Source organism: Carettochelys insculpta, chromosome 10 (assembly GCF_033958435.1).
Source record: "Carettochelys insculpta isolate YL-2023 chromosome 10, ASM3395843v1, whole genome shotgun sequence".
NCBI lineage: Eukaryota > Metazoa > Chordata > Testudines > Carettochelyidae > Carettochelys > Carettochelys insculpta.
Window position 1 is genome coordinate 28,748,037 of NC_134146.1, and position 129,066 is coordinate 28,877,102.

A 129,066-nucleotide genomic window follows, 5' to 3' on the forward strand; every position below is an offset into this window, starting at 1 on the left:
CTCTGAACAGCTGCAGAGTGCCAGGTTGTCCCTCTGACAAGAACCACAGTTTTAGCAGTGACCATGTGATCCAGGGTTCTTTATTTAGGCTTTTATCTATTTACTTACTTACTATTTCAATTTCCTGAAAGTTAAGAGTCATTTGAGTCACTGGACCAAAGATAGCTACATATATAAACAAGCAACTCCTCCAAGATCACATTTGAATTTGTCATCAAAGTGTGTGGGTGTGTTAGCTGCATAAGCTAGGTTTTCCATTACTTTTTGAAGGACTGAATGACTCTGACATTTTCCCTTCTGCTTTGTTGTAACTGTCAATTAACTGTTTGCAGGGTGTTCCTCGTGGCTGTGTTGAATCATGTTGCTTCTCCGTAGACCACTCAGCTGATGGCTTGAACAGTTTCTAAAATGATTGTTTACTTAGTATCCACGGGCCCTTGATGCAATAGCCCCTAAATGTCCTCATGTTTGAGTTCACTCTTAAAATACTTGCATTTTACCTTTATCACAATATCTGTGGAATTTTGCATAGTGAAACTTAGAATAATAGGACAGGAAAGGACATCAAGAGGTCATCTAGTCCAGTCTCCTGATCTCATGGCAAGACTAAGTAATGTCTGGACCATCCCTGACCTGTGTTTGTCTAACCTGCTCCTATGATGGAGATTCCACAACCTCCATAAGCAATTCTTTCAGTACTCAGCTACTCTGACAGCTATGAACTTTTTCGTAATGTCCATTCTAAACCACCCTTGTTCAATCTAAGCCCATTGTGTCTTGCCCTATTCTCAGAAGTTAATAAGAACAACCTGCCTCTCTCTTCCTTGTGACCTTGCATGATTGTGCATGATACACGTCTGTTCTTGATGCTCAGCTGGTAGCCATAGTAGAGTGCTATTTTTCTTGTGTGCATATATTTCTATCAGATTGCTATGATTAGTCATATGTTTCTCACCTCAAGGCTGCAAAGTGGTCTAAATGCAGTGCTACATCCTGGGACCATTTGGAGAACTTCACTCAGAGTACATAAAACCAACCCCCTCTATAAGCTTAAGAAGTTAACTTTACCCTGTAAAGCTATAAATGGTTTAGGACCTGGCTACCTAAGAGATTATCTTTCTACCAATACAATGCATCCACTCAGCATGGAGCTTTCTTGTGGGAATGGCAAGAAGCAGCTAGCAGAGCAGTCTCCAACAAGCACTGATGGAGTAACATGCTTCTCCTGGGTCATTTGGAGCCCAGATTTGTCACCATTCCATGCAGGCTGAAAAGACCATCTGTTCTCTCGGGTATTTAGGAGGTGTTTTGATCTCATTCCAGAGGGTCACTAAGGGGTCAATACTGGAGTTTGTTGGGGGGTTTCTAATCTATTGATGATTACATTTATAACTGGTTGTGACCATGTGGCTGTGTCCAGCGTTGTGGATGACATCATCCATATCTAGGAAGTGCATAACCCAATACACTACCTAAAGCTAAGGTCCCTTTTTACCATGAGCTCAGTTGTACTGATCAGCCAGGAAGTGAATAAAATATACCTGACGAACTTAAAATGCCTCTAAAAATTAGATTTTCTATCAATAAAAGTGTCACTTGCTAGGCTGAAGAATCGTGACATATTTAACGTTAAACCTATTAGTGGAGCAGAACAAAATTTTGGTACCTGGAGTTTCAAGTCAGCATATTTTGTGGGGGAAACTCCATGTTTGTGCAAACAAGAAGGAAATATTAGAATATTACATGTCCTAGGCAATGTTAGATGTAGTCCCAGAGGTTCTGGGTTTATTTTACATAGCATACATGTGCTCATCAGGGATTCATGATACATATAATTGGTTACACCAGTTTATAATTTGTCACATGAATATCATCACCACATAATTTATGTGGATCTGTGAGCAGCATATATATATATATATATATATATATATATAATCCATTGTATAGGGAGTGTTAGAGGCCCACAGCTGTTGGAGTCCTGCATGGGTCTCCAGTTATTTCACAGATGCTATTTTGGCTAAAACAATGAAGGCTGATCTAGGGACCTCCAGAATAAAAAAGCATAAACGCTCTAATTTGCACTAAACAGCCAGGAAGTGCTAGGTCTGACTGTATCAGATTCATATCCTCTGTGGGTCAGTTACAGAGGACGACAAGGTAATCATACTCACATCTGCTCTATGGTAAAAAAAAATCCCTTTCATTCAGTTCCATTTAGCAGTCATTTAAAATGCTAAAATAAAACAAACACCACACATTTATGCATTTATTTGTTTGGATTTCATAAAACACCCATGGCCAGCCCCCAGGTGCCTCATCACCAGTTAAAATGCACTAGAAAAATCATTACAAAACCAGAACAGCATTATCTTCCACACTACTCATAACACTGTCAGGCAGCAAAACAGGTCAGAAACCAAGTCAGATTTCCCCCTCGCAACCTCCAGATTTGCAAACCCTAATCTTAATCATTTCAACCCAGCTCAAAGAGAGAAATGAGGCAGCATTCCCAAGAAATGCAGAGCCCTGCAACTCAAGGGGCCCTGACAGAGAACTCCCTGACTGTCTTCATCTCTCTGCTAGAGCTCCATCCATCTTGGGTGCCTCCACTGATCCCAGCCGTGGAAGTCGAGCCCAGAGGAGGGTGGCTCTCTCAGGAAGTGCTTTATTGGACAAAAGTAACAGTCATAAACTCCACCCAAAAACCAATGGACAACCACTACAAGTTGCAGATCACTGATGTCCTGCACTCACATTGGGGTACTCCACCACAGGTGAACTACTATAGTCTTCACTAGCTTCAGCACCTGAACTGAATAGAGCCAACATTACTGTAGTTCCATCTACAGGTGATAAAGGCATGGATTATGGAAGCAAAGATAAGAAAGACCAGAAGTTTGGTTCCTGTTATTTACCCCATGCCAGATCATGAGTGAGCACAGGTTCTGTGCTGAATCCAGATAATACCACGTGACAAGAGTCAAAGAAGTCAGAAGCATCCAGATAATCCTCCCCATGACTGTTGGCATACTGTCCATCCAAGACTATGTCTTAACACAGGTTAATATTTGACTATATGGTCAGCATCAAAAGATGGCCTTCTGAGCCCAGTCTGAGTGCATTTGGCTTTTCAAGCAGACAGCAGCCTGTCCTCCTCAAAGGAGCAGCTGGCAAACTGCACCAGCAGAGAACTCAATCCTTCCCCACAGGCCTTCACCCGCCAGGAAGAGACAAGGATTCAAAAGTACAGGTTGTGACATGAACGTCTTCCCAGAACAACTAGAGCCTCTCTAAATGACATTGGTAAATCAAGCAGAGACCAGCTTTGTCCCTTCTCAGTAAAGCCCAAAGTTTATAGGCACAGACAATTTGGTCTGATGCTAGTTGAAATTAACTGCAAAGTAAACCAAAACTTCTTCATATTGGGAAGATTAGCATCAGCAATCAAATGGAGACAGTGCCGATCAATCAACGTCATCAAAGCATCAGACACACTTATGCCGAATGAGATTTCCACCCATACTAGGCAGATAGAAGCAAAGGGTTAACAATCTTAACTCAACCCCTTTCCTTCTGATGCAAACCCGTGCATGCAAAGCAGCATGCCCCAGGTTCTCTGTGTTCTCTTCCCCACGAATCTCAAAATTCTACAGGACATTAACAGTCATCTAAAAAAGATAGGTGCTGGTATTTTTGTCTTGTCTTAATTTAACAAAATTTTTGTATTACATATAAATAGATTGCATGAGATATTTGGGACTAGGGCTATTACTTAGTTACATTTGTGTAGCATCTAACATAAATTGGGGCCCAACCTGGCGGAAGCCTCCAGATGTTAACCATATGTGTGAAACAAGAAACAGCACTGTGGAGAAGTGTTAAGACTGAGTTATTTTACAGTGCCTCCATGTGTACTAGGCATTTACTGGCTACTGAAGTCACTGGAATCACTGTGGATTTAAACTAAAGTCTCTTAGATCAGAATCCATCCTGAAATAAGTAAGACATTAAAATAAATCCAGACCAATTCCTTAGACAAACTAAAATATGAGATCTGCTCTCTGGGAGGCTGTTTCTTCATCATAAATGTGTCTCATGCTTAGAAAAAGCACTTACATGATAACAGTTCTGTTGGGGCTCCCTGCATGTTTTCTCCTCTACAAGTCCACCTGATGTTCAAAAATTACACACCCTCAAAGGTCAGATTCAGAGCTAGATCATAATGCAGTGACTTGATTTGGACTGAGTGCTACCTCAAGGTTTTTAACAGTGCCATTGCCTCTTGTGCTTGGAATGGTTTGAAATGGTCTGGCACCTCATCCTAGTGCAACAGAGTTCAGGTTTCTGCAGAACAGTTCACAGCATCTCTGTTTCATAACAGCCATTTTCCATAGTTTAACATGTAAAACAGAAACATAATACAGTAGAGTAACATAGCATAGGCTGGTATCAATGTATACTAGGCTCTAATGGGAATTGTTAGTGGGGAAATTTGTTTTTATAGCTATAAAATGTTTACACAAGCTAATTTTGCTATAAAAATTTACAATTTTAATTAGTAAAAATTGTCATAATTCAAAATGCAATTACTTTATTAATTCCCAATGACTTCTGTAGGAACAAAACTGAAATTTTTAAAGTAAATGCTGGCAACTAAGAACTATTGTACGCACTGTATCTACTGTTACCGTGCTGATATGGGGCTATGAAAGCTGTGCCAGTACAATTGTCTGTGGGCTTCTATATACTGTTGAAAAATTATGCTGAGACAGGACAAGTGTGCCTATGCTATCCCGAAAGGTGTTTATCTAAGCTGTTCTTAATAACCTCCAGAGATGGGGATACTACAACCTCTAATATCTAACCGAAGCTTAATGAGCAGCAAGGAAGATTTATTAAATCTTGTTCTACCTTCAGTGGACACAGAAAACCATTGACCACCATCCTCTTTATGGTAGCCGTTAAGTTGTTGGGAGACGTCTCAAATTGTCCCTGCAGTCCTCTTTTCTCAAGAACTAATATGCTCAAATAGTTTAACTTTTCCTCAGAGGTTATTTTTTTCCATCATGTTCTGTGCTGATTAAGCCTCAAGTGGATTCCTGTGTCCAGTTCTTGGTGCCACATTTCAGCACTGACGTGGACAAACTGGAAAAGGTACAGAGAAGAGCAACAAAAATTATTAAAGGTCTAGAAAACATAACCCATGAAGGAAGATTGAAAGAATTAGGTTTATTTTGCCTGGAGAAAAGAAGACTGAGAGAGGACATGATAAAAGCTTTCAAGTGTCTAAAATGTTGTTTCAAGGAGAACAGAGAAAAGTTATTTTCCTTCACCTCTGGTGCTATGACAAGAGCAATGGGCTTCAACTTCCCTTGCTGCAATTTTTGTTGGACAGTAGAAAAGACTTTCTGTCAGGGTAATTAAGCACTGAAATAAATTGCCTATGCAAGTTGTGGAATCTCTGTCATTGGGGATTTTTAAGAACAAGTTAGGTACAAACACCTGCCAGGGATAGTCTAGAGATGGTGCTTAGTCTTGTTGTGAGTGCTGGGGACTGGACTTGATAACTTCAAGTTTCCTTCCAGTTCTATGATTCTATGATTATTTTTGTTGCTCTGCTCTGGACTCTCTCCATTTGCCCATATCTTTCTTAAAGTGCGGTATTCAGAACTGGACACAGTTCTGCTCGTGCTTGGTCAGTGCAGAGAAGACTTAGACAATTATCTTCCATTACAGTATGTTGCATACAACAAATCTATCAAAATATCCCTGAATAATAATAGTCTTTTTTGCAGCTGCCTCACGTTGTCAGTTCATTCAATTTGTGATCCATTGTAATACCCAGATCTTTTTCAGCATGATTTGTGAGCCAAATACTCTTCTTTTGATTTTTCCTTCTTAAGAATAGTACTTTGCACTCATATTTATTGAATTTATGTAGTTGATTTCAGACCAATTCTCCAACTTTTCTAGGTCATTTTAAATTCTAATTTTACCTTCCAAAGTGCTATTAACCTCTCCCAGCTTGCTGTAATTCCAAAATTTATATCTAAAATCTCAACTTCATTATCTTGGTACTGGACCCAAGACAGACCCCTGCAGAACCCTGGTAGATATATCCTCACAGTTTTATGGCAAACCACTGATACTAGTCTTTGAGCACAGTCTTTCAATACATTTTATATTCACCTTATAATAATTTCATTTAAACCACATTTATCTAGTTTTCTCACATGAATGTCACATAGGACTATATCAGAACCCATATTATCATTAAGATATCAGCCCTACAGTTTCCCGTCATCCCCCAAGCCAATAACATTGTCAAAGAAAGTTGTATTGGAATCATATTCACAAAGATTTTCACACCATTGAAGAGTTAAACCAGTGGAGGTTTTCAGATCTTCAGGATTGCTTTTCTGTCCCATAGTAAAATACAGAAAAATTCCAAGAGAGAATATCTTTGAAAAAACTTGGCATTATTAGGAAAACCTCCAAATGTAGTAGTGATAGAATTACAGTGATACCTTCACATGTGTGTTATACTAGGCCTGAGGGAAGTATATTGAAAACCTTTGTGCACAGTATTTTTAAATATAGGGATCCATTTTTCAAACATGTTGGGAAATCACAGCTCCCACTGACCTCAGAGCCAGCTGCTCAGCACCTCTAAACATCCATCCACTTTCGGTACTTAGGTGCCTAGTTCTTAGAACCCACACTTGAAAATGTTGTACTGGGGTGTCCTATGTTCCTGGCAAAGTATCCTGGCCAGCCTTCACATAAACAGGAGGAAAAAAGAATTTCCATCAAGGTTGTTTAAAAGAATAATTTCAAGCAAAAGAAAACAGGCTGTGTTTCCAGAGACATGAGTTTCCACTCATTTCCATCCTGCATCCTATTTGGCTTTCATGAAAAAGTGAGACATTATGGTATTTCAAAGGGACATGAGCCAAAAGTTTCCTTTAAATATGGCATTTTTTACAATATTTTTAAATGATTCTGTTTAGTTAAACTGATTAGTCACAGCATAATCATGATTTCCCAGCAGGGCATATAATGCAAACTTTAATTAAATCAGACATACAATGTATAAATCAGAGTTCAGAAAGGAAGGATACCATTCCATATGTAAGTCATGTTTATATTATGGCTACAATTTTCCATACAGGTTTTTCCAACTACAATTAAAATATCATTTTATATCCCAACAATTTGTTATTATTTAGAGAGACAGACGCAATTAATATTAAATTTGGGGATCTATGTTGAGCAAAACATAATATGATGGAAATATTTTCCTTCAACAGAAAAGTGAAGTAGCAGGAGAAATCAAGATCTCATGTAAAGAACTAAAGAGGGAAATTGAATTCACAAGAAAGAATTAGTGAAAAAGTACAACTAAAAACACTAGCTGAATGGACAGAGGCTGTTAAGAAGAAACAAAAGGCATTGGACAGGATATACTATTTAAAAAAAAGAGATGTCAAGTAAACATCAAATGCAATTTAGAAATGGATTCCAGTAAATGAAGGTTACGAGAGAGCTCAAAACTATTGTTTAATTCACATTTGAATTTTTCACAGTACACTATAAAATTTGATCTTTTTCAAACTGAATTTCAGTTTGGTTTTGCATAGATTGTGGTCAAGGCTAGATCTGCTGTTCAGCATTCCCTTATGATTAGATGAAAAAAAAATCACATTTTTTGTTTTGCCCTCTGGTGAATTCAATGTGTTTTTATACTCTTTTTTTTTGAGGGTGGGGTTTCTTTATGAGGTTACAGGGTACTTTTAAGAATGAAGATGGACACCAAACACAGTTTAATGAATCTCTTTCTGTTTTGATTGATGGTTCCCATTGTGTGCATCCCTGCTGTTCTTTCTGTTCCTTGGTTCCCATATTCATCATTAAAGACAACCATCACACAAAATAAGTCACATGTATGTATTCTGCCAATCATACTTTGGAAGCAACTCTAGAACTCACATTTTTCTTAACCCTTAGGTTCCTCTCTATGCCATTCTTAGGAATCTGGTTTGGAGTCTGTCTGATATGGCATTGGTTAACAGGTTCCTAACACATTGAAATCCTGGTGTCAAGCAGTAACATCTGATTAGAAATCAAAAATATTGCAAAAGTAAAACAGCTTATCTAAGCAGCAGTATATTAGCCAACAGAGGCCTCAAAAATGAAGTGATATAATGAATAGGAAAGGCATCCACACCCTTTACAAAACCCAAAAACATATGAAAATCAAAGATATATAGTACTAGAATGAAACTGAGAATTTTCAAGTCAGCTGTAATCTCAGTGCTAACATGTGGCTGAGAGAGCTACCAATACAGCAGGCAAAAAACTAGAGATCTTTGAAAATATGTACCTAATAAAGATTCTGGGCTTTGGCTGGAAGGCTGTAGCCAGACAGAACCCCCCCTTTTGCTCCACTCCATCTTGCCTTCCCTAGGTGCTTCAGAGCATGAAAGGGTTAAAAGGAATAGCCCAGCCCTGGAATGCCCCAGAGCGCAGATGGGCTTATCTTAGCCATGGTCTTTGAAGCTCCCGAGCAAAGCTAAGAACAATGGGCTAATTAACAGCCGGGGCTTGGACTGCCCTTGGCTAATTACCATCAGTTGATTGGCCCACAGGGTCCCAGACAGGAGGAAAATCTCCAGCCCATTAAAAAAACAAATGCCCTCAATTGTCTACCTCACAGGTGTGAACTATGCCCTTGAACTCCCTGTGAGAACAAGCATCAGACAGTTTAATTCAATTAAACCAAGGAAGAAGCCTACTTGACCCAATGGGTATAAAAAAGGGGTCTGGCAGACCCCCTATTTGAGCTCCAATCATCTTTCCTGCCGGACAGGAGGGTGGGGGTCTCCCCAGGTCCCCGGGGATGCCTGACTTCTGGAGAAAAAGGGACAAAGGACTTCTTCCCAAGGGATTGAGAGAAAAACTGGCCAAGCCACCTTGGTAACACAGGGGTGAGAATAAGACCTGCTAGGTATTTTACTTTTTATTTCTTATGTGCACATTTAACAAGTATAGATCTATGAATTAGCGTGTATGCTAGCTATTTGTAATCAAAGTATAAACCTTGTAACAATCGTAACCACAAGAGCTTAACTCGCTAGGTAAACAAACAAAGCAACATTGTAACAGAAAGAGATTAACTTGTTAGATAAATAAACAAAGTAATTGATTAAGTGGTAAACTGACTCCTCCTGTTACTGTGCAAACTGAACACAAAACAAAGAACCCAACTGCTTTCAGCTGCTCTCAGCCTGGTCACTGGTGGCATCTCACCTGGCCATCAGCTAACAAAGGCCTGCATCACTAGGGACAAAATCCGAGAAGTCACCAACCAAAAGCTCATTTCCATCAGAAAAAGTACTCAGGCCCATATTCAGGAAAGTGCCAGGGTGTGAATGGCCCTGCCGCAACCCTTGTCCAGTTTCTCTCCCTTCCTACCTGCTGCACTGTTGCAGGGGGATTCTGCAGGGCATGGATGGGGAACCAAAAGCATCCTGGAAGCTGTAGTTCCTTGGACAGCTCCCTGCCTAGATAGCTGGCCCTGGAGCAGTGGCAGGGCTTAATTTCCCAGTATGCCCTTGGACACTAGCAACAGGAAAGAGAGGGAGATGAGGGAATATTGTTCTTCACTTATGGTATTACAGCAAGATCCCAGAAGGTAATATATATAAAACCTTTATTACCATATAAATCATATCAGTGTCCACTCAAATTTTTCATTAAACTCTCTTATGCTCACTCATTGCACAATTATTTTGAATTTCTTCATATTTTGTGGTCCACATTTACAAAAAAAAAAGCACACACACCATCCCTACCCAGAAATTCCTGCATATGGTCCTGGTGCTGGATGTATTTGGGATATATACTCCACATGCCAACAAATAGACTTTGACAAATAGCTGCCAAATGGAATGGAAGGAAATAGTGAGAGAGGCATCAATGGGCACTGAGCCCACGGTTATTGATGATGATGCCAAATGGAAACCAAACTGATGGTGAGGAAACAAGGGAGCCCACGTGAAAACTTAAGAAGAAATTTTAGAGGCAGGACAGTGTGATTTTGGCAGACCTGGTGTCTGCTCATGCCAATAGCCCCTACCTAACTGAACAAACTCATGGAAACCAGTCTGCTTTATTTGTATGGCAATATTGTTCAGACAGACATCAGAGTTTTAAGAGTGTGTTTGGTGTTCAGACCTTATGAATAGCTTCTAGGATCCTGTATGTATTAATCTCACTTTTCTGTACCCCACGTCATAAAGCATTATCAAATGTTTGCATTGTAAACCTTTGTAAGTGTCAGAGAGGTAACCATGTTAGTCTGTATCTTCAAAGGCAACATGAATCCTGTGGCGTCTTATAGACTAACAGATATTTTGGAGCATAAGCTTTTGTGGGCAAAGACCTGCTTTGTCAGATGCAACTGATGAAGCAGGTCTTTGCCCACAAAAGCTTATGCTCCAGAATATCTGTTAGTCTATAAGGTGCCACAGGACTTCTTGTTATCTTTGTAAGTGTGTAACTCATCAAACAGGAAAGACTCCTGTTCTAGTGCAAATGGTGGCTCCTAAAGAAGATGCTAAGTCCTGGCCAACAAGAAGGCCTTTGAAACCAAAGGATCCAGCATCAACACTGTTCCCTCTAATTTTTTATATCCCGGCGTAGAATGACTCTCATTATATGTGCCAATATGGGGGTGATAGTTCACATAACAAAAGTCATTCCACACATGGACAGTGTGTGGCAGACCGGGGCTAAAGGGTTAAGATGAGGGATCTAAATGCAGGTTTGGCTCTAAATGCAAGGTGGTCCAAGGGATTCTGAATACAGGAGGGGGTGGCAGGGGGTTCAGGTGCAGGAGGAGGTGAGGGCTCTGAGGTTAGTCTGGGGATGAGGGATTTGGGATGCAAGAGGTTTGTGGAGGGTCTCAAGACTGGGGGGCTGGGATACAGGAGGGTTTACAGACTCTGGACTGGGGATGTTGGGCTGGATGAGTCTGGGGATGAGAGTTTTGGGGGGGCTCAGGGTAGGGCAGAAGTTTGGGGCTTGAGCTAACATGGGCAGCTCCTGGCCAGCAGCACTAAGGCAGACTGCCTGATGCCTGCCTATCCTGGGGCACCACACTGCACTGCACCCTGGCAGTGGCCAGGGAGTCCAGCTCCTAGAGAAACATGTGGCTCCACAGTGCTCTGCATGTGCTGTTCTCACCTGCAATCACTGTTCCCCAGCTCCCATTGGTCAGGGACCAGCCAATGGGAGTGCATAGCTGGTCCTGAGGTGGCGGCAGCACCCAGAGCCTCATGGTCCCTTCTCTCCACCCAGGAGACAGACCTGCTAGTCACTTCACCACCAGCCCCAGCACAGAACTCCCCAGATATGGCTGCTCTGTGCTGCTGCTTGGGGAGGGGTGTCACCCCACCAGCCATGGCTGCTCCATGGTGGGGCTACGGGGAGGGCCTCACCTGTTCTTGGCAGCTTCAGGGCTTGGTGAGAATCCCTGTGTGGGGTTTAATAGCCAGTGTGCAGGGATTAAAAGTAAGCTGCACAGTTTGTTGAGAACATAACACATGAGACATCAAAAGTACAAAGGTTTTGTTAATTGCACTTCTCCCAGCTCCAGGCAGATGACACCTGTGCCTGAACTCATCCTATCAGCTTGGGCTCCAGGGCAAAGGGGATAAAAATCCCTAACAAAGAGAAACTTGCTTCTTTTTGCTTCTTGGACTCTAAAGGGACAGGAATCACTGAACCTAAACAAAACACCCCAAGCTGCTTTGCCTGGGCTAGCTTGAAAGGACATGCAGAGTTTAATCATTATGGAAGTTTCTATCTTTAAGAATCTAAGACTGTAACTCATTTGGATACGTTCCCTGCTTTAATGTTTCAAATACTGCTCTCATTTCTCTTGTCTAGTTAAGAAATGCTAGCTAATTTCTTACAGGATTTGCTACAAGCATTGCCTTAGGTTTGAGAATGACCTGAGTTAAGTGACTGGGCCTTAGTGATTGCAGAGAGTAACCTGACTATTGATGTGATTTTTGGTATATGGGTCTATCAGAGAAGCAGGGTTGCCTGGGGTAATAATTTTGACCAGAGTGACCTAAGGAAACTGTAGCTCCATGGTAAGACTGTTCTAGTGTTTGTGCACTTCATACTTGTTACTTGGTTGGTGAAATCTAATAATAGAACATAACCAGTTTGTTGTTTGTACCCTGTTTCCTTACAGGCTATTCTGAGTTTGGCACCCATATTCATGAGCCACTCCAGAAAGGATGTGAGGCAGAACAATTGATCTCAACCCTAGAGAGCAAATGGAAGCAGCAGCAAAGGACAGAGAGGAACAGAAGAGGCTGGTTTCTGCCTTGTGTGCTGATACTGGCACAGGAAGGATGTTTAAAAGAAAAAACAAGCAAACAAACAAATAAAAATCCCAGAGCTAGACAAAATATGCAGAGAAGAATTCAAACAGAATACTTATGGGAACAGCAAAAACACAATGATCAGGCTGCAGATAATTGGGAAGACTTTGGAAGGGAGAGGGGCCATACAAAAAAACTAAGTTTCCTGTTGATTAAATTTCTTATTGTGTAATATTTCCACACAAGCAAAGCTTGGGCTTCTACAGCCCATACCCAGAACAAGAATGGGGGAACAGGTGGGAGGCCAGTACTGCTGTGCTTCCCCATCTGCTGCCCAGAAAGGGGACAATGAGAGAAATGAACCACTGCTGGGCTTTCTCACACATTGGTCAGAAAAGGAACCATTGGGAAAGAAACAAAATATTTCTGGGGTTCCTCAGACCATGCCCATAAGAGCAGAAAAGAAAGGAGAAACAAACCCTCACCAGGCTTTCAAGTCCGATGCCCATCTGGCTGAGGAGATGACAGCAAGAGCCCACAGCAAATATAGGCTCTGATTCAGGAAGGCATTCAAGCACATACTGAACTTTGACCAGTTAAGTACTGGCTTTAAGGATGCTTTTCTGAGTCAGGGCCAGCTCACAGTTGGGGCCAAGAACAGTCGTTACTACATGAAGACATTGTGGTGGGAGGAAGGAAAAGAAGAGTTCTAGCAGCAGCAGCTAGATTATGAGATGGCTGTGAGATGACTACTCCTCTTTCTTTTTTGATAACTTTAATCACTGAAATTATCTGGGCAACCAAAGAAAGAAGTGAAAATTAAAGGGTTGTGAAGTGAAATGACCATGTCACCTGGGATGGAAGGAAATGCTTAGCAGATCTGGTAGAACCTTTCATACAATGTGGTTAAAAATTTATTTTCATACTGAGCGAAAGGAAAGGGCCTAGGCCTTCATGGGATTTAGCAAAATACATTACATGGAACACTCCAGTCCAGACATCAGTATGGTTGCACATTGGGAGAATCACAGCCTATAGCATTTCTGGGAGGTGGGTTGCAAGTGGTATATTGGTTTTGTGCTGGCTCTTTGTACATGGGTTGAATTTCAGACTTGACTCTTGACCAAACATCTGAGTGTTTTCAGCTGGACCTCCAGCAGTAGATAGCATGACTGCATCATCTTCTCAGCAGTGAAAGCAGTAACAAGAATACAAAAATTGCCAAATCCTGTTGAGGCATTTCTCAAGCTAGCCAAAATATTATTACATAGAGACTCCAGATAGAGTCTAACTTTAATGTTGACAGATATGGTGTGAAAATAACTTTGCATAGCAGAAAAAGTGCTATTATCTTACACATCAAAAACAGGATGTGTTCTGCCACTCAAATTTCCATTCTGTGATCAGGTATATGTTTACACAAATTTCTGAAAATGGTGGCATTTAACCACACATTTCTGGATACTTTGATGATTGGTACTAAGCAGACCTGTTTATTTAACTCTATAAAACTAAACTGATTTAAAGTGGAGCTAAAGTCATCCATAAAAACTGGTGATAATATACCCTAAGATTTCTGCTTTAGTGTTCTGTAGAACTGTAAATTGCAATGACAAATGTATTTGAGCCATCTTTGCTGATTATTAATCTTTCATCTTGAGTCCATCCTCCAAAAAGAGGATAGACATAATAGTCCTGATTCTCTTTTATATGTAAGGCATGTCTATACATAGAAAAAGTTCTTTACTCAGATTAGCTAACCTGGGTTAAAATAGTAGGGAAGACACGGCAACTCTGTTTTAATTTGGGTGAACAGCTCAAGTTTACACCAGGTTGCCCTATGGGCTTGAACTCAAACTGTTAACCCAGGTTAAAAGCCTGGTTAAAAGGCCATGTCTACACTGCTAACTAACCCAAGGGAAAACTCAGGGTGGCTAACTCAGATTAAATCACTATAGTTAAACACAAGTTTTTGCAGTGCACATCTACCATAAGGTGCCTGCTGTGTAAAGGTGATAGCCCCTTTACTCTGCCTGAGCAGTGTAAGAAGGTAGTGATATAAATGAAAATCACTCTCAATGAGATTTATGGTAACAGCCTGTAATAAACCTTTTTGAAAGTAAATGGTTGTATAAAGCCTTATTGGTAATGATACTGAAGTGGCCATGAAATAATCCGGATGACTAAATTTGGCAATAGTAAATATTTAATGAGAATATTTATATAGTTTTCCGAGAATGAAAAGAAAAAAAAAAAGAAAAAAAAACACCAGTACAAACATGCTTGTTTAATCTTTCCTAGTGATAATGGTGAGGGGCCTTGGGGAAGCAGGATTCAATGTATTTTCTTTCCTAGCACACTGGAACACTGTACCAGCTCAGCTCTCCATAAATCCACTTAATAAACTATGAATGTTTAAGTTCAGACACCAGAAAGCCTGCTGACAGCTTTTTGGAGCCGTTTTGTAAAGGTTATTACGGTTAGTTGCAAGCACTTAATATACTGATGTAAGTATCCCAGCTGTATTCCTTTGAGTTTATTTTGATGGATTCCACTTTTTTGGCCTTTAAACTTTGGTGTCACAGGAAAAAAAATTATTTCCTGTGAAACAAGCTCATTAATTTTCTCTTAAGGAAAGATCTATTCATGGAAAAATCAGTTACGTACTCTCCCTGGATGGTTTCTTGTTTAGTCAAGGTGCCTTTCTTTATATTGAAATGCGAGTTCCCTTTCTAAATTTAGCATATAGTTCAGTAATGAAAACTGAATGTTGATCACAGGATTTTTTTCTTTTTATAGTTTCTTTGTAACCTGCTTAGGTTATGAGATGACTGCTCCTGTTTCTTTTTTGATAACTTTAATCACTGAAATTGATCTGCTCACTGAATTCACTTATATGTGCTTGAATTATAGTGTAGTTTGTCCTGTTCCATTACTGTGCATAACAATTTGTTTAATATTTAATTTTAATTGTATTTGATGAGAAAAAGATGGACAGTAAGAAGAAATAGCAAACTGAATTAACATGCCTTATTGAACAGGGCCCTAGAATTTGATACAACGCAAAAAATGTGAATAATTTTCTGTAATTTAGATTAAAATGTTTTTTCCATTTCAATTATTCAGCATACCTGGCCGTTTCAAGAGGCAATGATTCAACTCATCAGGTATTTAGTTATACTGTTTACTTAATATTATTCCAGGACTGTCACTGTGCCTGTTGCTCTGAAGTCTAGAATGTCCAAGTGACTAAGAAGAAATGATAACTGTTACAAAATAGATTGAGGCTCTATTTACTTAGCATATCATCAGTTTTAACCATCAACATGAATTTTTGTCTACAACTGTCCAAATTTTAAGTTTTCAGTATTTCAACTTTATGAATTATACTGGGGTCTTTTACAGCTACATAAAGCACATATCTTAGGCCACAGTCCCTAGACCAGTGGCTCCCAGCAGTGTCTTTTTTTAAAAAAGTTAAAATAAAATAACAATATAAATCAAAGTTGTCTACCTTCAAAATATTCCATTTCATTCCTCTCCTCCACAAATGAACTGCCTTATTTTCAGATGTAATTCAGGTCCATCCACCAAAACAAAAATACCTTTGGAGGGACAGCACAGCATCAGTTATGGCCTGCTGAGAAAAAACATGCTATGTTTTTTGATGCAGGGACTATATCTTCCTCTGTGTGTGGAAAGTACCTCAGATATTTTGACCTGTTAGCCATCTTTCCATTTGCCCCAGTCCAACAGCCAGCTCTTGGTATAAGTCAGTGGCCATGGGGCTGCTTAAGATTATACTTGCTAGAGCAGTTCCATGGACCATTCAGCCAGACCACACAGCCCTGGCCTTAGGGCAAGGTGGTTGCTTTGGGCCCTGTAATTTCAGTGCCCCGCACTGGTGCTGCTGTCAGACTGCCACCCTGGGCCCTGCCCACTGGCTGGGCCCCACTGTCAGTCAGCATGCTGCCTTGCATCTGCGAGCTCTTTGGCTGGGCCTGAGCCCATGATCACTTTAACATTTTGCACCCCAGCTCCACCCCTTCCTGACCTGACACGTCATCTCCCTGCCCAGCATGCCTCCTACGTTGGTAGGGAATTTCAGCTATTTTCTGAAGGCAGGTCTATGGTCCATTTTTATGCTTATGGTAATGTGGCCAACTGTTCACTAACACTACAATACTGACCAACGCCTCATTCCAGTGAACAGTCATCAGAGATAGGCCCTTGCAGTTATAGCTGGTTAGGGCTGGGTTTAAATCTATGACTACAGTCCAAGTGAATAATGAATTACCCAACGATACTTGAGTTGGTGACAACTGGATTCAAATAAATACTCAAACATCACTTATTTTCAGAGGCATTTGGATAAGGCATGAGTCAGGGACAGGAAATGTGATTCAGGAGAGAATGATGCCTGAGACCACCAGGAGAATGACAGGCTGATTGGTGCTCTTTTACATCCAGCTGGTGCCCACCGAACAGGGATAGGCAATGACACGTAGCTCCACCCCTCACTCTGCTAGCTCACAGATGTAAGCCCAGCAGTGGCTCAAGTTTACTACCCCCCCTCTTCAGATCTTGGAGAGGGTGGGCAAGAGAAGGGTACTTCAGATACTGCTGCTCTCCTAGTTCCAGTGGGATGAGAGTGGGCATTCAACTGCTCTGGCTCCCTTCCCTAGATAGAGAGAGAGAGTAAGATCCTGGGAAGCCAGACTCCTGGCGCCTGAAGGGATGAAAATGCTCAGGCAGACTGGCTCGTTCTTCCTCAAGGCTGGAAAAGTGGCGAATCAGAAGTTACCGCCAATCTGGGTGGCCCCCACTTCCTCAGGATAAGGGTGGGGGAAAGCACATGTGTGAGGAGCAAAACCCACAGCCAAGCCTGCAGACAAGGCAGGACAAAAGGGCAGATGCACTGAGGCCCAGCGTTTCAAAGTGGCCTGGAGCTCCAGTTGTTGCTGCTGCTGAAGTGCCCCTTTCAATACCATGGCAGTGCTGCTCTGCTGCTCGCTCGATTCTCAGGGAGACGGGGAGCCAGTGCCACGGTCTTAGCAGCACGAAGGGCTAACTGCCTTATTCCTGCCCCTTCACCCTTGGCCCAGCCTCTTAGGTGGCCTCTTAGGTACTGCCTGCCACTCCCAACTTGCCCTGGGGCCCAAGGTAGCTGTTGGCCCTGCTGCCCATAGCCTGATGATTCCTTCCCTAAGACTGTGGGAAGAAGAAGGCAGATGAGCAGGACTGAGAGATCTTCACCTAAAGTGTTACCTGAATACTTTGATGAGATAAGACTCAATATTTGATCAAATATGGACCAACTGAAGGCTAGTACCCTCACACATCCAGAGACCTAGATCTATACCCCACTAATAGTCTAACTGTCCAGTCCAGGATATATTTGTTCCTGGCTGAATATCTTCATGACAATGTTCATACGTGAATTAGCGATTATTAAGGGCAGCTACTTTCACAGCTGCTCAATTTCCACTTAGTGTTAACAGGAACTGGGTGTCCAACTCCCGTAGGCGGCTCTGTAAGTCTCAGCCTAACCATATACATGGTGTGCTAGCTAATTCATCTGCACCCTGCACAGATCCACTCAGACCCTGTGTGCCCATTTATATAATGGTTGCTCTAATCTTTCAGCATAAAAATCCTTGTATGGAAAAGCTGTCATTATTCCTTAAGGAGCAACCATGGCAACTGTCATAATGGACACTCTGGGCATCTCACACCAGGATAAATCAGGAGTAATCTCATTAATGTCAGTGCAAATGGGTGTGAGGTCAGAATTAAGCCCTTTCTTTTGCACTGAGAGCTTTGTTGGATAGCCATAGACTGTAAGAAGTTTTTATTTCATTCATTACTTTGTGTAGGCTCTTGGCTACTATGGACTGACAGCTCAAGTACACCCCAAATGCTCTTTTAGAGCTCTTCAAATATTAGTGCCTTCTACTCCTCTTTTGTTCTCAGCCACATCAGTATTATATTGTATGCTGTTTTTCAGTCTTGCAGTACATATACTGTGCTTAGAACAGCTAGCTTCTAAAAAGAATGTGCCAGTCAGAGGAAATGGGTCAGAAATCATTCATTTCCTCTAGGATTATGGAATCCTAGAATGCTAAAAGGAAAATCACCTAATAAAAGATAAGTTCCTGGCATTTTATAAAAATAAACTATAATGTTGCTTTTATTTTGAAAAGACAACTCTCTGTCCAGTAATCTTCAAAGCAAATTAGGTAACAGGTCTCTGAGGTTGAATTCTTACTGATGGAATTTAAGGGGGCAATGGGGTAATAAGTGATTTCTTTGAAAACCTGGGGTTACTATTTTGATAGTAAAATTACTGAATATCAAAGATCATATAACATCATACATGTTGACTATCAAAGCAGCTAGTGGGCATGGAGAATGGCTTGTCAAAATAGAAAGAGCAAAAGCTAGATGAGCCAAACTGAGAGCAGAGCATCTAGAGAGAGATTCCATTGGGGTTGTCCAGAAGAGCCACTGCACTGTTTGAGGGCTTCAGTAATAATACTTCTGGAACACTTGTCAGTTCAAAAGCACTGTACAGGCACTAAGAGTTTTCCTTGACAAACTGTTAGTACAGGGCAAGCTAGGATATAAATCTACAGTACTCTAACATGCTGGATGCCAACTGCCCATGGCTATGTCTACACCATGCACTTCTGCCGGCAGGGTCATGCAAATGAGGCCACTCGACAAAGCAAATGAGGCACTCATTTACAAATCATGCATCTCATTTGCATACTCTTGTGTGATCGCTGTCCTGGCAGAGGCTACTGTCACCACAAAACAAGCTGTGTAAACTGGGTTCTGTCAGCAAAAACCCCCTTCATTGACAGCCCCTTATCTGTGAAAAAAATGAGGGATAAGGGGATGTTGAAAAAGGGGTTTTTAGCCAACCTACACAGCTTTTCTTGTGATGACAGCAGCCTCTGCCGGAAAAGCGAACATGAGAGTATGCAAATGAGACACACGATTTGTAAATGAGCACTTATTTGCATGACCCTGCTGGCAGCAGTGTACTGTGTAGACATAGCCCATGTGTGCTGCATACTAAAAATTCACCAGCATGTAAGGACCTATTCCCATTTCAAAGCACTAGGGAACCTTTAATATATGGTAGCATGGTCTGCCTAAATAGTTAAACACATCTGTGGTGTGCAGCATGCTAGTGGGCTGTAGATTTACAGCCTGGCTTACTGTGCACTGTTTGCCTAGGACAAGAACCTCAGGCCCACATTCAGCAAGGTAAGCACAAGACTGTTCATGCGCTTAATGTCAGGCATGTGTTTCATCACTTTGCTAAATCAGGGCTGAAGTAACTAACTCTTGTGATATCTCTGTAGGACTACGCATACATAGAAGCATTATTTTGGAATAATCTATTCCGGAAGATATTTTCCAGAGTAGCTTATTTTGAAATAGTGCATCTACACAAAATGGCTACGTCTACACTACATTCCCTTTCAAAAGGGGAATGCAAATGAGTGATATTGGAAATGCAGATGAGGCACGGATTTACATATATTATGCCTCATTTGCATATGCTCACGTGCTCTCGCTTCCAGAAGAACCTTTTCCAGAAGCAAAAACAGCCATATAGATGGGGTTCCTTCAACAGCAAACCCTGTTTTCAGAAAAACTCTTCTTCTAGCAACAAAATCAGGAAGGTTCTTTCGAAAACAGGGTCTGTTGTGGATGGAACACCATCTACACAGCTGTTTTGCTTCAGGAAAAGGCTGTCCTAGAAGCAAGCTCTCACAAGAATATGCAAATGAGGCATGAGATATGTAAATATGTGCCTCATCTGCATTTCCAATTTCGCTCATTTGCATTCCCCTTTCAAAAGGGGAATGTAGTATAGAGGTAGCCAAAATGTGTATTAATATAGCGCTCAGCTATTCTGAAATAAAGCCTCCAAACTGATTGGCCAGCCTGAGTGGGGCTGAAGGCCCCCTATTTCCTGTGTATACAGCCCTGATTCCAAAATATCGATTTCAGAATCTGCACTATTCCTTATAGAATGATGTTTACAGAACTCGAAATAAGCCATCTGCTATTTTGAAATTATTTCAAAATAGCAGTTTTGCTGTGCAGACACTTGCAAAGTTATTTCAGAATAGCGGCCAGTATGTTGAAATCACTTTGATGTGTACACTCCCTAAAATAGGTAATTTTTATCTCCATACTACAGATGAGTAAATAGAGTTAGAAGTGTAGTGCTTCCCATGACCACAAAGAAATTCAGCAGCAGTAGTGCCAATAGAATTCAGAAGTTCCTGCCACGCTTCATTCTGTGCTCTCAGAATTAAGCTTTGTAAACCCATGAGGATTAAAGCAACTGGTTAAGGAATGGTTAATTTCGATTCCAGACCAATATTGTTGTATATCACCTTAGTCTCTCTTGACTCAGACTTAAAGATAAATGTTTTGTCATAATCAGTAAAACATTTAAGAGCCTTTTATCCTCAAAATAGTATGATATTAAACATTAGAGCTGAAATAATTGCCTTAATATGTGTATACATTGGAAAAGTTTGGGTCTTAACCCTGTAAATCAAGTTTTTCTAGCAGTACAAGAGAGCATTTGTAGTTATTTTCTTTCAACTGCAATTATTTTTCCCATTGTCATGTATGATGTAATTTTGTCTTTCACAACAACTGAGTGAAACATTCAGAAGCGTTCAGCAGATTTACTTTCCCAAAGGGCCATAATCTTGTAAAAAACTTAAAATTACATCTGGAAGGCTACTTAATCTCTCAACACATAGGGAAGATTCATATGTTGCTATCATCTCTTCCAAAAGATTTTGCAAAGAAATAATCACAATCATATTGCTTACTACTTCTTACAAAATTGGGTTATGAGGGGTAACAGTTTTTGGTTTGCTAAAATTTCTAACAAATGGTGCAAGACAACATTTTCTTGATCTACAATGGTAGCTAATGTCTTTCAAGTATTTAAACAGTTTACATATGATCCTTTTTTGAAGAAAACTCTAAATATTCTATTGCATATCCTCGACCTTTTCCTAAATTTTGTAATTTTAGGCACAGCACCATTTTCTAAAACTGGTTCAGAAACACAAAGTGACCCAGTATTATTAATTTAATGTAATGCATCCATCTTCAGATATAATAGATTCCAAACCAATAAGAGTATTTTCCCTTTTCTTGCCTGATGTCCTGATGTAGCAGCCCAGTTGTTTTGGTAGGCAAAGCTTCCCAGGTTATTTCCATCTCTAATGGCCCATACTTCCAAGATAATCATTAACAGAGAAGTCAGGCCAAGAATAATATCAGAAATTAGAAATTCAACAAAAGTTCCTCTAATAGCAAAGTGCTTAACCCAGATGAAAAACCCTAACAGCATTAAAATAATCCACTATACACCATAAAATCATAGAACTGTAAGGGACCTCAGGAGGTCATCTACTCCATTTGCCAGCATTCATGGGAAACTGAAGCACCATCTAGACCAGGCGTGTCCAACCTGCGGCCCACAGGCTGCGTGCGGCCCTGGACAGCTAGTAATGCGGCCCCACAAGATTGTAAACTTTTAACATTATTATGTGATTTATATACATTAACTATATTATATATTTTGTACGCGGCCCAAGACTATCTTCACTCAGTGTGGCCCAGGCAAGCCAAAAGGTTGGATACCCGTGATCTAGACCATCCATGACAGGTGTTTGCCTAACTAGCTCTGAAAAATCTCCAGTGATGGAGATTCCACAAACTCCCTAGGCACTTTATTCCAGTGCTTATCCACCTTAACACTTAGAAAGTTTTTCTAAATATCCAACCTACACCTCTTGTGCTGCAATTTAAGCCCATTGCTTCTTATCCTAACCTTAGAGGTTAAAAGGAATATTTTAGTTCCCTCTTTTTACAACTTTTTACGTACTTGAAAGCTATTACCATGTCCCCTCTCAGTCTTCTCTTTTCCAGACTAAACAAACCCAATTCTTTTGCGCGTCCCTCATATGCCATGTTCTCCGGACCTTCAATCATTTTTGTTGCTCTTCTCTGGACTTTCTTCAATTTGTCCACATCTTTCCTAAAATGTGGCACGCAAAATTGGACACAATGCTTCAACTGAAGCCTAATCAACTCGGACCAGAATGAAAGAATTACTTCTCATGTCTTGCTTATGGCACTCCTGCTAATAAATCCCTGAATAAGACTCAGGGCAGGGGAAGTTTGCAACTGTGTTACATTGTTGACTCATATTTAGCTTCTGGGCCACTATGACCCCCAGATACCCTTCCCCACTATTCCTTCCTAGACAACCATTTTCCATTTTGTATGTGTGCAACCAATAGTTCCCTCCTAAGTGGAGTATTTTGCACTTATTCTTATTGAATTTAGTACTGTTTACTTCAGAACATTTCTCCTGTTTGTCCAGATTATTTTGAATGTTAATCCTATCTTCCAAAGCACTTGCAGTTCCTCCCATTTCAGTATTATCTGCAAACTTTGTAAGTATACTCTCTATGCCATTATCCAAATCACTGATGAAGATATTAGTCAGAATCAGATCCAGAACTGATCCCTGTGGGACCCCACTTGTTATGCCCTTCCACCCTGACTGTGAACCATTGATAAATACTAGTTGGGAATGGTTATCCAAACAGTTATGCACACAGCCTATAATGCCCCCATCTAAATTTCATTTCCCTAATTTGTTTATGAAAAACTCATGCAAGGTAGTATCAAAAGCGCTACTGACATCCTGCTGTACTACAGCTACTGCTTCCCATCACCCCACACCCCACTCCATAAAGCTTGTTGGCCTGGCAAATAAGGCTATCACATTGGTTTGACACAATTTAGTTTTTATTTCTGTGGGACTCTCGAATTTAGATCATTGCAGATCTCCTGGTTAAGCCAATGTGGCCTCTTGCCATGCTTCGTTTCATTTCTACATAGTGGGATAATTTGCTCTTGTGCCTTTAATATTGTCTCTTTGAAAAACTGTCAACTCTCTTGAACTGTTTTTCCCATAGACTTTCTTTCAATGGGATCTTACCTACCAACTCCCTGAGTTTGCTGGTCTGACTTCTTGAAATCCACTGTTTTTATTTTGCTGTTCTCTCTCATACTGTTCCTTAGAATCATTAAATCTATCATATTCCACATCAATGTGTATGTAGAATCTGACCAATTACAAATGCCCATAAAGTTAAAGTTTTACAAAGTATTCTGCATTAGCACATGACTTGGATGGGGGTAGATCATTGAAGGGTAGCCTGACTGAACAAATAACTGTTGTAGATCGTGACTGCATTTCTATGATAGTCAGACAGGTTTGGTATTCCTCTGATTGAAAAGAGAAGAAGCTGATCAGTTCCACACAAGTGTCTTTAAGGCCCTTCACAATTAAGCCCATTCTGCGTTGCTAATCTTATTTATTGCAACTACCTCACCACCACTCCTCCAATGGTCCCAGCCTTTATTACCCACCAGTCACTTTCTCCCTTAAAAACCTTCACTCTTTCCTGTGTGACTGACTCATTATCTCAGTGTACCCCCTTGTGGTTTGACATGACATTTTCCTGACTTTGTCTTGGTTCTCCCTCAAAACTTCAATGATCTGGCATTGTGGTGTCTTGGCCCAGTCACATTCTAGTCTCACCCCTTTCAGGGTTGAACTCTTTTTAGAATTCCAAATAATGTCTACTGCAGCTGGCAAATCACATATAGTCAACTCAAATAGCTTTTGTTTCTCTGGAGTCCCTCTTCAGTCCCAGTGTCTCCACTGAAAAATAATAAACAAACAAATAAACCAACCTCCACACCACTTCTCTCCCTGTGGGGCTTGAAATTTCAGTCTCTCTTCCAATTCCTCTCAGCCCACCATCCTGCCCTCAGAACACTGACTCGCAAGGCCTCTACCCTTGAGTCTTTCCCTTGTCCAAACTTACCACAGAAACTAATTCTCTCCCGGAGCTTTCCTGAATCTCCTTATCTCTTTCTCTTGTAATGTCTCTCAGAAGTCTTCAAGACCTTCTTTCCCTTGGGCCTTCTCCCTTTGATTGCTCTGTACTCCCTGTTTTAGCTTCCTTCCTCAGCCTACTGCAAATACTTGGTCCACAAGGTCAAGATAATAAAGCTCACTAACAATTAACCCTTCTATTCCCTGTGGTGGGTTTACATACCCCATCTCATGTGCTTATATGCCTGGGGAAGACTCCCTGACAATAGCTGTCCAGCCATTTTCCTTGAAATTGATTCTTAAAAGTCATTCAACTGTGATGCCTCTGAAATCCAGATATATTACAGATAGATAACAATCTGTCTGTACTTTTTTGTCTTCTTTTTCTTTTTCCCTCACTGCCTACTTCTTTCCCAAATTAAATTCTATTGCTGCCATGTGTTATAAACAAAGCTGCCCCACATACATTTGTTTTATATGTTGTGTTTCTATCCCCTGCCCTTTCTTGGGTGTGTTTTCTATATTGCAGTCATTTAGGGGCAGGGATTTTTCTTCTATATGTCTATGAGGGGCACAGCACAGTGGGTCTACAGTCAGGATTGGAGGTTTGTGGTGTTACCAAGATACAGATATATCCCATGATATATTTAGTCATGCAAGTTCCACACATCATCTTTCTACGTGGAACAAAACTTGATGTGCCAAAATATTATGAGAAAGATTTTCCTTAATTAATTCCTGGCCATCCAACAGCTCAAACTACACAATTCAAAGGGATTTTGGTAGTCCAGACAACATTTAATTTAACACATACACCAGCAAAGCTCAACACTAGTGATGAACTTAAAACAGAAAGAGCATGTACTAAACTATTGTCACTATCACTCAGTATCCCCCAAGGATTATCGCCACAGAAGACAAAAGGATGGTCAAGCTGTTTGAGGCACAGCCAGGAGTGCAAGTGATTGTCACAAACATTTGTCCAGCTCAAGCTGGACAAAAAAATGGAAAAAATATATATGAATATTTTTGTGAATTCTGAATTACGCTTCATTTCAGCCTTACTCCCAGGAAGAGAGGCTCACAGAAAGTTATTTTCCAATCTGGAGCCAAGATTTGTGAAGCAAGGAAGAAAATGCTGTTAAGAAATATTGGATCACCCAGTCAAGGAAAAGATCAGGAGCAACATCATGTGATTCATCATGCAGCTTGAATGGCAAAGTCCAAAAGCTGAAGGACCACTCTGAAGAATGTGGGTAATCCACTAACTGATGTGTAGTCCTATAAATCTTTCAGCACATGAATTTGACCAAAGTACAAACTTTGAACAACTGTAGTATGTTCATAGACAATTTTGTGAGGAGAAGATGAGGCTAAAAAGATAGCCCATAACTTTGGGAGGAGGAGGCAGAATTAAAGGTTCAGGATGGGCACGTGATCACCCCACATGTTGCCTCAGGGGCCCTTCTCACTCACCCTGTGGCTTCCACACCTGGTCTCACTGTCGTTACCTTGCTCACTTCAGAGCTTCCTCTGCACCGCTTCCATCACCTGCCCACTGTGGGTACGGCGCCAGCTGGAGTTTGTGCCGGGCACTCATTATCGAGCAGGTAGCTGTGACTGTGGATGAGGAAGGTATGGGACCCAATAGGCTTCTCCCACCACCTCTGGCAGAGCTGTTCTCCCAGACCAGATTCTTTTCCTTGCTCTGGGCACTCCGAGCTGAGCTCAGGTGATAGCGTCTTTCCCAGGCACATCCCCCTCAGCTGTGTTGAGCCCAACTCTGCCCTGTGGTACACATGTGACTCCTCACAGCCCCTGCCACACAACACCTCTGGGTTAAAGTTTCTGAATAAATTATTTGCAACAAATAATGTGGCCAGCTCTTGTGTAGCAAACGTTAACATAAGCTGTATTTAAGGTAGGAAAAAAGATCTGTAGAATAGGTTAGCTGTCCATATAGATACACCTCATTTTAAACCATGATGGTTTACGTAGTGAAGACTGGCACAGAGTAAGATGAACATAAAGGCAATGTAGTCCAAATTATCCCTTGTCCCTACATACCTGATCTTCGGCTGAATTCAGCATAGATGAAACAGACTGTATGTATACAGACAAATTGATAAACAACTCTACGTGTATCAGAGTTCATTAAGTATCAGTCTGGAAGTCTTCTCTTTCAACCAGTGGCATTGACTTTCAGGTGAATGTTCTGCACTGTACATGTCTGGTTATAGCAAGCTCACACAGCCCTCACCCAGCACAATGGTACCATATGTTCTGACAGTCTAAACAAAAATGGAGTATACCCTCCAGAGTCTACACTCCAGTTCAATTATCACTGGCAATGTTGTAAGCTCATTGTGCAATAGCAAACTCACCCATGAGCTTTGCTTTCTCAACTGTATGGCACAGCTTATGCAGGACTTTCCAGAGGGTAAATGTACTCCTGGAGATCTTCCAGCAGATGCTTTCAATATCTGTACACATTTTGCACCGTCTGGAAAAAAAAACTACGGGGGAGACATAATACCTCCATATAAAAATAAAAAAGCCTAGCTAGAAACAATACTCTCTGAAAATTGTAGAAAGACTTACGTTACTGACAGAACATACCACTCCTAGAGTAAGGAATACTAAAAGGACAATAAAGTGTAACTCTTTAGTAGCGAAGGTGGATGCAATATTACTTTTCAACCATCAGCAAATATTCATTACCTCAGGAGCAACATCGCTGGAGTTAGTGAGGAGTTTCATGGGCATAGAACAGCATGAGAGCAGACTCGAGCTCCCATAACTGATGCCACTGAAAACCAGATGAATCATAATCTTTCCCCCACTTCTACAACAATCCACAAAGCTTTACAACAAGATTTTGGTAAGTAAAGTTTTTGGCTGTCATGCAACCAGCTATTACAGCTGAAAGAGTCTATCTATTTCCCTTCACCCCACTGATTGGCCTGCCCTTCCTTCCCAAGTAATCCCATTGGAGTCAACGTCATCTGGTGAGACTAACAATATTTTAATCAGGTACAAAAGTAGATTGCTTGTGAAAATGTATGGAACTTAGGCCAGCACTGTACTGTGTCAATTTCCACTATTTTCACAAAAGTGACATCAACTGTCTGTAAAGTCTGCATAAGCTTGGTACGAGTTTCACACTACCTGCATAAAGTAGCTATTTATTGGGGTATCAAAATGTGATTTTTTTTTACTGTTCCACAAAAAGGGACAATTATTGTCACACACTCTAGGCAGATAAGCATAAAATCCCCAATTGACAAAAGAAGAAACTGAAACACAGAGGGATTTTAGTACTACGAAAACAACATTCCTTGCTGCTCCCTTCTGTTAACACTCCTCCCGGATGGACCTGAAAGTGCTTTGTAGAGGTGGACAGTGTACAAGTGCCATCATTCTCTTTTTACAGATGAGAAAACCAAAACTTAGAGCAGTTAAGTGATATGTCCAAGATGCTACTGTGGTTCAGTGAAAGAGCCAAATATAGCTCAGAAATAGCCGTGAGGAGCTTTCTGCTCTATCTTACCATGACTTACTCAAGTCTACATAGCTAATTAGTGGCAGAAATCAAATGGAGAAGTTTCCTGGTTCCCTGTAACATTTTTGCTATTAATATATGGCTGTTTTTAGCATCATGTATGGCATGACATGATTTTTTAATACATATGAAGTTCTACTTCTAAAACTATACCAGGATCATCACTGTCTGACCCTGTTCCATAGCTCTGTGCTCCAATTTCTCTGTATACAGGGAGGGAGATTGTCTGACTAGCACAAGAGTAATTTTTACTCTATCTGCTTGCTGCCTAGCCAGAAAGTTATTGTTATTTTAACATGGCATTCCCACAGAGTAAGAGAGAATAGTAATACACGTCTGGAAGGCTGAGGGCTCCAGCCAGAGCTCTACTCTCTCACTCTCAGATCCCCTAGGTTTCTCCACAGCTGGGTGTCATATTATTTTGGCTTGGAGTTATACTTGCACAGTTGGTTCCACCTGCTGTAAATTCTTTAGTCCTTGTTATCTCTGCAGCAGCTCTTGGCCTTTTAAAAGCTAAGTGAGTGAAGAAAGAGGAAGGGATGGCATGTGCTTGATGTTCAAACTGCAATTTTATTTTCCACACACTCCTCAGATTTATAGTTCAAACTACATTTTGGGAAATCACAGTGTGACACAATGAACTATAAACCACTGTAGCTACTATAAGCCGCAAATTCTACCCACAAGTATATGATTGAGATTGTAAATCCATTATAACTTCAAGGACTGCAATGTTTAGTTGCTGTAATAGAGGAAGTCTGGAGTTTTATTTATGTAAATGAGCACAGAATCTAGATCTATACCTTCAGCCTAATGTCTCACTGCACATCCAAGGCATTGCCAATACCTAAGGGAAGAAGAACCCTAATGTTTTCTTATTTACCCCGGTCTCAGGCACAATATTTCATGCTATATACAATTAATGCTCTGTTTGTGCCAGTACTAAGTACTGGCATGTTGGCAGCCCAGACACGGGATTGGGTGGAGGTAAGGTGCCAGTGGAGTCACAGAGAAAAGCACCACACACACAAACACCACAAGGCAGTAATGGAGAAGTGGAGGACGACACAGACTGGCTACTGTAGCAGATGGGTTATTAGCTTTTAAACACATTCTTGGATGCAAAGCCATCTTAGATAAGTCAGACACATGGTGGATTGAAGCCCTGCTAGTAGGTGATACAAAACTTAGTGACTTCTCATTCATTTATTTCCATTTCATTTAACTTAGGAAGTCTGATGTGTGAATACAGAGAAAACAAATGCAAACGTACATCAGCAAGCATTTTTGACTGATGTTGCACGTTAAGCAGATATTTTCAGAGAAATATCAACAGTGACTCCAAAGGTGTGTCTACACTTGCATTCTTCTTTTGAAAGTATGCAAGTGCAGTAAATCAAAAATGCAAATAAGGTACAAATTTGCATATTGGCACCTCATTTGCATATTCTAATTTCAAAAGAGTTTCTTTTGAAAGAAGAAAACCAGCATAGACACTGCTCTGTTGAAAGTAAACTCCATCTTCAAAAGCATCCTTCTTCCAATTAAATAAAGGGAAGAAGGATTCTTTCAAAGATGAGTTTACTTTCAAAAAAGCAGCATCTACACTGGCTTTCTTCTTTCAAAAGAAGCTCTTTTGAAATTAGAATATGCAAATGAGGTGTCAATAGGCAAATTTATACCTCATTTGCATTTTAAATTTACCTCATTTGCATGCCTCTTTCAAAAGAGGAATGCAAATGTAGGCGCACCCCAAGAGCCCATTCTTCAATGGTAACAGATAACTTAGACCCCAGCATTTGTATGCAATGGGAATGACAGCCACTACACATCCAAGGACAAGGTGTGGGTGGGGTGGGGAGCAGCTCCATGCACCAGGAAGGGGTTCTTACTTTCCTAATACAAACATATAATAAAACTAGATCCTTAACAGCTGCCTTCCATCTGAGCATCTTAAGATGGTGAAGGTTTGTGGAGCAGATCTCTTCCTGAGTTGGACAAATACTGAGGCCAATCTCAAACTCTTGCCTGGCAAAGGGGAAATTCTGAGTTCCTTATTCAAAAACACTATATTTTAGCAGACTGATAGTATGAGGGGCAGGGTATGGCAGTCTTACCTTTGAAATGAACATTTTTATGGGTATGCCAATCTGGAATCAATTTTTGAAAGCCCCCTATAACTTTTATGAAGTTTTAAGATGCTATTTTCCATTTTAGATGTATAAACTCTCACTTTTATTTTCTTACACTATCTTTATAAAAATATAACTTTTTTCCTGATTCCTTTAGGCTTTTTTGTACAGTCTGATGTAGCACCATTCAAAATCTTCTCTGCTGTCAGTGTGTGGTGTCTTTGGAACGCCTTATGCTTCAATGAGCTGAGAGACATTTTAGAGGCCAGATAACAGGCTACTGAATGTAGCTGCAAATTCTGCCAAATTTCAAGGCTGTCCTATTTTTGTAGGGAGGGGCAGGCTAATTATAAGCCTACTGAAACATTCTGAGCTCAAGGGCTTGGGTTAACCCTGAACATTACTTGGTTCACTTCATACTTGGGGGATGCTGACAAAAGGGAAGAGAAGAGAAGACATTGCCAATGTGAAAACAAAGTAAAAATGTGAACAGAAAGTGAACAGACTGAAAACAGAGGACAAGGGTGGGCCGATTGACTTACCAGGGCCCAGACAAAGTGGGAGGGGGCATCTCTGCACTCCAAGAAGGGGTCGGGCCTTGGGCAGAAGGGGTGGGGCTGGGGCAACCAACCCTCAGTGCAACCGAGAGTATGCCACAATGGTCCCCCAGGCATGCCTGAGAGCCACCTGGAGTGTGCCCATGGTGCTCCAGTGGCAATTTAAAAGGCTTGGGCTGCATCGCCAATGCTCCTACACTAGCAGCTGCAGGAGCCCAGGAGTTCCAGGGCATTTGAATCACTAGGCTGTGGAGCATTTGGCCTCTTTGCCATTCCTCCCCGCATTGCTGGGCCTGACAAGAGGAAGGCTGAGTTCCCCCAGAAAGTCTGGGAGGTTGAGAATGAAAAAATTCTGATGACAAAATAAACAACAGTAAATACTTATTTGTCCCTTTGTATCTTTATGTGGGGGAGGTGGGAGGGATTCTGGCGAGCATTCCCACATTCCTGTTTCTGCTGGAATAACTTGACTCACCCTGAGGAAATAACCCACTTGATTGGCACCATAGAAGATGCTGGAACAATGCAGAGACAATTGGCATGGTCTCTGCACAAGCAGGGCATAAATATCTGCAAAGCATCCCTTTTATTTTCTAAAGTATTTAAATGACAAGAATAGGTTTTACATGCTAGAGCAAGTGGCCACCTCTGTTAACCCAAAGGAGTCCTTCAAGCTGCTCACCAGATCTCACACACTGCCAGGTTCCACTATGCCCAGTTCTCACTTCAGTTGGGTGTCCACACAGGAAGTGCAGAAAAGAGAGGACAGGGAGGTATGCTGCTGCTGCCACCATCAGAGCTCACACAATGGAACAGGCTGCTTAGGGAAACTGTGGAAGTTCCTTCACTTGAGGCTGGGTAGGTATCTGTCTTGGAGAGTCTGGGCACAATGAATCTAGCATCATCTCAGGTGGTTAGACTAGAGGACCCCGGTGGTCACTTCCAACCCTCTGGTTCTGTGAAAATAAATCCAAGTGAATCATTCCCATCAGTAGAATTACTCCTGAATTACTCTGATGCCATCAGATTATTAGCCACTTGTAGTCCAACTTTTTGTTAAAAGCAAGTCTGAATCCACAGTACAGATGTAATTTTCCTCCTTCGCAGTGTTTACCAAGTGGCTTCTAATAAAGATATTAACAGGGATCAATTGTCTTGATACTTTTCTCAGGCTAACACGCCCAGCGCCAGGAGAGCAAATGTGACAGTTGCCCTGGGGCCCAGCAATACGAAAGGGCCTGGAGCTCCCAGCTGACAGCATCCGAGGTCAGAGCCTGAAGCTCTTTAATTCGCTGCTGGAGCACCATGCACCATGCTCTCGGCAGCACTGAAGGCTAGGAGAGGTGTGCCATGGTCTGAGCTACCCCAGGGACTGGCTGCCCCAGTGACACCCCTTCTACCCAAAGCCATGCCCCTTCCTGGGGTGCAGAGCAGGGCCTCCCATGCCTTGCCCAGGGGCCAGGCTAGACTGATAAAATAACATGTATCTCACTTGAAAGAAATAAACACCACAGAGTGAGAGTTATGATTTTGGTAAGTCAAAAAAGTTGATCACAGTCTAAGGATTAGGATCTAACCCATTAAAAGGGATAGTGTAGTAACTCTGTAATACAGAGGCAGTAAATTCCTGTCTATATTATGCTCTCAGTATTAACCTTTACAAAGAGAAGAAGAAAATCTGACAGCATTTTGAGGAGTGAGTTAAAAAGACTGAGGTTTTTCTTGCTGACTACTGCACAGAGCAGATCGCCAAAGACCATACTCAGAGGATAGTTATCAATGCTTTGCTGCCTCCCACCCAGCCACAGCCTTTCACTGCAGGCATGCTTATCCCCATATCCTTTCCACTCTTTCAATCCTTTCCATATGTGGTGTCACAGTATGTCAGCTGAGGGCTAACCAGTGTCGAGTAGGGTGGTACTATCACTTCCTGTGACTTGCAAGTTATGGTTCTATTAAAGCAGCCTAAAAGTGCATTTGCTATTTTTGTAATATCACATTGCTGACTCATAGTGAGATTGTGATCCACAACTCTAGATCCTGGTCAGGAATGCTGCTGCCAAGCCATTTATTCCTCATCTGCATTTGTGTACATGTTGAACCTCTCTAGTCCAGCACCCTCAAGACCTGACCAGTGTTGAACAAGAGAATTTGCTGGACCACAGGAGATCAATATTGTCTAGCAGCATTACTAACACTTCCCTTGCTTACTAGGCTCTTTGAAGACATTTAGGGATAAATGACAGCTAAATAAGAGCACAGAACACTGACAGCCAGGAGTGGTGGCCAACAACAACCTTTATGAGACCACAAGAAAGTTGGCCACACCCATGATAAGTGGTCAGCTGGCTAACTAAAATCATACCAGATTACAGATTTGCCAGACCGGGAGTGCCAGACTAGAGAGGTACGACCTGTATTTGGCTTCTCTTCCCTAAGCGTAGCACCTTACATATATCTTTATTGAATTTAATTTTGTTGTCTATAGCCCAGTACTTCAATTTATCAAGACCCCTTTGAATTTTAGTTCTATCCTCCTATGTGTTTGTGCACACAAAGAGAGAGTTTTGTGCTATCTGCCAATTTGATCATTATGCATGTCTATTCCTACAGCCAGGTCATTAACAAAGATGCTAAATATCATACCAAGAACAGATCTCTGCGGAATCCTACTTCAGACCTGCTTCCCATCTGACATTCCATTAATAATTTCTCTTTTTCACAGTTGTTTAATCAATTATCAGATAGGTAGCTGTGTTAGTCTGTATCTTCAAAAACAACAAGAAGTCCTGTGGCACCTTACAGACTAATAGATGTTTTGGAGCATAAGCTTTCCAGAGCAAAGACCCACTTCATCATGCGTGCATCTGACAAAGCAGGTCTTTGCCCATGAAAGTTTATGCTCCAAAATATCTGTTAGTCTATAAGGTGCCACATGACTTCTTGTTGTTAACCAATTATATATCTGCCTAATTATAGTTCCTTCAAGTCCACATTTTTCCAGCTCACTTTTCAGCATTTCATGTTAGATTTCATGAAAAATCTTGCTGAAGTCCAGGTGTATAATGTCCACTGCATTCCCCCATCCATATGACCAATTATTTTGGTGTACAAAAAGCAGAATGTACTTGGGCCAGCCTTTATTTTGAGACAAGCTGAATCTACAGAGCTTGTTCTTTGAATTCAGCTCTTCAGCCGTTCAATGCAAAATAAAAACATTTTTTCTGCATCATCAGAGCCAAATGGGTTATTGCCAAACCCCTATATTAAAAAAGATATGGGTTTTTTTTTCAGATGCCCATTTAAGGAGGCAGCAACATTGTAGCTATTCCTGCATCTAGGTTTTGTTGATTGGTAGTTTGAATTAAGATGAAGGAAGGAGAAGCAGATCTGCCCCTAGAGAGTGCATGGTCAGAGAAAGCCTCGCAGCACGTAGCTCTCAGATCTTAAAATTGCTAAACATTACCAAAATGTGAATATAATATTTATTAGGTCTAGAGAATCCACCAGGATTAGGAATCATAGAAAGAGGATTTTTTTTAATTTATTTTGAAATGTATCAGATCGCACAAAAGGTCAAGTATTATCACCCAAAATAAAATGGGAAGAAAAATATACATATCCATTCTTTCAAGACAGCTAAGGTATAATTTAACTACATTATCTCATTGCTTTCAGTTAGGGATAGAATCCAAGCATCAAAATAACAGTGGCTTCTAATTGCAAGGGGGAGAGAAGAAGAAAAACAATATAAAAGCTCAGTCAGCCATTGCATAACTAGGAACAAATGCAACTTGGTCACTTGGGTTTGGAAAACAATTTTCTCCAACACAGATTGGCAATGATCTTGGGAGGCATTTTTTGCCTTCCTCTGCAGGACATGGGTCACTTATTATCTGGGTATCTCTCATTTAATAATTTACCTACCATTGTGGTGGCTTGGGCCGTGATGCATTCCCTGAACTTTCCTATTCTCTCCTTGTGGGACGTAAGAGTTTAATCTCCTGTGGACTGTAATACATTGGTATCATTTTGTTTTCTGAGTGCAGGTACTAGTTGGTGTTGGTGGCCTGTGATATACAAAAGGTGATCTGTCCTTAAACTACATGACTCTGTTTAATAAGCCGTGCACTGTAATACAGCATGAAACACTCTATGTATCTCTAGACTAATATATACCAGATAAATATTTAAAATCCAGTTAATATAACACAAGAGAGAGTATGCTACAACCAAAACTGTTAATATAACAAAAACACACTGTCACTGCTCCAGGTTTGCTAGTGAATATGTGCACAGTACAGTTTAATATTTAGTGATAGTAAATCAAACCTAAAGACTTCAAACCAACAGCAAATACAAAATCAAAGTGCTGTTCGTATTTCATATAATCAATGTATAACAGGGTAGAACTGGCATAGAAAAATACTAAACAAGTGGCTGTGAACACCAAACAGCTAAACTAAAAATCTTATTGCAAAAGCACATAAAATTACTCTCCCTGTTGAAACAGATACCATATGATGGTGCACATTATAAAGCCTAAACTTGCAAGGCTGTCTGTGTCTTGAGTCAAGGTAGCTTTCTAGAACTTAATCTCTTCTAGCATTTTGTAGAAACAACATTCCTTTAACAGGCAGTTTCTTCATTGTACGCAGTCTTAGCTTCATTTGCCATCAAGTGCTGTTAAACCTCAATAGAAAACTCCTTGAGAGATTTCAGCTTTTTCCTTCTCTACTAGATTAATGAGACTTAAGATCGACACAGAGCTTATTCTTTTATAGTTCACTGTCAGCACATTTTCATGTCTAGCAGATGTAAGGAATGTGCCAGCAGGAACTCTGTGCTGCTGAAGGCTGGGAGGAATGTGTCTCCCAGAAATCATTTGCCTGAGAATGCAAAGGTGTGCCAGCAGGAACTCAATGCCGGTGGGCGGTGTGACTGGCGGGTGGCCGGTAGGAGAAGCAGTGGATGGAAGGATGGCGTGACCAGCGGATGGCTGGTAGGAGCAAGCAGAACGCCAGACTGGCACAAAGGTGGCATTGTCTCAGGTTCCATGAGGAAATGCATCAGCATGAGGTGTCAGTGCCTGCACAGACTGGACCAAGTTGTAAGTGGGGCATTTGAATTGGGGGGTGCAGAGAAAGTTGGGTGTGTGGATTGGCTGTTTACAGTATTGGACTGGTGAGCCTGAGAGGCCAAGGACATTGCTCAATGCAGTTGAGCTGGGACAGTTACTTGAGGATTGATTATGAACTCTGGGTGTGATAATTTTCCCAAGCTTATGCTAATTGACTTTTCTGCCTATTTTATTAAAAGTCTTTTTCTACACTCAGACTCTGTGCTTGTGAGTGGGGAAGCATTGCCTCTCTGAGGCGCCCAGGGGTGTGTGATGTTCCCAGGCTACTGGGTGGGGGCTTGAGCTGGTTCTGTGTGAGATGGATGAAAAGGAACCCCTAGATGTTGAAACCAGCCCTGATTGCTGCCAATTCCTTCTGGCAGAAGGGTTGCACGAGTACATAGTAAGTATAACATGTGATTGACTTGTATTGAAATAGATAATCACACAAACTGTTTCCCTGATTCCTTGAATAACTGAATCTTCAGATACGAAGTCAATATACATGATGCAAGGAGCCAACAGCATCTGCAGTTTACACACTTAGATCAAGTTTCATTTCACAGATTTGCGATTCCCTTTGAGTGCATCTGGAACTTCACAACCTCTGAAAAAATCAACCCCCAGTTGCAAGAAGAGCTATAATCCCAGCTCACCCTGAACAAAGCTACTGTATAACTAAAATATTTCCAGTGATTCAGGCCCAGATCATTCAACTCACATACCAGAATTGCAAGGATTCAGTCTCACTGTAATCTCCCTCACCTGGTGACAGCTGTCTTGTTTCTTTCTTATACTCACCAACTAGTACCTACTAAAAGCCAGGCCATGCAACATATTCAGTTTGGATCAGAACACACACACACACACACAAACCAGACAAATGAGCCTTTGCTCAAATCCAGCTTGCATTCTGAAACTAGCAATGAATCACACAAATTTGCTTGAGTCTGTGAACCTCTATCAAAGAGGAATAGGAATTTCTTTGCTCCATCTCAGTCCACAGACACATTGAAGCTATCGTGCATTTCAGTTCTGAATTGAGACAAGTCACATAGCATTACCCCAAAGTCTTCCCATGCTGGTATCTACTGTAATCAATTAAAAGGAAAGGAAGAAACTGTATTACTTCGTTTCTTAGGCTTTGGTTTAGCTACCATTGCTTGTCCAGACAAAAAAGTGAGAGAAAATAACTATTTCAGATCAGCTTCAGACATTGGTCTAGGTCAGTAAGCTATTAACATTAATTCCATCAGTTAATGAAAACTAATTACTATTTAGCTTATTTATATGTATTACTTGTATGGCTTTGCAAAAGAGTAGTTTCCTGACTCAAAATCTTGATTCAGCTAATTCCAATGTAGTCTGTGCCAATCCAGCCCAACCTTCCCTATAGCTCCAGTGGTCTGTTCTGGGTGCTCAGCAGATGCACACATATGCTTCTCTCATAGCCCCTGTGTTGCTCAGTCACCTTAAGAGCACTGTTATAATCACACTACCCTTGTGACATAGCCATATACTTACTTATCCTTCAACATCACTAGAATTCTTATGTTCCATCTGGACTAGAGTGTGCCTCTTTGCGACTGTGACTGTGAGTGACAATCTGATTTGTGTCACCTGTAGCAAAATGATCCCCAAAGACAGACCAGCTCTAATCTGATCACCAGCACCTGCCTTCAAGGTTATCAGTCTATCTGCCTGCTGCCCTTATTACTACAATCTCCCACAGTACTCGCTTTCCCCTTCTCTGTTTTACTGCATTTATATTATGCTCACGCACTGTCATGTCTCCTCTTCCCCACATGGAAAGTGTGTATGTCACTTACTATCTATATTTAATTTGCTTCCTTGTCTCACAAAATAAAAGGTCTTTGTGTTGTCTTCCAATAAACACATACAATCTTATTTTCCAGCACAGTCACTAGTCCAACTTTTACTCACAATGAACCCCCCTGTTAACTCAAACTTTGTTTGTGGGTTTACAGTGAGATTCTAACATAGGGCTAACCAGACATGTTTGCAATAAAATCTTTTCATACTTCAGGGATTGCTAACTCATCTGACTCAGTTATGATATAAAACGTTATCAACATATTCACACCAACCCTGGAGGGATTCGCAGACCTCTACTTCTTAAGCCTGAATAGTTAAAAATTTAAAAAAAAACACTTTTGAAAGCTGTTATCTCTTCAGAATCCAGGGATTATAACCCAATCATTCTGTAATGTTATGAAATGCAAAGAAAGGTATTCTGAACCTTTTATATGGTGAACCTAGAACCATGGATTCACAATCTATTTTAAAACAAACATCACCAGCTCGGTCACCCTCCTGGAGGATTCCTCTGCTGCTGAAGCTGAGAGATTTAATCAAGGCTCTCATGCCAAAAAAGACAGTGTTAAACCTGCCTTGCTTTACACTGTCATTTGGAGGAAATCATCTTCTTAAATAAATAATACCAAGCAAAATAATCATACCACAGACTTGTTTAGATACAATAGGGGAGAAATTAAATTATATGATATCATAGGAGACTGTACTGTCACTAGCCTGGAGTTGAATTAAAGTCTAAGAAGACAGAAATTCTGGATGTAAATAAATAAATAGACGTCAATTAAAAGAAGCTGTAGTGCTGGGGACAGCAGGGAAAGAATTATCTGAGTGGGCTGATAGCTTCTTACTGAAAAAATAAGTCCCTAACTTTGGGAGTGGAGAGTGATCATTTAGGAAGCATAGTTTTGTAGCTCAAAAACAGAATATGGGAAGTTAGGAAATGAAATTCAGCTCCAAACTCTTCTTCGGATTGTGTGACCTTAGACAAACATTTTAACCTTTGTCTCAGTTTCCACTTCTGTAAAATGCAGACAATAGTGTAATTATAATAATAACCTATGTCACTGAGCTTACTTTATTAATACTCACAGAATGTTTTGAGAGATTCAAGTGGAAAATGCTAGATAAGTACCCAAAATTGTTATTACTATAGGCGACCAGCAACGACTATTTGCCTGACAATTTCCATTATGAGAACTTATTTTCAGTTGTTTATAACTGTGTCAACCTTTAATCACTTCAACTAAAAATATCCATCCAGGTGACTGCATTAAGTTGACTTTTATTTATTATATGTTATTTTATGCAACTTTCATCTAAAATAGTTCTGCTATTTCTTAGAATGAAGTTAGGGAACATGTTGTTTTGCTCATTTAAAAAAAACTTACAACTGTTTTATTGGGAATTTCTAGTATCTTGTTGCAGTGTTAGTACATCCATCTCCTGGAGACCGTAATGTGCAGCCAGAGTCAATAACAAAGCCCCCTTGCACAGGGCAGTGATGCCTAGCAGCCAAAGTCAGTGACACAAGGTGTAGGTTAACAACCCAAGAGAGGTGGTGGTGGGTTAAGGGAACCCAACCTCACCCTCTCCAGCAGACCCCAACCCAGGGCCCTGTCGATGCAAGGTTGCCTATCACCTGCTCAGTAGCACTCACATTGAGCTCTTCCCCTGGATTACTTCCTACACAACTTTTTCATGCTGTGTTCTCTATATCTCCCCACTCTGTGGTGCCTCTACAGGCCTTTATACCTGGCCTCCATCTGGAGCATGCCATGCAGAGCTGAAGGGGTGGGGCTCCTCAGCTAGGTGAACAGGTTAAGCCTTGCAGTCCCAGTGCAGGGTTGGTGCACCCCATCACATACCTCCAAACTTTAGAGTAAACATTTGTAATTTGGCTAGTGGTAAGGGGGAGGAGTTGACATGATGGCAGGGTTGTGACTTTTGCTGCCCCCATGGAAATTCACATAAATCTGGACGAGTGATAAGCCCCTGAAAAATCTGTTTCCACAGACTCAGTGGAGATTTGTTGGAGATTAGCAGACACATTATTTTATTTTTCTATCTGCACTGAGCTTACTTCATCTTGGGAATGCAAGGGCTAAGCAGGACTTTCCTTGCAATAGCTGTTTTTGGCTGATGCAGATTGCTGTGGCACTGCAGACAGGACCTGAGAGGTGGCAGTCCAGGAAACCCTAATTCTTGCCTTTCCTAACTTTTGAGTGCTTGTCTTTTTGACCTAAAGTTCCTCTAATGTAGTATTTTGTAGTATAATTTAAATATTAAGGGTGGGCATTAGATCTCACCAAAATGACGAGTGTTCAAAGATAACGTATCAACTTTTTTCAACATTACCTCATGACCATTTTAAATGGTTACTGATTTTGTACGATATCACTCAGGGCGTACCTTACCTCACTGTTGCTCAACTAGTTATATGAGTCAAAAACAATATTGAATGAATTGACCAGCTAGTTTCCATTGACTTCACATTGAGCTTTTGTGATGAAATTTGTTCTGATTATACAGTAAAATGTACCTTTCTATTATGGATAGTACTGGAAGCACATTACTATGAGTAGTATTAGTTGATACAGAAGTAGGCAAAATGCGGAACACAAGCTTATGCTCTAAACAAAGATCCCAAATGAATTGTCCTCCACTGGGACCCCTTTCTGATCCAGGCCTGCAAAGCCCAACACTAGGGATAGTTAGTTCTCAAGATGCTACATTACAATGTTGAGGTGATTTAGGTGGTGATAAGAGACATTATCCTCCACCTAGCTACAAATCTTGAGCACATAATCTTTCTTCAGGAGACACAGAACCATTGATGTGCGACTTTCAGTTCCAGGCTATGCTGTCAAGGCTTATCACGAAAACAAGCTGTATGGGATGACATCTTATGTTAGGAAAGGGCTGTGCACTGTCACTACATTGAAATCTGGTCCACGTGACATTACAGAATGGTTGTCAAAAAGTGAATTAATTTATTTTGATCAGTGTCTGCAAACATTCCCTCAGTTAAGTGGCAGTCCCTGCTCTGCCCATCTTTCCAAATGCTTCCATCTACATTGGTGACTTCAGTTCCCATCACGTCAATTGGGGATACCCTGACAACAAGGCAGATGGAGACAGTCCAATAGAATGGGCATTAATCACTGGCCCACAACTCCTCTACCACCCGCAGCAAATACTAATGGACAACAGCTCCTCAAGCTATGTTGTCTTTTCTCCTGTGTTGCTGCCACTAGTGGCTATAAAATAAAAGGTACCGGAAGCTTTGCTGAAGCCTCAACATCAGCCATCTTTGACCACCTCCTGTGGGTACTAACAAGAAACAGCTTACAGAAGGCCCAGCACAATTTTTGGAAAGCTTAATGGGTGGTTTTTCAGTAAATTGGCTGAGTTAGATTTGATTTATGCAACCAATATAAATTACTTCTAACAAATTTTCCGTGAATTACCTCAGCCAGCACTGAAGGCATCAAGCCCTAGAGGCTATGACTGACAGTGTGTCACTGGGTGGCTTTCAGAGGCAATTATGGTCTACCAGGAATTCAATACTCTCATAATAAATGTGAGATTGTTAATAAAAACAGAGAGCCAGGAGGTGGTTTTGGGGCAGATTACTGCCACACATTGGGAGCTCCCCTAGGTCCTCCTTCTGGAGTCTGTCAGTTCCCCATCCACAAAAGTCATAGCAGAGGGGCAGGGGAGCAGACAGCCCCATAGTTACACCCCTGCCTTGAATTTGCATATCTAAAATTGATTTTGCCTCCTACTGTAGACCTGGCCTCAGACACTTATTAACATCTCATATAGGTCCCCCAAAACTTTGATGAGCTGCCATCACCCTTAAAACTGCATGGAGGGATAGGACAGATGAAACCACCTGCTGCACACAAGGACTGGCAATGGTTCCAATACACGCAAATAAGTAACATGCATCTCCCACAAGATCTTCCCACCTCCAGTTCCTGCTAACTTTCCACAACTGACTTTGAAATATCCTTTTGTGGTGCCCATTCATGTATTCATGTCCAGTGCTGCAGACCCAACATTTTTCTCAGACGAACAGCAATGTCTCACGGCCTGTGGTTATGACTTGTGGAGTGGCAGCAACTTTGGGATAGAAAGATGGGCATGCCAACGAAACTTCAGAAGTCTAGTTTGCAATCTGGGAGGCATATCCTGTACAAAGCTTATCAGGCTGCTGATTAGAATAAGTATAGCGGCTCACGCTATCCAGAAATTTGTCTTAGCCCAAGCTTCATAGTGTGAGTACAGGGCATTGCTGCAGATAGTCAAATGTGACGGAGTGTGCCTTTAGAAGATTGGATGATGGACTGCAACATCTTATTACGCTTGAAGATGCAGCAGTTAGATGGCTGAAAAATTAGATATTGACTTGAAATTTTTGTGGGGGTGGGGACTAATGGGAAGTAAAGTTTCAGGAGAAGCACATTTCTATAACCTCTTCATTTGAAGAGATTATGTCACTGGAATGAAGGACTGCCATCAGATCTGCTTTAGACAAACAAGCTGGCACAGAAACTTATTTTTCAACTCAGAGACATTAATTCAATGGCAATGTTCCATTCTATTAATACTACAGTATTTCCACTCTTTGATTTTGTAAGTGGCATACAGTATTGTCTTTGACTACCAAATTGCCACCTTTGAATGTGTCAGCTTCAACTCTGTAGTCATGTGCTAGAAGTTCAGAAAGTTATCCAGAAGTAACTCGAGTTCACTGCTTAGTGCCTGATCCTGAAAACCCTTATTCCTGTGGTTATTCCCATTGAAATCAGTCAACCTAAGGGAGCGTTAGCTACTTGAGTACAATTTGAGAGGACTAGCGATTTATTAAAACACAAAAATGATAGGATTATGAATGATTATGAACTATTATTCAGCAAAAACTTGTTTTTTTCTTTGTTTTTCTTTAAATAACATGAACAAATTCACAAAATGAATTTGGTCATGCACGCAAATATTTGAGAGAACATCATACACATTAAAGCATTATATAGTAATTTCTTTGATTCATTGTGGCATATTTAAATTTTCAGTTATTAGCATGTTTTTTATCACTTAAAGTGCAGCACATAAAAAGATTAGAGAATACAGTCCTGAAGTCTTCTTTGCTATCCTGTCATACAGGTACCCTTTACTGAACTACTAGATCCTCAGCTGGTAAAAATGCCTTTTGTTCTACAGAAGTAAATGGAGCTGGGCAAATTGACACTAACCAAAGATGAGGCCCACTGAGCCCAAACTTTTATTTCTGCTCTCACCTCTTCAGCAGGATACTGCCTTTATATGGAATTCTTACATGAATAAAGACTAAGGAAAAACTTCAGAATTTGATCTGCCAATTATACAACTGATTAACCCTTATATGTACTAGTTAGTTATCTCTTCTCTTCCAGCTCCCTCCTAACTAGGGGTTGTAAAACAAAGGAACAAATAAGGGAGGCAGGCTTGGGCAGTTAGCCTCCTTTGAACAGCTTTTAAAGTTATTTCCCTCCCTCTGCAATGCCCAGGTATTGGCACTTCCTTTGTTCACCTCAGAACATTCTGAAAATTTTAATTCAGATCACTCTAATTTCCCTTTACTTTGGGAACTTTCCTGTACTTTAACTATCAGGAGGTTGGGGTGGGGAGCGAAGGGAGAACCTACTAAACACATAATTAGGCACATTTTAAATGACTGGCCTGCCATCACCATTTGTGAGAAGGCTAATGGGTAGAAGGGTTGGAATTATGACTATGTAAAGGGTGATTTTAAGGCAGTAGATGGATAGCCGTGGAAGCACACGGCTGGCTCTAATAACCAAAGTGGCAGGAATGAAACCTTAATGCAGGAAGGTTGAAATTGAGACTTCTGAACTAAGAAGTCAGCAGAAAAGAGAATAATGTTGTTATTACCCTGCACTTAGATTCCCGCTGGAAGAAAATGAGGTTTGTTAACTTTCTGACTGTGCCTTTTTCTTTTCTTCCTGGGATGCTTCTTTGCTTTTCTTCACAGTCTGTACAAACTTCTGTTCCTTCTTATTTTTCTAACAGGCAGTCCTGCCTAATCGCAGGCTGCACACCCTCCTCTCACTGATGGGTCAGGACAGTTTGCTGTGCAAGGCAGACAGGAACTTAGTTCTTAATGGTCACCCTTCTCTGTTAAAGAAAGGTCGCCTTGCTGAGGTGGCAGATATTTTCCTTTGCAGAGCTGGTAAATTATAAGCCTCCAGAAATTTCAGCTGGCACTTGCACCCTTCAAACAATATGTGAACCTCTACACTAGCATTCGTCTTTCAAAAGAAGCACACAAATGAGGGAAATCAAAAATGCAAATGAGGTGCAGAATTACCTATCTGGTACCTCATTTGCATATTTTTCTTTCCATAGAAGAACTGCAGTGTTGACGTGGCTCTTTTGAAAGTAATCTCCATCTTCAAAAGAACCCTACTTTCTTTTTTTTTAGGAAGAAGAGCTCTTTCAAAGATGGGGTTTACTTTCGAAACAGCCACATCTACACTGATTTTCTTCCTTTGAAAGAACCTCTTTCGAAAGAATATGCAAACGAGGTGCCAAATATGTAAATCTGTACATCATTTGCATTTTCAATTTCCCTCATTTACATGCCTCTTTCCAAAGAGGAATGCTAGGGTAGACACAGCCTATATAGAGGAGTGCTAGGGTAGACACAGCCTATATGGGCTGCTAGGAAAGGGGACGTGGGTGACCTCCCGAGGTCACTTCCAGCTGTATGAGTTGTGTATCTCCAATCTCCCCCTTGTCCATTTGCCATCTTAGGGACGGGAATTAAACTACTGCCGGTAACTATGTAGCCAGTCATTGGATTTCACCCAGGATGGCGCCCAACGTGCCCATGCTGAGACGCCTGGGAACAGCTCAGTGCAGGGCCACTGCTGTAGCCAGCCCCCTGCTGGGCGCCAAGAGCCGCTCCTGCCTCCGGCCCCCTCGAGAAGAAGCCAGGGAGCGCGTGCGGGGAAGCGACGCGCGCTGCAGGCGCTCCTGGGACGCCCGGCTCGGGTCCAGCGGAACGTCCCGGGCTGACCCCCCGCGCGCGCCCCGGGAGGGAAGGGGCGGCCGGCGCTCCGGCTCAGCTGTCGCTCCGTAGACGGGCTGGGGGCGTTTCACACACGCCCGAGCCAGCCCCCGGCCGACGTCCGCCCCGAGACCCCTAATGGGGCCGCTCCATCGGACCCGCGCTCCCTTGCGCTGAGCCGGCCGCCGGGAGCCGAGCGCCGGTGCGTTGCCGCCGGCCAAGCCGGGCTCTGCAGCCGCCGCCGGTGCGGGCAGGAGGCAGCGCTCGGCTGGGCTTTGATGTCTCGGAGATGCCGCAGCTGCTCACCGCTGGCCGTGCGGCTGCCGGAGTCTGAGCCCAGCGCCTGTGCCCCTCTCCGCCTCCTCGGGCGCTGGCCCGCCGGCGGCTCAGCCGCGGCCACCCAAACCTGCCTTCGCTTTTTCATTGGTGGGTGATGTGTCTGTTTACATCAGCGCCGAACTTCGCCGAACATCAGCTGGTGAGTCCCGGGAGAAGGAGAGGGGCAGGGACTGGCCGCGGGAGCCGGGCCCGGGCCCTGGCACAGGGGCTGGGGAAGCGGGGAAGGCTGGAAGGGGGAGAAGGGGAGAGTGGTGGTGGGAAAGGCAGAGGTGAGGAAAGGAGGAAGAGGAGGGCGCGGGGAGAAGATGCAACTGGAGGGAGAGGAAGAGAGCGGCGCAGAGAATGCAGTTTGTTAAACTTCTCGGACCTCGCTGGCCACAGCTACTTATCAGCGACCATGTCCCGTAGCGTGTTGCAGCACAGTCTGGTTTGATGGGATGGATGTTGATGTTATGGTGGACAAGCCTTCACTGGACTGTGATTTGAATTTTATATGTGATACACTTTACATTGCCTAGATCTGTATTGTTAAGCTCTCCTTCTGCTACTTCTGTCCCTGCTGAAGTCATACATACCTATGTTATTTTCGAGTCCCATGGGTTTCTCCATTGGACTAGAATGCAATTTACAGTAATAGTGATTATGCCTGGAGGTCATTTGGTTACTTTTTTCAAAATGTCTTGTCCATAGAAATTGATATTACACTTTTCATAAAAATGTACGCATCAAATCTTCATGTATTTGAACCTGCAAGACACTTAGTACCACCAGGCAGATGCTGAGTGCATCCAGCTCCTAGCTGCAGGATCCAGCTTAGAGTTCAGGGCGACATCCTACAGCCTTTTCTTGTGGAAGTCATCTACTGAAAGGATTACAACTGTCTGCGTTTATGCACCTTTGGTAATTTTGGTTTTATATCTCATGCAAAATATGGACAACAGCATGTAGGGTATGGCAGCCACAACCAATCAAACTGCCACTTTCTAAATAATCAGAAGTGTCAATAGTATTTTCATATCCCTTTTCTTGACCGAGGCCACTATAGCTTTTAGGATCTGACAAAATCATAGCGCGAAGTAGTATGGCTTTCATGAACATTTTGTGTTTCACTTTGCACTTAAAAACAAATTGCATTTGTAAGTGGTGAAGGCTGTTGCAGGTACGTATAGTTACTCAAAAATCACATTCATATCTATGATTGAGTGTAGAGGAGATAGTAGCCCAAACCCAAGAGTTCATGCTTATCTGAGTGCTGGCTGAAGGCATTTATTACTCATCTCTGTCAGTTCTTTCTCTCCCTTACTGCAACACCCCAGCTGTGTCTATTCTTCAGATCCTCAGGACATAAGTTTTAACTCATGTGGAAGTTTGTGGTGTTTTTGGGAAACACATGAATTTCTTTAGAGACTTGTTTGAGAACATGTAGCTCATTTCAGAAGTCAGTTTTTAAAAAATGCACCCAGAAATGAAAAGCTAATGCATTAACTCACTGTGTCACCAAGGCTGCAGTCAGTCACAATAATTATGGTTGTCTGTTTTGTCTAAGGTTTAGTGGGCAGCTGGTAGGGGCTCACAGGGGCACTGAAAAAAACACAATGAAACTATAATACCTAAATTCATATCTGCTTAAATTGCTCCTAGGCTTTTGTTGTGTCTGCAATTAATGCATAAAGAGGCTTTTACTAGGTGTTCTTTAATGCAGACTTATAGGTTTTACAAAGGACTAAAAGAACAAATCAGTGGGATGTCTTTAAATAAGAACTTTCCTGCAGCAACAGAAAGACTAGTTCACCAGGAAAAAGTTACTGACTGCAAGAAACACATTTGCACATGAAAGATGATGTATTTCTTGTAGCTCTGAAGAGCTGCATTTCCAGAGCATTAAGAAACACTTTCAAAATCAGAAGAGTGAACCATATTCTTATTTAGGATGAGTGTGTTCGGAAAGTTTTGGGGCATTGGTTAGCTCTGAGTATAAAGAAATATACTTGATGCTTACTGTCTATGGAGGTGCAACAGAATAACTTTTAAAATGCTTTCTATTTTTATTTGTGAATTTAGGTTTCACAGTTTAATGTAGGCCCCGGTGCTTGCAGTTCTCATTCCTATGTATAAATTCCCTATGTACACCTTGCCACTCTTCTGTGTACAAAGCTGTTACTTATTTGATGAAAAGACTGTAATTCACAGCAAAACAGGGTCCCCTATGGACTTAGAGTTAGGGCTCCAGAAGTCTCTATTCCTGTGTCTACCTTAGCAAGTTCTTTCGAAAGAGTTTTTGAAAGAAGGGGGCTCTTTCAAAAGATCCTGCACAGCATCTACACACAAAAAGCATTCTTACATAAGTAAATTGAAAGAATGCAGTACTCCTTTCCAAAGTGCTCTTCCACTCGCATTTCAGGCAGCATGCCTTTTTTTTTGAAAGCTTCTTTTGAAAGAAAACATGTAGACACTCGGCAGGAACATGATTTTTTGATCCCTGGCCCATTCTTTCCAAAGAGCTGGGGCTGTGGGGACACTCTCTTTCAAAAGAACAGATCACTCTTTTGATTCACTTTTTTGTGTGTGGACGCACTCTTTTTAAAGAGGTTCTTTTGGAGGAGATCTGAAAGGGTTTCTTTCAAAAGATCTCTGTAATGTACATGTAGCTTATGGCCGTGTCTACACATGCCCCTCTCTTTCAGAAGGGACATATAAATGACACGGATCAGAACTGGTTAATGAGGCGCTGCTATGAATATTCAGTGTCTTATTAGCATAAAAATGGCCAGTTGCTCTTGAAAAGTGCTGCTTTCAAAATGCAAACTGGCTGTGTAGATGAAGTTGCTTGGAAATAAACCCCAGATTTCGAAATTTCCTTACTCCCAAGACGAATTGGGTATAAGGGAATTTCAAAGTCTGGGGTTTATTACAAAGCACCTGTGTCTACAAAGCCAGTTTGCGTTTAGAAAGCAGCACTTTCGAAGTGCGACTGGCTGCCATTATACTGATGAGGCGCTGTATATTTATATCATCACTTCATTAATCAGTTCTGAGCTGTGTCATTTAAATGCTCTTTCCGAAAGGGAGGGGACGTGTAGACATGGCCTGTATGTTTGGAAAGGGAGAGGCTAGACAAGCTACGCAGGGTTCCAGTCTCTTCTGCACCTATGGAAGACCTATGCATCACTGCTTTGTGGTTCCGGAACTGTCATTTAAAGCAGTGGTTCTCAAACTTTTTGGCCCAGGGCCCACCATACTCAATGCAAACCTTTCCATGGACCACCCGCCAACCACCCATGATGACAAAATCTGCTTATCTCTAAATACCTTAAATGCAAAATTATTCATATTAGTATATTGGGGCATTGAAACATTGAAGCATAGCTATAACATAAGGGGGGGGCTGCAGGTCTGGAGAACCAGCATAGGCTGCCTGCTGTGGGGCAGATGAGGAGGTCCTGAGTCTATGGCCCACTTTCAAGGTGGCCATGGATCACACTTCGACATCCAAAGCCTTAATTAAATGAACATCTGTGTGTCAGGAGAGCCTATAACCACAGTGATGTCTGGGAACTGCACGTAGAACTAGGAGACAATGGGAAGACACATTATCCTGTTCATTTATGTATTGTTATTGTTATGACTGTAGTCCCCAAATGCCCCTGGTGGGCTCAGGGCCCCAGAGCCCACAGAGCTCAATGCTGAACCTACACAGGAGATCCTACAGTCTAAAAGAGATGAAGAGCTAGGGAACATTAACACAAAGTGACCAGGGCAAGGGGACAAGGGCATATCCAGTTAGCTCCAGGTTGCTGAATTCTTTTTACTTACTTTTTATTTATTAATTTATAAACATGATCAGAAGGGTAGCTGTTTTAGTCTGGAGCTTCACAAACAACAAGCAGTCTTGTAGCACCCCTAACAAATGTATTAGGTCACGAGCTTTCGTGAGTAAGACCCACTTACCTAGGAAAACTGATAACCTAATAAATGTGTTAGTCTTTAAGGTGCTACAGGGCTGCTTGTTATTTATAAGTGCTAGTTGCTGAGGGTTAATTTTGGGATGGAGAGATCTTGAAATTAAAAGGAAAAGAGGAAGAGATCAGAGATCTGAAAGAGTGGGAATGAGTGAGAGCTGTAATGTGTGTGGGGAAGGGAGTGCAGCTGAGCAGCTGAATGATTATGGATGACAGAGGTGAAGCAGAACCAAACACCAACAGCAAACAAACAAATAGACAGACTCCCACAGCTGACTGAATGATGATGTCAAGAGGCTGAGGAGATTGCCACCTGCTATTGTTCCTGACTGGATGGTAGGAAAGAGGGTCACTGAGCCAGATGTCCCAGGTGGGTCCCTCTGGATATGAAGAAGGAGGCAGGAGGACGTGAAGGCACTGACTTACTGCTGTGCCCTTGGCTGATTACTTTTGGGAATGAACCCGGAGATTTTGAGGATTTCCACCATTCCCACTGGTGGAAATTCAGTATTCTTCCCTGCAGAGCAGAAAGAGCCGTGGTTAAGTCTAACCGATGAGGAAACAATCTCACGGAAACTATGAATTCAAACTGTCAAGAGTTTCTATTCTGTGGTGGCAGAGCGGATTACTCTGCATCAAGGACAATTTGACCCAATAGTGCAGAAGCAGAGGGAATGAATGGGCCATACGTGAATGACAATATTCAAATAAGTAGTCAATGAGTGGATATAAGATAGAAGTACTGTAAGAGGTAAAACCAAAAACTGTCTTGAAAGAAATACAAATGAAAGGTCTGTAGCCACAGTCATACCCTTCTACCTGCACACACTCTGATCTCACTTCCACTCATTTTATCTGTCTTCATTGGAGGTACTCCTAATGCACCCATCTAATGTTAGATCCAGGGTCCTGATCCTATTCCTTTTAACATTAACATAAAGACTTCCGCTAACTTCAATGGGAGTGGGACTGACTCCAGAACAAAGCCCATTTTTCTCCCTTCTGTTCAGTCAGAGCCTCAACACTTCAATATTTAATTACTGAAATAATTTTTAAATATGCCCTGAGGCAAAAACAACATATTTGACCTTTGGCATTAGATCAAAGTTTGGAATGTTAAGTTAATTTTTATTCAAACAGTAACAGTTGCCTTTTGCTTTCCTGTGAACTCTTGTACCAAGCTGTATGATTAAATCACCTGGCTAAGTGTTAAAACCAAGCATGGGTTTGTGTTCTTTCCTTTTTGGTGGCTTGTACATGTGAAAGGAGAACTGGCTGTGAACTGTGAGTGGAAAAACAGCTGTGTAGTTATAGTTTAATGACTAACATGCTACTCAGATCTGTAAACAACCCAATCTCTTTTTTCCCTCTTTTGCTAAAGCTGACCATGGAAAACATCCTAGTAGCTGATGCACTAAATGGCTGGATGTATTTAAGAAATATGATTCATTTATCTCAATGAATCTGGCTTTTTGCTTTTCAGAATCTAGGTTATGGGCAAGTCAGAAAGCCAGATGGATATAACTGAAATGAACACTCCGAAACCAAAGAAAAAACTGCGCTGGAGTGCCCTCGAGATAGGGCTAGTTGTTGTAGTGATTCTCCTAACTATTGTATCTATCACAATGATAGCTCTCTACGCAACATATGATGGTAGGTGGATGCTCATCTATTTGCTATTTGAATGTTAAAGTTGTTAATATTCTGCAAAAAATATTTTCAGGAGTAGAATGAACCTGAGAGAATAAGATAAAAATCACTGAAGTGAGGTTGTCTCAAATGCTATGTTAAAATTTCAGTATGTTCCAGTGTATGTATATTGCTAATTATAGTATTATTTAGCTAATAAAATAAAAAATATTTTATATTTGACTTACGGAAGCTCAGCCAAGAATTTAATTGTTTGTCACTAGTATGATTTACTTTTTAATCATATAAAATATATTTTATAAAATTAGCTGAGTAACAATTGCCATTTATTGGCAGCTAACCATAAATAAGTCACAAGAGAGCATTCATACAAATTTAATATTTCATTTGAAGTTCTGTTTTATTATAAACAGTCCTGTTCCAACCATTTCAGCTTTAAGAAACAGAATATTTCTTTGCTCCCATAGCCTAATTCAGTAATATACAATCTGTGGTCCATTGCATAATTACATTATAGACTATACAATATGCTTGTGAATAGATATTTGAAATGAGAAATCTTTTCTGTACACTCTTACTGTGTCCAGTATGAAAACTCCATTCTTTCTACCTGAGGCTCTTAATTTGCTATACAGCTCCCACTGCTATCAAAAGGAATTCCACCACAAGGATCAAAAGAAGTGCATGACCATAATTCAATGAGGATGTTACCAATCTTATGGCCTGATCCTGAAACCACCTGGTTGCCCGTTGAAACACTAATAATTATGAGTATCCCACTGGTGTCAAAAGGACATTGTAGTTAACATTATATTCAATTTTATGAGCGTTTTCACTGATCAGGCCCTTAATTAATTACAATTTTAGTGGTATTCGGTCTCTGCATTGCCTTTAAAATCAATTCTGAAATGACAGTAGCACTGAAATTAACATTTAGCATAGTGTACCTTAAGATTTTCAAATGGAAATTAAGAATTTGAATTTCTGCCCCTTTTTTTTTCAGATGGTATTTGCAAGTCTTCAGACTGTATACAATCAGGTAAAACATACAGTTTTTCAGCTTCTGATACTTTTACCTGGGTTAGAACTTCATGTAATCCATTATACATTGTCACCTTGCTCACCTTAAATATTCCTCTCTTCATAGATCTAGCCTGTATACAGTAATACTTTATCTGTCTTAGGAGAGCAAGGGCACCGAAAAATATCTGATTTCATTTGGTCTTTACACACTTTCATTGGCTTTTTATATCAGTTACAGGAAAGCTTAGTTAAAATGCTTGTTACAGTAAAAATTTATAAAATTGTATGCCATATTTTTCATTTATGAAATACAGCGACAATCAGTTCACTTACGTTTTTAAAGCCACAATCTAGATCTCAAAGGACTTGCCTTCATTGTTGACCGTCTTGTCACATAAGCATTCATACAAATTTAATGTTTCATTTGAAGTTCTGATTTACTATAAACAGTCCTTTTCCAAACCTTTTCAGACTTAAGAAACAGAATATTTCTTTGTTTCCATAGCCTAATTCAGTCTGTGCTCCATTGCATAATTACATTATAGAGTATACAATATGCTAGTGAATAGATATTTGAAATGAGAAAGCTTTTCTGTACATTCTTACTGTATCCAGCATGAAAATTCCATTTTTCCTAACTGAGGCTCTTAATTTGATGTAAAAGTTAAAATTAAAATTTGTAAAATCAATTTCTTTGCGTGTCTGAGATCAGGTTCAAAACTTCAACCTCACTAGCATGGTAGTGATTTATCTTTTATTGGTGAAATCCTAGACCCATTCAAGTCAACTACAAAACTCCAATTGATTCCAGTGGGGCAGAATTTTACCTTACAGCTTTCAGATTTCACCCTCTTTCTTCTAAATAGTGCATTGCTCTGTGTGGGCATATAAAAGATGCTTGGTGATGAGGAAGAAAGGTACACTGTACCCCACTTAACTTCCCTAAGCACAGCTCTTTACTACCCCTTTAGAGTAAAAGGATGGGGGGACTGTATTGCTCAGTGGAGCAATAGAATTTAATCATTCCTTCATCACTGGCTAGCAGGGGATGGAGAGATGCACATACTGTACTACGCTAAAAACAAATGTCCTTATTGCAGGCACTCACCCAGTGCTTCAGGAAATGTATTGCCTCAGGTGCAAGGAGTGAAATACTGGCCCACCTGAACTCATTGGGAGTTTTGCCACCAACTCCAGTGTCTCTTGGAGCTCCCACCAATGTCTACACAGCAAAGTTATTTAGAAATACCAGCCACTAGTATTAATTCAAAAATGCTAATGAGGTGCTGATATGAATGTTCAGTGCCTCATTTGCATAACAGTAGCCACCTGAAGTGTCAAAAGTGCTGCTTTCAAATTGCAAACTAGCCATATAGACAGAGTTCCTTCAAAAAGAAATCCTGTTTTTGAAAGCACGCTTATTTCCAAGCTTTTCTTTTCAAACTGCTGTATTTACATACCCCTTTTGAAAGGGAGGATAATGTAGATGTGGCCATTGTACGAGGACTAGCACCGTTTTTGAAATAGATATTTCAAAATAGGAGCTGTGTAGACAGGGAATAGAGCCAATTTGGAAATAAGCCATAGTGCATCCAATGGCTCTATTTCAATAATTGTGTGCAGACACACTATTTCAAAAGGCATTTTGTATGTAGCGGCTCTATTTTGAAATAAGATAATCTTGAATACATCTTCCAAAATAGCTTATTCAGAAATAACACTGCTGTGTACACATAACCCAAGTCAATCCACCAGTTTACAGCCACACTCTAGCCTTTACTTGGGTTTCATTTTCATTGGGATACAAAAATACGGTGATCTCTGAATCTGCTCATCCTTGAAATGTGATCCGTATATTGTATTTCTGTGAATTTGAATGTAAAGTCTTTTGGGCAGAGGCCCAGAGAACGTTTGATGTGTTTAATATGCTGTGTGGGCATTCCATGCTATATAAATAAACACTTACAAAATGCTTTACTATTATTAGTATGAATTTGAGCTGACCTTTGTGAATATCATAACTGATTCCAGGCTAGCACCCGAAAAACATGTATACCACAAACCCATCATAGATTCTTCATTCTTCTTCTTTCAAGGAAGTCCTATGGACTGTTTTAAATTCAGGAGGTCAGATCTGTAATCTGTGAATATGCCTAAAGACCTGACTATGAGGTCCTTGCTCATGTCTCTGAGAAAGTCCTCTTTCATAAGACTATTTCTGTGTTTAATTGCTTGCTACTTTAACTGAAGTCTCCACACTTCAATCTGAAACCAGTATTTTATAATGGCTAGTCAGTGGGATTTCAAGGCACCTAGCACGTCAAAAGACTTGACAGCATAGTGATATTCATGGATTTGCCACAGTTATGAAACCATTTAATGGCATGATAAAATGCACTCCAGAGAGAGACTAGTCAGGTTAAACCTGTTTAGTCTGCACCCTCAGGACCTGACCTAGGCCGGAGGAGAGAATTTGGTAGACTAATGGAGGTCAATATTGTTTTGCAGCACTACCAACATTTCTACTGCTTACTGGGCTGTAAACAGACTTTATGGGACTGTGGAAAACTTGGTCATACCCATGATAAGCGGTCATCCATGTAGCTAAAATTGTGCCAGATTACAGATGTTGCCAGACAAGAGTGTTCCGTATTAGAGAGGTTCAAGCTGTATAATAAAAAAGCCCTCAAAACAGAGAAATAGTTGTTGACCTGTATTAGTTACCATTTATTAATATGGCCATTGCAATGACTCAGAAATCTATTTGTTCAATTTTTTCAATCAGTACTGTCCATTTAATATCTGATTGGACTTGGTTACTTTCAGTAGTATCATGACAGTGTTGCACCCATGGAAAGTAAGTGATCAGATTACTAACCTTGCGAAATTATACAGAGAGCCAAAAGGAATTGAATCAGGGCATTTTATTAGACGGAGAAATTAAATAAATGGTAATGAGTTGAACTCACACCAGATATAACAATGTACTGGAGCAGGTTTTTGTGTTCATTGTCAAAAACTTAGAAATATGCACAAGACACCGAAAAGGTTTAAAATGAAGGTGTTGCATCATAAATACCAATGATCAATCTCTGTGGGTCTGGTCTTATGGTTGTTAATGAGTTTAGCTGTTGATCTCAGTGGGAGTGGCATCAGACCCTGTAAAACAAAGAATGCCGCATGAACAAATAAAGGGAAAACAAGATCAGTAGTGCTTTGGGGAAAATGATTAAGTTCAAACTTAACTGAGAAAACAAACCCATCCTTTCAAGCTATGGAGACACCCCAAAGTGGTTGTGCTTTGCAAAGCAGGGAGACGGGAGGCGAGTGAGCCAAACAGGAGGTTAGGAACCATTTGCATGTCACAGCGTCTTGCTCGTAAAAAGAACTTTTGAAAAACCATGCAGGGGCAGGGAGGGGTAGATCTTTGTCTAACGCATTAGCCAATATTAGCCTTTCAACAGAAGTGTTGTGATGCATTATTTTCTACAGGTTGTACCATTCTAGTCTGGCACCCTCAGGACCTAGCCAGTGCTGAATGAGAGAATTTGCTGAACCACGGGAGGTCAATATTTTCTAGCAGCATTACCAACACATCCACTGCTTATTGGGCTCTTAGAAGACATTTAGGGGTACATTACAGCTAAATAACAGCACAGAACACTGAAAGCCATGACTCACGCCCATACATGAACTTTATGGGACCTCAGGAAACTTGGCCACACCCACGATAAGTGGACGTCTAGCTAATTAAAATCATGCTGGATTATGGATGTTGACAGACAAAAGAGTGTAGGACTAGAGAGGTTCAACCTATATATATTAGGCTGTGTCTACACTAGCCCCAAACTTCGAAATGGCCATGCAAATGGCCATTTCAAAGTTTACTAATGAAGCGCTGAAATGCATATTCAGCGCCTCATTAGCAAGCGGGCGGCCGTGGCACTTCGAAATTGACGCAGCTCGCCGCCGCATGGCTCATCCAGACGGGGCTCCTTTTCGAAACGACCCCGCCTACTTTGAAGTCCCCTTATTCCTATGAGCAGATGGGAATAAAGGGACTTTGAAGTAGGCAGCATCCTTTCAAAAAGGAACCCTGTCTGGACGAGCCGCGCGGCAGCAAGCTGCGTCAATTTCGAAGTGTCGCAGCCACCCGCATGCTAATGAGACGCTGAATATGTATTTCAGGGCTTCATTAGTAAACTTCGAAATGGCCATTTGCATGGCCATTTCGAAGTTTGGGGCTAGTGTAGACACGGCCTTAGAGAGTTTACTCTGTGTGTCAGTCTGTCTGTTCAATAACTCCTCCTAAACAATAGGAGCTAGGACCACCAAACTCGGTATACAGCCTCCTCTTTCTATAACTTAAAGCATGATCATGGATTGGTTGTGTCAGGAAAATATGACTTGCCTGGAATGGGATTGCGTCTCATAAAACCAAACAGAAAAGAGACAGACTCCCCACGCAAGTGGAAGGAGCTGGCTGGGGCGTGCCCACACCCTCTGGGACTGCCCCAGCACTCAGCCAGGTGCTTTTCAGGGAGGGTGTGGGGGCTGAAATGCCCTCCCTCCAACTTGTATGGGAACGTTGCTAACTATTCCCCTTTGTCAAGGAGCCCTGACAAAGTGTACAGTTTGTGGCATTACTCACTCTGGCTCGGGAGCACAGTGGGTAGACAAACCTGGACCTGTGCCTGCTGAAGCTGCAGCGACCATGGAGAGGCACTCATCATCTAGCCCCAGCCTGCTGTGATGAGAGAGGGTGGGGTAGTCTTCTGTCCCCAGGGCAGCCTGCATATTGAACCCCTCATCCCCAGCCTCAACACAGGCCAATATTTTAAATGAAACATGCACCTTTTCATTTTATTTTCCAGAACCCCCAAAATGAAGCAAGTTAAGGATCTGAGCAATGCTAGGTAGACCTTCTAGTTAAGTGTATATGACAATAGTGGTAAAACATTCTGATAGGAGTCTGATTCCACAGGTAAAACAGGCTTTGCTTTTATGTTGTCTGGTAAAGAATTGCTGGATGCACACAACATGTATATGACTGCTTTTTGTAATAGTGACAAATAAAAGTTTCATGTCCATTATTATCCTCTGGAGATTTTTTCCAATACAAAATTATTTTGCCATGTGGCTACTACTTTGAACTGCCATGGAAGTCAGCCAGCTTTGGTGAAGACTAGGAAATTAAACTGTTTTGTCCCTTGGGTTAGAGCACTGCAAGTTAAGGAAAATAATACCTTCTGGATACAGCTCTTTCCCAGCAATTACAACTCATGAAGTCATTCTTAAAAAAGAATTTGGTAATTAATTGTTTACTATCTTAAACTCATCTTAAAACAGATGCTGTCGAGTAGGGGAAGTCAGTGAAATGCTAGATTCTAGTGGGAAAGGACCCAAAAAAAAAGAGTAAGAGCATGAAAGAGATTTTGCTGGGGAAGAATGGTGGGCTGCAAAAAAAAAAAAAAAGGAAGAAATAAATGAAAATGGAACTACAAGCATGTTACCAGTCAATATTAAACTTCTGCGTGCATGCGCCTGGAGCTCTGACAAAACAAACGGCACAACTCAAGCATTCATCCTATCTTAGGAGGGAACTAGTGAATGACCAGGTTATCAGACGAAGTGAGTAAACTTGTCTAAATGTACTTGGTAGTTGGGTCAGGTTTTTGGATTCTACAAGAAGCTAAATAAACCCTGAAAGGTGAGGAAATACAATCAATCACACTGTACTGTGGCTCAATCTTGTACCCTTTAGCATCAATGGGAGTGTTGCATTGACTCCAGTGGTACAAAGATCAGGTGCTGTATTTTATTTATTTCCATACTGCTTGTGGGAGCTATTTGTGGGGAGGTGGGCAAATAATGCAAGATTTGTGCTTGTCCTGGTTTTTCCACCTTTCAAAAACTGGGATATTGTGGAAACATCAGAAGATATCTCAAGTCATTAAAAAGTCCAAGAGAACAGAAAATAAAACACCCCATGCGAATACTCGGCCCTGTGTGCAACTTGGCAATATGCCTGAGCAACAAGGGGCAGCTGAGTAATTCTTGGGGGGAAATGCAGGAGAGCCCTGCACATCTTAACAAAATGGAAATGCCCAGAAGATAATAAATGCTATCGATAATTTGAGAGCAATTGTTGCTCATGAAAGTGTGGAATGATTCAGTGTACTGTAATGGAAACATTTTTCCTGTTCATATGTATAATTATGAGTCTAAAACATATTTCTATGAAAATAGGAGCAAATTTGTGATCTCCATTTGAGGAAGATCAATATGCACTGTGTTTATGTTGCTTAAATTAAATCAAAATGAAGAAGAGCACCAACCAAATTTGGCTTTAAAGCAAGTTTGTCAGATCACGGGGAAAGGTTTAGACATTAAAAATTGGGGTGCGCACAATAGGAAGTTTCATTTTTTTTTACTGCCAATGCTTAGAATGCAACACACAATTTCCAGTTCCTGTCAGACCATTGTGTATTACTATGTGTACCAATTGTTTCATTTGTATCCAAGTGACATTGTAAACTGCATGGAATGAGCAGGAAGCATGACTTCTAAATTATTTTCAAAACAACAAGCCTTCAATTTTCTTATTAATAATGCGTGAAGAATGTGACATAGGTGTGCTTACATTTGTGTCAGTGCATGAGAAAGAAATTTTAATTTACATGAACAAATATACAAAAAGCCATTAATAAAATTAAATAATTGTATTACACCTATATTACAGGATTTTGTTTTGGTCTTGTACAAAGGCATGTTGGAGTAATACACTGTAATGTTCTCAAAGACTGTTGACTGGGCTGTAGCTAGTATAAGAGTTACTATGAGGAGATTCTTATTCAAAACAAAATGCCTTCTCAATATATCGTGACCAAGGGTAGAATCCAAATTATGGATAACAGAAGGGGAATCAATTACAACATCAACAGTCAGAAAAGTGCACCAGATTAAGGCCCACTTGTTTGGAGGAACAGCACAAGGCTCTTGATTTCCCTTGTTATATGTATTTTATTGTTGGCTAAAATTTTTAAAAGTTGTAGTGATTTTGAGTGATCATTGAGATGCCTTAAAGGAGCCAGATGTTCAACTCCCAAGACCACCCTCTGAAAGTAGGGTCCTTTTAAGTGTCTTAAATGGGGACTTCAGTAGATTTATACTGCATAAATATTTTGAGGAGTGGGACTTTAATCAGAGCCTTTTTAATAACTCCCAGCAGCATGCATGGTGTCCATTTTTGTAGGCAATCTTTTTAATTTAATTTCATTCTATTTGTATTAATTTTTGACTTCTGTGAATGGCATAGGGATTTTCAGAGCATGTTGCTCATTCAAAAGAAATATAATAATTTATCATTCGGACCCTTGTGAGTCTATAGTTATAGTATATGCCTCATGTGAAGAAATATACAAAACAGTGGGTCTTTTAAAAATAATTGGCAGCAAATTATATTTGGTATGTAGTGTGAAATACTAGTGGTGTATAATTTTAAAACTTTATTTACTAAATTATGGATTTTAAGGAATATGGCAGGAATGCAGAAATGATGTTGTTCTGGTAAAATTTTACTTTGAATTTCTTGTTGATGTTCTTTGACTTTGCATTTGGAAGATTTTGTTTCTCCTTCTATTCTATACACTAACTCCATATTCCAGAATCTCAAATCTTCATCCTTCCCCAAAATCCCAGACGACTTTTTCCTTCTGCTGAAAGCCTTGTTCAGGATTTCTTCTGCTATAGACTCTGTCTTTCATTCCTTATAGTCTGGGTCCTGGGAGCCTTTCTACTGCAAGTGAAGCATGCTTGCAGTGTGTGTATACTGTCATGCTCTAGTGGCTAGTTTGCCTAGAGGATAAAAGCTTACCATTACTTTCACTTAATGATTGTTCTTTTAGCACAAGTTGTAGGAATCTGTGCTTAGGTACTGGGAATCCTTCATTCAGTTCCCTAGTAGCACCATGTGGTAAGGTTATTACACAAGTAGGCCCTCAAATCTCCAACTCTGCCATACTATAATTTTAATTCTGTAGATTGAGCACATTTCATTCTTGGAAACTTAACTCCTAACACTTATCTCCAATCTCTAGTTTTCTCCATTATCCTTAAAGGAAAAATGTCTGAGTAATTTAAATGCTATTCTGGCTAATTTTATTACAAAGGGTAAATGAGTACAGGACACATAAATACCTTAATAATTTTAAAACAATCCATCATGGTGTCATCATCTTGACAATTTGATGATGCTAAATACAACTGGGAAAAATCAATGTTTCCATTAGGAAAAGCTAGTAACTAAAATAAAATACAAAACCTATTGTTTGTATTGCATTTTGTGAACCATTTAATAGCATTTGGCTCTACATCTAGGTATATTAAAATCAATGTCGGATTTACCTGAGGAAGCATTAAATCAAAGTGAGAAAGTACTTCAGCATTTGGCCAAGTGACTGTTGCAACTACAATTTTTAAAGGTGCTGTGACATTTTTAAAGGCATACAGAGTAGGAATATGCAAAAAATAAATTGAATGCCTTTTCTGACAACAGTCACTAGTGGTTTGCTTTAAGGTGGTCTGTTCACTAATACATGTGGGTTTATCTCCATTGGCTTGGAAGAGGGAGCATCTTTCAGTGAACAATATCAGATATAAATTTGCATACAGGCCCATACGCAGAGGTGGTGGGGTGCAAAGGGTACAAATGTACACACACACACACACACACACACCATCCAGTTTCTCTCCTTTTCTCCTTGCTGTGCTGTGCAAGGGGACCACGCAGGGCATGTTGGGGGGACCCAAGGCACTCTGAGAGCTGATGGTCTTTGGGCAGCTAGAGCTGACCCTGGAGCAGGAAAAGGACTACATTTCCCAGCATGTCCATGGCTGTTAGCAACAGGAAAGGGATGGGTATAAGAGAGAAGCTGTGAGATCCCTTAACAGCACTTTATGTGCATGGAGAGGGCTGCTGCAAGGGGGTGGTTACTGTGAGTGGAGATCATGAGTGCACAAGGAACAGGTGGATTTGGCCCAGATCTCACCCTCAGAAGACTGAAGTATTTTGGAATATTGTTTTTCACTTGTGACATTACAGCAAGACCCCAGAAGGTAATTTCTATAAAACCTTTATTACTGTATAACTTTTTAGTATGTTATAACAATCATTTTACCTACCACTATATCCACTCAAATTTTAATTAATCTCTCTTATGCACACTCATTGCATGACTGTTTTGAACTCCTTTATGTTTAAAAAAAATTGTGGTCCACATGTACAAAAAAGGATCCAACTGCCACAGAAATCCTTGTGTAAGAGCCTGATATAGATCAGATTACCGTATGAATTAGAAAGGTGGTGTGGTCTAGAAGAATGAGCCCAGGGCTGGGAGCCAGGTGATTCTAAATTTAATCCTAGGTTGCACACTGACTCTGCCTTGGGTAAGTTATTTTACCTAATTGTTTCATTGTTCCCATTGGTAAAATGTAGATAATACCCAACCAGCTCACAGGGGTGTCTCCAGACTGAATTAGTCACTGATTTTAGAAGACATAAAATGTTAAATTATTAAATTTACTGTTTAGTTTTGAAAAAAAAGTAACTTAAGAAAATAGTAGGTATTCTAGAAAGAGATAGGGGAAGCTGCAGCATCCTAAACTCAGGGATCTTATTTGTCCTTTTCCACGTCAGAACTCCAGTTTACTTTCTCTGACGTTTTTCCATGTGTCGATCTGTCTCATACTACAGCAGCCAGAATCATTGCGAGTATGGACACTACTACAGAACCTTGTAAAGATTTTTACCAATATGCCTGTGGAGGATGGTTAAAGAAGAACATCATTCCAGAGACCAGCTCCCGTTACAGCAACTTTGACATTTTAAGAGATGAACTAGAAGTTGTTTTGAAAGGTCAGTGGAGTTTATGCCCAAGTACTAGAATGCAGAATGGCATAAAAGTTTCCTCTGTGGTGTATGTGTAATTAGAACAAAATGCATTATTTAGTAAAGATTTATACATGGTAGAATAGTCAAGATTCTTCTGTATTCATTGCATCATAAATAAAGCCAGATAATTTGATAGGATAATACTTTCGGTTTTGGTGGCTATGCAGATGTCAGGCCTGCTAGCACAGGGCTTAAAGGCAGCCTGGGGCTTCCAGCTACTGCCAGAGCCCCATACGGAACCCTCCAGGCAGGACTGATGGCTGTTCTGGGGGGGAGGCACAGCACACTCCTTGTGCTGAGTCTGTCTGGGGGAAGCTAGTCACAGATCTGCCCATTCTGCAAGAATCTACCCCCCCAACCCAACTTGCTGACACACAAAAATACGTGCTGACCACTGAAGCAGACTTGATCCTTGTGATGACTGAATTCTGTGTTTATGTGCACACACTCTTATCCCTGTGTAACAGCCGCTGGAACCCCAGTTCATTACCGTCATGACCTACACTGACAGCAGTTGCAGGTGAAAGCAGGGAAGGAGTTTCCCCCTGTGCGAGCCACTGGAACAGCGTTCACATGGTGAAAGTTGCTCTAAGCTATTTTACATTCTGCATGCCTGTACTCCTTCAGCTACAGCCAAGCAGGCAGGCCCTTTCTAAATATTAAGTTCCAGGCACGTAAATATTCATTTCCTTCCCACCCCAACCCAAATATGTCACAAAGCATTAGACCAGATTCAGGATTCTGGCCCGTATGATCCCTCCCTTGAGCTTTCACACACAGTTGCTCAATGGCTTTCCTAATCAAATTTATTCTGTGTCAGGGGATGGGGAAATAAAACCCTTCCCAGCTGCCCCCATTTGGGAGACACAACCTACAAAACCCAGAGTATCCGTAGTAGTCGGGGCCTTTTCAGAGAAACCCAATATAACTATACTGCTTCCTAGGCTTTGCCTCTTGCATGACAACACAGCTCCCTCTACTTACAGAGTTTCCCCCACCATCTGCAAACTCTTCTTCCAAGTTCATAAAACTTGAATTCTGCAGAGGGGATCTCCATAGAAGGTTTACCTGGTAAGCATGATTAGGAAGCAGACATAGTCTGGAGGTGATACCATGAAGAGCGCCTGTCTCAATAGCCTCCTCTCTCCCCACCCAGCCATGCCACCCTGTTCTGTCAGACTTGGAGTAGAAGGGTTCTGTGAGATTTGATGTGAAGAAGGAGAATGATGAAGAGTTATTGATCTCCCCATTCTTGGGCTCCCAGCTGGTTTCCATCATGTTTTCCTCTAGGCTCTTCCCATTGCAGAGAAGGTGCTCTAATATTTTTCCATATATGTGTTCTCTGTTTCAGATGTCCTTGGCAGGGACAATAGTAATGACATACTGGCAGTGCAGAAAGCTAAAAGCCTGTACAGATCATGTCTAAATGAAAGTAAGTTTCTCCACAAATTACTGTACATAAAATTTCTATATGATATGGTTATAATCCATATACTGCACAGTGCACTGAAGCTGTGCCTAAATGCTACAAGACATCCAGCTTCTGGGTTAATCTTGGGAAGCAGCCTAGAAGTTCTGACCAGAAGCTGAGAATGCCCTACAGTGGATGGATCACTTGGTGATTACTTGCTTTCTTCACTCCCTCTGGAGTACCTGTCATTGGCCACTAGCAGAAGATAGAATACTGGGCCAGATGGACCTTTGATCTGACCCAATATGGCCATTTTTATGTAAAAATTATTGTATTGACTTAAATATGAACATAATTACAGTAGCCCCTATGTTATTAAGTCTGATGTTAGTCAATGTACATTATTCTGCCCATATATTTTCAGTATTTCCTATGTTGCAGCCTTTTGAGGGCAACTTAGAACTACACTGTAGAAATTCTTGGGAGGAAAGATGGAGATTTTGATTGCTGGGTAGCTGACATTTGGGACATCTGTCACCAGGAATGGCATGGGGAGGCAGTTTTGGATTTTGGGAATAAGAACATTAGCCACAATGTTTCTGTTGAAATGATCATCAGTAAAATAGCTAACAATGTAGTCATCTGAATGACCATCATTAAGTTTCAGAGTTAACCTGTCATTCAGATGAACTGATACCTTTCAGAGCTATTGATGGAAGGTGATTGTAAGCTCTACTTCATTTACAGTGGCTTAACATTTTAGTGTTTTTGTTTGCATGATTGGTTGATTTTGCATCCATGAGAATTTTTTAAAGTAAATCTCAGATTCCAGAACACATCAGCAGTGTTAACTGTGGGTATGTTCCATAGGAAGGCGGGTCAGCTGCTGAATCCTGAAATACAGAGAACATTTTGTACAAGTCAATATAGTATTTGGATGTTTTAAAATACCTGGGCATACAACTCAGACCTGAAATAATTTTCTTGTTTCTAATAGCTGCTATTGATAGTAGAGGTGGAAAACCTTTAATCAATATATTGCAAAGTGTGTTCGAATGGCCTGTTGCAACAGATAACTGGGACTCTGCGTATGGTAGGACAACTTCTGTCTGTTTCTTTTTCTGTTAAAATCTGTAAACGATTATTTTGTTTACTTTACAAAAATACAGAGACTAAATGCATCTGTCATTTCCTTAGGTGCCAATTGGACAGCTGAAACAGCAATTGCACAACTGAATTCACAATATGGGAAAAGGGTCCTTATTAATTTTTTTGTTGGCTCAGATGATGAGAACTCCACAGCGCATATCATTCATGTAAGTCTGGTAGGATGGCACTGATTAAGTAACCCTTAAAGTGAATAAAACAGTCAGACAGATAAATATTTCATATAAGAAGTCAGAGGGAAAGTTTATTGATTTGGATTTTGGCAATTAAGCAATAGCAAATTATCTTATGAATGTTTATAGCCTTTGCATTTAAAGCATTTATCAGTCTGACACAGAGATGTCTTCCTATTCTCAGGGCAAACCCATTTAGTCCTTATTTCTTGAACAAATGACTGGCTAGTCTCAGTTACTGAGAGGCTTTTTAATTACACTTAATAGGACTGTGACAGATATCTGTACAGTTATGAAAAATGCAGTGTATTTTCTTGTATTTGCTGGATTATGGTCCACCAGCATAACTCAGAACTGCAAGGCACTATAGCAGAAAACTAACCAAGCCAGGAGTTTCAGCTGTACTATACTGTTATACCCCCTTACACCACTGTGGGATCTGCAGTCAGCCACAGGAGCACTGAAACTGAGTGGAGACAGCCAGGGAAGGAATATGGCTACAGTGGCCATCTTATTTGTTGATTAACTTTCAGGAAACTGCTTTGCAGCCTGCCCTGGACATGAATTTACAACAGTCACCCCAGCAGAATATCTGGGGAAGGGGCATGGTGAATCCACCTGTGGACCAGCTTTCTCGTCCAACCATTAGCAAGAACAATGGTGAATTCTAGTCTATTTTACAGATAATATAGAGTATGCAAGAGCCATGGTGCCCATCTCTAAGTTTTGTCATGATGTTCCTTGCCCAACAGTTGCATTATCTGCTTACCAGTGTTTCCTGCAAGCTAGGTGCTTGTGCGGACACTCAGGAGAAATTCCAATGCCAATTCCAATTGTTTCACATTTGGTCTTGCAACAGGGTGGTACTGTTTTGTCTGTAAGCTTTTTTTTTCCTAATTGTTTTTTGTAGATTGATCAACCTGGGCTTGGTCTGCCTTCTCGTGACTATTATGAATGTACTGGTGCATATAAAGAGGTAAGTAAGCTATGGCTAACAAGTAGAGGTGCGTATGTTCTTCCTTTCCCCCTAGAGTAGGGAATGTGCACAGGCAATAATGAAAGGAGAAACATCCCTGCCCCCCAAAGAGTCTGCAATCTAACACCCATGAAAACTTCACTGTTGGGGAGGATAGAGAGGTTCATGGGCATAACAAGTTTTCTGATTGAGTGGATGGCAGAGAGGCTACGTCTACTCGGCAGAGCTATTTCAAGATACTTCAGTACCCCGAAATAGCTGTTCAGTGTTTCTGAAACCTGATGTTTTTTCAAAATATTTTTCTAAAATAACGGGCATGCTATTTCAGCATCCCTATGCACCTTGTTGCAGGAGGAGTAAAGGTGCCTTGAAATAGCGCTTTATTTCAATATTTGGCACTGTTTAGACATCACCAAATGCCAAAATAGCCTATTTCAAGTTTAGGCTGTTGTGTAGACGTAGCCAGAGAATGTACTTAGTGGAGAGAAGTGAGAGGAAGAAGCATGAAGAAAGGTACAAATTCAGGAACAGAAAAAGAAAACATGGAGGAGAGAGGCAAGGAGCTATAACTGAGAGTAAAGGACGGGGACAAGTGCATGTAGGGCCAAGATGGTGATTTTATATGATGCAGCAAAGGTAGTGGCTTGGTTCCATTTTGCTAGGTGCACTCTGAGCCAGCTGTTCTGTATCTAAGGTCAAGTTTCCCAGATGAATTGAGATAAGGGGATACAGGGTATTCTGTGCTGGATGAGAATACACAAAGCTGTGTCATCAACAAAGTCCTGCCATCATAGGTCATTCTGCCTCAGTCTTCCCAAATGGTTGCACATAGATGTTGAAGAAGAGCAATGAGGAGGCTGAGCCTCATGGAGACATGCAAGCTGAAGCTCTTACAGAGCAGCAGCTGTCGCTCAAGATGCAAAGGAATAAATGGAGTCAGCGTAGCATTATTCCTTCAGCATCTGCCAGGACTGCAAAACAAACCAGGATAGTTCAAACTGGCAGTGTTAAATGAAGCTAACATGGAAAGTTTGGTCTCAGTCCTGGACTTGCATCACCATAAGGAGGTTGTCTCATTGTTTTAGCCAAGGCCACTTCTGTACTGTGACACCTTGGGAGAAGCCAGACTGGAAAGAGTCTAGGGTGTCAATGGAGGGCAGGCTTAACAGATGTGCTGCCACCCTCTTGAGGTCCTAGTCCAGGGAGCTCAGAGACCAGAGCTGGAGTTGGTACATTCATTCACATTGTCCATGTTGACTTTTGAAAACAAGATTAAGAATGGAGCTGACATTTGACCCTTTTGAAAAAAGGTGTTAAATGTTATTTGTCAATGGTACGTTTAATGGGGTGAAGAGAGTAGTCAAAATGGAGCTTCTAGTCAGAAGTATTGCATTACATGACTTAGCAGAAAAGTCTAAAAATATCTTAAGCTTGAAGGTAAGCAAAGAGTCTAGCAGCTACACTACATCATGGCGTTAGAATTACTAAAGCTATTTATAGTTCTAGCTGATCTTTAATTCGTGCTTACTTGCCACACATGATATTTTCATTAACTCCTTCATACCAGTATTATATATTCTGCTCATTGCCAACAATAGGTGTACCTCAGTGCTCAAGGGCTTAAAATGTTTATATTTACTGAAGTCATCTCAGTGCTAAAACTGCGCCTGTAATTACCCAGTTTTCCCACAATATAGCGGAAGTGGTAAGAAATGCATGATGGTGGTACAGACATGTATGCCGTTATCTTAGATTCTGTACAAACCCAGAACAAAAAGATATTCTTTGCTCCAAAGAATTACAGACTGCCAGAAAGTGGCTCGTGAGGAAATTATATAAATTGCATTAGTTGTGACACTAGCTGTTTTTGTTTTGATTTGATCTGATTCTAGGGCATTGTTTCTTAAACATTTTAAGACCAGGGAACACCAATCAATAATATTTTTATGCAGAACACCTATGAAAATTTTCTTTAAAAAATTATTGTCAGACTGAAAAAAACACAGTAACATCTACAGCAAAAACAAAATGAAGTAATTTAATCAAGTATCATAGTAATTAAGTAAGATTATATCTGGTTTTAATAATAGAAAATTTATACCACCAGTGTATGATATCAAAAAAGTGTCAGACACTCTTAGCACACATGTGAGTTGTTCACAGAACATCAGTGTTCCAAGTAACAGTTTCAGAAACACTGTTCTAGGGGTCTGATTGCAATATTAAAGTAGTTTTTATAAAGCATAGCACTAACAACTTCAGAGGAGCAGCTTATGATTTACACAAGCATAAGTGAGAGGCGAATTGGGCCACTGATTTTGCTGATGTACAAATCTGCACAATGTTTAACATGAAATGCTGGCACCGCATTCAAATTTTAAACCAAATTCCATCTACCTGAACAAATGCAGCAGTGCTGTAACAATACCTATTTGTTGAGACTTCTAAATGCAAGATGCTTCATTTTAGTGTTTGTTTTGATATAGAAATTAGTGAGCAAATTCAATGGTGTCACATTAAGTGAGACCTGAAAAACTGGCTACCATCTAAACCTCAGATATCCCTCCACTAACTAATGGAGAAGATGCAGACAAATGTTTGCAGAAAAAAAAAAAAACTCTTAACAATGCTGTGACCACATGCTAGGCAGGCTGAGTCTAAATATTCCCACCACACTGAAGACTTCAGGGGAATAAGGAAAGTCTCTCCCCAACAGAGCAACCAGCTGCACTCTGCCAGTGGCCTTTCCTTGGCTCTGGTTCCTGCTGTGTCACTTTCCTTTTATCCTTGAGCTGTACGTGGCAGACAGACAGATGGTTTGTCTCCTGCTTTTTACCCAAAGCATTTTCAGTTTTCTCAAGAGTGTTTCTCACCCCAGAACTCCCTGCGGAATCCATGTAGGAGAGTTCTTTTAAAAACTAATGGCACGTCAGAAACCACATCATCCTGCTCCTGTTATTTTTGACCCTGAATGCCCTTTAAGATTGAAGTATGCCCCACCCCCACCCCACACCTATTTACAAGCTGTAGCCAGGTATCAGATGAGTTGTCATCTTGGCTGTTTGATTTTCCCAGGTGCCATGCAATGGTCTCCATCTTAGGCCTAACCCACTGTCCCTTGAAGGCAATTAAAGGGCTGCCTTTAAGGACTACTTTGTGGCACCTGATGCTATAATTGCAAAGTGAACAAAAAAAAACCTCTGCTGATTATGTTTGATAAACAGTGTACATCCAAAAGCCCATAAATGAACAACTCGTATCTAAATGGCAAACAATGTGTGATCTTCTCCAGAGAGAGAAGTTTTGGGAGTGCAAGTCAGGAAGACAGTGGTACAAACACACACATAATCTGTGTCTACACTATCCAGTGCATTTGAAATTTCCAGCCCTCTTTTGAAAGAGAGTGCAGAGTGTCTACACACAGTGTTCCTTTTTGAAAGTAAATCAAACAAATGCGTCACAGCTTTCGAATTCAGTCTTCCTAATCCATAGTAGGAAGAGCTCCCCCTTTCGAAAGGGCCTTTCTACAGAAAACTTATAGATGTTCTGTGGGCCGCTTTTTCAAAAGAGCAAGTCATCCATGTTGCCAGCCAGTTGGGAGGTGGATGCATGCTGGCCGGCGGCAGTGGTGCTCTATGGTCCATGCATCCAGCAGTCCTTAAAGCCACACAGACTTGGAAACTCTGTGGCAGAAAGCCGAGAGTGTGCCGGGAGTAGCCATCACATGCGCTCCCTCAGCACACCTCAGGGACACACACGCTCCCCCACACATGACAGCCAGGTATGGCCAGTAGCCAGCCACCAGAGGAGCCCCAGGGCCCCCCTGAGCATTCTCAAAGCTCACAGGGGCCCAGCCAGGCAATGAAGAAAACTCCTCCTGGACCGAGCCAGAGCTCAGGGACCTCCTTGGCCTCTAGCAGAAGAAGAAAGTCCTGAAGGGGATGGGCACCAAGCATTGCCACTTGGCTGCTTGTGTCCGGCTCACCAACAGACTGGCCTCCTGGGGACACCCTGCCCACACTCCTGACCAAGTCAGGAGTAAAGTAAAAGAGCTGTGGCAGGGCTATGCCTGGGCATGGGACTCAGCCAGACAGTCAGGGGCAGGGCCCACATCCTGCCCCTTCTACAGGATGGTGCATCCTGCACAGCATAGCCAATGAATCACACCCCAGGGATGAGGAGGAGCCAACCCCACCACACCAGGCATGGAAGAAGGAACAGAGTAGTCTAGTGATGAGGGGGATCTGGTGACTGACCTTCCATTCCTGTCCTTGAGCCACGCCTCAGCCAGCCGGGAATCACTAGACCTCAGAGGGGAACTCTGGTAAGTACCCGGCAGGGTGCACAATGCTGGGTCACTGGGCGGTGACACCATAGCCACTGGCAGGCCACTCACATGCCCAGCAGACCCAGGCCAAACACAGCTCATCTGGTCATGACCTTCAGGATGCTGTAACAGCTGCCGGTGACACTCAGCACCTGCTCCCATGGACAGCACCGCAGGCCACTCACATGGGACGGGGGTTGGCAGGGCCAGACCTCACAAGGGGGCCGCTCCAATGGGGGCGGGAACCCCATCAGCCTCCATAATCCCCTAGAGCCACCCTGCCCTCAGACAGGGGACAAGGGGCATGGCCCACAGGGCAGCTGTGCAGGACTCATGGGCTGTCCTCTGCTTTTCCATTCATACAGCTGCACTGTAAGGCTACGTCTACACGTGCAGCCAACATCGAAATAGCTTATTTCGATGTTACGACATCGAAATAGTCTATTTCGATGAATAACGTCTACACGTCCTCCGGGGCCGGCAACATCGATGTTCAACTTCGACGTTGCTCAGCCCAACATCGAAATAGGCGCAGCGAGGGAACGTCTACACGCCACAGTAGCACACATCGAAATAGGGATGCCAGGCACAGCTGCAGACAGAGTCACAGGGCGGACTCAACAGCAAGCCGCTCCCTTAAAGGGCCCCTCCCAGACACAGTTGCGCTAAACAACACAAGATACACAGAGCTGACAACTGGTTGCAGACCCTGTGCCTGCAGCATGGATCCCCAGCTGCCGCAGAAGCAGCCAGAAGCCCTGGGCTAAGGGCTGCTGCCCACGGTGACCATAGAGCCCCGCAGGGGCTGGAGAGAGAGCATCTCTCAACCCCCCAGCTGATGGCCGCCATGGAGGACCCAGCAATTTCGACGTTGTGGGACGCGGATCGTCTACACGGTCCCTACTTCGACATTGAACGTCGAAGTAGGGCGCTATTCCTATCTCCTCATGAGGTTAGCGACTTCGACGTCTCGCCGCCTAACGTCGAAGTTAACTTCGAAATAGCGCCTGATGCGTGTAGACGCGACGGGCGCTATTTCGAAGTTGGTGCCGCTACTTCGAAGTAGCGTGCACGTGTAGACGCAGCTTAAGAGGGCTAGGAGATCCTCATGCTGTCCATGGTTCTGGACAGCCCACCGGGGATGGGGGATGGCGTCCAGGCAGCCCTCCTATCAGCACCAGGGTGGACCCATGCCAGAAGGGCCCAGAGATGGAGCACGGAGAACATCCTCCATACTGCCTCCGTCTGTCACCAGGTGGAGGGGGGCAGAGCAGCACCTCTGCTTGGAGGAGGAGGTCTTGACCTGGGTGCAGGTGGCCTGGGGGGAGTTAATGGGGACCTCTGGGAAGCGACAGGCATCTTCTGGGAGCTCCTGGCTTGGCTGCTCTCTGCAGTTGCCCATCTTCTGAGACCCGTCCCCCCATGGCCCTATCTCCCCATCCTCCCCACCCCATCCCAGCTCTGACAGGGCCCTTGGACCAGGGACAGGAGGGGATCCCAGGGTCAACAGGGCTTGAGGCCCTCCAGCCCTGCCTTGAAGTAAGGCCCCCCCAGCTGAGGTGCTCCCATGTCCCCTGCCCCAATGTACATAGTTCGCCCCACTTCCCCACTGCATGTAGTGCTGTGCAGAGTTGTTTATATAGACACATTGTTCTTTTACATAGTATACTTTATTTGATCTAAATCTCCGTGTGCCATGTGCTTCGGGGGGCAGGTGGGACAGGGAGCAAGGAGTGTGTGGGGCCAGGGTTAGTGGGACCTCTGAGCAAAGTGCTTACAGAGGGCCTCCCAAACACGGACCCCATCCCAGTGGGTCTGGTGGCTAGGGACAGTGTCTGGTTGTTCATATTCCAGGCACCCACCCTGGTTGAAAACTTAGCCCTTGTTCTCCACAATATTGTGCAGGGTGCAGCAGGCACCCACCACTTGGGAGATGTTGTGCAGTTCCACCTACAGGCACTGTCACCGGCCCTTCAAATGCCCGAATGAGCACTAGACCACATTCTGGGCATGGTTGAGCCGGGAGTTGAAGAGCTCCTGGTTGGGGTTGGAGTGGCCAGTATAGGGCCATATGAGCCAGGTCTGGAGGGGATAGGCAGTGTCCACCACCACGCACAGGGGCATTGTGGTGTCCCCGAGCGGAAGCGCCCTCTGGGGGATGAAGGTCCCTGCCTCCATGTGCCGGCAGAGGCTGGAGTTTCTAAACACGTGTGCAACGTGTCTGTGGCCCACCCAGCCTACATAGATGTCCTGGTGCCAGTCCCTGCTGTCCACCAGGTCCTGGGTCACCCCAGAGTGGTACCCCGTTCTGTTTATATACTGATCTCCGCTGTGTTCTGGGGCATGGATCAGGATACAGGTCCCTTCCAGGACGCCGAAGCAGTTCAGGAGCCCAAGCACTGCAAAATTGGTGGCAGCCGTGTCCAGGTCCTTCACAAAGACAACCCTGTACAGGAGCATGGCATTGATGGCTCAGACAACCTGCATGGTATGGAGGCCATGTGCACACATGAGGGAATGATGGGGTGTGCCCAGCCCCCACCCCCATGCCCCTTCCAGCCCCACCCATGTTCCCCCGTCCCCTGTCCCCAATAGTCCCCCTTTCCTGGGACCCCTTCCCATGAGGGTGTGACCTGAGCTTGCCTTGCCTCCATAATGACAGCCCTGACAGTGGCCTTGCCCACCCTGAACTGGTGCCCAATGGAGTGGTAGCTGTCGGGGGTGGCCAGCTTACATACAGCTATGGCAACACTCTTTTTAATGGGGAGAGTGGGCCACATCCATGTGTCCTGATGCCTGAGGGCAGAAGCGAGCCACTGGCAGAGCTCCAGGAAGGGCAGCCTCCTCATTCTGAAGTTCTGCAGCCACCTGGCATCATCCCATTCCCCCATCACCAGCCACTCCCACCTGGCGGAGCTACTGGGGTGGCTCCAGAGTCGGCAGGGTACCCAGCAGGGGAGGACTGGTGGGGCCCCAGGTTATGGGGTTCCACAGCCCTAGCTGGCGTGCCCCCAGGAGGAGGTGTAGGGTGACCGCCACTGCCGTCGACATCAGGGCACCCATGTCGCTCACAAGGGCCAGCATTAGCTCCAGCTGCTAGTCCCTCTGGCTGTGTAAGCATTGTCTGGTGCCTGCACTGAGTCTGCGAGGGTCATGAGCTCTGCAGCCCTCAGCATGTGCAAGGCAAGAGTGTTGGGGAGGGGTCCTTTAAGGGAGTGTCTGGCTGTGAGCCCGGAAGGGCTTGTCTGCCATGTGACCCCATCTGTTGCAGTGTGGATGCTCTCTTTCAAAAGAGCACCTCGCCCTTTTGAAAGGGCAGATCAGAGGCACTAGCTGCTGGTCATGTGTGGACACTCAGTTTCAAAAGGCAATCTGTCGAACCGTGGCTTTCGAAAGAGCGCCTTTCCGAACCATGCTTTAGAGGAGACATAGCTATAAAGTGTGAGGAAACAGAACATGTAAAAAGATTATGAACATCCTGCAGTAAACATATATCACATTACACATCATTGCATTGTGCTGTTCTTAAAATAGGGGGTTACAGAAAGTACAGTTTGATGTTATTTATTAAGGACTGTCTCAGTTTCGCATGCTTTGGGGCTCTTGAATTATTGAGTTTTATACCGAACTGGAAAAAATGGCTCGTCTTGCTATTTTGGTTCTTGACCCCTGGGTTAGACCCATACAAAGTTTAACATTGGGGTACTTATCTGGGTACTCTTAAGTAGTGTTTCTGGGCTTGAAGAGCCCGCTCCTTTGTACAATTTGTCCTTCTAGCTGCCATGAGCTTCCTGCCATTTCCTGTTGAAGTTTTCCTTTCTAGCTCATGACAAATATCACTGAGGGCCCAAGCCTTCCGGGCGCAGTGACTCACCAAACTCCATATAAAGTTGACCTCATTTTCAAGAAGTGCTCAGTGCATCACAGGTTGAAGCCTTACGTGCATACAGACTGTTACCAGCACCACTTTCTGTCACACGGACAAGAGACTAACTGCAAATGAATGGCATTGGTGGTAGTCAATATTATGTCCAAATGGCTCATTTCAGGACAGAAATTCTGCCAGCTTGTGAGCAGCCATCAAAACATCCCCCTATATTTCCTTCAATGCACATATACTTGTAAAATCATACTGTTTTACTATTTAGTTTAATTTTTCTATTTGGATCCAGGGAGCATGTTGAATGCAGGATTTCCATCACCATCATCAATAACCGTGGGCTCAGTGCTCGTTGGTGTCTGATGCCTCTCACTATTTCCTTCCATCTTTCCCTTTCCAGTGCAGAGTGGCTTAATTTCTGTAGACTAGCTCCGCACCAATCTACCATATCATCTACCCGGTCTCTTTGGGGTCTGCCTCTCCTATTCAAATCGTCCATTATGCCGAATACCAGGGAAATATTAAAGCAAAATATATGGGAATTATAAAGGTGCATTGTCATGAAATTCCTGTCCTACCTTCCTTTTTGGAAAACTTCCAGCAACTTGAATGGATGACACAAAGAAGATTCTATAGAAATTTAATCTGATAAATTTTAATAGAAAATTATATCCTTTTACATACTGAGCACTGGATAGATATCCAAAGCAGGGATATTATTTTTCATTAAGTAGTATAGGATGAGCTGAAAAACTACAGAAAAATTATCTTTTCCTGATAAGTTTACAGAAACTGCGAAAACATTCCTGACACAAACTATTTAGCCAACGCAACTTATAAAAAAGCTATATACAGAACACTTTTTCCTTAGCCTTTGATGACATAGACATGTGCATGCATATGGAGAGTACAGCCATAAGCCAGACCACCGGATGGTCTGATAAAAAATACATATCACTGCAGACTGAGGAAACTGCCCAGCACAGAGGTTCCTATAGACTCATGTGAAAGATACAGTTACTTGACTGAAAAATTAATCATTGTTTCTGGGAGTGATGTTTCCCAAATCCTAATATGGCACTAACCCATCAGCAGTTCCCTTATTTTAATGGTTCCGCTGCCTGGAGGCACGATTTTCAGATTATAAGTGATTTAAGATGGTTAGGGCATTTTTGCTAATTCCCAGACAGACTAAAAGGATGGGGTTCGAGTTTGGATTTTTAAACATCTTAATTTAAATAATGAGTGCATGGCCTAGTAAATTGCCGTGATTAGCCTTGGTTGGTGCTATAACCATGTAGCAATTTATCACAAGGGAATATTTAAAGTTAATTTCATATTTAGGGTGACCATCTAGCCCATTTTCTTTGGGACAGCCCTGTATTTTAGGCAGGTGTCCTGCCTATTTTTTTTACAAAAAAGCTAATTGTCCCATATAGTCATTCTCCCTGCTGAGCTGCCCTTTCCCCATGTCAGCGCAGCAGCAGGTAAAATCAATCAGGAGATGGCCAGACAGGCCAGTACAGGGAGCAGCAGGAAAGGGAGCAAGGGACCCTGCCATAAAGATAAGGCAGGGTATGTTGAGAGTAGGGTAGCGTGTTTTGTCACCCCGCCTCTAAGATTTTAAGGCGGAGCTGGTGCTCCAGCAGTGCTGGGCACCTCCTCCAGGGAGCAGCTATTCCTGTAGCCAGGGGGACTACTGCAGAGAGGCAGCCCAATCCTCATCATAGGACAGCCTCCCATGTAGCAATCCCTCCTGCCTCCCCATGGGGCATCTGCCTCCTCAGGGCGGCAGCACCGTGGCTATCACCCCAAAGTATGAGGCAGCCATGGAGCTCTCCTGTGGGGTGGCAGCCCCATTGCCAGTGCCCTAAAGCATGGGGAAGCCACCCTCCGCAGCCAAGGAGCCCCCCCACCCCCCAGCAAGGCAACAGCCCCATTGCCAGCACTGTGAGGTATGGAGCAGCTGGGGAGGTCCCCCCATGGGACAGAGCCCTATTCCCAGTACCCTGAGGCATGGGGCAGCCAGGTATGTACCCTGTGGGTTAGCAACCCCATTGCCAGTGCCCAGAGGCATGGGGCAGCCGGAGAGATTCCCCCTTGGGGCTGTAGCCCCATTCCTGGAGCCCAGCAGTGTGGGCAGCTGGCGAACCCTGCCCCGCATTTCACAGGGCAACCACCCCTGCAACTGAGCAGCCTTATACTGGCACCCTGTGGCACGGGGTAGCCATGGAGCTGCACTTGCTTGGCAGCCACAACCAGGTGTCCCATAGTTGGCATAGGGAAATATGGTCACCCTACCCATATTAAATAACGGCATTTCGAAATGGACTACATTTTGTTCTTTATACATGCAGCTTTCACATGTCAAGATCGATCATTCACAAAAATCAAAATTAGTTTAAGATACGCCGTGTATGATACTTAGTATTTCCTAGAGGTATGTCTTTAAATTGTTTGCTTCTTTTTGCAGGCATGTTCAGCCTATGTGTCTTTCATGATTTCTGTGGCTAAACTAATTCTCCAGGAAAAAAATATCACTGTCAATGAAAGCCAGATTTCCAAAGAAATGGAAAGAGTTATGGATCTGGAGAAAGAGATTGCCAATGTAAGGAAACTTTTCTTTGTGGGTTTTACATAGCTGACTCTATTCTAGGGTGAAAGAGATAAGCAATAACACCACCGAGAAAAGAGGATTATAAACAAAGTTACCTTAAATGCGAACACTCAGAGGATATGGAGCCCTAGTCTACCCTGAAATACATGGAGACAACTCCTATGGACTTCATCGGAAGTTGTATTCAAGACAAAGCGTCCCATATTACATTTATATAACATTTTACTACCTTAAATTGGTATGCCAACTGTATACAGTAAAGCAGAAGACTAAAACTTTCAAAGTCATCAGAGATCTTGCCTTGTGGGCCAGCTTTCCTCCCATTCACAACCCTGCAGAATACTTCCCCTACCCTTTAGCATTCCATAACAGCTGTGCGGCAACTGGAGCCACTACTTCCCTGAAAAGTAATACTAGCAAAACACAGAGTGTATTTTGAGCTGTCTTTAACTTGAGAGAGCAGCTGGAAATCAGGAAGAGACTGCCACACATAGCGCACTGGCCTACTGCAAACCACTCGAAGTGATTTGTATACACAGAGGCTACATCTACACTAGAGTTTTGTCAACAGACCTCACATAGTATCCACATTACAATGCATTCATTGATGGTAAATCGACAGAACACAGCACTTCCGTCGATGGCATTCTGCCGTTCCCACAGGAGGCAGGCCTTTCTTGAGAGTATGTGTTGACATAAAGCCAGTGTGGACATTTGAGGGCACCTCTGTCAACAGACAGAGCTTCTGGAACACTGGGTAGCCCTGTCTGATGTGATTCCAGTTGGCCAGCCTGTCGAGAGAGCGGCCGGGCAGTCCGGCTGTGCTCTCTTGACAGGGAAATCTGCTTTTGTGTCTGGCCGCATCTGTCAACGAGTTTTGTCTGAAGAGATCTTCTGACAAAAGCTTCTGTCAACAGATCGCTGTAGTGTCAACATAGCCAGAGGTCCTCCACTTAAACACAGCAACACAGTACAACAGTTTGGGATCTAAATATTAAACATAGCTGTGGAAAGAGCCCCCTCTTTCCCACACCAGTCTTTGGGGACAGCAGCCCTTTCCTTTTGTCAGAAGCCCGGTTAGAAGCTATTTTTGAGGAGGAGGCCCTAGCTATTTCCTTGGGGCTCCCACTCACAACAGCTAGTGATGTTTCTGTTGCTCTCTGTTTTCCCCCCCAGCCACCCTCTAACTGGGGCAGCTATTACAAGGCCTGCCAGAGCCCTTCAACAGGCCCGTGAGTGGAGACATCTGGTTCTTATCTGCCTGGGCCAGTTCCCTGCCAGCTGCTTCTGATTGCCCTGCCGCAATCCACCTCTCATTTAGCAAGGGAGCTGGCCCTTCTCTGCCTTTTTGTGCTGCTTCCCCACCTGCTATAGTAACCCTCTGGCCTGTCCCTGTCACATAGCTTATAAGGAAGTATGGTGTGCATCAGGAGCAAGAAATCCTGAAGGTCAGGCCTAGTACACATGATGGAGGATTAAATGGCACAGGGACCTGAAGGTGCCTATTCATGAAGAAGAGAAAACATTGTCATTAGCTGCGTCCTTCTAATCAGCAATATATTGAACCACTGTGTGTTGTTTACTTCAGCTCTACATTGCTTCAGTGGAGAGTGAGAAGAAGACATGAGAGACTTGGTTCACATACCATTTGTTTAAGGAAAGGCACTTTATGAGAGGCATTTTAGGGAATCTTTCCTCCCAACTCTTCTGGATTTCTCGTGGATTGTTTAGTCAGTGGTGTCCCAACTCTAGTCCCAAGAATACAACAGAGAGTAATATTAGGCCCATAACACCTTTTCCATCTCTCCCTAGTCAGTGTCCTAGATGGAGTCTTTGCCAAGGGCTTTCTTCAACAATAACATCCCTACAACAGGCAGCCAGAATTTAAAATGTGTCATCTGGAAAAATAAATGGAAAATTCTATTATTCATAAACAAAAATATAGCCTCAAAACATTCACAACTTGGGAGACACTGGACTCATTTTCTTCACCCTTGAGTTGCTTTTACTTCCTTAATGAGTAGAACTATAAAACAGTCCAAAGCCTTTTTTTTTTTTCTTGCTTCAGCCATTTGAGTCACACCAAAAGAATAATGGAATTTGTGTCCAGGAAAAGCTTAATTTCCTCATTTTCATCTATCAAAACCAGCTGATTCTGATTTTCCTCAGACTCTTTAGGGAGCTACCTCTGGCTGAGGCAAAAGTGGAAAAACCTTCAACCTAAAAGAATTTTTGGAGAAAGATTTGAGGTATTGGAAAAGGGAGCTAGAAAAGAAAATCACATTGGACACTTTATTATATCACTTGCTACTGGCAAAAGCTGCACTTAATCATCGGTAAGCTTCTGTTGCCTGATTTTGCACCCATTTGACCTCAGTTCAAAAGTTCAGCACCCATTTGAAGACTAACGGGTATGAAACTGCATTCTGCTTAGGGACACCTGTGGGACAGGGAAAGAGAGCAGAGAAAGAATATATGAGGAAATGGGGCAGTCAAACATGGAAGAGGGAATGAAAATTAAATACAGAGTAAATCTTAAAAGATTTGGAGCTGGGGAGAGAATTTCTAAATGAATGAAGCAGCAAAAATTTGCTACCCGTACATCAGTGGATTTGGCTGTGCCAATAAAAGCTTCCTCAGATAGACCATCCTCCTTCTGAGAATTTGCTTTGCTCCCATTTTAGTTCGTATGTTTTGTGGTCTCAACTCACCATAGTGGGAACCAAAGTAAGAAGGGAGGCAAAGACCATATGCTGCCAGATGGTGCTTCCTCCCCCTTCTTGTGAGACAAGCTGCAGTGGGAGCAGACAGAAGGGGTGCAGCAGCATGGCACCCTCATGGCAAAAAACCAGAGGAGCAACATCTCCCTGCTCAGTGCTGTATCACTTATGTGCTTGCTCCCTTCCTACCCTCAGGGCAGAGCTGGCTCTGGGGAAATGCTGTACATTGAAAAGGACACATGGAAACCCAGGACTGGAGGGTGGATCTTTGAGGACAAGAGAACATGTGCCAGATGGCTGTTTAAGCAACTTAACTTGGGATATCCATAGTGTATGAAAAGAGTAGGAGTATATCCTACATGCTAAGAGGTTGTTAGCAGATCAAGAGAGCTTTTTGGAAAAGGTAGCAATATTGACTCTCTAATCCAAAATCAGTCCAAAAAGTAAAGACCTATAGTATCAACACAGATTTAATCAGTGTAATTTTGCCCTTTGTTTTAGCTCCAGCTGACAGGTACATATAAGATACTGACCAATAGTGTGCACTGGCCATATACAGTACGAATGTGTGAAGCCATAAGATCCTCTGTTCTTTCTTTTTATCATATTCACTTCTTTTTCCAGATATCCCTATATATTGCCTCAACTTATATAGTCTTCTGTAATTAACATTGGCAGGCTACCACTAGACCTGAAGACAGAACCGATCCCATTCTGCAGTACAATAAAATGACACTAAAAGAACTCCAAGCCAACTTCTCTTTGGAGATCAATTATAAGGTGAGACATAAATATTCCAATATTTTCAAGTCCTGTTAGTACCTGACAAATGAAACTATGTAACATTACAAGAACTTTCCTTCAAAAAGAATTCCATCTAGAACAAAGATATTTTACAGTTGAATTACGTATGCAAAATGCTTGAAGATTATAGGGTATTACTGGCTGATTTGGTGCTGCTAAATTAACTAAAGAGGTGTTCTTTTAAAGCCAACACTTAGGATTTCTGGGAGAGCATTGACCAAAGCTTGTCAAAATTTTTCAACCAAATGTTATTTCTGGGGGCAGGGAAGGGAGGCAAAAATGCAGACTTTGGTAAACAAAATGTTTTGTACAAGTGTCAAATTTACCAAATTTCAAATGAAAAAATAACCCCAAAACAGAAGGTTTGGTTTCAGCATTTTCTAAATGAAGCCTTTGCATTTTGGCTGTAGCCACCCTTGGCCTAAACTTTGAAATGGCCATGCTAATGGCCAAATCGAAGAATACTAATGAAGTGCTGAAATGAATATTCAGTGCCTCATTAGCATGCTGCCAGCCGCAGCACTTCAAAGTGCCACGTTTTGATCGCGCGCAGCTCGGCTACATGGGGGTTCTTTTCAAAAGGATCCCACAGACTTTGAAATCCCCTTATTCCTATCATCTGATTTCAAAGTCAGGGGATTTCAAAGTCTACAGGGTCCTTTTAAAAAGGACCCCTGTGTAGCCGAGCTGTGCACAATTGAAACGCAGCACTTTCGAATTGCAGCAGCTGTCAACATGCTAATAAGGCACTGAATATTCACTTCAGCATGCTAATAAGGCACTGAATATTCACTTCATTAGCATGGCCATTTTGAAGTTTTGGCCAAGTGTGGCCACAGCCTTTATGATTCAAAGTTACAACTTTAAAATAAAATTGAAGGACATTTCAAAGCAAAAAGTTAAAAAAAAAACCCGGAATTCAAGATTAAATTTTCCATTACTGGTTGAACCAAATGCTTAGTTTGATCCTAAGCAAGTTTTTTCTTTGATTTTTCAGAACAGCCTGAAAAATAAACTTATGCAATGGCTCTACATTTAAAGTTAAACACGTTATTTTGAGCCAGAATATAGCTGGCCTTTTCTCTGCCATCCCCACCCATCCCATGGAAGAATTAGAGAAAAGAAGAGAGAAAAATTCTCATTAAAATAATGCTGTGGGTTTAATTTACGCTTGATGGGGCAGAAGGGTGAAACTTTTACCTTCTGAAAATACAGTCTTAGATCATGGTCCCAGGAAGGGAACTTGGAACCAAAATCAGGAGTGTATTACTAAGACTTTCAGCCCAAGTCACTCTGAAATACAACTCCTAGGATGCTCATCCAAATATATATCTAGTTTGCTTCTATACAGGTATGTACCTGACATTCACATTTGCATTCTACCATCTTTGGCTTTTTTTTTTAAAGTAATTGTAGCCTATGTTGATCTTTTTGTATACTCTCCATGTAAATACAAACCCATTACTTAATTTACTGATACCCACCCTCCCCGCAGTCTGAGATGCAACAGCCTCTCTACACTGAGAACAGTATGGCTATCAAGCAAATCATTTTCAAGTGTCTCATCTTTGTGAAAATATGGCCAGCTGGGGAGCAAGAGTAAAAGGATTTAGAGTATGCCCCAAAGCCCATTGAAATGCATCTTACTCATTTCCCCTTGCTATGTATCAAGCTCTTAGTGCATATGAAGAGCTCAAGGCTAGATTCTCATATATACCAAGGCTCTATTAGACTCCCAGAGGAGCCTTAGAATAAATGAAAATAAGATTCTCATTGAATTATTAATTTTAAATCTTTCAATTAGAAGTTAGCAAAAGTACCCTGAAATATCTAAAATATCCTTTACAGTTTCCATTTTTAAAATAGTATAATCATTTAAATCACTGTATTTTAGAAAAAAAACAAATTTCATATCTTTCACAGTAACCATCAGCCTGGGGTAGTAACATTTCAGATCCTCCAAAATCAAGTATTACTAGGCTGCAGTTACAGTTATGTCACTATCAGGAAAGGTAAAAGATTTTATGAAGCATTTGTTTCACTCAAACATAGTTGAATCCGAAAAGGAAATGGGCAACAATCACTTTTTTTTATACTATGTCTTATTTTAACACTTATTCCTAAAATGCATGGGTTTTTTTCACAGCAATTCAACTGGACAACATTCATAAATAATATAATGGCAACTGTGGAAATTCATGTTGAGAATACAGAAGATGTGGTTGTTTATGCTCCAGAATATCTAACCAAACTAAAGCCTATTCTAAAAAAATATACTTCCAGGTAGGTACATCAAGTATGTTTTTAAAATTTGTATTTTATTGCCAATAAGTTCCAAAGCCTAAAAACATCACCAGCTTCTTATTGTTGTTTTATTACACAGAGAAATTCAAAATTACATGATTTGGCGATTCGTAATGGATCTTGTAAACAGTCTAAGCCGTAACTACAAGGACACAAGGAGTGCTTTTCGTAAGGTGCAGAAATTCATCTCTTTTTTAATTTTAAAGATGACTTTTTAACACCCACCAAAGATAAGAGAACCAGCTACACTGTATAATTTTTAAATACATTTTGAACTTTGCAACACACAAAGCTGTAGGTTTGCTGATGCTCCTACTGGAGTGTGTATATAATTTTTATGATGTATCCTTGATACTTAGAAAGTGGGTTAGAAATGTATTGTTCTCAGATCTGTCTGTTATTCCAAATCTGAGTCAATCAAGTGTATGCATGATCAGTTTTATAGCAGAACAGTAATATTTCAGTGCAAATAATTATGGCTACTCCAGCACCGTAATGAGGGTGGGACAAGCAGAGCACTCACCCCAGGTGAGTGAATCAGGGCACAGCTTCAGTAAGGTACAAGGCCTCTTCTCTTCTCTCTCTGGACTGTTTGTGCTGGCCCCACCTTGGCCTGGGTGGTCAGCTTCTGGGAGCTAAGGAGTTAATCCTCTCTCCCATGCTGCGGGGCTTGGCCCTCTGCTCTGGGTGGGGGTGGGAGCTGGGCTGCTCCCTACCTCTAGGGCTGGGTTTCCTGGTCCCATGCTGCTGCCACCTTCATGTGCATTCAGAGCCTGGGCTAAGCCACAGCTGCTCCCTGTGGGGTGTGTGAGGACACTGCAGGTGGGGATATCCCTTCCCCAGCACCCTGCTGTTCCCAGCGGGGGGCTGGAGCCAGCCCTGAGCAGCCCTAGGCTCTGTCCACCCCAGTTCCCAGAGTTGCAGCCTGCAGGTGGGGAGGGGAGAGCCCTGGGCAAAGGGGCTGGGCTGAGCAGTGGCTGCTGCTATGCAGGACAGAAAGGCAACAGGGGGCTTGGAGAGCCAGAGGGCAGTGAGAGGGAACCAGGGGTGTGGAATAGGGCAGAGGGGGCAAAAGGGATGCAGGAGATGGAGGGAGCCATGGGCTGTGGGGCACTGAAGGGAGCCTGGTGAAACTCACAGGAGTCACTGGGTGCATAAATAATAATAATCACTCGAGACATTTTTAATTTGGAGGAGTGAGGGAGCATAAATAATACTTTGCCCCAGGCGCAAAAGTTCCCTGTTACAGCTCTGGGCATCTCAGCAACTATTAACTTGCTGCAAGCTTTTCAGCACCTTGCAGTATCATAACCCGTAAACAACACTATGCTCACAATATTGCAGACATTAAATGGCACAGTCCAGCAAGATGCTAAGTACTGACTCTTGCTACACTTAAAATATGGTAGTGCTTCGGGTGGATGTTCATTGCAGCAATGGGAGAGGTTCTCCCATTTTTGTAGTTAATTCACCTTCCCAAGAGGCATCAGTGAGGCTGAGAGAAGAATTCTGCAATGTCCTAAGCACTGACTACATGGGCAGATAGGTCAACTTAACTATGTTACTTAACGAGGTTACTCAGGTTGTGGATTTTTTACACCCCTGAGAGAGCTAGGTATCACAATACAAATTTTCAGAGGAGCCCCGCCCTGAGGAGTTGAGGGCACTTAGTACCTTCCAGATGGAACTTAGTACCTTACAAAATTAGGCCCTATAAAAAAAAGGATGCAAAAATACTTTGTATCAATTTATTAGTGACAGTGTGGTTATGATTGAGGAACCAATTTTTAATTTTAAGTCCTTAATTTCAGGCACAAATTTCTGAGAGGGCAGAGGGGGTTGGGATTCCCTTTGGAATGAATTTTGCACTCATTCTTAACCAAGAAACCAATTTTGGGGAACAGCTATTCTGTTATAACTTAAAAGTTGTTACAGTATAAAACACTTAGGCTACGTCTACACGTGCAGCCAACATCGAAATAGTTAATTTCGATGTTGCGACATCGAAATAGTCTATTTCGATGAATAACGTCTACACGTCCTCCAGGGCCGGCAACGTCGATGTTCAACTTCGACGTTGCTCAGCCCAACATCGAAATAGGCGCAGTGAGGGAACGTCTACACGTCAAAGTAGCACACATCGAAATAGGGATGCCAGGCACAGCTGCAGACAGGGTCACAGGGCGGACTCAACAGCAAGCCGCTCCCTTAAAGGGCCCCTCCCAGACACAGTTGCACTAAACAACACAAGATCCACAGAGCTGACAACTGGTTGCAGACCCTGTGCCTGCAGCATAGATCCCCAGCTGCCGCAGAAGCAGCCAGAAGCCCTGGGCTAAGGGCTGCTGCCCACGGTGACCATAGAGCCCCACAGCGGCTGGAGAGAGAGCATCTCTCAACCCCCCCAGCTGATGGCCGCCATGGAGGACCCAGCAATTTCGACGTTGCGGGACGCGGATCGTCTACACGGTCCCTACTTCGACGTTGAACGTCGAAGTAGGGCGCTATTCCTATCTCCTCATGAGGTTAGCGACTTCGACGTCTCGCCGCCTAACGTCGAAGTTAACTTCGAAATAGTGCCCGACGCGTGTAGACGCGACGGGCGCTATTTCGAAGTTGGTGCCGCTACTTCGAAGTAGCGTGCACGTGTAGACGCAGCCTTACTGTGTTCTTAACAAATACTGCAGAGAAATATCTCAGAATTAATGTTCTAAAACTTTTTTTAAAAAAATTACGATACCCTACATAGTTTTTCTGTTAATTTGCTAACAGCAGATGTTGCAATACTCCACATACAGATACACACAAAAACAAAGATATGTGGTGCCTCACACACTCAGCCTCACCAGTGTGTCACATAGAACTATTGTTTCCCCTTATGCAACCCTAGCACATTTCTTTGATTTAAAGTTTCAGGTATTCAGAAGCAGAATTACAGAATGCTTGATAGTCACAGATGAAGATGCCAGAAGGGCATCAGATAGTCACAGATAAGCAGAAAGGCCATCAAACAAATTGCTACCACTTTTAGAATCTCAGCAGAAGACACCTGGCAGATTGCTGGATTGCATGTTCAGACAAGCCTGCATTACTATGACAATAGCTCACTGGATTTCCAGTCTGCTCCCTCAGGCCGAACTGAGGCTCCCTGAAGTTGCAGCAAGTCATGGCTCCTTCCCTTCCAGCAGGTCTGTTATTGAGAGGCTTGAAAAGGCAACGAAAACAGCTTGCATTGCTATGATGATCCATAACACTTGAAGTTGACATAACTTATAATAGTGGACATAATTATTCCCTTTCAGCTATGGCCTGGGCACCATCTTGTTTCCACTTTTATTTAAAAAACAGAAAATAAAAATTAATTTAACTGTGGCTGAGAATTTGTGCACAATACAATACTGAAAGATGGAGGCATGGTTTCTAATGGGATCCTACCAGCCCTGTTATACCCATGAATCTAGAATCCAGCTTTACCAGTTCATTGTGCCATGCTGGTGATGCAAAAGATTTAAAAGCAGCTTTCTGAGGATTCCCAGGTATAAGAGAATCCCTGAATAAAAGTGACCAGTGTAATCTCTCCTGGATAGCCCATGTATTTAGGTTGTAGCCAGGTATGAGGAAGCAACAGGTAGTAAGTCACAATGTCCGCCTGAGCAACAGCGCAGCAACAGCCCTCTACTCCTTTGGCTTGCAGGCAGCTAGTGTAAAACCAAACAGCACTGAGGTTGCTTTCATGGTCTATCTTTGACTTGTGCTGAGCACAGCCTGGCTGGCCTAGTAACTCTAGACCCCTGCTTTCTGAGGTAAAATCCCTTTGTTAACATGACATTAGTGCATGGGTGGACCAAATCTTGGCTGCCAGATGTTTAATGTATATGAGTGTCCACAGGTACAGTCATTTGAAGCTCCTGTTGACTGCCGGTTGCTGTTCCTAGCCAATGGGAACTGTGGGAAGTGGTGTCCCAGTCCACACTGCGTTCTGCAGCTCCTATTGTCCAGGAACAGCAGTCCATAGCCAACCAGAGCAGTGGGCAGCCATACCTTCGGACATGCAGTTACATAAATCATTGGGTGACCAACTGGTGGTTAATTTTGGTGAACTCTATTCAGTCCACTGGCCACTTATTGCCCAATATTGCATTAGTGTAATTTTTTTTGTATTTATTTTTGCTGCAGTTATAAGTGAATCAACTCCAGCCTGTCATTCCAGTTCTGCATTTCAATGATATTTCCCCTCGTGCAGGGTATGTGTGTGTCTGTCTCTGTAAAAGGAAGCAAAATTAGAAATAGGGGAATTTTCTGTTCTATTTGGTGACAGAGTTGACTCACAGAGAGGTCATGGAAAAGCTCCAACAATGCAAGGTCTGTAGGGAGGCCTGCTGTAGACAGTTCTATACAGTGTGCCCCGATAATACTTTCAGAAGACCTTTTCCTTTCCCCCTAATTCTTTATGTGATGTTGGGATAAAAGGAAATATCAGTGGTTTTCCTGTTCATTGCCATTAATTCAGTGCAAGGTGCAGCAATTTTGTAGCTTTTCGTACATGCAGTCCCTCATCTACAGTTTTGAAGTGAGGGATAACTGCTTCCACAGTGAACAGGGCTCCAGGGAGCCACCAGATAATTAGAGTCTGCTCCCTACCATTGTAATATTTTTGTTATGATGCCACACCATCACATCTCTGCACCCTCATTTATTCATGAAATAGCATGGCAAAAGTTTTGCAAGGTGTACGCTGCTGGTATAAGTACCGACAACCCCCTTCTGCAGTGAGTCCTTCAAGTGGTCAGGGCTACCTCCGAAATAGGTGGCTATGGGTGGAGAGGTGGGGATGCCTGTGTACATGGGGCATTGACTAGGTGGAACCCCTGCTCAGATGCCACCTCTTGCACTCATAAGCTGCGTCTACACGTGCACGCTACTTCGAAGTAGCGGCAGTAACTTCGAAATAGCGCCCGTCACGTCTACACGTGTTGGGCGCTATTTCGAAGTTGAAATCGACGTTAGGCGGCGAGACGTCGAAGTCGCTAACCCCATGAGGGGATGGGAATAGCGCCCTACTTCGACGTTCAACATCGAAGTAGGGACGTGTAGACAATCCGCGTCCCGCAACATCGAAATAGTGGGGTCCTCCATGGCGGCCATCAGCTGGGGGGTTGAGAGATACTCTCTCTCCAGCCCTTGCGGGGCTCTGTGGTCACCGTGGGCAGCAGCCCTTAGCCCAGGGCTTCTGGTTGCTGCTGCTGCAGCTGGGGGTCCGTGCTGCATATACACGGTCTGCAACTAGTTGTTGGCTCTGTGTATCTTGCACTGTTTAATGAAAGTGTGTCTGGGAGGGGCCCTTTAAGGGAGCGATTTGCTGTTGAGTCCGCCCCGTGACCCTGTCTGCAGCTGTGCCTGGCTCCCTTATTTCGATGTGTGCTACTTTGGCGTGTAGACGTTCCCTCGCTGTGCCTATTTCGATGTTGGGCTGAGCAACGTCGAAGTTGAACATCGACGTTGCCAGCCCTGGAGGACGTGTAGACATTATTCATCGAAATAGCCTATTTCGATGTCGCAACATCGAAATAAGCTATTTCGAAGTTGGGTGCACGTGTAGACGTAGCCTTAAAGAGCTCCTGGCAGCTCCACTTTCTTCTTCTGGGTGTGAATCTGCCTTCTGGTCAGCCTTAGTGGAGCAAGGGGTTGCTGTTCATATCTAGGAACCAGAAGGCGTTACATACAACAACTTCTTTGTTATCTCTCCCCTTCACGATGTTTTCTTTCTTCCCCCACTTTGTGGCTGCTGGAGGCATAGGGAAAGTTGCTAGTAATTTGTGTACACTTGCTCAGATGGGTGTTCAATTTAATGAGTATTCCTCATCCTGATTTAACACTAATAAGAATTAAATGCAGTCACTGAGGGTAGATTAGACCCCAAATGATAGTCTGGCAATCAGTCACCAGTCCCCTTCTGATTATGTTGACCTTTGCCATCATTCCTTCATCTAATGTTTATGTTTAACAGGCGCTTTATGGTACAACATCAGAAACTGCTGTCTGGCGGCGTTGTGCAAACTATGTCAACAGCAATATGGAGAATGCGGTGGGACGACTGTATGTTGAGGAAGCATTTGCTGGAAACAGTAAACATGTGGTAATGTTTTCAATTCACTGAACTTGTCTACCGTCTAAGTGGTTAAGTCTACTAGAGAACGATATAGGAGAAATTCGCTTCACGTTAGTGTTGTTGAAACTTATTATTGCTGATGTCATTCATTTCATTCCACTGCAGAAACTCAGGGCAAATTCTGTCTTGGAATGCTTGCAGCTGCTCCAACTGACATAAATGGGAGCTGCAACATTGATTCATTCAGTGTCAGAATTTGTTCCTTGGACATATAAGTAGCTTTGTTTCTTTCCAATGCTAATGGCTACCAAGGACTAGAAAAGAAAAAGGAAAGCAAGCTTGTCAGTGCAACAGAATCTTTGCCTTATCTGACAAACATTAACAGTATGTCATCATGCCATATTACATGTTTCTAAGCAGAGAGATTTAATTCCTCCATCCAGTACATAAGCAACACTAATTGCAAAATCATAAAATGTTATTTCCCAGATTCAGATGTTTTTAAGGTTGGGTTAAGAATAGGGGAGAACATGCTACTCAGCAATATGTTGGGAAGTGCTCCTGTCAGCACTCTGTGGTGATGGGCTTGTGCATATTACCTTCTCCGGACAGTAAGACAAGCAATTAGCAAATGATGATAAGAGTGGATGTCAGTGAAGATTAGGGAAGTCATTGAAAATTACAGCTGACAAAGTCATAAAGTAGAGGAGATTACAAAGCAAGGCACTGAATTTGATTACCTTTTCTGAAAACAAACTGTTTTATATCAATTTAATTAAAATAAACTGATGAATTAACTACTTAAGTAAAATTACTTTGTAAGGTATATTTTCTCAGTAAAAGGAGGGTGAATTTAGCTGTTTAAACCAGTGTTTTATTATGGCTAATGCTGTGAAAATACATGATTTCTCTTTTATGGTTATCATTGCCAGGTTACTGTCTAATTATAAATTTTTTAGGAATGCTGACCATAATGTATTCCCAAATAAATATTGCTAAAGTAAATAGTAGCAGCTAAAAATTCTTAATTCTTTAAGTGATAGTTATAGTTAACACCTACCACTTGGAAATTTGCTTTTTGACAAAATTAACTCTAAGATTTTTTTTAATTGTTGCTCAGTAAATATGCCATGTGAGTAACAAGAATGTACAAAACAGATTATGATTAAATTATTGGTTGGTTTTACTATAGTCTGATTATTTTTCTCAGGTTCAAGAAATGATTTCACAAATCCGTGACGTTTTTGTAAAAACGTTGGATGAACTCACTTGGATGGATGCAGAAACCAAAAAGAAAGCAGAACAAAAAGTAAGTTAAAAAAAGTGTTAATTTGTTTTACAGCCTTGTAGTAAAGAGTCTTGTAACTGTTAAATTGACCAAAAAATCTAATCAGACAGTCATGCCGTTGCATTTATCTACTTTGACTTTAGTTAAATCAGAATAATAAGAACCAAATTGGTGCAATATGGAATTCCTGGTTTAGAAATTACATTCAACCCCATATCATTGTCATGGTCAATTTCCATTCAACACAGCTACCATGGATAAGACTCAGACAGGATGACAATAGAATTTTTCCAAACCTTAAAAGGGTACCAATCACATACATAATTTTAGATTTTAAAGTTCCACATGCCTCATTCAGTTTTCAGATTCAATGGGAATGACTGATGCAGAAAAGTTAAAATTAAAAAATATACATGGTTCAGCTAATCCGTGGGCTTTTAACCAGGAGTTCACAACCACCAGGCCTTTCCCATGTTGCTGAATAGATGGCAGTCTCAGTTAAGGCCTAGTTACATGGGAAGGTCACTGGGAGGACTCTGACCAGCAACAGGAGATCTCTGTATAGATAAGGTTGAGAACCACTGTGCTAAGCAATGACAATGGGAGTAGATAACTGTCTACAAATATTGTATTTGCAAGGTATAAAGACGGAAATGACTGATTTAAGGCAATTCACTGCACTGACATGACTTTAGGAATACTGGCATGAAATTAAGGGATTAGGCTGAATATTCTGAAAAACTCCTGGCCAGTGAGAGCTGCACAATAGCCATCAAAGAGCAGAGCTGGAATTCTTTTGCTTGAGACATTTAAAACTAAGTTGACTTAAACACTAGACAACAGATTGTGGGAAGCCATCCTTCACTGGTAGACGAGATAAACAAATGGAATGGTTTCTAATGAGAACATAGAAGCTGTAGTGGTCAAACCGGTGGTCCACCTAGCCTACTATCCTGTCTTCCAGCAGTGGCTGGTGCCAGATGCTTCAGCGGAAACAAACAGAATAGGAGCATTAATGGAATGATCTTTGCCCTGTTGTCTAGTGCCAGCATCTGGCAATCTGATACTTAGGTCACCTGGAGCATTGTGTTGCACTTTGACTGTCTTGGCTAATAGCCATTGATGGATCTATCCTCCATGAACTTAGATAATTCTTTTTTTTTTTATTTTTCTGAGACTGGTTACATTTTGACCTTAACAACATCCCCTTCAAGAAATTCAACAGGCTGACTGTGCATTGTGTGAAAAAGTACTTCCTTATTGTCAGCTGTCCAAGATGAGAGCAGTCGTGCATAGTGGCCAGAGCAGGCTGTCTAGCCTAGTGGCCAGAGCCAAAGCCATAGTCAGCCATTGGAAGCCAAGGGTCAAGCCAGAAGGCAGAAAGCAAGTACCAGTCACAAGGATCAAACAGAGGGGAAGCCGTGCTAGTCTATACACTATCAAAACAAAAAGCAGTCAAGTAGCACTTTAAAGACTAGCAAAATAGTTTATTAGGTAAGCTCACCTAATAAACTATTTTGCTAGTCTTTAAAGCGCTACTTGACTGCTTTTTGTTTTGATAAGGATCAAACAGGCATTGATAGTCACGAGCCAGAGCTGTGGGTCCAATGACAGCAGAAACTGGATGGAGCAAGTTAGCAAACAATGAGAGGCTCAAGGCAGGGGCAGGACAGAAGCAAGCTTGGGTGTGAGGCACAAGCAGGTATATGGGGGATGGTAGAACAGCATGAGTACAGAGAAAAAAGCCAGCCTTCTGTGATCAGCACCCAATCAGGCAGCATGTCTAATCAGTCCACTTTCTGCAGGCCAGCTGCAATGATGAAGCTGCTTCCAGACAAGCTCTGCTGCAGTACCAAATTCCTGACACGTTGGTTGCAAACCTGCTGCCTAATAATGTCTTCCCATGAGCCTGCTTCTTGTGTTATGTGACGGCATAAAGGACACTTTTTCTTATCAATTTTCTCCACACCCTTCGTGATTTTATAGACCTCTATCATATCTGTCCTTAGTCATCTCTTTCCTAAGCGGAACAGTCCCAGTCTTTTTATACTTCTCTCAGATGGAAGCTGTTCCATACCCCTAATCATTTTTGCTGCCCTTCTCCAGACCTTTTCTAAGTCTAGTATTTCTTTTTTGAGATGGGCTGACCAAAAATGCACACAGTACTCTAGGTGTGGGCATACTGTAGATTTATACAGTGGTTTTCTGATATTTTATGTCTTATATATGCCTTTCCTAATGAGTCCTAAAACTCTATTAGCATTTTGACTGAAACTCCACACTGAACAGCATGGCCGCGTCTACACGTGCACGCTACTTCGAAGTAGCGGTGCCAACTTCGAAATAGTGCCCGTCACAGCTACACGTGTTGGGCGCTATTTCGAAGTTGAAATCGACGTTAGGTGGCGAGACGTCGAAGTCGCTAACCCCATGAGGGGATGGGAATAGCGCCCTACTTCGAAGTTGAACGTCGAAGTAGGGCACATGTAGATGATCCGCGTCCCGCAACATCGAAATAACGGGGTCCGCCATGGCGGCCATCAGCTGAGGGGTTGAGAGACGCTCTCTCTCCAGCCGCTGCGGGGCTCTATGGTCACTGTGTGCAGCAGCCCTTAGCCCAGGGCTTCTGGCTGCTTCTGTGGCAGCTGGGGATCCATGCTGCATGCACAGGGTCTGCAACCAGTTGTCGGCTCTGTGGATCATGTGTTGTTTAGTGCAACTGTGTCTGGGAGGGGCCCTTTAAGGGAGCGGCTTGCTGTTGAGTCTGCCCTGTGACCCTGTCTGCAGCTGTTCCTGGCACCCTTATTTCAATGTGTGCTACTTTGGCGTGTAGACGTTCCCTTGCAGCGCCTATTTCGATGTGGTGCTGCCCAACGTCGAAGTTGAACATCGATGTTGCCAGGCCTGGAGGACGTGTAGACGTTATTCATCGAAATAGACTATTTCGATGTAGCATTCACATGTAGACGTAGCTCATGACCCCAGCATGACCCCAAAATCTCTTTCAGTGATAACAGCTAATTTACACCCCTTCATTTTATATGCATAGTTGGGAGTATGTGCATTAATTTGCATTTATCAACCATATTCTAGAACTGGTTGAAATTTTCCCAATTTTGAGGTTTTTAATGGCATTTTTCATCAAGTGCTGTCTCCAATTATTTTTTTAAGAAGAAAACCTTAAAAATGTTGTGATTATTTTTTAATCTACTATTGAGCAGGTCATTTTTTTGACACTTGTAAAACTGTCAACATTTTGATATTTTTCAAAATTTGGAAAAAAATATTTTTGAAAAATTCCAGTGAAATGTATTACTGTTTTTTCAATAGGTTCTACATTCTGCAACATATAAAATGATACTATCATTGCAACATTAAAATCAGAAAGTTCAAAGCTAGCGTTCTCCAATGAGTTTAACCATGCTTCCCTGCGCGTTTTGCTTTACGTTAGTGTCTTTCATTTCATAATAATGCAATGTAGATGCAATAATATATTATATTTAGATACATCCTTGGTCATGAAGGTTAGTCAGTTACAATTTATAACAACAGTTCAACAATACAGTATGTTGGGACCAAGAGTGGTTCATTAACAAGGTAGCGTATTGAGAACCCATAGTATCAGTGCCTTTTTTCTAGAAAAATAATGTACCAGAATTTCACGTCTGATGATTCCTCATAGGGGTTAGGGCCTTCAGTTTTAATGCCCTGGTCCCTGCGCTGCTGTAGGGTGGCAGGGGCTCCTGCCTGTGTTGGTGGGGGCTCCTGCCCCATTCCCCACACTTCTGCATGACTAGCAGTGAAAATTTTTCTGGTGTTCTAATGGAAGAAAGGTCCCAGAACTCTGTTCCAATACATCCTGCCAGAAAAAAAGCCCTGCATAGTACACTCTGTTCTGTAATTAGTTATGGATACTGTATGTACTCAGCCTTTCCAACTTAAGAAATATTTGCCTGACTGTGCAGATTCAAATGAATATGGTTTTGACAAAAATCATTGCATCTCAAACAAACTAATTACTACTAAATTCCCAAATGTACTGAGATGAGTTACTTAACATTTTTTATTTGTGTACATAGCCAGTCAGAGCAGGACTTACAGACATAGCGGTTAAATTGATTTTCGCAGTTAAATTCATTGTGGCATTTCTGTATTGAAAACATCAGAATGGGTTGCTGGAGAGGTCTTTACTATCATGAGGCTTTTTATTATTTCTGGCAGCAGCATCAAATAAAAAAGACTGTTCAGCTACACAACATATATTGTCATTATATGGATCTGGGCTGAAAAGCTCAGATATGAATTTTAAACAAACCCCTCATTGGACAGGGGTGTTCAAATCCTGGGGTTTGGTTCAAATTCTGAAGATTCCTGTCCACAAAAGTTTGGGTGTATTCAGATTCACAGCTTCAATTTGTTCCCATCTCCCCAGATAATGTACTTGTCCACACAGAGATTTTTTCAAGACTGTTTTGCCTGTCTTGTGTTGAAGTTACGCAAATTGCTATCATTAATTTAATTTCAAATACATTGAGAAAATCTTCAATTCACTGAAATAGATATTCCACTTGAAACCGCTACTGAGATTTGGCTGTAATATAAAGTTTAACAGGAAAAAAAACAATAGCATTTCTGCTGAATGGGACACATTTTCCAAATACTTTTAGAGTCACAAAGTAATTAACCACTGACCCTTACAATCCTTCAGCCGCATACAGTAAAAGAAAACAAAAACACCTCAACAAAATCTATATGCAATGAGATTGAAGGCTTCTATAAATACATGCCTGTAAACATCTGTTATATTACTAGTATCTGATAATCTCTGAAGTATAGCTGTATTTAGATTGTTATGTACTAAAGAATTAATTTAAATAATCTTATATCTTTTAGGCTAAAGCAATTAGAGAGAGGATCGGCTATCCAGATGAAATCATAACTGATATCAATAAACTGAATAATGAATACCAAGATGTAAGTAGCTACAAAGGTAACACGCAGACAATAATTAGAAAGGGCTCTTAGGAACTAGATTGTGATTGTAATACTAGCCTATATGGGGATATAAGGTGTAAGATTTCACCACCACCTGGGCTGCCTGGATCTGGAGTTCAGATGTGCTAGAGTCAGAGTGTGGGTGGATTTAGGCTCTGTACTTTCCACCCTCCATATGCAGTGTGGCACAGATGGCTGATCCAGCATAGGTAGTGCTGTAATTTGCATTGGGTATAGGCTAAGTCATACTCAAAGATGGTGCATAAGTGCAGATTCCAATGGAGTTATATCAGCAAAGAACAGGAGTAGTGCAGAGGTGAGTCAGGTGCAGTATTTCCACAAGCTGTACATGAATTAAACAGATTCACTTTAAGGCAACTGCAGTTTCATGGAATTCAAAGAAGTTGTGCCTATTCAGGGTTGAATTTGGCCCTTCATTTGTGACTTTCTGCAAGTCACTTAACATAAACCCTATCTCAGTTCCTCTATCTGCAAACTGGCCCGTAATTGTCTTCTACCTTGCAGGGGTTTTGTGAGAACAACTTTCTTTAAAGTAGGTAAAGCACATTGTAATCCTCAGACAGAAGGTGGTGTAGGCGTGCAAAGTGCTGTTAATATTTTTAATTCTAAAAAAGACTGAGGAGTCATAAATTCTGAATAACTTGTTAAAACAACCTGAGGGCCTGATCTGACAAACATACTCAAGGGTGTCAGCACCTTTCCAGAGAAGCACCACCACCATTTGAATTCCGTGATTTCTCGAGTAAGGTATTACTCCGTCCAAGTAATGATGGCAAAATCCAGCCCTAAATCTACAACTACGAACTAGTGGTGGCAAACAATGATTCCTTGGGATATGCTGCATTACTACATTGTATTAGCATATGCCCTTGTGTTTATGTGGCTGTGATACTCAATGATGATATTACTGAGAACTGCAAACCAAGATCTGCTTTTGTGGTTTAGAAAGTTTCACAGGAAATACATCACTCTGAGAACCATCCTTTATTCCATACATGGATGTAAACAAATTGCACATGGATGGAAAAGATTGGAGAGAACATTGCCAGGGATCTGTGTTCTCCAGATGTTCTCTGCTGTTTGACGTTTTTAAACCCTGCCCCTCTTGTGTAGCAGTCGAATAAATAACCTGCAATATCATTTTTCTTTTCTTTCTCCTTTTTTTAGCTGAACTACAAAGAGTATGAGTACTTTGAGAACATCATTCAAAATTTGATATTTAGCCAAAGGAAACGACTGAAGAAGCTCAGAGAAAAGGTGGACAAAGAAGAGTATGTATCCGAAATGTTTGTGTTTTGTTTAGCAAATGTGTCTAAAGTAAAACGTAACTGGCTCTTTGGTAAGTGCCTGGGATTGGCCACACTTCTTCTGCACTCCTCCTCCCCTGCACTCCGCATTTCACTACTACAGAGCTGAGGGTGGGGCAGGGGGATAAAATTACTTGTCACTAATAGGACCAGTTAATGAGGCAAATTAAATTTGATATTAGACACATCCAAGGTGGGGAAATTGCCCTTGTAATGTATATCCAGTTAAGATCTCTATTCAGGTCACAATTAAATGTGTTAAACTTGTAAATGAATTCCAGTTCAGATGTCTCCCTTTGTAATCTTTTGGTAAAATTCTTCTATAGAAGAATGGTTACTTGTAATTCCATTATGGAAGGCCAGCCATTCTTCTACAAAATAAATTTACCACAAGATTACAGAGGGAGACATCTGAATTGGAATTCATTTACAAATTTAACACATTTGACCTTGACCTGAATAGAGATCTTAACTGGCTTATGCATTACAAGGCCATTTTCCCTACCTTTGATATTTGTAGGAATACGACATGGCCAACAGAATTTGCCTTACTAGTGACAATTAACTTCCTTTTTTCCACTCCTCTTTTCCTACCCAATCTCCTCCCCTAGATTCAGTTTTTCTACTCTATTTTTATCTGAAGAAGTAGGTTTTACCCACAAAAGCTCATGACCTAATAAATTTGTTAGTCTCTAAGGTGCCTCTGAAGCTTTTCACTAGGGCTCAGTTCCACATAGAACTGCGTTCTAGTGAAACTAGAAGTTTGCTACCATTGATGAACATTGTGCACATTTCTCCACACTGTGTGGACGCTGCGCTAATATATCTTGGACAGTGAATGCTAAGCATTTATGCTTGGACTCATGTGATAACCCTAAGTCATCACAGGTGTTACCAGTCAGTGTTCCCTACAAGCTCTGTTCTTGTTCAGCCACTCAGTAGAAGTTCAAACACCCCTGCCCAGCTAATTAACACAGTGCCCACAGATGGGTTTTGTGTTTCTATTGATGGTATGCATTTGCACATATTGGTAAGTTTTTGGAACTCAATCTTGTGAGGTATTGAGTTGAGAATGATACCAGAATAACTGCTTGAGAGCACTGAAACATAATGCAAATATAGTACATATGCAATCCATCATGTATTCATTTACCTAATAAATATGACCAGGCTGTGAGGCATAGTCAAACCACTGGGAGTTTTGTCTACCTAGATGAGGGCTTAATTACTACACACATTTTGGGCAAATCTTGCAATATAAGAAGCCACAAAAAGGAATTAATCAGATACTTTAGATCTGATGTACAACTAAGGCTTAGGTTAACTCAGCTACATTGCTCACAGGGGCTACGTCTACACGTGCACCCAACTTCGAAATAGCTTATTTCGATGTTGCGACATCGAAATAGGCTATTTCGATGAATAACGTCTACACGTCCTCCAGGGCTGGCAACGTCGATGTTCAACTTCGACGTTGCTCAGCCCAACATCGAAATAGGCACAGCGAGGGAACGTCTACACGCCAAAGTAGCACACATCGAAATAAGGGAGCCAGGCACAGCTGCAGACAGGGTCACGGGGCGGACTCAACAGCAAGTCGCTCCCTTAAAGGGCCCCTCCCAGACACACTTTCATTAAACAGTGCAAGATACACAGAGCCAACAACTAGTTGCAGACCCTGTATATGCAGCACGGACCCCCAGCTGCAGCAGCAGCAGCCAGAAGCCCTGGGCTAAGGGCTGCTGCCCACGGTGACCACAGAGCCCCGCAAGGGCTGGAGAGAGAGTATCTCTCAACCCCCCAGCTGATGGCCGCCATGGAGGACCCTGCTATTTCGATGTTGCGGGACGCGGATCGTCTACACGTCCCTACCTCGATGTTGAACGTCGAAGTAGGGCGCTATTCCCATCCCCTCATGGGGTTAGCGACTTCGACGTCTCGCCGCCTAACGTCGATTTCAACTTCGAAATAGCGCCCGACGCGTGTAGACGTGACGGGCGCTATTTCGAAGTTAGTGCCGCTACTTCGAAGTAGCGTGCACGTGTAGACGCAGCTAGGGTGTGGAAAAATTCACACCCCTGAGAAATGTAGTTAACCTTACCTGAGCCCCAGTGTAGATATGACTAGGCCAAAGAATGAGCTTTTCCACTGCTGCTTAGCTACTGCTCCTAAGGGGCAGGATTTTCTACAGCGGTGGAAAAACCTGTTCCTTCACTACAGTGTCTACACTATAGTATGGTGTAGTGGCTGTACTCCTGCTGTCTCCCTTTAGTGCTCGTAATGCAGACGTATCTGTGGAGGTGGAGAAGCTGCTGTGAAAAAGCTAAAGAGCAGATGGCCCTAAATGGTCATGGAGGCTACCTTCCAGCCTGAAATATTACTGATACTTCACATAGGTCACGTAAGTTAGTGGCCCGCCTGTAAGTATTGCAGACTAAAAGCTGTTGATCTAAACATTTACGTCTATGCAACTGTACGAGTGCAGCTAACTAGTAAATTTGTTCACATCCCTCTCATCAGTTCTCTCGCTTGCACTGTCTGTTACCCACTTCTCTTGTGATAGTTTTGTTTTCACTCTGCTTTGACAATACAATTCCCTTTTACCCAGTTCTCTCATCTGGGCTCAGCTAAACTCCGCTTTCACTAGCATACCTTGAAGCTACAATTTCATTTATCAGCCATGAGCTTTAAAAATGTTCCCTGTCCATCTTTTGAGAAGATGTTCAGTATTGACCAGTTTCAGAATGGAAGGAACTTACTTGTTGTAGACTAGGTTTAAAGGCGATGATTCACTCACCAGCTGTTGCTTCTTCTTGTTTGAGACCAGAACACAGCTTCTCAAGCTCTTTGTAAATTTTACTCTGTGTTTTCTGATTTAAAGAAACTGCCTTAATGCAGCCTCAATTTCTCAGTTTTCTCACCTGTTGTGAGATAATACTTTGTGGCTATTGAACCAGATCTACCCCCTGCTATCATACATGAATTGTTCCACCACAGCCCATGGCAAAATGGGGTGAGGATTCACCACAAGGTGGCTAGTAGAGAACCTTTTCTTTCTACTTGGAGGTTGAAACAAGTGTATCCCATATCAGCCAATTCCCTGGCTGTCCTGGCAACCTCCTCCCCTGCCAGCACTGCCCACTTTTTTGACTGCTTTAGCCACTCACTGGACCCAAGCCGAAATGGGAGTACAGCCTGCTAGAATCACCATATGTAAGGGCTGCAGAAGTGGCTTGTTCCATTTATCTTTTTAGGTGGTTTGTTTGTTTTTTGTAAGAGTCCCAAAAGACTCCAGGTAAACTTTTTCAGCCTGTCACCTTGCACTTGGGTTTTGTCCATAGTTATTCCCTATGCACACATTAGGCTGCATTTTGTGTAGTGTACACCTTCTTGGAGGGGAATTTAGTGTATGTCCCTTTGATCAAGAATCCTGAGCAAAGTAGGCTCCAGGCACCCTTCTTTCACTACCCCTTGTTTAAGGTTGAAGGTTATTTTGTGTCTTTGGGGTGGTCTATAAGAAATGCTTAAGCAGCATAAGACTCAAGCACAATCTTTGTACAAGAGAGTAAAAAATCATACTAACACAAAGCAGAAGCCTGCATGACTCAGGTATCTTTGTATTCAGTAAGCATTGACTTAAGAGCAATACCTCTTACTTTAGTTATAATGGGATAAATACAGTTTGATATTCCCAAAGGTTACATTCTCCTTTCTCCCCTCTACTCACTCATCAGGTCAGCATGTCAGAGACCCCCATCTTATGTCCTTGCTTTCTTTTATCTAACTCAGAGCCTTCTCATGCTTTCAGGGGTTTTTTTCAGTGTCATGTTTATCTCACTCACCTGGTCTTCCTTTTATCAGTGCCTCTCTTGTCCAGGCTATTGTCTGTATCCCTTACCAAGTCAGAGCTGCATTCTTCACATTAGATAAACAGCTGTGGTTGCTAGTTTTTCTGTTCTTCTTTCACTTCTTGTTACCCTAAAGATACATTCCCCACTGCAACAGCTGCCTAGTCTCTGTTCTGTCTTCGCTCCCAGGCTTGCTCACGTTATTTGTCCAGCCTAGAACTGTTAGTCTGGATCAAGTTGGGTCTGTCTCTAGACGCTTATGAAGGCCTGTTCTACATCTAAAACTTAGGTCAAGCTAGGGAGGCTGCTTACATCCCCTCAGATACATAGTTAAACCAGCCTGGGTGTAGACACTGCTAAGCAGATGGAAGAACTCTTCCATCCACATAGCTACCTCTTCTCAAGAGTAGATGTACTGCAGCAATGGCCACTTTGGTCACTGTACCAAGTGTCTACATTACAGAAGTGTGGCTGCAGTTGGGCCACTGAGGTGTTTGTAATGTATTTGTGTCTGTAGGCTGGGTCTGCATTGGAAAATTAGTTCAGCCAGCTCTGGTGTGCAAGCCTGTGAAAAATCTACATCCCAGCATGAGCTGGTTAAGCAGAATTCTTCCTGTGACCTAGCTATTGCCTCTTGGTGAGGCACATGAACTACAGTGACGGGAGAGATGGGCAGTCTCTCATCTTTCTGTAGTGAGTGTCTAGACTGAAGCGATACAGCAGCATAGCTGCAGCATTTCTAGTGAAGACATCACCTTACACCAATGTGCTCGGCAGAGTAAATGCACTGAAATCAGTGTGCAGAACTTGAGTAGGTGAGAGGAGAATCAGGCCTGAAGGATTTATTACCTATTACTCATTCATTCTCAATAGTCATTATCTCAGGCATGAACCATGAACAGAATAGATGATCTTTCACCTTGTTTGTTTATTGTAATTTAAAAGGCACTATCATGGTAACTGTTTTTACTTATAAGCAATAAATTAGCCAATAGACCAGTCATAATATCATCCTACTAATCCAAAGTCTGATGAGAAAATTTAAAGTAGAGTATTAAAGCCTGTTTTATAAGCCTAATAAAGCAATTAGGGTTATATTCTAGCTTGGAGCATCTGGGGTCAGCTTTTATTGATATTAAACAAAAACCTATCCTGTTATCATAAGCCAAACTACACATTGCTGACTACTACCTCTTGTGCCTCAAAGGAAATCAGCCTTCATGGGTTGATTTTGACCTTTCTTACCTTAATATAACTCCACTGACTTCACTGGATGTAATCCTGGAGTGTGTCACTAGTGAGATACAGAATCAGGTGTACAGAGCCAGATTTTCTGCAGTGAAGTCAGTGGCAGTACATCAGGACTCTACTTGACCCATACATGGAACAGACCATAAACGAACAGCCCATGATAAATAATTGGCTTATGGATATGTGAAAGAGAGCCACAGGAAACCATTCTTAGTTACAATTCAGAAATCCTCTGTGTATTGGGGGGGTGCATCTCTGTTAATTCTATAAATTGAACTTTCTCACTCAGTGAAATCACAAAGTTGGCAGGCCTTTCCGGGACTTTCACACCATAGAATATAAATACCAAACTGACAGTAGACAGACAATTTCTGCTGATTGTATCACCTTTCTTCTGTGGGCAAAGGTATCTTCGGAGGTACTTTTCTAAATTAATCACTGAGGGTGAAATAAAGCCCCATGCAGTGAGCCAGCAAAAGTCCCATGTACCACTTATCTTCCCCTGTTCTCAGGTCTTAAGTAAGACTTAGCTTTGTGTAGGTCTCCTTTCGGCCCTCTGTACCGTTGTGAATATATTACCTTTATTTCCAATACTGCAAGTTGAACATGTGCACTACTCAGGGTGCTGGAGTTTCTTCACTGAATGTCTAGTCCTAGGTGTCAGATTAGGAAATCATCTTAAGAAGAGTGCCAGTGAAAGGCAGTTTAAAAAAAAAACCTCGGACACTAAAAATGGCCAAGACTTATCAAGTATTTCCATACAGTGAGCCTGACCCTATAAGGAGAGGAGAGGTTGTCTTGTGGTTAAGGTACAGGACTGAAAGCCAAGAAGACCTGGCTTGGTGACAGCCCTCCTATATGACCCCATGCGTGGGTTTCCATTTTTGTTAAAGGGAGTAATAATAGTCTCCTACCTCACAGGCACAGTTCATTTATGAGGCCCCAAAATACAGCAATGACAGCACTGAACTGCTCATAGAGCCAGTTGTGTGCTGAGCACCTGCCAACTCCAGTTTAAAGGAATTCCGTGTGCTCAGTGCTCTGCAGCTCCCTGTAGATGGGAACGATTTTGATAATAAAGAACGGCTCAGCATTGCGTTCTTGCAGAAGTACGGTTCTAATCAGTTTGACTGGAAGATCTGTCCTGTCAGGAGTGCAGTGGGGTCAGTTAGAGTCGAGAAACAGAGCAGGGGCAAACCTATGGCAGGGGAATTCATAGCCAGATCCCAGCCGTGCTCAATACAGGTCAGAGTCTGAGTCAGGCACTGAAGTCCAAATCAAGCAGAGGCCAAGCCAAGAAATCAACATCAAGGAGCAGGACCAGTCATGGCAGCCATAGAAGAGCCACCTGGTTACCTAAGCACTCCCTGGAACACCTCTTAGGCTTACTTGAGTCAGGGAGCTTCTCAGGACTCATGGAGCTTCTGTCTATCAAATCCTTGAGGCAAAATTTTCCATACTCTGTGTCCACAATGGTCTGTGGGAAATGGAGCATAAGTTAGTCACAGCTGCTGCTGGTTGGCAGCCTAGAGTGGCTAGCTCCTTAGCAGTTGTTCAGAAGTGGGGTCTAGACCTGCATGGGCTTTATATGCCTGTGTGATGACACAGGGTCAAGTCTCCTCTCTGTGTTTCTCGACTTACAGTATGGCTGATGATGGATTTTGAAAGCATTGACATATAAGACAATAAGCACAATTTTAGTGAATCATAAATGCTCTGAAATCATAATCCTCTTTGCTGGTGTACAGCACTACTTGAAGATATGCAATCTGGATTTACGCAAACTTTTTGTGTTTGAAATGTTGCCAGTCCAATGCCAGTAAAAGGAAATATAAATATTGTCAGTAACTAGTGAAAAAGACTATAATTTCCCTGGTCTGTTCCCAAGTCCAGCCGAGGTTACTGTTAATTGTATTTCTAACTAGTCTTCCTTGTGTGTTCTCTGTAGGTGGATAAGTGGGGCAGCTGTCGTCAATGCCTTTTATTCTGCAAGCAGGAATCAGATAGGTAAGATTCACTAGCACGCTGAAGGTACAATTGTTAATGGCCTGGTGATTTGTTTTTAAGCCCTGAAAGTGAAATGCACTTAATAGCATATGGACTGCAAAAGGCCCTCAGACTGGCAGAACATTGGTTTCATTACATGGATGGGGACTCTACATTTTCTGTGCACGAAATAACTTGGAAATGTGCCATCTCTGCATAGGCCAGCAAGGAAGGGAGCTTGGAGTTCAGCTGTGGAAGAGAAAGAATTGTGGCCCATGGGTCAAAGATTACACAGGTGTAGTGAACGCCAACCTGGTCCAGGGGAAACACAGGAGTTGCAGTAATTGTGGGAGCCTGAGAGAAAGAGATCAGTGGCCTCAGCTGCCCAGGGTTCTGTCTGTACATTGGGGTGAACACTGTTCCTTACAACTCCTCCATACTCTTTCACACAAAGCCTGTTTATTCTGGCTTTGGTCAGGACAGTAAATTACGCCCAGCTGAATAGTGCAAGCATGAGCTTATTGAACGTATTCCTTACAGTCCCTTAGCATCCCTTTTCATGGCCTCATTATGGGCCATAAATTTCCCACCCTTACATATGTGAAGAGATACCCTCCCCTGAGAGTACTATCATCTAATCAACAGGGCTACTCTCAGAGAAAAGACCAGACAAAGTAACAGAATATGGCCCTATGTTAAATCACCTTGAAACGTAAATGTAGCTCGCTTTAGCCTGTACGTAGATTGATTTACACAGCAATAGGCTGAGGAGATGTGTCATTTTATCTCAAACCTCAATTCACACTGCACATTCTCTAAAGTATATTTCTGTAAAATCTTGTTGAGTCCGGGGGCAATTTGGTTCCTGTTTCTGTTCAGTATATGTCATTTTCAGATGACCTGAAGCGCCTGTTTTATCACATATTTCATCTTTATTTCATTCTGGTTTCCTTTGTACTGGAAAACAAAATACAAAAATTTCAACCTGGCTGATTAAACCCAGCACAGAAACAGCTTAAAGAAGAGAAAACACAATAATAATCAAATAACTTTACAAATGCTTTTGGGCATAGCTGGAAACCTTGTTGTATCAGTCTACAAGGCCCTTATTTGACTGTATGTAACTTAAAAATAGAAGAAAAACAATAAAAAGATGACAAATTACTTTTATAAACAGAGAAGAATAGGCTCTGGCTGAAGAAAAGAATATAGTAATAATGAGAAAACCTTTGAGGTTTTTCACTCTAGATAACTTACTTTGTGCCAATGTAGATGCTTTCATTCAGAGATCTCAAAGCACTTTACAAACTTTAATTATTCCTCACAACATGTCTATGCCATAGATGCAGAATTATTATCCTCATTTTACAGAAATGTAGAGAATTGGAAGCACAGGAAGTTGAAGGGGTGTTCTCTCAGTCACCCAGAGGTCAGTGCCAAGGGCAGAACCCCTAAATCCCAGCCCTACTGGGTATGCCTTACTTTTACGGATTCACAAAAGGAAGCTCTTTGGGCAGAGAAACACTACTCAAGAAACTATTCATAAGGCCCCTACTGGAGATTCCCCGTGGCAAGGAGAAAGCCACTGTGGGTGCAGAGCAAGCGCAGCCAGTATTTTTGCTTTCCTTTTGTTTTGTTAGAATACAGACTAACACAGCTACCTCACTGTTACTATACAACCTCTGGTGCAAGGAAGCTATGGCATGTCAGGAGCAGAGAGGAGTAGCATAAAGACTGAGACTAGGAAGGGTGAGGCACCCTTGGGACCATATGCAACTAGTACAAGTTAGAACATCCCCAGTCCACTCTGACCTGTGTTGAGCAGGTGCACATATAATTATTACCCTGATAATACGTTCGCCCATGCCGTGTGACAAGGTGCATACAGCAGAGGACCTCTCCCCTTGTGTCTATTTCAATTTCTGTATCTTTTATTGCTGCTTTTTTTCATCTGTAGTATCTTGCTTCATATGGGACACCACGACAAAAGTGACACTCACAGATGGCCTTTATAAGCCTTTTGGAGACACCAATGCCCATATGTAATTTTATTACTGCATGAAAGCAGTTCTGTACCATGTTTAGAAACTAAAGGACCTGATCTTGCATTGGTGCCAGAAGAAGAAATAATGTGTTACTGGTGTACATATAGAAAGCCTATATGGAAAATATTTGACCCTCTTGATTTCATTGCAGTTAAATCGGGGTTATTTAATATTTAAAATGATAGTTTACAATACAGTCTTCAAATGAAGGATTAAATCATCATGCAGACTGGTGTGCAGTTTCTTCCACTGAGTTCTCAAGTTGCTAGTGTTAAAAATGATGTCACTTTTCTGCAACATTGTCACTGCCAGCAGGAGGTTCAACTGCAATTTGAAACTTTATTCTGAGAACATATGTCAGTTTATTGCACAGCAGAAAGGGCTTCCCATTGTGCACCCTGTAGGCACACATGCACTGAGCTGAATGGATGCTGGTTGCCAAGGGAATAAATTTACATTATAATATTTTTACTGTAAGTATTTTCTACCTAAAAGAAAACAAGAGTTAATGTAATGTCTTCGATCATATATGCCATGCTCTTGCTCCCCTTGATTTTGTGGAGCTAAGGACAGAGCCAGAATAACAAAGAACTGGAATTCTAAGGGCAATACTTCCAAGAAGGCTTCTAGTTTGATTGGACTATTTCTTTTTATAAAAAATGCTTTTGTTTCCAATCAAAATTTAGATAATTTCAAAATAACCCTGCAGTCCTAGGGCCATAGGTTTCTATTGAGCCAGTTCATACTTTGTTCATAGGTCTGCAAGTATGTCTCACAACTCCCCATTGCCTTTGGACTCACGCTTAGAGAGGCACTGAAAGTTTATAGTTTATAGCGCATGGGGACCAGAGTTCCCTGCAAGCCGAGTACTTGGACTTCCGCTCAGAAGAGATTCAGGTGCTGCCTGGAAGAGCAGCAGAGTGCCCACAGCCACCCACAGTGGGCAGCCTGTGTTTCTATTGGTGATGGACATCTGCATGTCTTGGTGCACATAACAGTTATGCCACCCATAAATTGTAGAGAATACTGATGGGGACTACAGTACTGTTGGCCCCAGCACAGGAAAAGCAAGAGTGATGGGGGAAGGAGGAAGCCTCCTGGTATGCTACACCTGGTGCCCCAGATGAGAGGCAGAGACAGTGCAGCCCAAGCTGATTTGATTAGAAAGGCTGCACTAAATATCTGCATGAAAAGTTGAAACCAAAATTTCAGGTTTCAGCTCACACTTGAAACTGAGATAATTTTTGCTCACTGATGTTACCAGTTGTTAGCCGGTGGCCTGGTAATGTGCGGTGAGGTACCAACTATGCCCTTGTTATCATCCAAGTTTAAAACTACAAGAGCAGAGAGCTCTTTGACCCTCCTTTTATAGTGTGAGTCTTCCCCTCTTTCAGCTGAGAATGAGGAATGAAAGTCTGTGTGGAAGGATGTTCCCTGTTAGGTGAACAAAAAAAACCCAACTATCTATACGTACACAGAGTTTTTTTCAAGACGGGTGTGTTTGACCAGTTTGTTGCTATGTGAGTCTGAACATGCATTTCTAATATCCTAAAGGGGGAAGTTTATAACTTCATACATAATACTGATGCATACATTTTACCATGATATTGCTGATCAGCATGGTATGAGTTTTCACAAGTACAAATATTATTACAGTAATGTAGAGGTTGTAATTACATAGGGGCATTCTGTCACATGTCTTTATAGGAATATAATCAGCTGATGCTTTATTTGATATTGCTCAGTTTTGCCAATAGTTAAGTTGTCACACGGTAGCTTTAATGTTATTAACTTCCTGTAAATATTTAACATCAAAGCATTTGGATGTTAGTTTTATGGTACAAATTGTGGTAATAAATCAATTTGCTAATTATTTGGAGTAGACAATGTGCATGGACAATTATTGTGAGGTTTTGTTATTTTGCCTTTTTAATATTTTCTAATTCTCACTCCCTCACTATATGGAGCAAGGTCTTAAACCAACCTAGGATTTATAGCAAAATACTGAACATATTTATTTTCTCTATTCTTTCTTTGGGAAAATTGTCCACTATAATTCATCACTCCTATTATATTGTAGTTCCATAGCTATAAGATTCACAATGAGAATTAATCCCTTGTAGTTTTGAGAACCTCAGTGACGACTATAGAACAAGAATCTACATAAAATACAAAACAGAACAGAATTTTCCACTTCATTTTTGAGGAAAACACATTTTTAAAGTTTTTTTTTTAATTCTGTTTCTTCCAAGAAAACATCACAATTGAAACACAGGTTTTAGTTCTTTGCTTTTCTGTCAATGGCCTAGATAAATGAACACAGAACTGAGTAAAGGAATCCCTGTGGCCCAAATCTTCCCCTACACATGTAATTTACTCATATTGGTTCTCAAGGAATCATTTCATCTCATTTACAGAGAGAATAAGGTATTACCTCTGACCTTGACTCCCTGTGGTGGTCAAATAATTTAATCACTCTCCTGTCACAGTCACTGACCTCACTGGGTGCTGTGAGGCCTTTGATTAACATTGCTAGAGTGGTCAGAGGGTGTGAAAATGCTAAGTACCATTACTTCTTTGTGCTGCACATAACAGCAAAGATCCAGTGTAAAAGCCAGTTATGGTTTTCTGAGCAAATGTGTGCACGATGCTTCCCTGATTTTTTTTCTTTCATCTTCATTTCCTGCCATACATAAATAGGTGTACCCCTGCCAAACAGTTTGGGTTCCTCACTGAAGTTCACATATGTGATTCTGTAGTAAAGTAAAAATGTTATAAGTGATCCCAGATGAATGAATGAGTTATTAAAACTGAGTGCAGGAAACAAAGAATGCATACCTAATTGTCTTTTCTTCGTTTGCAGTCTTCCCCGCAGGCATTTTGCAGCCACCTTTCTTCAGTGCCTCTCAATCCAAATCACTGAATTACGGTGGCATTGGTATGGTCATTGGCCATGAAATCACTCATGGATTTGACGACAACGGTAAGGTTCCTGGTTTCCATTGGATAATGCTGCTTGTAGACATTAAACTAGTGACAGCGCACTTTGCAGCTTAGTCATTCTAACTAGCAAATAAAAATATGGGGCTTGTAGGGCCTGATCCTGGTTTCATTCACTTTGCACTGCTGGTCTCTGTTGTGATTTCTGAGTGCAGCAGCCAAAGCACTATAGAGCACACCCCCAAGAAGGTGTTTGTCAGTATCTACCAACTCACCTTGTATTAGTATGCTATATGTATACTATAACCCATTAATACAAGGTGAGTTGGTAGACACTGATACAGATACACTCCCTCTCAGGGATGCCCTCTTTTCTGAAAGTGCAGATATGATAACACTACTATAGAGGCACTAGGATAGCTTCATGGCTGCAGTCATAATAGAAGTGATGGAACATGGTGGGGTCAGGTGGCCTTGCCCCCACTACTTTTAAAATGAGGAGCAAGGAGAAGGCAAGATCTTGGCAGGGGATAGAGATGGCATGGGAATAAGACCTCAGGGTAGGGACAGCACAGGAGTTGAAATCACAGTTCAGGCACCAGAAGTCCCCCTACTTTTAAGAAACTTCTGTCACTCCTGAGGCATAGGACAACATATGCTCTCCATCTGTCATGACTTTTTGATTAGGGAATCTCTTGGTTTCCCCCTAGGCTATTCCCAAATCCCCTTGTATGCTATTATGGAGAGAGTCTTATGGCATAGGGAACAGTATCTTTCCTTCCTGGCTAGAACACAAGCTCTTGAAAGAAACAAAATGCATCATTTCTACCATTGCTTCATTACAGAAACACCAAATGGCATGGATAAGAATACTGTAATGTGTGTGTGTGTGTGGTTGTTTTTTTTTTTTGCTAACTGAGAAAGTAATGTTAATTGCTCTTCATTTCTGCCTCATCAGCTTGTTTCTGAGATACATCACTCTGTGCACATATCATTACAGGTAGAAATTTTAATGAGAATGGGGACCTCAAAGACTGGTGGACTCAAGAATCAGCACAAAATTTTAAGGATCAGTCTCAATGTATGGTGTATCAGTATGGAAACTTTACCTGGGACCTAGCAGGTGGACAGCATGTAGGTCATTCATAATTTCTCTCTGTACATTGTCTTTTTGAATTAGACAAAATGAACATTTAGGGCCCAGCTCCACATGCACTTCTTCTGGTAAGTAGTACCATTCTGGTGGAAGGCCCAGATTTGCCCCCTCAAAAAAACTGAAGAGAGAGACTTTGGTGAAATCTCCAAGAGTACTTCACATATACTGTCTGTCCCAGCAGGGTTCAGGGTTTGCACCTTCCCCCATGTAAGATCATGGTTTGAGACCCCAAATCTGCACTAGGCTTGGCCTATGAACCCCTCCCCGCTTCAACTTGCTCGTTGAACAAGAAAGATAATCTACTATATTTTGGGGTTAATTTCCTTGAAGTGGGGATCATGTACATCCCAGGATAAACTCATTTTATTTGCTATTATCCCTGGCCCATTCAGTTTATCCCTATACATTGCCAGCAGCACAGATCTTGAATCACACAGAGGCAATTCTTAAAGAGTCTGGAGAGAGCCATGGTATTCATCACTATGGTAGCTTGAGTCCTAAATAAATATAGGCTTGCAAGATCAGTCCTCTAGTCTATTCATGTAAGTTTAATATTCCATTAACTCATAAAAGCAGGTGACAATAACATCTGTCCTTTTTTCACTGAACATGGGTCCAGCCCATTGATGGATAGTCAGGTTAATCTGTGTATTTTTATTTCTCCTATACACAGAGACCTACACGGGCACATTTTCTTTCCATTGCTGCAGTCTCCTCTACTCCTTTGGTCTGGAATTTGCTTAGTCTAAGCAGAGTTGTGAGCCCTTCAAAGATCAGTTTGAACAGCTTCATGAATTTGTCAGAACTATTTTGCATATATTCATAGGCTGTGAAGTTAAGCAAAGTTGACATTCAAATAGTTGTGACTTTCTTGTGGAGGAAGGATTTTACAACTAAAGTCCTGGATTAAGAGTCAGGCATATGGGGGTTCTATTCTCCATCTTGCTGATTTCCTGGTGAGATCTTGTGTAAATAACATTAGCTTTCTTTGCCTCCAGTCCCCACCTTTAAAACTGGGATAACATCAGTTCCTCATTTCATCAGGATGCAAGAATGACTTCATTCATATTTATGAAACACTCAGATCTCACCACAGAAAAGTTGATAGATAAATAACTGTTAAATAACATACATCTATAATTCATTAGTAACAGAGAGGTAACCGTATTAGTTTGTATTCTAACAAAACAAAACAGCAGAAATGTAGCACTTTAAAGACTAACAAAATGACGTATTCGGCAATGAGCTTTTGTGGGACAGACCCACTTCATTAGATCAATAGCATTTCCAGTACAGACTGACATCTTTAAGTACAGAGGTCCAAAAAAATTTGCAAAAAAAACTGACAAATCAGGTACAAAGGACTGAAGGAAATGCTGTTGAGCTGATGAAGTGGGTCTGCCCCATGAAAGCTCATCAGTGAATAAATCATTTTGTTAGTCTTTACAGTGCTACATGACTGATGTTTTATGTACTATCCAAGTTCGGAATGCCTACATTTGCATGAGTTTGAATAGAGTTTGGTGGTTCACTAGAACAGCAACCATACCCTGTGACTTGCCCCACATAACTTCTCCCCATCAGTCTGCTGAAAAAAATATCTTCCTGACCAAATGGCACAAAGAAATGTTGATGCAGAATGAGCCCTAGTACTTTAGGCTAGTTGAGAAGGGCAGCTGGGACTAGAGAGTGGTAAAGCAGACGTTGAGTGTTTTTGCTGTTCCAAATTTGCATTTCTCACATTTCAAAGTCTGAGTTTCAATGCTCTTTCACCTGAAGTTTCTGCTGAGCTGCCAGCATTCTCTGTGGACAACTTGTATAGGCTGGTTGTGCACCAATGTGGTTTCCAGCTTGAGCTCCTGTTTCTTTCACAGAGTTGCAAACAGCAAATGAGCATCAGCCCCTAACACAATGTTGGCCAGTAAACGTGTTGAAGGTGTTCACAATAGGATCCAATTCCTTTGTGAAAGGCCAGTACTTACATCCATCATGTTTGTTTTGGACTTCTCCACATAACCACATGCCGTGTTCAGCAGCCTGAAAGCTATTTCTGTATAGAGCAGAATTTCAATGGAATGGAATCTCCTGCTGCAAGTGTTAAATGAGGAGTTGTGCCCTTGACTGGTACAGGCGCTTTGTTGACAACCGAGAAGTATGTTTATTGCTATACAGAACATGAAAGAGACAAACTCCCATCCTGAGGCATTTTTAATCTAATAGTTATACCAATAAGATCTTCAGAATCCTTTAGTTTTACTATGATTATATACACCTACAGAGGATCTTTCCCAGGCTATGGTTACACAAGAAACATCTCTCAATGGATGTTTCTGTTGGAAGAGATTTTCCAACAAAATATCTGTCGACTAGAGTGAAGCCATAAGCTAAAGCAGATTGAAAGAGCGATCTGCTCTGTTGACAGAGCAGCCGAACTGCCCGGCTGCTCTCTCAGCAAAACACGCACCTGGAAGCACAGCAGACAAAGCTGCCCATTGTGTGGATTCCCTGTCTGTGGAGAGAAGGCCCCCCAGAGTGTTCGCACAGCTTTTTTGTCAACAGAATCTGTTGATAAAAGACTTTCTTATTCATCTGGTAGAGGTAGTAGGTTGTCGGAGGAAGTGCTGACTTTTGTCGACAGTACCTCAACAAAACGCATTTGTGTGTGGACAGTCCGCCAGTTTTGTTGACAAAACCGGAATTTTGTCAGCAAAACTTGCTGCTGTAGCCAAAGCCCCAGAGTTTGGATTAGAGCCTGAATTTAAAAGTCCACACTGCTTGCCTAATTTTGCCAGCAAAATTCCTAATAAGGATCCAGCAGACTTGCCCATCTCTTACAACATTATGAAGTTCGAATCATCCCTGATTCATGGTTTTCCAGTGTATTTTGGTCAGCCCTGGCCTGGAGACCATGAGCACTGATGGCAAAAGACACACTGAGCCCAACAGAATCAGACAGATCCACAGCTGGGATTGTAGCACAAGTAGGAGATGGGTTTGAGAGAGGTACAAACTTGGAGGTTAAGGATACAAAGAACAAGAAGAAGTGAATTAATGAGCAGACATTAGAAAGTCTGGGCAAGAAGGATAGGACAGTCATTAAAATGCTCATTGTATCAAGAGGGAGGGAATTATGGTTTGGAGACAAGAGAGACAGAGACAGTTCTGATGCATTAACATAATCTTCTATTAAACTTTCAGATTCAAGAGAGGTTGTTTGAAACTTCAGCCATTCACTCAGCTCTGTCTTGGAACGTGAGATGCCATAAGGCCCAAGTCAGCAAATAAAGCAGAGAAACTCCACAGTTTAAAACTGCAGTTCCTGTGGTAGGGAAGCTTTTCCTGAGCAAAAACCTGCAACTTTTTCATTTCTCTCTTTACAGCTGAGTGGAATCAATACTTTGGGAGAAAACATTGCTGATAACGGGGGTATCAGACAAGCTTATAAGGTGAGAAAGTTTCATTTCTCACTAGCCTCACAGATGAGGCTATTACCATTGAAACAGATTTATTAAAGTGTCATGGTGGTAGGAAGCAGTTTTTATATGGCAAAGACAAAGCCACACTTTACTGTAATTCTCTGTCACCTAGTCAGCTTCTAAACCAACAGAAACCTTGCTACTTTTTGTTCATTATATTATGCACCTTGGGAAAGGGATTCTCTACTCCCAGTGCTCTTTTATTTATTATTGCCCACTACAGCTCTTTCTAGCTTGCTCTTACTATTACTGGTTGGGCACAAAGATTAGGAGAATGAAAACACATTGTGAAGCAACGCCACACAAACTTGAACCTGACTGAGCTGATCATAATGCCCTGCTGTGTACATTTGTTCACTCGCATTCTGTTTATGACCAGTAGGGAAAGAGAGCCTTTCAAGCTCCACCCACAAAGCGCAAGTTTTTACAGCATATTGCGGAGTTGGGGAGTCTTTTGTGGTAAATACTCTTATGAAAATTCAAGCCCTGGATAACAGGGAATCTCCCAGCTGCCAGGATATTTACCGTGACAGGGGACAAACAATCTAGCCCTAATTAGTGATGCTGGGAAAGAAAATGCAGGGGTACTACATGACAGTGAAAAGGGATCTGATCAAATATTCACGAATGTAAAGCTTGCTGAAGTGGGGAGGTTGTTGTCTAGAGGTTTTGTCTATAATTATTGTCATGGAAGCCCAATTCTTCTCCTGTGCATTATCTTTCCCATAAAAGAGTGTATGACATCTGGATGCCAAGGGCACATGTTACCAGCTGTCACACCTTTCCAGCTGAGACAAGGATATCACTGTGTTTTCTATCAGTTGTATTCCTTGGGCCTATTTCTTCCCTCACTTATCCCAGATAAATGAGGAGTGAGTGTCTGAACACAGTGGAGCTACCCCACTGTAAAACTGATCTGAGAGGGGAATCAAGCCCTGAATCAAAGTGGCCATTGTGTTTCTTTCCTGTGCTGGCAAACGGACCCCTCTTCTTTCTGCAGAAAGCATGACTAGAGGAGTCTTGCTGTAGAATGTAAAGAATCCATGTTCCTGTACAGCGTAGTTCCATTTTGGTAAGAGAAATAGGAACCCATCACATTTCTGCTCCATTCGTTTTGCAGGCCTATGAAAACTTCATTAAAATAAATGGAAAAGAAAACTTGCTTCCTGGGCTCAACATGAACCATAAACAGCTGTTCTTCATCAATTTTGCACAGGTACAGGCCTCTGGGGGTGGAGGGAGGCAAAGGAGGAAACTGCCCTGGGTGGGGCCCTGGCAATTCAAAAGGGCCCATGGCCCTTTAAATCACTGCTGGAGCTCTGCCTATCATGCTCCAGGCAGCACTGAGGGCTATCTGCCACTGTCTCCATTACTTCTGCCCAAGACCACATCCCTTCTGGGAGCATGGAGCTGTCCCACCCCTCCCTGCATCTTGCCCCGGGGCCCAGCAAGTTTTCATTGTGTCCTTCTGATTGAAGGTTACGAAAATCCTTTTGAGTTACAATTTCACTGTACACTGGAACAGCGGCCTGACTTCCCTCGTTCTAACAAGAGCTGGCAGGGTTGCTAAACTAAGGTGTGTCCATGGCCCAGCAGGCAGGATGCTAATCCTAACAATACCCATGAATTCATGCAAGTCTGTGAGGCTTAACTGCCTATGGAATTGCGCTACAGAATGTGAGGTTTTATAGAATCCACATTACTCCACAGGGGTCCAATTCAAAATGCATTCTCCCAGTGTTAAATATTCCATAATAAAACTAACCCATCTCTTCTGAAGGATTTTATTCACCACAAATCATTTTTTTCTGATCTGTTCTTAGATATGGTGTGGAACATACCGTCCAGAATATGCTGTCAACTCCATTAAAACTGACGTGCACAGCCCAGGCAAATTCAGGTCAGTGTTTCTAATGTGCATCCTCAGCTGCAAGAGTATAAGAAAACAAAGCACTCTGCCAAGAAGGACAAGCATCATTATCTTCAGTTCATGGGTGTGACACAAAGAAGTGATATGACTATCTCAAGGTCAGATGGCAGAGCAGTGGCGGAGCTGAAAACAGACTGCAGATTTCTAGGCCAGTGACCTTGCCACATTACCTCCCATGATCCTATTATTTTAAGTTAGAGCAAGGCTCTGCTAAGGTTCTCCCCAAGATGGCCAGAAGACAGACAGACAAATGACTGAGGGAGCTGAGGGGCCTGAAGGCAGTGAGTGAAATTCTGGCTCTGCTACAGTTGATGTCAAAACTCCAACTGGCTTCATCAGGGCCGGGATTTCATTTTGTATGTCTCTCTTGGCAGCCCTAAGGGTGTGTGTACACAGCAAAGGTATTTTGAAATAAAGGCCACTATGCAGAAATAACTTGATGAGCATCTGCAAAACACAACGGCTGTTTCAAATAGCTGACAGCTTATTTTGAATTTGGTAAACCTCATTCTACAAGGAATAGTGCCTATTCCAAAGTAGCTGTGTAGACAGGCTGTGTAGAGAGGGAACAGGGGTTATTTTGAAATAAGCTATTCCAGAATAACTTATTGTAGGTGGTCATACCTAGTGGTGGGAATCCAACTGCCAGAGTCAAAGGGCGAGACGGAGAGGGAGCCAGCAATCAGAGCCAAGGGTCAGGACTGCATTACCAGGAGTCATGGAAGACAGCAATAGGCCTGGATCAGAGGCAAGAGCAAGACTGAGACAGGACTGGAGCAAGGCTGGGTGCAGGTCAGGGGCTAGGCTGGAGCAGTGAAGGAGCAGGGCTTGGAGTGGGGTAAGCACAGCGACTCTGTGGACATTTGCATTCAGCAGCCACCAACCTGTTGCTGCTTCTGAGCTGAAGAACCAGCCTGCTAACTCCCCCAGACGGACGGACAGACAGGGCAGTTCCTCAGGCAGCTGACTGGCTCACTAGGCTACCAGGCATACTGAGCATGTGCAGCTGTAGGGCCTTACTCCTGACAAGCTGACCACTTTTGGAGAAGCTGACTTGGTGTGTGAGCGGGTGTCAGGAAGAAGGCCCTGCAGCTGCATTTGCTCAGTACTCCTGCCGGGCTAAGAATCAGCGAGACTGTCTGACTTCTTCTCCTTCTGCAAGGGCTGCTCCTTTGGCAGGTCAGACTCACCTCTGGGATCTCCCCAGCTGCAGGAAGCGCCACAGCCCAGGCTGTCTCCTCCGTGCACAGAGAGGCTGCTCCAGATGACACCCTTCCTCCCCCACATGGAACAGTTGTAGCTCCAGCTGTCATTTCACACCGCCCCCTCCATCCACCCTCCCCCCCCACACACAGGGAGAGGCTGCAGCTCCAGCTGCCAGCCCCGCACTCGGCTGGGAGATATATGGTAATCCAAGCCTGAAGATCCTGCAGTCCTCACTACCCTGCTCTGGCAGAGGAGAAGTGAGGGTGACAAGCCCATGACTCCCCTACAATAGCTTTGTGATCCTCCCTCTCTGACCTCCTTTTGGGCCAGGACTCTCTTGGGAGCACCACTTTGAAATTTCAAGATGTGAAACTGACTAATTTTTAAATCCCAAGCCATGGGCCCTACATATGAACTTTAGGTTCCGTAAATGGGCTGATTAGGACTTTAACTTAAACTAGCACAACATTCAGTTTGAGCAACACTGAAAAGAACTGAGATCTGTCTCACCTTAATGACTAACAGACTTCTTAGGGCATAAGCTTGTGTGGGCTGCAGCTCACTTTGTCACTTTTGTGGTTGCAGCTCACACAAGCTTATGCCCTAATTACCCACATAAATTTCTGAAATTTTTCATAAATCTTTAAGGTGCCACAGGTCTCCTTATTTTTGCTGAAACAGATTAACACGGCTACTTCTCAGAAATTTATATAAACAAGCTCATACATAGCCGATTAGTTATGTCTTGTCAGAGCAGTAGAAGCTACAATACCTGTGCTAGCCACAAATCATTGTGAACCCTGAAGTACTTGTACTCCACTGATCACATTATCTTCCAATGCAGCTCAGCACATCACTTCCAAAGGGCTTTCTTTCATAACCTCCCATCTCTCTTTACCAGAGAATTTTTGCATATCCCACATATTCAAATATTTGGTGAAAGCAGTGACTGTTGCTGTGATGGTCATTAAACTGGCATTTTGACGTGGGCGTCTCTGTGCTATCTACAGATTTCTGCCCAAGGCAACTTATGTAAAACTCTTGCTATCAGCTGAATCTGAGCACAATGCTAAGGCAGGTCTGCTGCGGTTCTTTTTAGCTTTGCCTCATTAATTTGTACATTTCATTAGGTCTTGGAAATTAATCGGCTTCATGTCTTTATGCATATATATATATGGCTGCACTTTGCTCCAATGCCATATGTTGTATTTCACTGCTGTTTTCAAAATATCTGTATAGGTGGCTACAAACAGAACTTATGCCTAATTCTGAAAACCTTTACTCACATAACTCATTTTTCATGAGAAATCTTATTGAGATTACTAGGACACCTTGCCTAAATGATGATTTGCAGGCTCAGGCCCAGTATAAAACTCTAAATTATAAAGCATTTGTGCATATTAGACTGTCTAAAACTAAACTATATAAAACTCTGTGTAAATATATAAAACTAAAAGTACACTAATGGTTTTGTAGAAAAATTATAGGAACTGAAAATATATAGGTTTATTTTACACCTAGTGCATTTGCTGGAAATAATTTATTTCTTTGTCAAGGAGGGATGGTGAGCTCTTTATACTGCTTTGTTATTTGCATTATAAGTTTTTAATTGGTCATGTTGAGCATCAGATGGGGAATGACAGAAGTTTGCATACACCCAATGTTGTTGGTCAGATGGCATTTATTACAATTTGAATAAATGTAGCAATAAAATACAATACCTAACTAGGATAAAATAAATGTGAAAGGAAGCCTTAGATTTAGTGGTCACTAATGGAGGAAAAAGAAATGAAGTAATTTTTCAGATAATTTTCATTTGATTGTTATTTCGTGCTAAATCAAATATAGATACTAGTCAAATCCTGCTCATGCGACTCACCTCATTGGTACTAACAATATAACTAAAATAATAAGAATTTGTTCTTCGTGGCCAATAGATCACAAATAATGCCAGCTGTAAGACTGATTATATTACACATAGAATATTTTTGACTATGATTTTAGCAATATCCCATTTCAGTGGGTCGAGCCCTGGGATTGCTCAAGGGTTTGCTGGATCACTTACTAGAAGCCATCTTTATTTTCTTTAGCTCTTCTGTTTGGTTCCATGTGCTGCTGATGGCTCCTGAGAATACTTACCAAATATTCCCCTTCTGAATTTAGAGGGTTGATCAGTAATTTGTAACAAATATAATCTGACAAGCTGCTTCTTCTCTATTACAGCTCATAGTTTCCACAGACAGTTCTTGAGTATGTTGAATCTAATTGTTATTGAAATTATTCAGATAATGATTTCTTCAAATAATTCCTGCTGCACAATCATTTCTCTGCCAGTCTTTGACATCTGACGTTAAATACTGGAGTTGTATAGGTCAAAGGGTCTCTTTCTGCCCTGAATGCAGTGCAATTCTTAGAATGAGGTTCACAACACAAATCTGAAAATTGCTGTTGAATAGCATTTCCTGAAACTCATTTAAAATCTGTTGTTTATGTCAACATTTCTTCTTGGAAACTTGTTCACTGGAACATCTGTTGACAGTGACCAGAAAAAATGGGTGTAACTCTAATCAAATTAAATGAATACTAACAAAAAAACTTCTTCTGTATTCCTCCAGCTCTAAGTCTTAGTTACTTTTTACACAGGACTTGGAGCACAAGTGGAGCTGTCTGAAAAATTCTCTCTGAAACTAAGGAAAGGGCACATCTCTGCATCTGTGATGTCAATGAGAGTTTGACACCAATAGATTTAAATGAATATGGTATCATGCCTGTGTTTCTATAGGTAATCTTCTGTATGTGAAAGAGAATGTGTAAAACGCTTAGTTGAGCTTGCTACAATTTTAGAGGAGAAAGAGGATAACCTGAGAAAACCTTGAATAGTAACAGAAAGAAAGCCATGCTAGTCTATCTACCAGCAAAACAAAAAAGCAGTCAAATAGCACTTTAAAGACTAAGAAGATAATGTATTAGGTGAGCTTTCGTGGGACAGACCCACTTCTTCAGACCATAGCCAGACCAGAACAGATGCAATATTTAAGGCACAGAATCTGATTGTGAACCTTGATTACTATTTTTGGTTCTCTGTGCTACTTGTGCTACTTGACTGCTTTTTTGTTTTGAAAAAAGCTTGTAATTATGGGTGTTTCTTGGAAGACTCTGAGGTGCTGAAAATAACCATTAGGAATTTAATTTGGGTCTTCAAGGGAATCATTGGTGCCAGCTTGATTTTGTTTTTGTTTTAAAGGGTCATAGGATCATTGCAGAACTCTGCAGAGTTTACAGAGGCCTTTTCATGCACCAAGACAGAGTACATGGACCCTGCAAAAAAGTGTCGTGTTTGGTGACAGAGCTGTGAACCATGCAGCCCAAGAACAAATGTCCCAGGCAAACAGAAATTTGGAACTTACTGAGTGGACTGGAGGAAGGAAACGTGCTACCAAAGTTATCTGTTAATGGACAAAAAAAAATGTGAGATCTGAGATTCAAAACAATCAATTATTCTAATTAATCTCATATAGAAACTGCTTTTTTATGACTGAACTTTGCACAATATAAATCACTTAATAGTAGGGTGACCATATCTCCTATGGACACATACGGGACGAGGAGGGGGCGCTCCCCCCTTCCCCGAGCCTCGGGGAAGCTGCTGGGACAGAATAGCCAGGACGTTCCCCCTCCCCCTTCCCTGATCTTCGGGGAAGTGGCAGAGAGGGAGCAGCTGCGGAGCTCAACCTCCCCATCCCCAACCCTCAGGGAAACAGCAGGGACGGAGCACCAGGTGCTCTCCCCACTCCCCCGAGCCTCAGGGAAGGGGAAAGTAGAAACCTGCTGGCGGAGAGCATGTACTGACATTCAGTACGTGCTCTCTGGCAGGCAGCTGTGCCTGCACAGCAAATACGGGACAATTAGTCCTTTTTATAAAATAAGCCAGGACGCCTTTTGGTGTCCCAGATATGGCACCCTTCCGCCGAAAACAGGACAGATGGTCACCCTACTTAATTGTGCACCTACTGCTTCACTCTGAAATAACATTGTTATTATAGGTTAATTCTCTTTCCTTTGGTCTGCAGATTTTTTACTTCTAACACTGGGGAACACTTAATCACCTATTCCTTTGAGAATGTATATTGATATTTCTGATCAGATGAGGGAAGAAGATATTCAATCACATATTATGTTGGACATCAAAATATAATGAGACAATAGTTCATACCAAAAGTATCCAACCCTCTACCCTCTTCTGTCATGATAAATATGTTCTACCAAATGTTTGTTTTCATTTTACTTGAAATGATTCATATGAGAAAAGTCCAAAGACCTGTTCTAACTCACTTAAATAAGTTCGCCAACTATTCCAGTGCTTAAAGGCTAAATTCATTATTTACTTGGTTTTATTTACTGCTTTCCAGCCAAAATGACAAATGTACCTAAGTTTTTGAGTTTATAAGCAGTAATGTTGTGCTCAAAGACCTTGTCACAATTTTCTAAGAGTTTTCTTGCTTTCTCTAAATTTGGTCTTTTTTAAAAGATTTGTAGTAATATATAAATCATAGTTTTTATATTTAATTCTGAGCTACACTTATGACTTGAATTTATTGTCATGTATTTTATCAGTGGCTGCATATCATTGAGAAATTTGAGCTACATATAGGATAATATAACATGACAAAGCCTATAAAACAGATTTCTGAAGGGCAGCACTTTAAAACCACTTTGAAAACTCACTTTTTCAATGGCAGGGTGGGGCTGTTCCAGTATATAGTTTGGCACATAACCATGTTGATGTCAGTTGGCCCTTTGAAGTCAGTGAGACCAGTTATGTCATTAGAATTACGCAAGTGTTTGCAAGATTGGACTTTTAATCCATGTTGGTAAAAGGCTTTAAATACACTATGATATGTATGAAATATCCTCATGCAGGTTGCTAAGGAACTCACTGCTTCTTGTGTTGAAGCCAGTTAAGACTTCCAAAAGTAAACACCAGATACCTCCAATGTCTGCTCTAATGGGTATACTGCATTTTAAAAAAAAAACTGTTTATGTTAGCTTTCTGAGCTTGTCATCTGAGGGAAATCTTTTGATAATAAATTGAAATGATGAGCTAACTGCTCTTTATTGTCTACAATGACTGTAGTTTATGTCTGGCTTTTTTGTGGGAAATGTGCAACAACAAAAATGTGGCATCAACAGTGGAGGCAGAGAAATTCCAAACTCCCAGGCTGCCAATGACGAGTCAGAAGAGAACTCAAATTATTTGGTGGTAATTTAAAAAAAAATGGATAATTTGGAATCTGAGGAAATTGCACTAAAATAGACTATGATTTTGTTTTGGTCTCACATGCATTCATCACACCAGGGTAGCAAAAAAAAAAAAAGTACATCAAAGCACAGAACACCAAGTCCTCTTCCTGCACCCTGCCAAAGGAGTCAAACTTAATGCAGGAGCAAGAGGTTAAAAACATTCTGTCAATGCTACTGCAGCTCAGCAGCCATTTCATTGCCACACTACAGAGGCCAACAGCAGTGACTCTGCAGAGTAGCAGCCCCTGCCCCCACCCCGCCCCTAAAACAGTGCTTGGTAAGGCAGAATATGAAAACTGGTATCACTCTGGGCCTTCCTATTAGCGTGTGGTATCTAGACAGGTGCTAGATGAAGAATTATAAATAGGTGCTGGAAATATGGTCTTAAAATGTATTTGGCCTGAATGTATTTCGAATGCAAACTGAGCAAGGAGAGACAATTAAATGACATTGACGTGCAAGGTAGATGAAAACATCAGGCAAACAAGTGTGGGGCATAGTCTCTTACCAATGGGAGAGGGAAGCTGCAACTCCAGGAAACCTTCTTGTCTTGAGATAACTTTGAAAGATAGCAGCAAACGCAGAGAGCCATTTTGGTATCCATTATAGGAGGGATACAAATGATCAGGGCTCTTGCACATGTGAAGAAAAACAGATATTTTCAACCAATGAGGATGAAAGTTTTAGAAACTAAAACTTGGAGAGAAACCTTGTATTCAAACTATACTTTCCTGCAGTTCAATTTAGTCACTAGAAAGCATGCTTTGTTTGTGACTTTTCAGCTCTCTTTCATTCGCACCAGAAGCCCCCTTAATCCTAAATTTTTAGCTGATGAACTTAGTTTTAGTTTTACCACAAACATGGGTAATGGGTGAACCCTGACTTGAGGAACACCCCATCACTCCCTCCACTTCTGCCTGAAGCCCCAGCCTTTCCATGCCCTCAAGCTCCCCCATTGTGGTCACATGCACCCAGTCTCCCCACCTCCCTCTGGTTACCCCCTGCTTCCTGGCTCCAGAGTCCAGGAAGGCCAGGAAGCGTGGCCCCAAGCCACAAAACACCAGGCAGATAGTGTGGCTCCCAGTTACCTCCCAGAGTGCGAGAAACTAGGTGAGCTGAATCCCAGAGCCCAAGCTAGGGGGGAGACAATGGGGAACGCAAAGACACAGAGACAAGGTCAAAGCCACAGGCTAAGGCAATGATCTGTGCTTCAGCGTTCTGGAAGCTGAATGGATATGAGTGGGACAAGTCTGCATTTGTCAAGAAACTAGAGAAGGATGTTGTACTCAAGCTCACAGCTACCTTAGTTCAGTGGTTCTCAGCCAGCAGTACCTGTACCTCTTGGTCTGCTCAGAGGTCTGCCGGCAGGGTACAACACCTCAGTTAGCTGTTGGCTTAGTTTTAGAACAGGCTTACATACAAAGCATTATCAAAGTCAATACAAACAAATTTCATACAATGACCTGTTTGTACCGCTCTGTGTTTTATACCCCCAAATGCAAGTACAATATTGTATTTTATTTTATATTATATTTCTTTTATAATTTTATAGTAAACATGAGATGGTAAGCAATTTGTCAGTAATAATGTGTTGCCACACTTTTGGGTTTCAAGGGCTTAGTTTGGAAGCTAGTAGTTTGTTTTTTTTTTAAAGTGAGGTGAAACATTGGTCTTGCATGCTCCCATCAGACTCCTGAAAGGCTACACTTATCTGGAAAGGTTGAGAATCATCACTGGGCAATATTCCAGCAAAGGCTCAGAAAATGGTTTCAGAAGTTCTAGAACACTAAACATACCAGTACCGCTACTCTGCAGTACAACTTACTCTGACACAGTAGGCATCATTTCAGAATGAGCTCTGACAGCAAGCATGGCTACTGGAGACTGAGAGGAGAATCCATGACAGTGATCTTGCTCAGTAGCATAGCTGTTTCTCTCAGACCGAAAGGAAGCCACGCATTGTTGAAAGTAAAATTGTTATGGGAGAGAGTGAAATGGCCTGTGTCTACACTAGCTCCCAACTTAAAAGGGAGAAGGAAACTTAGAAGGGAGTAGGGTGTTGTGAGATTATTAATGAAGTGCACCACAGCACTTCATTAAGCTAATTCACCTCACACCAACTTCCAGGTGTTAAACTTCAAAGTGCTGGCTTGCATGTAGCCACAGTTAACCCATGGGTACTTTGAAGTGCCTGGGCCATTTGAAGTCCCTTTATGCCTGAGAGTAAGTTTAACACTTAGCAGTTGCCATGGGGAGCTGCGTCTACACGTGCACGCTACTTCAAAGTAGCGGCAGTAACTTCGAAATAGCGCCCGTCACGTCTACACGTGTTGGGCGCTATTTCGAAGTTGAAATCGACGTTAGGCGGCGAGACGTCGAAGTCGCTAACCCCATGAGGGGATGGGAATAGCGCCCTACTTCGACGTTCAACATCGAAGTAGGGACGTGTAGACGATCCGCGTCCCGCAACATCGAAATAGCGGGGTCCTCCATGGCGGCCATCAGCTGGGGGGTTGAGAGATACTCTCTCTCCAGCCCTTGCGGGGCTCTGTGGTCACCATGGGCAGCAGCCCTTAGCCCAGGGCTTCTGGCTGCTGCTGCTGCAGCTGGGGATCCATGCTGCATATACAGGGTCTGCAACTAGTTGTTGGCTCTGTGTATCTTGCACTGTTTAATGAAAGTATGTCTGGGAGGGGCCCTTTAAGGGAGCGATTTGCTGTTGAGTCCGCCCCGTGACCCTGTCTGCAGCTGTGCCTGGCTCCCTTATTTCGATGTGTGCTACTTTGCCGTGTAGACGTTCCCTCGCTGTGCCTATTTCGATGTTGGGCTGAGCAACGTCGAAGTTGAACGTCGACGTTGCCAGCCCTGGAGGACGTGTAGACGTTATTCATCGAAATAGCCTATTTCGATGTCGCAACATCGAAATAAGCTATTTCGAAGTTGGGTGCACGTGTAGACGTAGCCGGGGAGAATTAGCTTAGTGAAGTGCTTAATATGCAGCGCAGCACTTCATTAATAATCTCCCGACACCTTACTTACCATGCTCCCTTCCAAGTTGGAAGCTAGTGTAGACACAGCCATGGAGTGATGTGATGTGTTGGAGAAGGATATCAGAGAGTTGTTGATTACCCTGTAAATATGGGAAGCAGGCAAGTATACCAGCGATGTGAGGGATGTTGGTGTAGAGAAGTGACATCTATGGTGGCAAGGACAGTGTTCCAACAGAAGTTGTTCATGTTGCTGAATTTGTGCTGGAAGCTATTTCTGTCCTGGTGGAAGCTGGCCTTTCATGTGATGAGTGTTTTTTTTTTAAATCTGATTTTTTATTACAGTCCATCATCTGTGGCAATGTGCTGAGGTAGAGAACATAAAAGAAAATGTGTGAACAAAAAATGAAAAGTCAGTTTCATAGATTTTGTTTTAAGTGAGTGCTGGGTGAATGTGTCAGACCTTTCTGATGTAGACAAGTGAAATTGTCAGTGCTCATATGCAGTGCTTCCAAGAAATAATCACATAGTACTTATTTACAGCTTGGATGAGGTACTCAGACACAGATGGAAATGTAAAATTTTCAAAAGCACCTAAGTGAATTGGGAGCCATTTTACAAGGTACTTAGGCACTGAGGCATCTGAATGACGTTGATTTAGGCTCCTAAGTCACTTGAAAACAGGAATCACCGGTGGGAGGGTTTTTCCATGACACCATGAATGGAAAACAGGGGCCGTGTCTACACTAGCCTCAAACTTCGAAATGGCCACGCAAATGGCCATTTCGAAGTTTACTAATGAAGCGCTGAAATGCATATTCAGCGCTTCATTAGCATGCGGGCGACCGCAGCACTTCGAAAATGACGCAGCTCATCCAGACAGGGCTCCTTTTCAAAAGGACCCCGCCTACTTCAAAGTCCCCTTATTCCCGTGAGCAGATGGGAATAAGGGGACTTCGAAGTAGGCAGCGTCATTTCGAAAAGGAGCCCCGTCTGGACGAGCCACGCAGCAGCAAGCCGCATCAATTTCGAAGTGCCGCGGCCGCCCGCATGCTAATGAAGCGCTGAATATGCATTTCAGCGCTTCATTAGTAAACTTCGAAATGGCCATTTGCGTGGCCATTTCCAAGTTTGGGGCTAGTGTAGACGTAGCCAGGATGTGTAAATGAATAAACACCCATGTGGGTTTCTTAACCTGGCCAGGGGTTGCCATGGAGAAAGGACCCCTAACTGTTCCTCTGACATCCCTTTGAAAATCTCTTAGCCCCCCACCCATTCCCCGTTTTATTTGGATGCTCAGTTAAGCACCAAGATGGTGACGTAGGCAATAGGGTGGTTTGAAACTTCTGGCCTGAAGTTTTACAGCAGAAGTATTATTGATGTACGTGCAGTGCTCTTACTTACTTTTAATAAGCTGGTCTAGTAACTGAACCAACAGTACACTTTGTTTCAGAAACAGCCTCATTACTCAGTCATGAGTCAGTGATTATGATTCTCTCAATCAGACAAAGGCAAAATCTTGGTCCTCTTAACCCACCCGCTCCCGCCTCCATCCCCAAAACATGTATCATCATTCAAAAGTGAAATATTTGGCATTTAACAAGCACTGAAGCTCAGATAGTCCTCCAAGCTTTAAATGCCCTGAAAGCTTTCACAGTAGAAATTCAACTTCTGGCTCAATTCATTGGATTTCTTTAGAGATCATTCATCAATGGGCTCCCCCATTTACAAGTTGAAGTCATAACCATGATTAAGGCCATGATATTTGCAGAGAAATTTCCAGTAAACTTCCCAGAGGTGTGTGGGAGAAAAAAACTAACACATTAGAAGAGGAAGATTGGTGTGCAAGCTCAACCCACAGCCACCCACTGCACCTCTCTTGAAGAGCTGGGCTGACTCCCTGCCCCAGGCTTTGCAACCTGGAACATGGGGCTGCAATGCAATTCTGGTTTGGCCCATCCAACCCTCTCTAGATGGAGACAGAAGAAAATCTGGGAATTTGCTCTGTTGAATGAAAAATGCAGATAGGATGAAACTGACCTTTTGGGGGAGACAATGAAACCAACTGATGGATGTCCCATGAAGCACAGCTCAAGTGCTTCTTCCTCAATTCTTATAGCAAAAGCCAATCTCACACTAATCTTATCAGGGTTTATGGGAAAATATGCCAATTTCTGAGCATTTCAGTTGCTCCTTATTAGTGAATGTCAAATGTGACTTTCCTCTTCCACTGAATCCCACTGCTTTGATTTCGCTGAAGGTTCCATCCTTGGCTTCCATTTTTGGTGAACTTACCTCCTGCGATCTCCTCCTTTTCTGGTTACTGTGGGCTGAAGCTGAAATACAAAGGGGGAGGGAGTCTCATGACCTTCTCCCTGATGTACTTCTGCCTTTGAAGCTCTCATCCTGCCTTGGTCTGGGAAGGGAAGGACAGCAAATGCTGCACTTGGCAGAGATATGACCCTCCCAAGGCACTAAAGGCACTGCTGATATTTGTCACTGACCAACAAGGAATGGGGGTGGGTGGCACAGTTAAACACAGAGCAGCTCTTCAGCATATGCAGAATACTCAGTTGCACAGGGCAGCAGAAAATTTGGGGCACCGCTGGCTCTTAATGTCCACCTATCTGCCTCTTCCTATCCCTGTTCTGTGTCTCTGCTTCCTCCTGAGAGGATCTAGTTAACTTAAAAGGGAAAAGCCTGCCAGACCTCTTAGCAGAACCTGTGAAGGAGCCAGTCCAGTGGTTATGAAGCCATTTAACAGGCATTTGCAAGCCCCTGTCAGTTTCTGACTTTTTCAATGAACTACTCTATTCAGCAGTGCATTGCTGAAGACTATAAAATCACAACTCTAAAAAATCACTCCCCTCCCTCAGCTGCCATGGGGCAGTGGGCCACCAGATTAATAGTACTGCCAGGGCCCATAAATCCTAAGGACAGTTCTGGTTAAACCTCTGGAAGGTCTGAAACCCCCAGCATTGTAGGCCACCTGAGGCAGGGAGAGACTGAACTATTCTAACTAGACTGAAAAATGCAAACACATCAAATACACAGAGGATTCCAACTCCAGCACTCAGAAAGAACTGGAAAAATGTTAGTCTGCCTGCTCCCTGTTTATGCCTTCAGCATGGAGCACCAGGGGAGAGGCTGCAGAGGCACAGCCCAATGGATTTGTTACTCTGAAACCCAAGCAAGACTGAAAACTGAGCACTTCCATCCACATCTGAGCTCCCTCCACATTCAACTCACTCCCAGTTGAAAAAGGGATGGGGAAATAGACTGAATTTGTAATGTGTCCTGAATGTCAGTCAGCTTGGGCTCTGTTTGACCAAGAGAGGTGAGAACTCCTTCCACCTTTGCATTGGGATCCCCTTTCCGGAGAACACCCCACAGAGTGGCACTGTAACCTGGAGAACTGCAGCTGGCCTCTAGTGCTTGTGACAGTTGCAGTGCAAAATTCAAGGCCACATGTAAGCAAAGGTGAAGATGGGCCTTATGGATAAGAGCAGGGCTGGTCTCTGAAAAATTCATTTTATATGGCCTGGAAAGAGCACAGCCACATAAGTTCCCCATCTGGTGCTGCTACAGGTTGAACCTCTCTAATCCAGAACTTTCTCGTCCAGCAAACTCCATGAGTCAGCATGATTTTAGTTAACAGACAACCACTTATCATGAGTGTGGCCAAGTTTCCCATGGTCCCATAAAGTTTGCTAACAGACAACCAGTCCTGGCTCTCAATGTTCTGTGCTGTAATTCACCCCCCTAAGTGCCCAATAAGCAGTGGAAATGTTGGCAATGCTGCTAGAAAATATTGACCTCCCGTTGGCCAGTAAATTCTCTCATCCAGCACTGGTCAGGTCCAGAGGGTGCTGGATGAGAGAAGTTCGACCTGTACTTGCTTATGCTAACAACTACTTGTCTGCAATAGTCCAAATACTGCTCATGTAATTAAACTGAACGTGTCCCCATATGACCTGGAAGTACCATTGCCCCAGCCTCCCCTACCCCCCGCCCTCCCAACTTCCACTTCCGCCAATGGACAGAGATATCAGAGGTATTCTTTTGCAACAGACTTTTCCTTTTCCAATGAACATATCCGGGCAATTAAATTGGCCTAATTTTCCTATTTCCAGTGGCTATGTATTCATTCAGCAATTTAGCGTTTGCCAAAAATTACATTAATCTAACTTTCCTCAGGAAGATGCAGAAGTTGTTTATTTCTTACTCTGTAGTACTTTTATGACAGCATTCATAAGAAGTTAATGTATTAGCTAAACTCAGCCAGGAAATGCTTTATGACTAATGTAAACATCTGTCAATATCTATTTTATCTATTATTTGCAGACTGTCCTGGCATACAAAAATTCATGTATCAGACAAAATACTAAGCTTAATTAAAAAATCATTTACCATGCTGCAAGTCTTTATTGTGCAAGCAATTAAAGTAATTAAAATATTTGGTTGCAGCTGTCAACTTCAATTTCCAAGTACTGTAAATGGAAGAAATGTGTAATAAAATATATATGTATAAATGAATTAAATAAAATAGCCATTCAGGGAGAGCAGCTACCACTTTTCTCAGTCAATAGGCCTAAAAAGAGGTTGCTTGATTCACTTCATCTGATGTCCCCAAAGATACACTATCCATATTACATTAATCTCGGAGCCAAAACAGCAGTCAGATACTACAGTGTTGGGTATTACAAAACACTCCAGCATAGATCATGATAAACCACAGTGTAGGCTGACAAAGTAAATGCATAAATGGATCTTTTTATTCCTTTTAAAATTCCTTCCTTTGGGAATATTTTATCTGTGTGGGGGTTTAAACTAGCTGAAAAGACCAAACAATCTTCCCTCTCTTTAATTCAGCATAAGAGAACACATGCAGAGAACAGACGCACAGTCTCTGATTATTTCTGAGGTTTACAGCATAGACCCTCACAGAACTATGGGTGTGACAACTGTCTCTGTGCATTCACTCCTGAAATAAAGAGTAACTCCTATCAGTGGAGTTACTCTGATATAAATGGTGTGTAAGTGAACACAGAATCAGGTCCGGAGTCTTCTGCCATGAAGGACAAGGTTCCTTCCTGGGTCACTTCTGTCAACTGAACTGTATCCCAGGGTAGTCCTGTATCTCACTTGCTAATCTCATTCACCTCTTCCGTGGTCTCTCAGGCCGCACCTACACTACTGCGATCTTTTGAAAGATGATCTTCCAGAAGATCTCTTTGGCTGCGTCTACCCTGCCCCTCCCTTTCGAAAGGG

General features: G+C 42.2%; 1 protein-coding gene across 3 annotated transcripts; it reads left to right on the plus strand.

The window, feature by feature from the left end:
- The first annotated feature begins 35,610 nt into the window (after positions 1-35,610).
- MME (membrane metalloendopeptidase) lies at positions 35,611-120,620 on the plus strand. 3 transcript variants are annotated; one of them, XM_075004081.1, is made up of 23 exons: positions 35,611-35,730; positions 50,429-50,598; positions 51,599-51,634; positions 61,373-61,534; positions 62,922-63,002; positions 63,979-64,074; positions 64,179-64,297; positions 65,232-65,297; positions 75,978-76,112; positions 79,520-79,621; positions 81,792-81,928; positions 82,029-82,122; positions 87,957-88,085; positions 89,269-89,367; positions 94,240-94,320; positions 95,530-95,633; positions 102,717-102,775; positions 107,663-107,782; positions 108,740-108,873; positions 112,276-112,341; positions 113,492-113,587; positions 114,195-114,271; positions 118,752-120,620. In XM_075004081.1, exons 2-23 carry the CDS (start codon positions 50,439-50,441, stop codon positions 118,849-118,851), a joined length of 2,253 nt encoding a protein of 750 aa, XP_074860182.1. In that variant the 5' UTR covers positions 35,611-35,730; positions 50,429-50,438; the 3' UTR covers positions 118,852-120,620. The 3 variants fall into 3 exon arrangements, with proteins under 3 accessions (XP_074860182.1, XP_074860181.1, XP_074860183.1); XM_075004080.1 differs by lacking the exon at positions 35,611-35,730 and adding an exon at positions 44,519-45,125; XM_075004082.1 differs by lacking the exon at positions 35,611-35,730 and adding an exon at positions 50,206-50,229.
- The last annotated feature ends 8,446 nt before the right edge of the window (positions 120,621-129,066 follow it).

Excerpts from the sequence above, each read along its gene's own strand:
- MME (XM_075004081.1), top strand. The coding sequence starts at position 50,439 with ATGGGCAAGTCAGAAAGCCAGATGGATATAACTGAAATGAACACTCCG. Across the intron at positions 61,535-62,921 it reads ACTAGAAGTTGTTTTGAAAG|ATGTCCTTGGCAGGGACAAT; the intron begins GTCAGTGGAGTT and ends TCTCTGTTTCAG. Across the intron at positions 114,272-118,751 it reads CACAGCCCAGGCAAATTCAG|GGTCATAGGATCATTGCAGA; the intron begins GTCAGTGTTTCT and ends TTTGTTTTAAAG.